Source organism: Budorcas taxicolor, chromosome 17 (genome assembly GCF_023091745.1).
Source record: "Budorcas taxicolor isolate Tak-1 chromosome 17, Takin1.1, whole genome shotgun sequence".
NCBI classification, from domain to species: domain Eukaryota; kingdom Metazoa; phylum Chordata; class Mammalia; order Artiodactyla; family Bovidae; genus Budorcas; species Budorcas taxicolor.
Genome location: NC_068926.1, coordinates 71,157,533 through 71,268,987, shown reverse-complemented (window position 1 = coordinate 71,268,987; position 111,455 = coordinate 71,157,533). Strand labels below are relative to the sequence as shown.

General features: G+C 60.6%; 8 protein-coding genes across 10 annotated transcripts; 4 read left to right on the top strand and 4 right to left on the bottom strand.

Moving 5' to 3' along the window:
- Positions 1–9,045: 9,045 nt before the first annotated feature.
- On the bottom strand, positions 9,046–23,187 carry SLC2A11 (solute carrier family 2 member 11). The gene is made up of 12 exons (XM_052654645.1): positions 22,722–23,187; positions 19,139–19,237; positions 17,442–17,602; positions 14,327–14,451; positions 12,684–12,813; positions 12,060–12,208; positions 10,893–11,080; positions 10,669–10,779; positions 10,079–10,180; positions 9,910–9,985; positions 9,529–9,656; positions 9,046–9,328 (listed from the first exon to the last, which is right to left on the bottom strand). The coding sequence occupies exons 1-12, from the start codon at positions 22,800–22,802 to the stop codon at positions 9,128–9,130; spliced, it is 1,551 nt and encodes a 516-aa protein (XP_052510605.1). The 5' UTR covers positions 22,803–23,187; the 3' UTR covers positions 9,046–9,127.
- A 7,569-nt stretch (positions 23,188–30,756) lies between these two features.
- Positions 30,757–32,853, top strand: DERL3 (derlin 3). 2 transcript variants are annotated; one of them, XM_052654772.1, is made up of 7 exons: positions 30,757–30,880; positions 31,024–31,089; positions 31,181–31,254; positions 31,381–31,474; positions 31,875–32,070; positions 32,472–32,562; positions 32,666–32,853. In XM_052654772.1, exons 1-7 carry the CDS (start codon positions 30,788–30,790, stop codon positions 32,745–32,747), a joined length of 696 nt encoding a protein of 231 aa, XP_052510732.1. In that variant the 5' UTR covers positions 30,757–30,787; the 3' UTR covers positions 32,748–32,853. The 2 variants fall into 2 exon arrangements, with proteins under 2 accessions (XP_052510732.1, XP_052510733.1); XM_052654773.1 differs by having other exon boundaries at positions 30,788–30,880; positions 31,027–31,089.
- Positions 32,854–34,617: 1,764 nt separating this feature from the next.
- On the bottom strand, positions 34,618–50,958 carry SMARCB1 (SWI/SNF related, matrix associated, actin dependent regulator of chromatin, subfamily b, member 1). 2 transcript variants are annotated; one of them, XM_052654581.1, is made up of 9 exons: positions 50,695–50,958; positions 47,339–47,450; positions 45,849–45,978; positions 42,964–43,101; positions 42,172–42,299; positions 41,827–41,993; positions 38,238–38,428; positions 35,177–35,308; positions 34,618–34,947 (listed from the first exon to the last, which is right to left on the bottom strand). In XM_052654581.1, the coding sequence occupies exons 1-9, from the start codon at positions 50,785–50,787 to the stop codon at positions 34,908–34,910; spliced, it is 1,131 nt and encodes a 376-aa protein (XP_052510541.1). In that variant the 5' UTR covers positions 50,788–50,958; the 3' UTR covers positions 34,618–34,907. The 2 variants fall into 2 exon arrangements, with proteins under 2 accessions (XP_052510541.1, XP_052510540.1); XM_052654580.1 differs by having other exon boundaries at positions 47,312–47,450; positions 50,695–50,957.
- A 4,210-nt stretch (positions 50,959–55,168) lies between these two features.
- Positions 55,169–63,533, bottom strand: MMP11 (matrix metallopeptidase 11). The gene is made up of 8 exons (XM_052655025.1): positions 63,414–63,533; positions 58,666–58,895; positions 57,651–57,794; positions 57,425–57,558; positions 57,074–57,315; positions 56,777–56,993; positions 55,852–56,109; positions 55,169–55,302 (listed from the first exon to the last, which is right to left on the bottom strand). Exons 1-8 carry the CDS (start codon positions 63,531–63,533, stop codon positions 55,169–55,171), a joined length of 1,479 nt encoding a protein of 492 aa, XP_052510985.1.
- Positions 63,534–66,730: 3,197 nt separating this feature from the next.
- Positions 66,731–68,965, top strand: CHCHD10 (coiled-coil-helix-coiled-coil-helix domain containing 10). Its single transcript, XM_052654783.1, has 4 exons — positions 66,731–66,771; positions 66,964–67,186; positions 67,909–68,056; positions 68,767–68,965. The coding sequence occupies exons 1-4, from the start codon at positions 66,731–66,733 to the stop codon at positions 68,784–68,786; spliced, it is 432 nt and encodes a 143-aa protein (XP_052510743.1). The 3' UTR covers positions 68,787–68,965.
- A 58-nt stretch (positions 68,966–69,023) lies between these two features.
- Positions 69,024–71,276, bottom strand: C17H22orf15 (chromosome 17 C22orf15 homolog). Its single transcript, XM_052654483.1, has 4 exons — positions 71,058–71,276; positions 70,519–70,605; positions 70,250–70,418; positions 69,024–70,115 (listed from the first exon to the last, which is right to left on the bottom strand). The coding sequence occupies exons 1-4, from the start codon at positions 71,080–71,082 to the stop codon at positions 69,728–69,730; spliced, it is 669 nt and encodes a 222-aa protein (XP_052510443.1). The 5' UTR covers positions 71,083–71,276; the 3' UTR covers positions 69,024–69,727.
- Positions 71,277–72,979: 1,703 nt separating this feature from the next.
- On the top strand, positions 72,980–74,115 carry VPREB3 (V-set pre-B cell surrogate light chain 3). Its single transcript, XM_052654917.1, has 2 exons — positions 72,980–73,028; positions 73,725–74,115. The coding sequence occupies exons 1-2, from the start codon at positions 72,980–72,982 to the stop codon at positions 74,039–74,041; spliced, it is 366 nt and encodes a 121-aa protein (XP_052510877.1). The 3' UTR covers positions 74,042–74,115.
- Positions 74,116–82,413: 8,298 nt separating this feature from the next.
- Positions 82,414–83,793, top strand: ZNF70 (zinc finger protein 70). Its single transcript, XM_052654482.1, has one exon. The coding sequence runs from the start codon at positions 82,414–82,416 to the stop codon at positions 83,791–83,793; it is 1,380 nt and encodes a 459-aa protein (XP_052510442.1).
- The last annotated feature ends 27,662 nt before the right edge of the window (positions 83,794–111,455 follow it).

Sequence of the window (111,455 nt, the reverse complement as noted above, 5' to 3'; positions counted from 1 at the left end):
GGCAGGTCCAGGGCTGGGCCGGCAGGGCCAGGGCTGGGCCGGCAGGCCCTGCCGTCCCTGAGCAGAAAGGCTGCCCAGCTCCCTCTCTGAGGAGACCTTGGTCACGGGGCTGCTCTGGGGAGCGGAGCTCTGTCGGGCACTGGGGCGGCGTGCTGGTTGGGCCAAGTCTCGGATATCTCGGGGGAGATCCTGCTCTTGGCCTCTGGCAGGTGTGGTTTGGTTAAGGGGGGCCCCATACATGCTGGCCTGGACATCGGCCCCCATGCCAGTGGGACCAGGTGTACTCAGGCAGGAGGTCCCGTGGCCCAGCTGGGCAGATGCTCTGTAAAAGGTGGGCTCTAGGCCCCTTCCGTCCGTGCACTTACCCCAGCCGGCCACCTGTGCCCAGGGCTCTGTTAACCACGGATGCCCTCCACGCCCGCCTCCAGCTTGGGGGCTCCCCCGAGCCCCAGCAGGCAAGCCCGCGCAGCCTGTTCTCTATGTCCAAATCCAGGTGCTTGCCTTTTGCCTGTCCCTGACGGCCTGCCAGTGAAATGGACCTTCCTCCACTGTGCTTGAGTCCTCACCCCTCCTGCCCATCCCGCCTAGTCTCCGTGAGCCGCCTCGGGCAGCGAATCCATACGGTCCTGTGACCTGCCCAGTGATACCTGAAGAGACCCAAGAGACTCCAGGCAGAAGATTCAGCAGCCGGCGCCTGCTTGGTGGTTCTCTGTAGTGGAAGCGGGTGACACGGTGAAGCCCCACCCCTGGCAGAGACACTTGTGCCAATGAGGGGTAGGTGAGCCTGTGGTCCTCAGGCTGCTGCTGTGGCACCGGGAGCCTTCCCTGGTCAGCATCGCCTCTGTTCACCCCTGACCTTCCCAGGAGTGTCTGTACTTTCTCTGTAGAAGGGCATCGGAGGAGGTGGCAGGCTCCCAATCCCACTTCTTCGTAGTGTGGGCTCCTGGCTGACCTCTCTGAGCCTGTTTCCGCATGGGTAATTTGGGCATGACGGTGGAGCCCCCTTTCCAGAGGGCCTAACTTTCCAGAGGGACCGGGTAGCCTAACTTCTGGCAATGGTCCCTTCCGGCCCTCGGGGCTGTGCTGTCGCAGCGCCCTGGGTGGCCTGGTCCCCACCTGGCATCTCGGCCCGCCCTCCTTGGCTCTCTGAAGCTTGTGTGCTGCCCTGCGATGCCGTGCTCCCGGCCCCCGCCTTGGGCCTTGCTCTTGGACCACTGCTGGCCTGCTGCTGCCCGTCCGCCTTGGGCTCCGTTCCTGGGGAAAGCCCTCTCCTTCTCGCCGCTGACCCGCTTCTATCTGTGAGTTACCGCGCTGCTTCCTTCCTGGGCTCCATGCAGAGGGGCACTGTCTCTTTTGGGCCCTTGAGTGGCCCAGGACTTCTGGGCCCATGACTTCCGACACGTGACTCAGGCAGGCAGAGGGCCTCCAAAGACGACCTTGCCCTAACCTCTGGAACCTGTGAATATGTTACATTTTGTGGCAAAAGGGACTTCGCAGATGTAATTAGGGTTACAGACTCTACAGTAGGGAGACGATCTGGATTATCTGGGTGGAGTATCATGGATTATCCGATGTAATCACGTGAGCCCTTAAAAGCAGAGGATTTTCTCCATCTCAAGTCGCAGATGAGACGGAAGGGGCAGTCAGAAAGCCTCAAAGCAGAAGGACTCAGAAGTGCTGTAAACGGCTTTGTAGATGAAGGGGGTTCAGTCATCCGGAGCTGATTTCTGCCAACACTGAATTCTGCCAGCATCCCGAATGACCTCAGAAGTGGGCTTCTCCCTGGCTGATCCTGAGATGCCTTGACTTGCCTGAAGCGGAAGGCCAGTCACTTTGTACTCAACGGATGACTTGCAGAAACTGTGAGATAATAAACGTGTTGTTTCAAGCTGCTCAGTTTGTGGTAATTTGTTCTAGGAGCAACAGAACAGCATCACCCCTGCGTCCCCAGGGGCTCTGTAATTAGCCACCGAGCAGTAACCTGACCTGCGCACCAGGAGGCCTTGGACCCCCGACCATCCACTCCCTCCTCACCGACAGCATCCCAGTTCTGTTTGCTTTAGAACCTTCACCACCAGAGCCACTGGCAACCGGGTGCAGCCCCCACCCCCGGGCAGCTGTGTCCACGTGACGTGCAGACTCCTCAGGGAGCAGCTCCCTGCAGATGGGGCCGCGGCCCCGCGCCCTGCCTCCTGCCTTGCTTGGAACCTGGACTGGACTGCCCGATGGGCAGTCAGATGGGACCACCAGGGGCCATGCCCCACAGGTGAGGGCTGCGGGCAGAGACCAGGAAAGGAGCAAACCTCAGGATGTGGGGGACAGCTGCGGGGAACCCAGCATGCCCAGAGGGCTGGCAGCTGGGCCCAGATCTGAACATCTCCGAGGGCAGGGCCTGAGTCAGCCAGGCTGGGAGGGGTGCCCAGGGAGGGCGACTGCTGTCCTCCAGTCCCCATCCATGGGCAGCCCCCTGCCCAACAGCTCCCAGGGTGCCTTTACCAGCCTCCTTCCCCGGTGTCCCTCCCCCAGCACTCACGGTTCATCTCTCGTGGAAGGGTCCAGCTGGTGCAGAGTCCTCAGCAAGCCCCTGTGCTCTTGTTTGCTGAGTGCGGTGAAAGGTGCAGCAAAGGCCAGCCAAGTCAACCCCCTCCCCTCTAGTCATAGCAGAAGGAGACGTGCGGGCCGCCATCCCGGCTGAAGGGACAGGGTTTTAAGAGGGGCGTCCGCCAGGAGACCACCACGCTACCAAACAGGGCCAAGGCTTGGTGGGGCCCCAGCGGGCCTGGCCAGGTCTCCCCACAGGACGGGACAAGGTTCAGAGGGGGCGAGCTGGGCTGAACCTTGTGAACAAACTCTGAGTCTCAGCCAGAAAACTTCAAAATAGGGGACTTCCTCTCTCGCAGACGTAGGTGAAGATGGGAGAGATTACAGTTCAAGCACAGAGCGCCTGCATGCAGGAGGTGCTCAGTAAATGCTCCCCGATGTTACTGCATTGTCACCACTTGTCCTGGAGCAGCGAGTGGGCTGACGGGCCTGACCCCGGTGGCGCCTTGGGCTTTCCCTCCCTGCTGGCCCGGTCCCTTCCCCACCCCCGCCCCGCCCCCATTCCACCAGAGCCAAGGCCAGGCCGTGTCCCGTCCACCTCCCCGGCACAGCCTCTCCTATCCGTGGGGTCCCATCCCTGTCTCACCCCTCTGGGGGTGTTCCCTGGGCAACAAGGAGGACTCCCAACACTCACCCCACACTTTCACAGCCAGTTCAGCTGGGTGGATGGCAAGCGGGACGTGGCCCAAGGGCTGGGCCTGGGCTGGGTTTGCCTCTGCGGCCCATGCTGGGGAGCAGCACACTCAAGTGTGACCATGCAGTCCCGGACCCGAGACCCAGCCGGACGCCTGCCCTGCTCCTAGCCAGTACACCTCAGGATCACAAGGCCAGCAGTGCCCCCTGGAGCCCAAGGAGGATCCGGGGAGGCCGGTCAGCAGAGGCAAAGTTGGGGCGGATGGATGGCAGAGAGAAGCTGGGAGACCGCACGGAGGGCTCCCAGAGTGCTGACTCCTGCCTTCCAGAAAGCACTGCGGTGACTGGACCCAGAGGCCCTCATTCCCATCCTCCAACACTCCTGCCTCCAAGGGAGCCCCAGCTGGGCCTGTCTGCAGGAAGCCAGCCCCAGGTAACTTCTCCGCGAGACCTCCCCTGAGCCTGGCTCAGAGAGTTCTCACTCCCTGAAGAGCCCACTGCCCGCCACTTCTGCTAACCTGGCGGTCACTGCTCCCTGTGGAAGCCAACAGAGTCTTCACGACACAACAGTGGCCAGCTGGCTTTTGTACCCAGGTGCCAAGGTAATCCAGCGGGGAAAATGGTCTTTTCAGTGAACGAGGCTGGCACCACTGCACATCCATTACCAGTAAATGAATAATCGAGTTCCCTAGTGGCCCAGTGGTTGGGACCTGGCCCTTTTCACTGCCAAGAGCCCGGGGTTCAACCCCTGGTTGGGGACCTGAGATCCTGCAAGCTGTGGGGCGCAGCCGAAAACATTGCTGGACGCTGGTTGCAAGTCTGGACGACTATGGATTTGGTGGCGATTTTTAGATGCCGCACGAGCCACGAAAGAATCGATGAGCTCACCTTCTGTAGAATTACAAACGTCTGCTCTGCGGAAGGCACTGTCAAGGTGAGAGGGCAAGCCACAGACTGGGAGAAAATATTTGCAACAGATGCATCTGATTGAAGGCTATTATCCAAAATATACAAAGAAGTCTTAAAGCTCAACGATAAGAAAGCAAACAACTTGATTTTTAAAAACTGACCAAACAGGGGCTTCCCTGGTGGCTCATTGGTAAAAAAAAAAATAATAATAATTCTGTCAATGCAGGAGACACAGGTTTGGTCCCTAGTCCAGGAAGATCCCACATACTCTACAGGCTCAACTACTGAGCCTGTGCCCCAGGGCGGGGGGACCGCAACCCCTGAAGGCTGCTCGTCCTGGAGCCCAAGCCCAACAACAAGAGAAGCCACTCCGGTGAGAAGCCCGCGCACCGCAACTCGCAACTGGAGAAGAGCCCGCGTGGCAACAAAGACCCAGCACAGCCAAAAACAAGTAATTAAAAAAAAAAAAAAAAATTGGTCACTTTAAAGGGATACTCACCAGAGAAGATATATACAGGTGGAAAATTAGCATATGAAAAGACGCTCCAGGTTTGAACTCAGGGAAGTACAAACCACAAAAACAAAATAGCACCATGCACCCGTTATTAACAGAACGGCCAGGATCCGGAGCACTGACGAACCAAACGGTGCTGAGGGTGCCGAGCGACAGGAACGCCCGCTCGCTGCTGCCGGGAACTAGACTGGCACAGCCACTCGAGGAGAGCTTAGCGGGTTCTCACAAAGCTACACAGACTCTTGCTCTGTGACCCAGCAATCATGCTTCTTAGTATTCACCCAAACGAGGTAAGAATGTATGTCCACACAAACACCTGCGCGTGGGTGCGCATACCTACTTCCTCACGATTTCCAGAAGCAACCAAAAATAAACTGGGGACATCCGGACAATGGAATTTGACTCAGTGCAAAAAGAAATGGACTTTTAAAAGCTATGAAAAGACAGGAAAGAAACTAAAATGCACATTAGTAAGTGAAAGAACCCAATCTGAAAAGGCTGCGTAACAGCAGGATTAAGAAAGGACAGTTCAGTTCAGTTCAGTTCAGTCGCTCAGTCGTGTCCGACTCTTCGCGACCCCATGAATCGCAGCACGCCAGGCCTCCCTGTCCATCACCAACTCCCGGAGTTCACTCAGACTCACGTCCATCGAGTCCGTGATGCCATCCAGCTATCCCATCCTCGGTCGTCCCCCTCTCCTCCCGCCCCCAGTCCCTCCCAGCATCAGAGTCTTTTCCAATGAGTCAACTCTTCTCATGAGGTGGCCAAAGTACTGGAGTTTCAGCTTCAGCATCATTCCCTCCAAAGAAATCCCAGGGCTGATCTCCTTCAGAATGGACTGGTTGGATCTCCTTGCAGTCCAAGGGACTCTCAAGAGTCTCCTCCAACACCACAGTTCAAAAGCATCAGCTCTTCAGCACTCAGTCTTCTTCACAGTCTAATGCTCACATCCATACATGACCACTGGAAAAACCATAGCCTTGACTAGATGGACCTTTGGTGGCAAAGTAACGTCTCTGCTTTTCAATATGCTGTCTAGGTTGGTCATAACTATTCTTCCAAGGAGTAAGCGTCTTTTAATTGCATGGCTGCAATCACCATCTGCAGTGATTTTGGAGCCCCAAAATAAAGTCTGACACTGTTTCCACTGTTTCCCCATCTATTTCACATGAATGATGGGACCAGATGCCATGATCTTCGTTTTCTGAATGTTGAGCTTTAAGCCAACTTTTTCACTCTCCTCTTTCACTTTCATCAAGAGGCTTTTTAGCTCCTCTTCACTTTCTGCCATAAGGGTGGTGTCATCTGCATATCTGAGGTTATTGATATTTCTCCCAGCAATCTTGATTCCAGCTTGTGCTTCTTCCAGTCCAGCGTTTCTCATGATGTACTTTGTATATAAGTTAAATAAGCAGGGTAACAATATACAGCCTTGATGTACTCCTTTTCCTATTTGGAACCAGTCTGTTGTTCCATGTCCAGTTCTAACTGTTGCTACCTGACCTGCATACAGATTTCTCAAGAGTCAGGTTAGGTGGTCTGGTATTCCCATTCTCTCAGAATTTTCCACAGTTTATTGTGATCCACACAGTCAAAGGCTTTGGCATACTCAATAAAGCAGAAATTGATGTTTTTCTCTCTTGCTTTTTCCATGATCCAGCGGATGTTGGCAATTTGATCTCTGGTTCCTCTGCCTTTTCTAAAACCAGCTTGAACATCAGAGAGTTCACGGTTCACTTATTGCTGAAGCCTGGCTTGGAGAATTTTGAGCATTACTTTACTAGCATGTGAGATGAGTGCAACTGTGCGGTAGTTTGAGCATTCTTTGGCATTGCCTTTCTTTGGGATTGGAATGAAAACTGACCTTTTCCAGTCCTGTGGCCACTGTTGAGTTTTCCAAATTTGCTGGCATATTAAGTGCAGCACTTTCACAGCATCATCTTTCAGGATTTGAAACAGCTCCACTGGAATTCCATCACCTCCACTAGCTTTGTTCGTAGCGATGCTTTCCAAGGCCCACTTGACTTCACATTCCAGGATGTCTGGCTCTAGATGAAATGATCACACCATGGTGATTATCTGGGTCATGAAGATACTTTTTGTACAGTTCTTCTGCGTATTCTTGCCAGCTCTTCTTAATATCTTCTGCTTCTGTTAGGTCCAGACCATTTCTGTCCTTTATGGAGCCCATCTTTGCATGAAATGTTCCCTTGGTATCTCTAATTTTCTTGAAGAGATCTCTAGTTTTTCCCATTCTGTTGTTTTCCTCTGTTTCTTTGCATTGATCGCTGAGGAAGGCTTTCTTATCTCTCCTTGCTATTCTTTGGAACTCTGCATTCAGATGCTTATATCTTTCCTTTTCTCCTTTGCTTTTTGCCTCTCTTCTTTTCACAGCTATTTGTAAGGCCTCCCCAGACAGCCATTTTGCTTTTTTGCCTTTCTTTCCCATGGGGATGGCCTTGATCCCTGTCTCCTGTACAATGTCACGAACCTCCGCCCATAGTTCATCAGGCACTCTATCTATCAGATCTAGGCCCTTAAATCTATTTCTCACTTCCACTGTATAATCATAAGGGATGTGATTCAGGTCATACCTGAATGGTCTAGTAGTTTCCCCTACTTTCTTCAATTTGAGTCTGAATTTGGCAATAAGGAGTTCATGATCTGAGCCACAGTCAGCTCCTGGTCTTGTTCTTGCTGACTGTATAGAGCTTCTCCATCTTTGGCTGCAAAGAATATAATCCATCTGATTTCGGTGTTGACCATCTGGTGATGTCCATGTGTAGAGTCTTCTCTTGTGTTGTTGGAAGAGGGTGTTTGCTATGACCAGTGCATTTTCTTGGCAGAACTCTATTAGTCTTTGCCCTGCTTCATTCCACATTCCAAGGCCAAATTTGCCTGTTACTCCAGGTGTTTCGACTTCCTATTTTTGCATTCCAGTCCCCTAGAATGAAGAGGACATCTTTTTTGGGTGTTAGTTCTACAAGGTCTTGTAGGTCTTCATAGATCCGTTCAACTTCAGCTACAATTGTAGACTGTAAAAAGATCAGTGATCGACAGGGGGTGTGCAGCGCAGGAAAGGGATGACCACGTAGAGCAGAGAGTGGATACATGTCACCATACATCTGTAGACCCACAGCATGTACAGGAGAGGAAATTAGCATGGAAAATATTAGCGTGGAAAAGTAGCTAAAAATTAGCATGCAAAATACAGAGGAGAAAACCCCAGTGTAAACCGTGGACTTTGGATAATAATGACACGTCAACATAGGGTTGTGGGTTGCGACAGACATCGGCTCTGGTGGGGACACTGATGAGAGAGGCTGTGCATGTATGGGGGCCAGGGGCACACGAGAAATCCCGGTATTTTCCTCTCCATTTTGCTGTCAAATTGAAACTGCTCAAAAAAAAATTTTTTTTAAACAACGGGCAAAAGATTTGAACAGATTCTTCACCAAAGGAGATCTGTGAATGGCGTGCCATTTGTATTAGTACGTAAAAAGATGCTCAGTGTCACTGCCCATCAGGGAAATCCCACAATTACACCACGAGGTGCCACTACACTCAGCAGGACGGCTGGATTGAAGAGACTGATGATGCCAGGGGCTGAGGAGGACTGGAGGTTCTAGAAGTCCCGTGGATCGCTAGTGGGAATGTGAGACAGTATCATCACTGTGGAAAAGTCTCTTCTACAGGTAAACACGCATTCGTTATTAAACTCAGCAATTCATTTACCCAAAAGAAATGAAGGCACATGTCTATACACCTTGTGCAGGAATGTTCACAGCAGATTTATTCATCATGGCCAACAATTAAAACCAGTCCAAATGTCCACAAACAGGGAAATGGGTTACCAAATTATGGTACATCCATACAGTGAACTACTACTCAGCCACACAAAGGGATATGTGCTACTACACGAAAAAATATGCATGAGTCTCAGAGACTTTATCTGGAGCAAGACCAAACATAGATGCATGCACACAGTGGGGAATTTTGTCAAATGGTCTGAGAGAGAAATCTGACCTCCAGTGACAGAAGGCAGGTCCAAGGTTTCGGGGGTGGGGTGGGGGGTACTGATCACGAAGCGGCAGGAGGGATGGCATGAGCGGTCTCCCTGGGTCGTGGTGTGGTTCACAGGTATGCACACATGTCAAAACTCGTGGGATGTACACTTGTGGATGCATTTTATTGCATGTAAATTACACCTCAAAAAATTTGATTAAAAAAGTCAATTCCTCACAAAATCCTTTCGTGACCACGCCCCTCTCCAAGGTTTCACAAGCTGTATTTTTCTTCCCCTGTGTTTCTCTGAGTTTGTCATTGTTGGTTTCCTGCCGACAGCCTCCAGACACAGGGCGCCGAGAGGCCCCTGAAACCATCTCTCTGAGGCTGAGCACCAGGCCTGCACACCGAGGGGCTCCAAAGGAGGAGGAGGGTCTGGGGCTGGCCCCCACCGTGCCGGCCGAGCTACAGCTCCGTGGACTGGACGACCTCGGGGCCGGCCCACGCTGGGCCTCGGCTCCTCCCTGGGAAGTTGAGTCTGTGCAGCTCCTCCGAGATCTCCACGAAGCTCTTGCCTCTGGTCTCGGGGAGGAAGATGCCCGAGTACACGGCCGCGCAGACGCAGACACAGAGGAAAGGCACATAGATGAAGTGGGACAAGCCCTCCTGGAGATTGCAAGAGACCCGAGGCCTGCTGTGGCCCATGGAGCCCCCGACGCACGGGGCCTCTGCCCTCTTGGCTCAGGTGAGCCCCCTCCCCCTTCAGGCTCACACTCCCTGGATGGATGGAGCCTCCCAGGGGTGGGGGTTCTCACACCACAAAGGCAGGCCCCCCACCCCCAGGGGGCAGGGGCAGGCAGGCCTACCACGAGGAAGGGGAACAGCAGCCCCACGAGGAAGAGCATGGTCCACATGAGTGCCCCGCAGACCATGTAGGCGGCAGGCCGGGCCATCTGGTCAAACAGCTCCGTGGCCAGGATCCCGGTCACCCCGGCTGGAAGGGGGTGTAGGGACGGGGGCGCTGCCAGTCGGAGCTCCCTGGCCTGCCTCACCCCACCTTGCCCCCCTACCAGGACAAGAAAGTGGGCCCCCCCAGCCTTCCTCCAGCCACGCCCTCCCAGAAGCCTGTACCAGGCGGGGGTGAGGGTGTCAGGGTTAGGGTTAGGCACACCCATTCATCCTTCTCCCAGACACCCCTGGTCCTTCAGCCAGGCCCAGAGGAGGGAGCCCCCGGGGCCCCAACTCACCAGGGCCGATGCCAAAGCTGAGGATGAAGGCGAAGATGCAGGCCATGGCCAGGTAGGGCGTCCAGGAGAAGGAGCCCTGCGGCAGGGGCAGGGGGCGGGGCGAAGGGAACGTGGGCGGGGCCCAGCCTCCCCACCCCCACCCCCTCGCCCGCCCAAAGGGTCCAGCTACCTGGAGGCACAGGGCCACCGTGAAGACGCTCCCCCAGCAGGTCATCAGGCCGTAGCCCCCAGTCAGCAGCACCCGCCGGCCCGCCCTCTCAATCACCAGGCACTGCGAAGGGAAGGAGCCCTGGCTGACTCACCGCTGCAGCCCCGGGTCAAGGGCCGCTAGGCCGCCGGCCCGCAGTGGGCAGGGGCATCGTGCAGAAGCTGGCGAGCGGCGGGCGCGGTTTGCCACTTCGCGGATTAAGACGTTATTAATTTCGCAGAGGGCCGCGGTCACTCAACACCCATTGGGTTTCTCCATCTCAAAATGGCGGTGTGAGCCCCTGGCAAACAGCAGGTGCTCAATAAGTGCTCGCTCGCTCCCTGCATTTTAACACAGTGATCTGAAGTGGAAGTGCCTTAGCTTGGAGGCCTGTGGTGCCTGGAGCCTTAGCACCCCGAGGGTCTCCACCCCGGCAGTCTGCACCCCCAAGGCGAGCACCCCGACGGCCTGCACCCCGGACGTGAGCACCCCGACGGTCTGCACCCCCGAGGCGAGCACCCCGAGGGTCCGCCGCAGGGCTAGGCGCTGGGGGTCGGCCCCCGCAGACTCACGCTGAGCAGCGTCGCCAGCAGCTCGCAGCCCCCGGTCCCGATGGCCGCGTACTGGATCTTGTCCTGCGGGATCCCTGCCTGGCTGAACACGGCCGACGCGTAGGCGTACATCTGCGGGGACACGGGCCGCTGCGCGCCGGCTCGCGTCGCGCCCGGCAGCGGCTGCCCCGGCTCCCAGCCTTCCCCGCCCGCTCGCACTCCCGGGCCGCGCACGGCCGGCTCACCGCGTCGTTCCCGCACAGCTCCATGGCTCCGCCCAGCACCACCAGGCCGGCCACCTGCCGCCGCAGCGCGCGCTCCCGGAACAGCTCCCGCGGGCGCCGCGCGCGCCCGCCCCGGCAGACGGCGCGCTCCTGCTCCAGCTCGGCCAGCTCCCCGGCCAGGTCCGCGGGGCCCCGCAGCCGCCGAAGCGCTGGGGAGGGGGAGGGGAGGATGGGGACGGATGGGGGAGGGGAGGGGAGGGGGAGAAAAGGGGGCAGGGGGCAGGGAGGAGTGGGGCAGGAAAGGGTGGAGGAGGGGGAGGGGAGGGGAGGGACGGGGGAGGAGGAGGTGGCCCCCATAGTCAGCTCCCCACACCCCGCTCCGGGTCACTTCACAGCCCCACGGACCAGAAAGGCTTTAAGAAGCCCGGTGGTCTGCGGGTGCCTCACACAGGACGCAGCTGTGGCCGGTTGCCACTGCCGCCTCGGCTCTCCAGGGGTCCCCGTGCCCACACCGCTCCTGGGGCTGCGGTATTTGGCAGCTGCTCCCACTAAGTGGGCGTGTGCGCGCCGCCCCTTGGCTCTGCCCCCTGACTGCTCTGGGCCGCAGGGTTAGCCCAGCTGGGACGGTCCTAGATCAGCCCATGCCCTGCTGGCCCTCGACAGTGACCAAGATGAGCAAAACCGGCAGCAAAAGCAGGCTGGGCTGGCGAGCCCTCACTGACCCTGGGCCCCTGGCACCCTGGGCCAGCCGGGCTGAAATCAGCAGGGTCGTTCAGCCCAGCCCAACAAGTGAATGAGTAGAGGGGGCCGCCGTAAAGGATTGCTGTTTTAAGCCGGAGGTTTGGGGATTGTTCCTTGGGCATCCTTACTGTGGCCTTGGCTAGCAGGTGAGACCACCAGCCTAGCTGGCATTAGGCCCTTGAGCCCTTGCTCGGGGTTTCATCGTCTTGCCTGTGGCAGGGGCGGCGGGATCTTTCTTCGCACCCGCCTGGGGCTTCCCAGATGCAGGGGCTGGATCTGTCCCCTCCCACTGCCCTGCCGCTCAGGACAGGCCCCTGATAAAGAGCGTCGAAGGGACGATGGATCATGAGACTAAGGCGCAGAGAGAGCAACAGCTCTTCCTACGTGAGACGGACGACCTGCACGCTCTGGGCAAGCGTGGTCCGGGGGCCCAAGCCAGAGGCTCACCTGCCCGACAGGCCGCAGGGTCTCCACAGTCAATGAGCAGGTAGCGCGGGCTTTCAGGGAGCAGGGGCAGGGAGGCCAGCTGGAGCGCCCCGGGCACCAGGCAGCTGGCCAGCAGCAGGGGCCAGGCCTGCGGGCCACCCAGGAGCTCCCTGGGGAGACAGGAGGGGCTGGGCCAGCGCCGCCTGGTCGGAGCCCTGTTCCCTCCCGCCCCCGAGGGCAGCATCCACGTTCCCCTGTGCCTCCTCCTAGCCAGCTCTGGGTCGGACACCCAGCTAGGGACCCACGGCAGGGCAGGGCCATGGCCTCCCCTATCCCTGGCGGCTCCTCTCTCCAGAGCTCTCCCCAGGGCGCCAGGTTCTGCCCTCGCCTCTCTTTTCTGGGACAAACAGTACACGCTCCCTTTCAAAGCCCAAACCTGCCCCCTGTCCTCTGTCCAGACTTGTCCCTGCCGCTTGGTCCTTCGGGGCTGGAAGAGGCTGACAGACAGCATGCTGGCCAGAAGCCCACGGACGGCTTTCAATGCCTTCGTCCAAGGAAGCCACGTCTGAACCTACTTGGGGGTAGGGGGAAGTTTAGGCTGCCCTCTAACCACTCAGTGTGCGTGGGATGAGGGGTGGCGTGTACCTGAGTCCAACCACCTGACCCATCACGAGCCCCACGGCGGTGAAGATGGCGGAGGTCATGGCCACAGCCCCTCGGAGCTCCTTGGGGGCGCTCTCCCCCAGGTACATGGGCTGGACGTTCATGCCTACACCTGGCCGTGCAGGGCGACAGTCAGCCACGGGCCGGGCCTCCAGGTTCCTCCCTCAGCCTGAGCGCTCTGGGGGTTCCTCCCCCCCTCGCCCCCGCTCCCCGCTGTCGGGCAGGAAGGACTCCAGTCCTCCCCCAGGACTCCCAGGAGAGAAACCCTGGTCACCCTTGGGGAGCGGGAGGGGCAGGAGGGAGCCGGCGCCCATCAGCTGTAGGCTGTCCCCCTCCCACCTGCCCCAGGGAGGCCCCCGGCGCCCAAGCACTCCATGGGGTGCCGGGACGGACAGGCGCCGCCCCCCCGCCCACCCCAGAGGGTGACAGCTGGCAGTGCCGGGGCACCATTCGTCTGCCAGGGAACACAGCTGGGGTGCTCCTGCAGCCCTTCCCTGCCCTCAGGTCGGGAAACAGGCCCCCGACAAGGCCCTGCCTCTCTGAGCACTGGCTGGGGGAGCTGAGAGGAGCGGGGCTGCGCTGATGGCCAGAAATTCTCAGAGGTAGCCTACTTGTGCTGCAGACACTGCGGGAGGGGTTCCTTCTGCGCTAGGAACTCGGGGCACAAAGGCACCGTCTGACCTGGCCTGTTCCCTGAGCGTGGGCTGTTGTTAGTGACTCGCTTCGTGGCAAAGCTGACAGTGTGTGACTCCTGAGATCAGGCCATAAGCCTCCCCGGGACTCTCTCCTTGTGGGCCCACACACAGGCGCGCGCGCCATGTGCGTGCACACACACACACACTCACACACACGGGCTCTCTGCCACCCATCACTTCCCCTGGAGGAAGCCAGCCACCGTGCTGCGCGGAGACTCAGCAGCCCTGCTGGGAGACCCGTGCAGGCTGGGGAGCGCAGCCCCCGGGAAACCGCACACAAGGCCGACAGCATCTCAGCAGCAGGCCCACCAGCCACGGCCAAACCTCAGCTGACCGCAGCCCCGCCTGACACGTTACAGCCTCCCGAGTGGCCCCAAACCAGGACCCCCCAGCTAAGACACTCTGGGTTCCTCACCCATAGAAACTGCGAGTGGATCAGCATTGCTGGCTTTAAGCCATTGAATTGTGGAGCGCTTTGTGTCACAGGAATAGAAACCTAATAAAGAGATGGGCACCCGGCTGTATACACAGTGGGGCGTCGAGGGGACTGATGATGGCGCCCCTAAAAGCCCAGGTGGACACGCTCAAGATTCTGCTCCACACCCCACCCCTGCAGGAGCCCGAGGTCCCTGGCAGGCTCCTCGGCTTCTGTGGCGATGACCAGAGGTCTCCTCCTACGTGCCTCTACACTTTGACAGCCAGGAAGCTCCCGGCTTAGCCTTCTGGGGATGCCTGTCCTCCCAGCCCTGTAGAGCGTTTCCATTTTTTCTAGATCCACTTCAACTGTCTAGTTATATGAGCCTTTTAAGATAAATCATGAGTAAGTCATTCTGAAAAAGAAAATGGTGAGCACGCCTGGAAAGGAAATCAATGAATGACAGGAATACGGGGCAACAGGAAGGAAAGGCGACCCCCAGGCCCACTCCGTGCCTGCGCTGATGCCCACGAGCAGTCTTCCCAGCATGATCATCTCGAAGGAGCCCGCTCTGCGGCTGAAGCCAAACAGCGCTGCGGCGGCCAGCACGAAGACGTTGTTCACCAGCAGGGACTTCTTCCTTGGGGAAGCGGAGCACAGGCAAGGCAGGCTCAGGTTCAGTGCCGAGGACGACCCCTCTCCCCCACAGGGACCCTTCCCTGCATCCACAGCCAGCCCTGATCACGCCCCTGTGTGTGTGTGTGTGTGTGTGTGTGTGTATGTATGTGTGTGAGGAGTGTGAGCTGCCTGCACAGAAGTGACGCTGGCCACTGCAGCTGGGGTCGCCCATGGGATGCCCCCAGGGGCCAACCCCCAGCCCCAGCCCCAGTGGGTTCCTGCTAAGTTGCTTCAGTCGTGTCTGACTCTTTGCAACCCCATGGACTGTGGCCCGCCAGGCTCCTCTGTCCATAAAATCCTTCAGGCAAGAATACTGGAGTGGGTTGCCATGCCCTCCTCCAGGGCATCTTCCCGACCGAGGGATCGAACCCTGGTCTTCTGCACTGGCAGGCGGGTTCTTTACCATCTGAGCCACCAGGGAAGCCCCCCGTCCCCAGCATACTCCAGACTACTGTCCTTTCTGCCTCCACCACAGCTTGAATGGACAGAACTTGTATTTCATGCGTTTATCCCTACAGACCGAGCAGCGCTCTCCTCAAAGCCCTTCGTAAGGCAAGTGCCCGACATCTGACTTCTCAGACCCAGGGAAGCCTGGGAAGGGAGGGAGGGGGAGCCAGGGAACCTCCCGCGCCCTCCATCCATCACAGTCACTGCCCAGAGCAGGACGTCTGGACGGCCCCTGCCCAGCTGGCTCAGCGGGACAGACTGGCAAACCGGGAAGGGGGCATTGGGCACGTCGGCGTCGGCTCTGGGCTCCTGACTCTGCGCTCGGAGGCGCCACCCTGAGGTCACCATGAGGGCTCACAGGAGATCCTGCAGCTCAGGTCCTGATGGGGAAACGGGCCAGACACGGCTTGTAATTTTAAAAAAAGAAAAGGATGGGAAAAATCTCAGATGGCTTCTTTCCAGTTTGGAGGCAGCCTGTCCCTTGGTGGGTGTCGTGACCTGATACCTACCCCAGGTGATCTGCAAACCTGGGTGATCTGCAAACCAGGGTCCTGTGAGGGGAGTGTTTTCTACTGGCCCACTCAGCAGCGGGTCCAGACCAGCTGTCAGATGCTCTGCCCTTCGACCCCTTAGACTGTAGTGCCGAAAGTGCCTCCAGAGAATCAGAATGCAAGACCTCGGACTTTGCAGCGAAGCCACAACTTCAGTGAATTATTATCTTCTTAACCTGAAAGCGGAGAAACTTCAGACTGGGGTGTCTGGCTGTGGTTTTAGCCAGCTGAGTCCTGGTTTTCTGTTGCTTGCAGTTGATGCTTCTGTTAAATAGCCAAACACAACGTCTTATGCACGTCTGCTTCTGACAGTGGCGGTTACCTCAGTAACGGTGGACGAGAGCCCACGGCACCTGGCGTCATCTCAGGAGCCTTGCGGTGCAGGAGCTGGTTGCCTCAGAGGGTAGAGCCTGCTAAAGGCCGGCAGGACTGTGGCACCCACTCCAGCGCAAAGACTGGGGTCACCCCGGTGGGCAAAGAGCTGCAGCCCCTGGAAGCGCTGACCTGAAACCGGCCTGGGAGACCGAAGCATGGACGTCAGCGAGGCGGGCGACAGCGTGAGCGGCTCCAAAACCCCGGAGCAGACCCGTCCCTTGTTTCCAAGGCTAGGGCTCTAAGCTAAATTCAGCCAGTAGCTTCCTTTCCCTTGGTTACTCTGTCTGTCCCCTTTGTTCGTCTCTCTTCCCGTGAGAGGTCTTGAGGGCAGTTAAGTTTACCATCAGCGTGTAGACGGCAGGACATCGAGAGGGCTGCAGGGCTGGCAGGCTGGCCGCCTTGTGGAAACCCCACCTGCGGGCAGCTCAGCTCGGTTGTGTCAGCGCTGGTGGCCGTGGCGAGGCAGTGCCCTGGGCGGGCTCAGGAGGGGCGGGACTGGGTACCGTGAAGTGGCGAGCCAAAGATACAGGAGAACGGTCCTGACTTGTGCTGGGCGGCCTGGCGGCCAAGGAGGGGATGGTGGGAGCCTGGCCTGCCTCCCCGCTGCCGTCTCAGCCAGTAACAAGCTGTCTCCCAGGACTCTGAGCCCAAGTGCAGACAAAGCAGTCTCAGCGTGGCCGGAGCTGATGTGCTCAAGGCGACCCCTGCCCCGACCCCCCACGAGAGCCCAGGCTGCAGACCTGCCCTCTCCAGACCCGGCTTCCGTCCGATGAGCTGCCTCAGGGCCCTCCGCGCTCTCACAGCGTTCCACGTCTCAGAGTCTGTCTCCTGCTTGCGATCCAAGAGCTGCCTCAGGTGGATACAAAGGGGGCCTCGGGGAGAAAGCTCCTGTTCATGGTCCATCTAGTCAAACCCATGGTCTTTCCATGAGTCATGTGTGGATGTGAGAACTGGACCATGAGGAAGGCTGGGCGCCGAAGAATTGATGCTTCTGAACTGTGGTGTTGGAGAAGACTCTTGAGAGTCCCTTGGACTGCAAGGAGATCCAACCAGTCCATCCTAAAGGAGACCAGTCTGGGTGCTCATTGGAAAGACTGATGCTGAAGCTGAAGCTCCAATACTTTGGCCACGTCATGCAAAGAGCTGACTCATTGGGAAAGACCCTGATGCTAGGAAAGATTGCGGGCAGGAGGAGAAGGGGAGGACAGAGGATGAGATGGCTGGACAGCATCACCGACTCGATGGACATGAGTTTGCACAAATGCCGGGAGCTGGTGATGGGCAGGGAGGCCTGGACATGGCTGAACAAGCGTTGCGTTGCGCTGCGTTGCGTTGTGCTGTGTTGCGTTGCGCTGCGCTGCCCTGTCAGACGTGGGTCCTCCCTCCCTCCCAGCGGGGACTCTTCCTCTCCCACGTCCCCAGGAAATGTGGGCTTCTCAGTGACGCAGCAGGCAGAGCCGGGGCCGGTGCAGAGCTGACCCAGGCCTGGGCCTGCCGGGTGACCTGCCCCCACCCCTTAGCCCGTGGACCAGGGTGGCCTTTGTTGAGAGGCACTTGGGGGTCCATGGGAAGCACTCACCTTCCCAGCGTGACAGCCAGGGGCCCAGCGAGCAGCGCTCCCAGGAGGCCCCCGAGGGGATACAGGGACACGATGAGGGACCACACGAGCAGGACCAGGTGGTTGGGCAGCGGCTGGCCGGTTCGCGTCTGCCACGTCTCATTGGTGAATTCCTGAATGTGCTGTGGACACAGATGCCGGTCAGCAAACCCCACGCCGGGGTGGGGGCTCCCCACAACAGGCCTTCCCCCAGACCCTGCCCCCGTAGGGCAGGCAAGCCTCCCCAGCCCCCCTGCCCACTGTTGGGGGGACGGAACTCCCCTGAGTGTGGGGCGCTGTGCCGTGTGTCCTGGAGCTCAGAGCTGGCCAGTGTCTATGTGGCCCCTCTGAGCCCAGGATCAGCCCCGTCTCTCCCCCAACCCCACCTGGGCCACATCGTCAGCCTCCCCCACTGGCCAGCTTTCTGATCGACTTGGCCGTCAGCGAGCATCAGCAGGGTATCAGAGAAGCTGGAGGTGCGTTTGTCCCCCAGGCTCCGTTCCTGGATGGGAAGTGAGTTCGCTGACAGCTGCTCTCTTGTACCCTAACCCTAACCCTGAAGGGACAGGAGAGCTCAGTTCCATCCCAGGACCTTTTTTCCTGCAGCCCCAGCTATGTGACGGGACACATAACCTCCTCAGTCAGGTGGGTCAGAGGCAGCCTCTATCACCGGGGCTGAGAGATGCCGCCTTTCCACAGGTACTCGCTGAGCATGGGCATAGCCCTGGCGAGCTTGCTGGGGACTCAGAGATGATGGGACCCCGAGAGGGGACCAGCAGGAGGCTGAGTCCAGCTGGGAGCTTGCTGAAGGAAGACTTCAAGCAAGTGATGGCATCTGGGTGGCTCTTGAGGGGCTTCTGCAGGAGGGACAGGGAGGGCTTGGCCCAAGTGGGGTGTCTGTGTTTAACTGCTCTGGGCACAGAGTTGGGGGAATCAAGGCGGGAGACAGGTGGACAAGTTCGGACCCCAGGAGGCCTTGGACTTCAGGTAGATGTGTGTGTATTGGTTTCTCAGTCATGTCTGACTCTTTGAGGCCACATGGACTGTGGCCCACCAGGCTCCTCTGTCCATGGAATTCACCAGCTAAGAAGACTGGAGATTCCCCTCTCTGGGAGATCTTCCTGACTCAGGGATTGAACCCAGGTCTCCTGTAGTGCAGACAGATTCTATCATCTGAACCCCCAGGGAAGCCCTCAGGTAGATCAGTCTGTCCTTAACCCTACAGGCACTGGGAGTCACAGAAGGTTCCTGAGCAGGGCATTGGTTTGATCAGACTTGAGAGGACCTACAAGAGGAGAGGCTGAGGGCAGGGAGGCCAGTGGGGAGGCGGGGCGAGCGATCCCGGCAGGAAAGATGGGTCTGAACTAGGATCATGGCAGAGACCCGAGCCAGAGACGGTCAGGAAGGACTTGGTGTTTTTCCAGGAGGGAGGGCAGAGTCAGGGGGGACCTCCTCCCTGGGGGCACAGGGGGAGTCATCTGCTGACATCAGAGACACAGGAGTATGTGTGAGTTTCAGGGGGGACTGCAGAGCTGGATTTGAACTCCCAGGGCCTGGGGAACAGCCCAGTGGAGGCGGAGGCGTGGGAGGAAGCTCCACCAAGCAGATGGCGGCCTGCAGATGCGACGTGGGCCGCTGTTGACGCTCGGGTGGTGACAGTGGGCACGCAGGGTACATACCAAGGTCGGAGCATTGATAATGGAGAGGTTGTAGCCGAACTGGAAAGTTCCACCAATACCAGCCGCACAGATGGTCAGGAGCAGGACCCTGCCCTGAGCCTGAGGAGAAAGGAGAGGACCCAGTGGCCGACGGCAGCTCCTGCCTTCCCCCTGCAGGGCTGCAGCCCACCAGTCCCAGCATGGTGATGTCTGAAGCTGGCGGTGGCGACGTCCCCGCTTTGCAGATGAGGAAACAGAGGCGGAGAGGAGTTGCCTGGGCCAAACAGCACGGGGCAGGCAGCAGAGATGCCCCTCGCCTTCTGCTCTGAGCCCGGGATCCCACTGCCCCTCGGCCCTGACAGCAGTTCCCGGAGATGGACAGGCATTCCCGGGCCCCTGCCCCCCGCCTTGCCCAGCTGCCCCCAGGCATGCCTGCTGTGGCTCAGGGCACAACACCCTGAGCTGGGGCCCCAGGGGAGTGGAGCTCTGTGAAGCTTCTCCACAGACTGGCTGGGCGCCCCGCTCTGTTCAGAGAAGGGGCCACGTGGACCTACACGTGTGGGGACCTGGGAGGCACCTTGAGCCGCAGGGAGCAGCGGGAGCCCGCTGATGCTGATGGCGACTTCCAGGCTGGCGGCAGCCGGTGCGCACACCCCTGGCACAACAAGAGGGCATCTTCCTGTCCTAGAGCGGTGCCCCTAGACAGGCGGGCGACGCCCCAAGGCACCCCCAGGAGGCTCAGCGCCCTGATGCCCCGTTGTTAGGTTGGAAAGCTTTCCTAGGCATTCACTATCTATTTAGAGTTTGCCTCATATACTTTTTTAAGATTTTGGTTACTTTTAAAAAGTTATTTTTAATTGGAGAATATTTGCCTTACAATGTGGTGTTGGTTTCTGCTGTACAACAGCGTGAATCAGCTCTAAGTATACTTATAGCCCCTCCCTCTTGAGTCTCCCTCCCACCTCTCACTTAAAGATTTTTTTGATGTGGGTCATTTCTTTAAAGTATTTATTAAATTTGTTACAACACTGCTTCTGTTTTATGTTTTGGGTGCTTTTTTGTTTGTTTGTCTTTTGCTGAGAGGCATGTGGATCTTAGCTCCCAGGACCAGGGATCAAACCAGCACCTCCTGCGTTGGAAGGTGAAGTCTTAACCACTGGACCACCAGGGACATCCCCGTCTTGATTACAAAAGAGTATGTTCATTAAGGGGCTTCCCTGGTGGTGCCGCGGTAAAGAATCCACATGTACTACGGGACATGCAGGAGACCCGGGTTCCATCCCTGGGTCAGGAAAATTCCCTGGAGGAGGGCATGGCAACCCACTCCAGTATTCTTGCCTGGAGAACCCCATGGACAGAGGAGCCTGGTGAGCCACAGTCCGCGGGGTTGCACAGAGTCGGATATGACTGAAGCAACTTAGCGCGCGCAAGCACACACACACACACACACACACACACACGCTCATTAAATCTTTTGAAAGCTCAGTACACACTGAAGGTTCTCCACTCTCCCCAAGAACAGTGGCCTGCTTCCCCCAGATATTTCACCAGACACTCACAAAGTGGTTAACTGTTCAAAAATGGGATTGTTGATCTTTTCCCAGTAACTCTATACTACCTTTCATGTTCTGGCAAATTGTCTCCCAGGTATAAAGTGCTGTGTCATATTTATTACTTTTTTAATATTTAAATACAGGTTTCATGGTAGAAGGATGTTTGGCTCAGGACTTCGTGAAAATTTTCCAGAGCCTGAAGGCTACTTACTCATTCATCCGTTGAATACCGAGTGCCTGACCCAGCCAGGAACTGAGCTGGGGGGCAGACACGGGGCGGGGGCGCGGGTAGGGGCGATAGAGGGGTGGAAACAGACCTGCTCTCACCGGATGGTGAGAAACGGCTGGGGTGGGGTGGGGGGGAGGGGGGCGGGGAATAGCCTCCCAGGGCAGGACCTTGCCAAAGATGTTGCCACCAGTCTGCGGGCAGGTCTGTGCCGGGCACCGTGGCCGGCCGCCAAGTTCCTATAAGGCTAAGTGACTTCCCCCCAAGCGGGAAGCCACAGAGGGAAGCCAGGTGGGAACGCGAGAGTCCGATCCCGCTGGAGTCACGCGGAAGCTCCCTAATGGGCTGCCTGCGGTGAGAGTCTCACTGGGAGCGCAGATCCGCAGGAAGCGGCAAGTCCCCCGATGAGAACCGACCCCAGGTGGCAGGGCGGAGGCTGCCAGGTCGCCGAGGGAGCATAAATGACTTAATTCCCTGAGACCGTGGATGGAGACCGCCTAGGCCTGCGGCGGCTGGTCACGAAAGCCTTCAAACGTTAGCTATGGTGGGGAGGAGCCATTCAGTGAGTGAGGAAGGCTTGCCTCCCCACTCTGGGCAAGAAACCTGCGGCTCTAGGTGCTGAGGATACAGCAGCGAACCAGAAAGACGAGAGCCGGGATCTCACGCAACTTTCCTTCCAGCGGCGGAGTGACAGGCAGTAACAAACGAACAAGGAAAACACGTAGGGTGTCAGCTGGCAGAGACGCAGCAAGAGGGGAAGGGGAGGGGCGGGGTCTGCGGCGTGGTCAGGGAAGGCGCCCGGCGTTGGGGGGTCGCCCGCGCGAAGACCAAGGAGATGAGGGGAGGCGCCGTGCAGGGCTCTGAAGGGACTCCGCCGGGGGTTGGCCCTGGCGGGAAACCCCCAGGGATGGGGTGGTGGGCGGTGTGGACATGCTATTCCGGTGCCTGGCTCTGGGAACAGCAGCAGGTGAATGGAGACGGAGTTTAGGGGCAGCGTGGCGATGAAGGTGGGAAACAGGCCCCGCACGGGACGAGGAGCGGGTGCAGTGGCCAGGGGCTGCTGAGTCTGGAGGCGCTGTCCGGCCCGCACGAGAACCTAAGTGATGCTGCTGGGGGACAGGTCCAGCACCCTGCGCCCCAGCCAGACCTTCGCGCGAAGCGGACCCGAGGGGAAGGCGACGCGCATGTGCGGTGGGCGCTTGCGAAGGCTGGAGCAAGGCGCACCTTAACGCGCACGCAGGCGCGCAGGGCGTGAGGGGTGGGGCGCCCGCGAGCTGGTCTCCAGGGTCCGAGGCTGTATCTGGGATGAGGCGGCTCGCGCGCATCCTCCATGCCCCCGTTTCTGCAGCTCCGAGGACCAGCCCGGGCCCACCTCTGCAGACCGGAAGGGAGCTCCGATCCGGGGACTTCTCGCCCAACAAACAGCCTGCCTCCGACCCCCGCAGGTCTTGGCGGGCGGCTCTGATCAGCGAGCTCGGGACTCGCCCGAAATCCCGGCCCTGGGTCCCCGTGCCCTGCCCCGCGGCGGCCTCCGGACCGACTTTCTGCAGGTCCCTGCCGCGCCTTTCTGTGGACCTCCACCGCCGCCCCTTCCGGCCCCTTTTCGGGGCCGCCTCTCACCTCCATCTGGCGCCCCCGCCCTCTGTCAGGTTCCGGGAGACCCCTGTCCCCGGGAGGACCCCGTCCCCGGGAGGTCTCCGTCCCCGGGCACTCTGAGGCCGAGCCCTTGATTCTGCGCGGACATCCCCACGCTCCTCCAGCCCAGGTGTCCCCGCCCTTTCCCCGGAGGAGGGGCAGGATTCGGAGGGACGAAGGGCCGACCCACCAGTCTCCGGAGCGCTCTCATCTGTCCGTCTCCGGCAGAGCCGCGGATAGGAGAGCGGGTCTCGGGTTGCAGCCCAGGCATGCATTGTGTGCGAGGCCGCGCTGGCCCCGGAAACAGGATGAGCCCAGTCCAGCGGACTTTGTGAGGTGAGCAACCAGCCGGATTAATCTTTCATTTCTTAGGGCTTCTCAGGTCCTTCGTGAATCCAGGAGGTCGATTAAGGTCAAATCGAAACCAGACCTGCCACAGATGCTATTTGTGGTCATGGAAACAGAGACCCGAAGGTCATCTGAGCGACGACGGCGACAGGACACAGACCGCAAGTGACGATGCAGTATTCCTCTCGCTCCTGCTTGGGTTTACTTCGTTGCTCTGAACTTTGGAAGCGTCATGTATTTTTAAGGAAAAATACACAAGATAAAATATTAGCAGTTGCTAAGTGCTCGCCTCTGCGTCTTTTGCGATGATCCACTGCCGTAGAAGCACCCACTCCGCTCCCCACCCCCCCGATGCCGCCTGGACACCTTGCTGGAGTCAGCTGCCCCCACCCCCTCAGTGCGTGGGCTCGCCAGACGCTAATTATTATCCTTGAGCAGGGAAGCTTGAGGTTTCTCTTCGGGAAACATTAACCGGCAGTTGAACCTTCAGCACGCGCAAGTCAAGGTTGCGAGTGATGACGAATCCTCTCAACACCCCACAAGGGGTGGCTTCAGCCTCCCTTGCGGAAGAGCCCCTGAGACGCCACAAGGTGGAGCTCGCACCCTGTGCCCCGCAGTCGTGCTGGGAGTCCGGGCTGGGCTGCCAGATCTCCAGCGCGGCGCAGCGGACCCTGCGCGATGGGGCGGCCAAACCACGCCCGAGTGGGGGGAGCGTGGACAGCCGCCTCCCCCGCGGGCCTTCCCGCGTGGAGTCCCACCCAGTCTCGGTTTCCCGGGTGGGAAGGCGGAGAAGGCAGCGGGGGAGAAGGGGCGGCCTGCCCACGGCCTCCGTGCTCAGGACCTCCGCGCCCGCGGCCAGCGTGCGTGGTGGCGCCCCTTCCCAGCCCTGGGAGCCAGGCCCCGCGCTCGCTTCTACACGCCAGAGCCTCTTATTCTGCAGATCGGGAAACAGACCCAGACCGGCGGGGAGGGCGGAGGCCGGTGAGGCCCGCGCCCAGCATCCAACCGGAGGCGGGAGCAGCAACGGCTCGCACCGCAGGCGATCGATACCGCAAAGCCGCCTGGAGGGCTCCACCGGGTCCGCGCCCCCAAAAGCCTCTGGCTACTCCTAGCCCCGCAGAGGCGGCGGGCCGCCTTGTTGACCAGAGCCCGCCCCAGATGAGGCCTCCATCACTACCTGGGCTCGAGGCCCTCCGCAGAGATGCAGCCTCCAGACCCGCGGGTGACCCGTCCAGCCCGCCCCAGGCGCCAGCTCCCAGGGATCTGCCCGCGCCGCGGAGACCCGCTCCGCCTGCGAGGGGCCGATAAAGCCCGAGGGGCCGACAAAGCCCGCGCTGCCGGCGTCGGCGCTGCGCGTCCTTCCGCGGCTCCGCGGCGGAGACAAAGCGGCTTGAGTTGGTGCCCCGCCAGGCGCGGGGCCCTCCAGCAGAGCTGCCTCCGCGGCTCCTGGCCGAGTCTGCGCATCCCCGGTTCCGCGATCCCCGGGTGATTTCGCTTTCTCTGTCCTGCGCACCCAGCCCGCGCCCGGCCGGGCCGGTAAGCCAGGGTCTTGGTGGGGCTTGGGAGGTCTGCTACCAGCCCACCCTGCCTCTGCCTCGCTGCGTGCCTTCCCTCGCTGATCCATGAGGTCATGGGACAGGAGTCTGGGCAGAGGCCTAAGGCCTGGAGCCAGGGCCCAGGCTGGACCCCAGAGGCCCTGGTCTGTCCTTCAGCCAGTCAGCTGGGTGCCCATCTTCAGGTGGAGTGGCGGCTGGGCCCCTACTGCCCCTGACCACCGGTGGGCCGAACGCCTTTGACCTGACTGCCCCGTCTCTGACCTCAGTGTCCTTCTTGGTCAACGGTGCCTTCCAGAAAGGGCTCAGGAGCTGTTCCGGGCTGCTCCAAGGCCCCTCCTCCTTGTGGCCTTCCCACTTGGGCTGGCATCTCTACTCCACACCAGGAGCCTCCAGATTGGGCACTGGGCGGAGCTCAGAGGCCAGCTGACCTTGGTCACCAGGCTGCCAAGGTGGGCAGTGAGCCATCATGAAGCTCAGCAGGCCGGCAACAGGCCTGGTTGCGGTGGATCCCAACCGAGCCCCTGCAATCCCAGCACTTACTTCCTGCCTCCCAGCCTCCGGCTGCTCACCTGTGAAATGGGGACATCATAATAACCGACCTGTCCCCTGCACAGGCGCTGCGTCCTCAGGCCCCACTTGTATCTACTGACTGCCTGCACCCAGCATCCTGAAGACAGGTACCCCACCCTCTCTTTATCTCCAGACACACCTGGCCCACCTGTGGACCTGGCCGAGTGTGGAGCGCACGGCCCCGGGGGCAGACTCTACCCCAAGACCCAGCTCTGTCCTCCTCCCCCTCCCTCTCCCCTCCCATCCGATCTGGCATCCACTCCAGTTCTGGGACACATTTCCAACTTAACAATCCAGAAGAAAGAAAGAAAGAAAGGAAAACCTCAAGCAACCACCGGGTGAGCAACCCTCCTGGCCACCCTTTGATATTCGAGGAGTGGGGCTGACTGCGATTTTGGACCGGAGATTTAAAGCCATCTTAATTAGAAGGAAAGAATGTCCCTGTGGTTGGCTGTTCTAAAAATACAGCTGTGCCCACATCTGGAGGCGAAGGGTCGGGATGGCGGTTAGAGTGTCTGTAGCGCTGACACCCGCATTCCTTGCAGGGGGAGGCCCCTCCCAGCAGGGCCTGTGGAGCTGGGGAGAGGGGAGAACACCAAAGCAGCCAGTCCCCTGTGGCCGGGCCGCCTGGGCAGGTCTGGGACGGAGCTGAACAGGGAGCCCACCCCTTCCTGGGCACATCCTCCCCCTTCCCCGTGCCTTCCCCACACCCCAGCCTGTTTCCCCGGGGGCCTGGTTAACTGGGGCTCCTCTCTCACCAGCACCTGCTTGACCTGGGCGTGGCTTCTGACCAGGGAGGGGATTTTCTCCGGCTGTGATATGAAGTGCTATTTATTACCTTTAACGAACTTGTCGCTTGTTTTATTTATCCGTACTAAGCAAACGAGGTACTTTCATACCTAATCTTAGATCTGTAATTTTGCCTTTTTTTTTTTTTTTTTAAAGAGGCCCTGATACCTCACACAAGTGAAGGGCAGGTGAGGCTGGGAGAAGGTCTTGAGTAAACTGGCGGCAGGGCCTGCGGCGGTGTCTCCAGGGGACCTGAGGGCACGGGGTTCCTGTTCCCGCACCCGGCCTGGGGCTCCCTCTCCCGGGTGTGGGAGCAGGGCTGTCGGGGGGGACAAGCCAGGACAGAGGTGTGGCGCCCCCGGGCCTCTCCCAGCCTCTCTGGGTGCTGAGTCACTGGTTCTGGGCAAAGGGTCCAGAACGGTGGCCCTGGCCTTCCAGGTCACTGCCAGACCACAGGCCGGAACTGTCTGAGGTCCTGGCTGGCCGGCAACGGCTAAGGAAGGCCATGGGACAGCGTGGTCTTAGGTTTCATGTGGACCAGATCCCACACACAGCCCAGTGGGCAGGGGTGGGGGGCAGACCCATGCGGGGACACACGTGTCTCCAGGAACTCACATCCCCAGCCCTGCCACTTGGCTGACTTGGCCAAGCAGATAACCTTCTTCCAAAAGATGGCCCCGGGCGGAGGAGGAGAGCCCCTGCCAGCTGCTCTGGGCGCCAGCTGGAGGCAGCGGTCACGGTGGTGAGCGGGAGCGCGGGGCACCTGCCGAGGGTCCTGACAGCTGGGCACTGAGGGTCAGGCTGGCCCGGCAGCTGGGGAGGGACCGCTTCATCCAGCCAACCGAGGGCCGGGCGGGGAGCCCCAGGCCCCACTGCTCAGCCAGGGAGCAGGCTGGGCGCAGAGCTGCTTGTCAGGACTCCGTGACCGGAGCCCAGAGGCGGCAGGTGGCTCAGTCTCTGAACTGGGCCTGGCCCTACCCAGCTCAGCTCCCTCACCGGGCCGGGCGCTTACTGAGGTCTGTGCCTCCTGCCTCTTGGATCCTTCCACCCTCTGTGTCTAGTGCCTGTGACTGCAGGCTGTGGCCATCTTCTCTGACCTGCGGCTTCCTCCAAAGAGCCAGCCGCCATCTGACCTCACCCCACTGAGGCTCCTTGCTGCCTGCAGAATGGAGAGCACAGCCTGCAGGGCCCGGCGGGCCAGCCTCTCAGCACGTGCAGCCCCCTCCCCACCCCCACCTTTGTTCCTCCGGCTGCCTCAGGACCTTTGCACGAGCTCTCTGTCCTCCTCCTCCACCCTGACAGCCCCCCTGCCTTCCCCAGCCCACTCAGAGACCCTCAAACTCCTGGAAGGTCGAGTCTGCTACCAGGCTCGGAAGGCCAGGCCCCGGTCACCCCCTCTGCTGGGCAGCCCTGACGCAGCCCACCTGGACTGTGTGTCCGTTTTACCCTCCTGCCACAAGCAGCTGCTACCCAGTGAGTTCCGGAATCAGTGCTAAAAATATCCCGTGACCCAGACAGGAAGGGCCGCCCGGGACCCAGCTGCTCCTCGGGGCGCGGGCTGGAGCTGCGGTGAGGCCCACCCACAGCAGTGGGGGTTGGGGGAAGTCCTCGTGAGGGCGCCCCGTCATTCACAGGAAGACTCCACGCCCCCAGCACTCACCGTGTCTCTGCTTCGGGCCTGTGCTGCGTTCGGAATAAACTAACATTTAAAAATTGAGTGCACGGGGCCCTAAGAGAAGGCAGGTGAGCTCTGGTCCCTTCAGGGAGGCTTCCTGGAGTGGGGGGCATTTCCAGCACCCTCCCTCTCTCTCTTTTAACGGAACACTGAGGATGGTAGGGAAGGAAGTGAGTGAACGAAGGAGTCAGATCTGGGAGGCAGATCTGGGCTGTCCCAGGAGAGGAACGCTGACTCGGGTGGGGGGAGGGCTGGAGGGTTCCCTGTGAGGGGGGGGGTGGGCAGGGACGGTCCCCGGGTTCGGGGTTGTTGCTGGGGGCTCGCGAGGGTCTCTCCTGGTGTGGGAGCCCTGAGAGGAAGGCGGGCACTGTGGGCAGGCAGAGGGTGCTGTCCTGCCTGTAGGATGGGAGGAAGGGGGGTCTCCAGACCTGGGCACCCTGGGCTCCTTGCTCTGCAGCAGGCAGGAGCCCCGGGCCAGCAAGGGAACACAGGCCTCTCCCCAACAGTCCTCAGCCCAGGAGCGAGGAGGTGGCCCTGCTGCCCAGGACAGACAGACCGGGTAGAAGCCGCCAGCATCCAGCACGCCACCTTCCCGGGTCAGCCTGGCTCCCGGGGATGTGTGGAGCCTGGGGCTGCTTTCTGTAATGAACCGTCTGGAGGCGCCGAGGGTGGGAGCCGCGGATCCAGTGCCTCCAGAGCAGCCTGTCCTGGGTCTGCTGCTCGGCGGGAAAGCCCGGACACGTGGCAATGGCCCGCCCCAGGCCCTGCTCTGCCTCCTATGGAGCCCGAGGGTCCCCACCTGGGGACCCCCGGGCTCTCCAGGAGAGGACCCTCCAGGCAGGACGGAAGGTCTGCAGTAGAACCTGCGCTGTCCCCGGCACGTCCTGCCCCCTACCCGGGGCTCCCAGCCTCCCAGGAGTGTGCTTCCTCAGCCGCAAACCAGGCTCCTGCCTGATCGGCCCCGTCGAAGGGGAGAGACAGGCCCTCTATCCCATGACGGCCCCTCCATTAGCCCCGCCTGACCCCTGCAGATGGCCAGCCAGCGCCTGCTGCTGACAGCCGGCAGGCCAGAATGCCTCCCCTTCCCCATGCACACAGGAAGCCTGACCCCTCTCACCGGCTCCTTCAAGCCTGGTGGGCGCCTGCTGGGGTGTCTGAGGCCCTGGATCCCTGGCCTGCAGCCATACTTCCAGCTGGGTGAGCTCTGCTCCCCCAAGTTCACCTCCAGCCTGACCTAGGTCTGCTCGGCTGGGAAACGGAGGCTGCCTGAGCGGGGGTTTCTCAGCCTGCTCCCACTGCCCAGCCTCCCAATCGCCTTGATCCGACTCCTGCTGTATCGGATTGAACTCTCCTCATGCCTGAACCAAATGCACACCCCCCCCCCCCCGCCCCCGCTTCATCCGCGGGCCTCTTCCTCCCCCTCCCTTCCCAAGTGGACCTCCAAGAGCACTCCCCAGGGACTCCTCTTAGCCCTCCCGTGATCCATCAGAGATAACCGTCTTGGCTGGTCGTCTCCATTCTTGTCTCCTTGAGGGGACTCAGGGCCCAGCCCAGGGCTTCCCTCACCTGCCACACTGGAGTCTGAGGTTGAGCTCCTGTTTAGTAAAAGTCTGGACACTTCCTCTCCCTTGTGGCCACTGTTACCCAGGGCCCTTGGCGAGGCTGCGCATCTCAGAGACTTCCCAGGTCACGTGCCCCAGGGCCTCCCACCGCCTGGCCCCTGCAGCCCTGTCCTGTCTCTGCAGCAGCCTCCCTGGTTGTCCACCTTCTCTCTCTAACTCGTGAGGGTCGAGCTGGCTGGGCCTGCCCTCGCGCCTTGGGCATCTCATGCGGGCCCAAGGCTAAAAAGGCCATTGGTCTACTGAAGACTGGTACCCACACTTGAGCCGCCTGCCTGGCCTCTCTGCCACGTGGATTTTTCCACGCGGATGTCACATAGATCCCCTAGACTCAGTGAGGCCAGAACAGGATGCTCCATCCGCCTGCCCTCTCCGTAAGCGTTCTCCAGCTCAGGAAAGACCATTGCCTTCCATCTCCCCTGTGGCTCAGTCCCTCAAGTCACTCTTGACTCTCTTACAGCTCCATCTAGTCTGCTTGCAAAACCCACATCCCGTCCCTCCTGGTCCTCCAGGTTCTGCCCTGCCCGAGCCACCAGCATCCCTGGCATCCTCCGCCTGCCCCCGGATTCCTCTGGCCTTCTGCTGTCCTCACAGCAGCCACAGGCATCTTTTTAAAGTGACAATCAAGCATCACTTCTTCACAGAGCCTTCCCAGATCATCCCATCTGGCAGGGGGCCCGCTACCCAACCCTCCAGCCTCCACTTGACTCTTATCACCATCACTGTCCTGCAAACACTAGTTCTCATCTTAGCAGAAGCCCCTGACCCCGCGGTCTCCTTGGCTACACCAGGAGTGATAGCATCTTTTGTTGGCCACCGTGTCTCCAGGCATCCAGAACACTGCCTGGCACACAGTCCATGCTCAATAAACTAGGGACTGTATTCATTAGAAGGAATACACGGAGTTTCTCTTTTCCACCCAAGTAACGAGTCTCTCTCCAGCCCGTCCACTTGCGCCAGCCGGTCTCCGCACCTTCTCGTCCCACCAGTGCTGCAGGTCCCCACTCTGCCCCTCGCCTGGCGGCCCTCGTTGGGGCTTCCCAAAGGAACCGGCAGTTTCAGCGGGGCCTGGGCTTGCAGGGAGATTTGGACACAGCCGCCGAGCGTCTCCCTTCCTGCTCTGGTTCTCAGAGAGGACAGCCTGGGACCCCAGCCAGCCCAGGTAGGGTGGCTGAGCAGGGCGGTCCAACTCCAGGCTCCGCCCCGCCCATGCCCCACCCACGCTGCGTGGGTGGAGGCCAGGAAGCGGTGGGACGGCGGGTGGTGGGCCGGGCGGGAGGCTGCGAGGCCGCACCCCTCAGTCTCACGGGGGCGGGGGGCCCCTTCTAACAAGTGCTCGTAGCCTCAGCCTCGCCCGCAGGGTGGGCCAAGGTGTCCCCGCTACCGGCAGCCCCTAAGTCCCCTAAGGGCTCAGTTCCTCATTGGCCACACCTCCCGCGCCACCGCCGAGGGCACCACAACACGCGCCACGTGCTCCATCGTGGGGCCTGCTCATTGGCCCCGGGTTACGCCCCGCCCACGCCCCGTCCCGCCCCCGTCCCTCCGCTATCTCTTCCTATTGGCTATCTGCCCCAGGGCCCCGCCCTCCAGCCGCGGGCGCGCTCCACCGCAGGTGCGGATTGGCTGAAGGCGGATGGGCGGGGCTTGGAGGCGGGTTAAGAGAGCGTGGCAGGCCGACCACGATGCCTGGGAAGCGTCCATGGCGTGGCAAGGGCTGGCGACCGAATTCCTGCAGGTGCCGGCGGTGACGCGGACGTACACCGCGGCCTGCGTCCTCACCACCGCCGCCGTGGTGAGCCGGGAGCCGCGGTGGGGGAGCGCCGCCGTGGTAACCGCCCCCGGGGGTTGCCAAGGTTACGATTGGACCCCCCCCCCCCCCGCTCCCCCAGGGTGGGTGGGTCGGGGGGCAGTTTCTAAGATCTCCTGGTTCCGCAGCAGCTGGAACTCCTCAGTCCTTTCCAGCTCTACTTCAACCCGCACCTCGTGTTCCGGAAGTTCCAGGTGAGGCCGCCCCGCCCCTTGCACTTGCTGGCCCAACCCCTCCCGCCCAGAGCTGGCCTGACCGCCCCCCACCCCGCCGCACCCCACGCAGGTTTGGAGGCTCATCACCAACTTCCTCTTCTTCGGGCCCCTGGGATTCAGCTTCTTCTTCAACATGCTCTTCGTGTATCCTGCGCCGTGGTGGAGGCGGGAGCGGGCGGGGGGGCGCGGTGCGGGGGACCGGGCGGGAGGCGGCGGGCCTGGGGAAGCTGCGCCCTTCCAAGGGGCACGCTTCCTATACCAAAGCCGCAGGTTCCGCTACTCCCGCATGCTGGAGGAGGGCTCCTTCCGCGGCCGCACGGCCGACTTCGTCTTCATGTTTCTCTTCGGGGGCGTCCTGATGACTGTATCCTTCCTGGGCTCGGGGACCTGTGGGTCCGGGCCTGTGCTGGCCCTGGGGCCTTGCTTGAGCGCCGGCCCAGAGGGAGAGTTGCGCCCCCGAGCTGAGGGTGTTTTTGAGCGTACATCACGTGCTCAGCTGCAGGTGCCCCTGTCGAACTCCAGGGCTACACCCAAAGTACCACAGGGCAGGGTGCCCAGGGGCTGACTCCTGAATGCAGGTAGCCAGGAGGATCTAGGGCTGGGCCCGGGAGCTGGGGTCAGGTGGAGAGGCAGGGCGGATCAGGTGGCCCCTGGAGGCCACGGTTTGGTCTTAGAGTGGGAAGTGAAACCAACTAGCTTGATTTCAGGGGTTTAGGAAGTCAGAGGGGCCCTGGGCAGGGCACAAGACCTTGACTCTGGCCCAGCTACTGGGGCTCCTGGGCAGCCTCTTCTTCCTGGGCCAGGCCCTCACAGCCATGCTGGTGTACGTGTGGAGCCGCCGCAGTCCTGGGGTGAGGGTCAACTTCTTCGGCCTCCTCACCTTCCAAGCGCCGTTCCTGCCTTGGGCGCTCATGGGCTTCTCAATGCTGCTGGGCAACTCCATCCTGGTGGACCTGCTGGGTGAGCCTGCTGTCCAGGGAGCCCGCCCCAAATTGGGTGTGCTGGGCCAGAGCCCTGGTCCTCTCCCTGTCCCCCACCGCTCTTCCCCACTCCTGGCACCCCCATTCCTCCAGCCCCTCCAGCAAGCCAGCCTATCAGGTTTACTTCTTCGAGCCTGACCCATTCGCTGGCACTTGTGTGGGGCCCGACCCCGTGGGGATGGGTGGCTCAGGGCGCCTGCTTCACGGCTCTAGTTCCTCTGATGTCCTCAGGCCTGACCTCCTCCCAGGTTCTGCCCACTTCTGGGCCAAGCCTGGCCCCACGCTGGGCTGGCCGGCCGTGCAGGGCATCGGACACCCATGCTCTGGGGGCTTCAGGGCTGTGATGGGTGGCCTCACTCAGCACTGGTGGCTCTCCTATAGGGATCGCAGTGGGCCATGTCTACTACTTCCTGGAGGACGTCTTCCCCAACCAGCCTGGAGGCAAGAGGCTGCTGCTGACCCCCAGCTTCCTGTGAGTGCTGACAGCCTTCCCCACCCCCCTCCCCAGATGGCTCTCCACCCCATGGGGGGGGGTACCCTGCCAGCTGCAGCTCAGCGTGGGCCCCTCCTCACAGGAAACTGCTACTGGATGCCCCGGCGGAGGACCCCAATTACCTGCCCCTCCCCGAGGAGCAGCCAGGACCCCTGCAGCGGTGAGGACGACCTCACCCAGAGCCGGGTCCCCTACCCCCAACCCTGGCCTGCGACGCAGCTGCCTGTCCTGGAGGCCGGGCCCGGGCCCAGGGCCCCCGCCCTGAATAAACAAGTGACCTGCAGCCTGTTCCCCACAGCACTGGCTTTCCTGCCACGGCCGGCCTCTCCACGCAGGGCACATGCTGCTGGCCGAGAGACAGGGCCATCAAGCCTGACCTGCTCTCCGGCCCAGCACAGGCAGCACAGCCGGAGGCCCAGGGCGGGCCCAGAACCTGCCCGGTTGCCAGCAGAGCTCTGAGCACAGAGGGCAGCCCTGCCAGGGTTCTCATCCCTGCCCTGCCTGCGCTGTACGCCAGCTCCCACTGACGGGGCTCAGACCTCAGGGGCAGGGCTGGGACTGGGATGCTGGGTTTTGCTGAGCTTTGGCTGTGGGGGTCCTCCGTTGACGCCTCCCTAGGTCCTCCTGTCCCAAACTAGCAACCCCCAAGGGGACCTCTGCCTCATTTCCCAGCCAGGCCACTGAAGGACGGGCCAGGTGCAGAAGAGGGCCAGGCCCTTTCTGTGATTCCAAAGCCTCAAGTGTCACGTTTGCAGAGTCCAGTGGCTGAGGCAAAGGCCTCTGGGAAGCTCCGCCCCTGCCGCTTACAGCTGAGGCCCGCGTGAGCCTCACCTGGCCCCCAGCTCACGGGCATCAGAGGACCAGTCCACATAGTGGTTTACTCCTGGGTCGGCACCAGCAGCCGCCGGCTGTCACTTTCACAGAGGATAAAAGGACTTGCTGTGGAGTCGGACCTTAATGTTGTCGTGAAACCTCTGGCCCAGCAGCGGGCCCGGCAGTGGGTAGGCAGGTGAAGGCCCCGCCCCGGGCCTCTCCCAGGCAGGTGCCGCCTGGCCAGCAGGGGAGGCAGGCAGTGTCATCCCCCACCGGCTCTGGGGCTCAGGCCACCTCCTGCTATGGCTGGAACATCCCCCCTAGTGGGGGAGCCCAGTGTCCGCGAGGCCAGCTGGGCCTGGAGCCTTTCTCTCTGAAGCCCTGCTGTCCCCTTGCCCTGTATGGAGGGCAGAGGCTGGAGCACGTGTTCCTAGGATGTGCTCACGAGACCCCCAAGCCCAGGGGCGAGGCCCATCGCAGCCCACCCCGCAGCTGGAAACCCTCGGAGCTCCGCCCCTCCCACTGTGAGGCCCCCGCCGTGTTGGTGCCAGCAACGGAAGGTCCAGGGCCTGGGCCCACAGGCTTAACGCGACTGGGCCTGGGTCACCTGCGGGGCCTGGTCCCGGGAGGAGGAAGCCCCCAGGTGCCACTCTCCTGGGTGCCATTTCCAGGTTGCGTGGGGACCCGTCCACGTCACAGAAGATGCAGGGTCACGTGGTGAACTGGCACTGGGCCCCGCTGGAGCACCGGCTGCAGGTGGAGGTGGGCCCCAGCTCTCCTGTCAGGCACGTGGTGCTGAGAGGTGTGGCCAGAGTGGTGCCCACCAGCTGCAGTGGAACAGGTGGGCACAGGCCCGCAGGCCCACCAGCAGCGCCCGCACAGGACGGGGCCCCTGCAAGGGACAGAGAAGCCAGGCTCCTGGCTGGGGGCCGGGCTGGGACTGGCAGGCGGCCCTGCCCTCTGCGCCCCACCACTTCCCACCCGCCTGGGACTCCAAGGACTTGCTGAGCTGGGCGGGTGGGAGCCACGGGGAGTCAAACTCTGGTGGGGGCAGGAGGGGCAGCTCGCAGGGCTGAGTGGAGCCCTGGCCCTGCTCGTGGTTGTCGGGTGGGGAGTCCGGGGGCGCCCTAGCCCTGCTGAGGCCCAGCTGGGACATGCGCGCAGGAGGGTGAGGGCCCAGCCCGTGCCATGCTGCCCCTGTTCTCAGCTCCGTGCCACCACTTTGAAGAAACAGAACCTGTTGCCTTTTTATTTAGAAAGTATTGCTGCCCTGCCTGGGGCTTCTATACAAAAAACAAACACAGCTCAACTCGGCCTCTCCTGACCAGAGACGGGTGGTGGGGACGGGCTCAGCAGACGGAATGTGTCCCTGGGCGGCGGGGACCAGGAGGCCCCTGGCCCGTTCTTCAGGATGGCCGGGCTGCCCCCGCCTGGTCCCCTCCGAGCCAGAAGATGGAGGAGAGGCGGGCCGATCTCCAGACGCTCCCTGGGAGCCAGGCGCCGCGGGGTGATCACCAGGCCGGGGCCGTGTTGGCCAGACGCCTCATCCGCCTGTGGGAGGGGGAGGGCAGCGACCCCCGGATCTCTCAGGCAACCGAGTGAGGGGGCAGGAGCCCCTAGCCCCTCCCTTGGCTGCTCTGCTGCGTGGGGGCCCGAAGCCGCCCTGTCCTGCCCCCTCCCCAGGGAGAGTGGGCCTGCTCTGGGCTGCGGTCAGGGCTGCCCGAGGGCTAGCTTGGGACCCCTTGCCCGGGGCTGTCCCTGGAAGGGGCTGGGGCCGCACCTCGTGTTCCGGTCCTGGTCGCGGATCTTCTTCTCCATCTCGGCGTCCGTCAGGGTCTCCAGCAGCGGGCACCACTGGTCAGCGTCCCCCGTGTTCCGGATGGCGATCTCCACCGTGGGCAGGGGGTTCTCGCTGTGGAAGATGGGAGAGGTAGACGGCTCGCAGAGCAGCTGCCGGAGAGGCCCCCAGAAAGCAGTGTCCACCCGCCGCGGGCAGACAGGACGTGGAGCCTGGTTTCTGCGCCCGGCTCCCGACACAGGGTGGCCGGGCACGCTGCCAACGTGGCATCTCGGATCTGCATGTGGGGAGGGGTCCACAGGACAGTGCTGCGGGCCCAGCCATTCCCAGTGGGCCTGCAGGGAGGAGGAGGGCTGTCCGCCCCGCTCAGCGTCCAGGAGAAAGGAGAGCGAAGGAGTCCATCCACCCAGGAGTGGGGTCCCAGGGCCCCTGCCCTGACCAGCCCGCAGGGGGGCCCTCGGCCCACGTCACGGGGCCCAGAAGCCATAAGCCCTGACTACTCCATGCCGGGGCCCCTCAAAGATGTGCCCAGACTCCATCCGAGGAGTCTGCACACCCTCTGGCGAAGTGGACTCAGGGCTGGGGATCAGCCTCGGCGAGGCGCTGCCTCTGCCTGGAGAGCCAGGCCCAGCCCGCCAGCGAGCCTCAGCTGCGCCCTCGCCTGCCCTGCCCGCAGCCGCCACGCTGGCCTCTGGGTCCTCTGGCCTCTTGCTGGGCCACTGGTGCTCGGCCCCAGGAGTCAGCCTGCCGGGAGCCCTACAGAGTCAGCCCCCAGAGGGAGGGTGGGGGTCCCCAGGGGACAGCACAGGAAAAAACAGGCCCCTGGCCTTAGTTTTAACTCCTCATCTGGAAAATGGGGACAGTGTCCTTGCTGCGAGGAGTTTCAGAGGACCACTGCCACCAAACAGCCAGCACACACCCACTGCGTGGGGGCTGGGGCCCGAGCCGGTGCCCCCAAGTCCCAGGCCGGTGCCTCCGAGTCCCAGGCCGGTGGCTGGGCCGCCCCGGCCGCCCCTGCCGACAGCCGCTTCCCAGCCAGGTCGTGCTGCGGCAATCCAGAAGCCAGCGCTACAGACCCAAACGTCACTCCTCACGTTGCGGGCTCCCAGCTGCCTTCCTCGGGGGCAGCGGACACAAAAGTCAAGCCCACACCGACGGGAGCAAATACGTCTTCCTCTAAACTTAAATAGGCGCGGGTCCGGGAGGCCCTGTGTTTACCTCCCTGTGGCTCCGGGAAGATTGCATCCCAGGGGGTTGTTCTCAACCAAGGGCTGCTCAGGCCTGGAAGGAGGGGCCTGGAGCCAGGAGCCCACCCTCCCAGGCCTTTGGCTTCCTGGGCCTCAAGGCCACCTGGGACCCTGCATTCCCACCACCCGCCAGGTGAAAGCAGGGAGGCTGTGTCGGAGCAGGCAGAGGGCCCGGAGGGGTGTCTTCAACGGGACCTCACTTTGACAACCTCACGGGTGCGGCAGGCCAGCTGGGAGGCGCGGCTGTGCCCACCTGGTAGATGAGAACAAGACTGCAGGGAGTGATACCCCTCCACACCTCCCCAACCGGGAGGAGGGGACAAAACTCGGTGTCACCCTCCTGGGTAAGATCAACTGACTTGACAAGGGGCCCAGCCCACTCGATGGGGAAAGGGCAGTCCTTCCAACAAGCAGTGCTGGGACAGGACCCGGCGGCCACGGTTCCTCAGCTATGCCACCAGCAGCACAAGCAACGCGAGGAGAAAACATAAACTGGACACTGTCACAAGCCTTTGTGCTGCAAAGGACGCTGCCACGTAAGTGAACTACAAACCCACAAGAAGGGAGAAGATACGTGCCCATGTATCTTCAGATACGTGGTAAGGGACCTGTATCTGGAATGTGTAACGAACTCTTGAAAAGTGTTAGTCACTCAGTCGTGTGCAGCTCTTTGCAACGCCACGGACAGTAGCCCGCCAGGCTCCTCTGCCCATGGGGTTCTCCAGGCAAGAATACTGGAGTGGGTTGCCATGCCCTCCTCCAGGGGATCTTCCCAACCCAGGGATCGAACCTACGTCTCTCCTGCACTGGCAGGGGGGTTCTTTACCAGTAGTGCCACCTGGGTAGAAGTCTCCAGGGCCCCTGAATGTCAGAGCAGGAGGGGCTCGGCCAGGCCTGTGAGGGGACCCGCTCCGAGTCCCCTGCTGCACGGCAGTGAGAGGGGCGTTCTGAGTCAGCCTCCAGTGACCTCAGGATCTGCTCTGGGAAGCGAGGACCCCCCCAGGCTGGCCCCAGCTCATGAGCCACGAGTGGACAGGTGCCGCGAGCAGGCCTCCCACCGGACTTGGGGCATGGCCTGGACCCGTCTGTGGCCTGGACCCCAGGGCTGCTGGCGGTCACGGGGGGTCCCGTGTGGCGGCTGTTCCCTCTCTTGCTCAGAGTCCCAGGAACATGGTGGGCGCTGCCTCCCGGGGTTTCTGGAGAAGCAGCTGAGACGAAAACAGCCCCACACGCTCCCTCAGCTGTTCCCTGTCAAGGGCGGTCCCTTGGTAACGGCCTCCACATGGGGACGGTGACAGCTTGAACAGCCACGTAAAGGCTAACATCCGGTTTGGAAGCCTCCCGCAGTGGAAGTGGGCCCAAGGGATGGGGTTCCCCGGGGCGAGCTCCACCGGGTCCGGGGCTGCTGGCAATCGGAAGGCACGCCAGGGTCTCGAGGAGCCCGCCCGTGTCCACTGCCGCCAGCACCTGGGACCAGATCCCCTCCCCGCTCTGTGGGCAGCCTGAACGCCCCCCTCGTTCCCACGGGGCACCTGCCGCCTGCTCGTGGACTGAACAAGAGGCGGCAGTGGCCTCCAGACCCCCCTCGGCGGGGGCAGACCTGTCCAAGACTGAGCCCAAGGCCAGGGGATAGGCGAGGGTCTCAGTAATGTCCCCGCTGGGACAGGGGACGGGAGGAGGCGACAGGCCCCCGAGTGCACGGGGCGGCTCTCGGTCAGCTGGCACCGAGGCCCCAGGAAGTCCCGGAGGCATCCCCGCAGAGGGGGGTGGGGGCGGCCACCCGTCCGAGCCCCTACCTGAAGGCGTAGGTCTTCTGATGCCAGCTCAGCTGTCCCCGGATGCTGTAGGCAATGGTGGTGACGAACTCCCCGCCCAGCCCCAGCTCGGAGCACAGCTTCAGGGCGAACTTCTCGGGCGAGTTCTCCTTCTCCGACATGTCCCACTCGAACTGGTCCACCAGGGAGATGTTCCCCACGTGGATGTTCAGCTGGCCCAGGAGCACAGATGTGAGCTGGAGTGGCCCCCCTCCAGGGCCAGGCCGCACCCTCACCACCCCTTCTCTCCAGAACGACCCCCTTCATTCTCGGCCGCGCCCCTGTGCTGCTAGTTGGGGTAAGGAAAACAACCCCTATCTCTCTGTAAAGGGATTAACTACCGAGGAAGATGTGTTGGTAATTGGATAACTCCCTACAAAGAAAGATTGGATCTGATGGCTTTACTGGTGAATTCTACCAAACATTTCAAGAACTAACACCAATCCTTATCAGATCCTGCCAAAAAACTGACAAGGAAGGAACACTTCATAACTCACTGCCTTGATACCAAAGCCAGACAAAGACACCACAAGAAAGGAAAAGCACAGACCAATACTCACTGTGAACATTGATATGCAACCTCAGCAGACACGAGCAAACCTACACTTAGCAGCACGTCAGCGTTATACACCGTTACAGATGATGTGATGTGGCACGAATCCTAAGTGGGGGGACTTGCTCTGGCAACGTGAGGATGGCTCAGTAAGTAAACCCATCAGTGCAATGAGCCACGTGAACAGAACGAAGGACAAAACCACACAGCCATCTCAATAATCGGGGAAAAAAGCACTGGACAAAATTCAGCATGCTTTCATGATAAAAGCACTCAGTAAACTAAGAACAAATGGAAACTACGTCTACAAGATTAACTCAGTCCAAAAAATCACTGCAAGTATCACCCACAATGGTAGAGGGCTGGTAACTTTTCCTCTAAGGTCAGGAACTAGCCAAGGATACCCAGTCTTGCCACTTTGATTCAATATGGCGTTGGAATTTCTACTCAGTGCAATTGGGCAAGAAAAATAAAGGAAGAAGTAAAACTGTCTTTGTTCCGAGATGTTATGATCTCATATGAAGAGTTTAAGACACTAACAAGATACAGTCAGAACTAGTGAGTGGGCTCAGCAAGGCAGCAGGGCACAATGTCCACATGCAAAAACCAGCTGCATCTCTGAACGCCAACACTGAGCAATCCGAGAAAGGAAGCATGGAGAAATTACAACAGCATCAAAAAGAACAAAATCCTTAGAAATGAACTTAATCAAGGAGATGGAAGACTTGTACAGTGAACAACATAAAACACGCTGAAAAAAATTAAAGACATAAACAAACGGAAAAACATCCCACGTCCATGGATTGGAAGACTTAAAATTGTTAAGCTGTCAAGGCTATGGTTTTTCCAGGAGTCATGTGTGAATGTGAGAGTTGGACTATAAAGAAAGATGAGCGCTGAAGAACTGATGCTTTTGAACGGTGGTGTTGGAGAAGACTCTTGAGAGTCCCTTGGACTGCGAGGAGATCCAATCAGTCCATCCTAAAGGACATCAATCCTGAATATTCATGGGAAGGACTGATGCTGAAGCTGAAGCTCCAATACTTTGGCCACCTCATGCGAAGAGCTGACTCACTGGAAAAGACCCTGATGCTGGGAAAGACTGAAGGAGGGAGGAGATGGGGACGACAGAGGCTGAGATGGTTGGATGGCATCACCGACTCAATGGACATGGGTTTGGGTGGACTCCGGGAGTTGGTGATGGACAGGGAGGCCTGGCGTGCTGCGGTTCATGGGGTCTCGAGGAGTCGGACGTGACTGAGCGACTGAACTGAACTGAACATGAATACCCAAAGCAATCTACAAAGCCAATGTAATCCCTATCAAAATCCTGATAGCATTTCTGCAGAAATAGGAAAAAAATCTTAAAATTCGTATGGAATCTAAGGAAAGGCAAAGGATGTCTGGTCAAAACAATGATGAAAAGAGCAACAAAAGCTGGAAGCTCACACTTCTTGGTTTCAAAACTGACTGCAAAGATACAGCAATGAGCGCACGGTGGGACTAACACAAAACCAGACACATGGACCAATGGGGCAGCCCAGAAACAAGCTCTCAGATAGGTGGTCAAATGATTGTCAACAAAGATGCCAAGACCACTCAATGAAGGATAGTCTTTGTAACCAGTGGTTTTGGGAAAAAAGAACATACACACGCGGAAGAATGCAGTGGGACCCTTACCTAATCCCACAGACAGAAATTAGCTTAGAATAGATGGGACATACAAACGGAAGAGCTCAATCTATAAAACTTTCAGAAAAACAGAGCAAAGCTTCATGACGCTGGATTTCGCAGTGATTTCTCAGATATGACGTCAAAGGCATAGGTGATAAGCGAAAAAATAAACTGGACTTCACCAAAATAAAAAACTTCTATGCATCGAAAGACACTATCAACAACATAAAAAGGCAACCCGTGGAAGAAAACATCTGCACATCACAGGATCTGAAAACAGATCGCTCTGTATAAGATACAGGGAACTGATGAAACAACAAGAAAACAACAAAGCCCGGACTCAAAAATGGGAAGGACTGCAGCAGACGCAGAAGATAAGCAGACGGCCAGCAGGGCCCCTAAGCAGCGAGGGAGGCCCACAAAGGTCCATACCCAAGGCCATGGGCTTCCACTGGCCATGTGGGGATGTGAGAGCTGGACCATAAGGAAAGCTGAGCACCGAAGAATTGATGCTTTTGAACTGTGGTGTTGGAGAACACTCTTGAGAGTCCCTTGGACTGCAAGGAGATCCAACCAGTCCATTCTGAAGGAGACCAGTCCTGAATATTCACTGAAGGACTGATGCTGAAGCTACAATACTTTGTCCACCTGATTCGAAGAACTGACTCATTGGAAAAGACCCTGATGCTGGGAAAGACTGAAGGAGGGAGACGGGGACGACAGAGGAAGAGATGGTTGGATGGCATCACTGACTCGATGGACGTGAGTCTGGGCAAGCTCCGGGAGACGGTGAAGGGCAGGGAAGCCTGGCGTGCTGCAGTCCATGCATCCCCAACAGCTGGACTGAGCCACTGAAGAAAAACAAATCAACAGGGAAACGCAAATCGGAACCACAGGGAGATACTGTTCACCACCAGGCAGCCCTTCTTGAGGGGGGCTCGGGGCAGGTGGCCCCCTCTTTTCTCGTGACGCCCCCCAGGACTGCGGGGGTTGCTGAGACAGCATGGGGTGTGCCTGGCCCAGCCTGCCCACAAGAGTGGCAGTGTGCCCGCCTCGCCGTGCCCCTCCCTGCTCTGCCCGTCAGCTGGGCCACCCCTGGGACCACCCAGCTTCCACTCCACGCCTGGCAAGGCCGCAGCAGCACCTGGATGCGCCCAGAACGTGATGCCCTCCTCAGAAGTCGGCCCGTGCCCCTCCTGGGACAAGCTGCCCAAGAGACAGCCTTCCAGAGCCCTGCCCCACAACACGGACCCCAGACAAGCTCCCGTTGAGGCCGCCACGCACCTCCGCACCTCGCAAGCCCCGAGGACAAGGCAGGCCTGCTGCGGGTGAGGAGCCGCCCACCTTGATAATGACGCGCTGGTCTGACTGGTCTTCCAGGATGCTGTCCGTGGGGTAGGACTCAATCTGCTGTCTGATGGCGGAGGCAATGGCCGGCACGAATGTCAGCGGGTTCAGATCCAGGTCGTCACAGAGAATCTCTGAGAACATCTCCGGGGTCATCAGCTTCTCTGAAACGAAGACGGAGGTGGGGAACCACCGGTGGACCGCGGGGCCTAAGGTCAGGCCGCTCAGCCCTGGCTTCCCCCAGCCCTGCCTCCTCTGCCACCCACCCCTGGGTGACGACAGGACCCCCCCCACACCAGGCAGACAGAGCTGAGTGCACGCCAGCCAGGGCGGCGGACGGACCATTCATGTTCCAGGTAAAGGCGTCCCGCAGCTTCTGCCCGTCAATCTCCATGTCCAGTCGGATGGGAACCAGCACCTCGGGCTGGGACGCGTTCTCGTGGATCACAGCTGGGTCGTGGTCGTCGAAGCTGGAAGGGAAGCGGCCGCATGCTCAGCAAAGCGGGCTGTGTCCCTGTGCCCAGGGCCTCCCTCTCTGCACCACTGGTCACTGAGACCTGCCCAGAGAGGACCTGTCCACTACGGGCTGAGCCGGCAGAGACAGGGCCGGCGGGGGTCCACGCGGGGCGGGAGGGGAGCTGCCGACTTGGGCAGCGGGACAAGCTCAGACGTTCCCCCCAGGAAGAGAGGTTTAAGCTTCAGAGCAGGCAGGATTCTCCCAGCAGCTCTGGGGAAGAAAGGGTATGTCCAGAAGAAGAAACCTTGGAACAAAGGCCGAGGGGCAGGAGGGTCGAGGAGCGGCTGGGGGAGCAGGGAAGGAGGGGTGCTGACCGGGCAGGGGCGGGGGGGACGCTGGGGAGCCTCGGTGGCCAAGTGCCCGGGGCTCCCCGCCTGCAGCCTGGACCCCGAGGGAGCCCCAGAGCACGGAGAGCAAGGCAGCTCCGCGCTCACGCCTGCCCTTTAGGATGGGGAAGAGGGAAGAGACGGGGGCGGCGGGGGGGCAAGGAAAACAGGCGTGCCCCCTCCTTAGACCCAGGGGTGATAACCGCTTTCCAAGGACGCAGGGGCGCCGCTGACGAGCAGACAGTGGGAAACAGCCCGCAGGTGGGAGGCCGCACGGCCGAGGCCCCTCACCAGAGTGGGAAGGTCCGCTTCTTATCGCGGCCCATGCGGTTCCTGTTGATGGTGGTGGAGCAGGGCACGGCATCTAGGTGGTGCGAGCTGTTGGGCAGGGTGGGTACCCACTGGCTGTTCCTCTTGGCCTTCTGTTCCCTGGGAGACAAGGACACCCACCTGCTCAGCCTATGGGCCAGAAGCTGCCCCTAGCCGCCAGGTCGTGGCCAGTGGACGCCCGCTGAGCCCCTGCTGGGCCCAGGCCCCAGCGTGGACCTCTGTGCGCCCAGCTCCGCGGTGGCGATTCTCCAGGCTCCGAGTGGCACCTGCTTGGGGTCACCAGTTTTAGGGGAGGAGAGGGCAGGGGGTCCCAGCCCAGTCCACGAGCTGTCACTCTGTGCTGTGTGCTGGGCTGGGCACTCAGGAAAGAAGGTCAGGGTTCACAGGGGGGTGGGGGGCAGATTTCCAGGAGAGCCCCGAGGGCAGCAGAGAGGAGGCTCGGGTCAATGGTTGGGCAGGGGGCCAGGGCTGGAGACATAGAGAGGGTCCCGACCTGGGGTGGGGCCCTGCCCTCAGCGGGCGGCTGAGAGTCCCCGGGGGTTTGCACACTTTCGATCAGGCTGTTGTTTCAGACGTATAGTCCAGCCTGAGACAGGTAACGCCTCTGGCCTCCGGGCCTTCAGGGATGGGAAGATACTCTAGAAAGTGGGGCTCAAAGTAACTCAAGGAACTCGCGTCCCACAGGGGGAGCCCTTCTCTCCAATTTACAGGGGGCGTTTACTACAAAGAAAATAACAAAGGCCATTTTGAGCTGAGGCTCCCGGGCTTGGCTGTCCGTCTGCGAGACTGCTCGTCACCCCTGGGCCACGTCCCGGTGGCCCAGGGAGCAATCAGCCCAGCGACTGCACAACTCACCTCTGCAGCCCTGTCCCACAGCGTGTCACCACTGGTGACGTCCGCCTAGTTTCCCGCTAAGACAGCACCCTTCCAGGATGGGGGGCGGGGGGAGAGGCGGTGGCCTTTTCACTCCTCTCTGCAGCGGGGGCCCCTCGCACCCCTTGGGGTGGGGCAGGGGGAGCCACACACCGAAGGGAGCCAGGACCCCCCCCCTCCCGAATCTCCTGCCCTGCCCTGACACCAGAGACCTGGGGAAACAGGGCCCGGGGCTAACGTGGGCAGGACCAAGAGCTGAGGCGGCGAGGCGGGGTCCCCGCCACAGGCCATCTGGCTCAAAGTTTCTACTCCGGGCCTGCAGGCCAAGAGGGAAAAGGTGCCCACTCAGATCAGGTGCCTCCCATCTCCGGGGGTCGCCTGCGAGGTCGGGTCCTTTGTAACTTCCACGGGCGAAGCTGGCGCGCTGGGCCCATGTGGGCAGCATGGGCGTGGACCATCACACTTTTCCCCATTGAGTCTCCAGCCAGAGCTGTCACCCAGGTCCCCCGAGGGCAGCTCCCCTCTTGCAGCAGCCTCTCGTATCTAGGCCGAGTCTGCCCGGCTGACCCCTCCTGCCTGATGGCCTCACGTGGACAATGCAAGTCACGTTGCAGCATGCAAGTGGCACGACAGAGCGCCACGCAGGGTCCGGGCATCTGAGTCCCACCACTCAGTCTCCCTTCCACTGCAGAGAGGTCTGTCCAAGAGCCCCGGGGGTCATCCGGGCCCTGCCCGACCTGGCTAGTGTGGGGGAGGGGGCGTGCCACCCCTCCTAGGGGCTGGCTGGGCGCTGGGCAGGCGCATCCTGACAGTGGAGCCCACTGGTGGCTTGCCTGCAGCCCCACCGCCACACAGCAGTTCTCACTGCCCAGTAACAGGAGGCTATTGGCCTAGCTCTCTCCTTCATGTGATGGACTCAGCCAGGAGCGTTCACTGCCCCACACAAGGTTCCCGGCTGCGCAGGCGGATCTCAAAGCCCCATCCACGTGCACGGAATCTCCTCCAGTGACTTCTCTAGGGAAGCCCGGCTATGCCGCCATCCTCACCGCACCACCGGGGCGAGAAAAGCCATCTGCAGCGCTCACGTCTACAATGAGCCAGGCCGTGAGCACACCACCTTCTTCGGGGGGTGGCGGGGGCAGGGGGGGGGGTTTAGAAAAAGAATCCAATGGTGCAGTTGGGAGAAAACCTGGAAGGGGATTGTCCACGTGCCCGCCCCCTCCCCCTCCTCCCCCACTGCCAGTGCCCTGGGTCTCGTGCCCGGAGAGCTGAAGGTGCCAGCAGGCCTGCTGCCCGCCTCACTCATGTGGCCCGGGCTCACTGCCGGTCTGCCTGCCCAGCACACAGACGCAGCCCCGGCTCTCTGCTGCCATCCGCCTCCCCCAGGCAGGACTCTCCCACACCACCAAGGGTATCTCTGGGTTCAGGACGGCCCTCGTTGTACAGTGCTTCCCGGGGCTGAGACGAATGGGCCGGAGATCCAAACAAGGCTGAGGCTGCCGCAGAGCCTGGCGCAGGGCAGCCACGGTGCAGAGCGGCCCAGCTCCCTCCCTCCCTCCCTGCTTCTTCATGCTGCCGGCTCTGCCTATTTTTACTCTGCATTTTAGAAACGATACTGCACCGTTCCCCCTGTGTGTCTGCTCTACACCCTTTATCTACTTGTCTATTAGCGTGTCCAAGTTTTGCTGATAAGTCTGAATGAACAAACACTACCCACAAGCAGCAACGTCCCCATGACCCTCGCCTGTTCAAATGGGAACATAAACGTGCTTTCAAAGGACCCAAGTTTCTACTTCAAAACTGCTGTGTGTTTCTTTTGGGAGTGAACCTAGGCCACTCATTGTTCTGCCTTTCAAAGCATTCTTAACAACTCTCCAGAACCCAGGGCTTGGCTTACATTTCTTAGAAATTCCAAAGACAGACACTTGGAACCCTGGAGAAGATGGCCTGTGATCACGGGGGGCCGGCGGTACCTGAGGTAGGTGGGGGGCTCGGTGCTGATGGACACGGCCTTGTACTTCTCGTCGTTGCCGTCCAGGATCTCCTCCACCTCGGAGGCTTTCAGCAGGGTCACGCTGGTGGCCAGGGTCGTGTATCCATGATCTGCAAGAGATGGGGCTGCGGTCAGCCCGTGGGCGGGCGGCGGGCAGGAGCAGCCAGGAGACGCAGCACACCGAGGTCCTCACATGCAGGAGGTGGGGGAAGCGGCTGTGGACCTCACGACTGCCCGATGCGGGCCTCTTCCAAAGGGGCGGCCTGGACCCTGGCTTTCTCCAGAAGCCCTGCCGGGCCGCCTGCTCGGGCTCCAGCCACAGGGCCTCTGGGGACAGGAGGGCTCCAGAGTGAGCCGGCCGGCGGGAAGAGGTCTGACACCGCTGCAGTCCACGACACGAAGCGAGGTGGAGATGGGATGAGGGATGACAAACACTTTTCTTTTAAAACAAGAGCCCAGAGAGTTGGAAAGAGCTGCTGCACACGCAACGAGAACTCCTGGCCCCGGCGCCAGCGCCCTGGGAGCCCGAGTTCTCGGCAATCCGACCACAGCTTGCCTAGGGAGCCGGGTGGAGACGGGGGTTAGGAGAAGGTGGCTCCCCAGGCAGCACCAGGCCTGCGGTCGCCAAGGCTCACCAGGGGCAAGCGCAGCTAGGGGCGCAGGGTTAGTGACCGGCGCTGCACCCGGCGCAGGAGGGCCAGGGAGGGGCTGAAAGGTCACAGCAGTGTGCGGACAAGAGGCTCCGGCTCCTGCGTTAAAAGAACGCGGTGGAGAGAAGAACGCGGTGGAGAAACCACGGCAGCGCCACGGACACACTCACACCTGACAGACTGCGGAGAGCGCGCGCGCGCGCGCGCGCGCACACACACACACACACACACACACGGGCGCGCACACTCGGGCGCGGGCCGGTTGCCCCAGGGCGCCCTGGTGCCCGGGCCCGGAGGCGGCGCCCTGTGGCCCAGGGGCAGGCACACAGCATGGAGCAAACATGCACACGAGCCAGCGCTAGCGGACCGGCTGCCAGACCAGGTGCCACGGGATGGGCTGGGGGGTGGGGACGGGGAGGGGCGGGGAGCGAAGCGGTGAAAGCCCGGAGGGGGGCGGGGCCAGGGCCGCCCCACCGCCCGGGCGCATGGAGGGTGAGGATGGCGCACGCCCGCGGATGGCACAGCATCACAGCAATCCTAAAACGTTTTCAGACCAGTGCGTCTTCACCGCGCCCGCGCCCCGCCCGGCCCTCCGACCGCCGGGCATCCCCTGACCCCGACCACCCTGATCGAGGACCCCCACCCGCACCGGGGAGCCCACCCCCACCCCGGGGACGCTCCGCCACGCTAAGGTCGGGACTGCCGTGAAGACACGCCGGGGTGAAAACGTCTTATCTTCATGACATAAGCGAGTGGTTTTGAAACAGGTTTACAAACCCTCGTGAAGACGCACCCTTAGTGTTAGGTTTTGTTTTTTTACCATGTGACGATGCAACTATTTTCTTCCTCTCTTCCACAGTGGCTAGTCGCCTCCAGAGCGAGGGGTATCTCTTGTACAGAGAACCTCGGAACATACGGAGGTAGTTTCCCACCTAGGGGTAAAGCGAGAAGGCTCATTACGAGGGCCAGGGCTCCTCGGGGAAGGGAAGGGCCCTGGCGCAGAGGCTCTGCCACCTTAGTGACACGCAGACCACCCGCGGCCTGCAGGCGCCGGGCTACGAAAGCAGGCAAAGCCCGATCTGCTGACATCAGGGGTTCCCCAGCAGCGAAGGTCTGGCTCGCACCTGGCCCACTGGCAGGGGGTAAGCTCTGCCTCCGGGCGATAGGACCAAGTTCAGGAAGGGCCACGCGGACGCTGGTGAGACACGGCCCCCCAGAGCTCCCCAAGAAGCTCTGACTTTGCACTAAAGATCTCTGGCGCAGTCCAAAAATGTGAGGCCTCTCTTCCTTTTATCTTAAGACTGATATTTTTACGATGTAATAAACACCAAAAAGGGCTTTTAATTTTAGACAGATGTAGGATAATTTCCCCCGTGGCCCTTACTGCTTTGTTTAGTAACAAAACTCAAACCAGAAATACCAAAGGAATTTTCCAAAGAGTTTTAAAAGCGCTTATCAGCAATCACTGGATTGGCTGCATACAGCATCACTGCCCCAAACAACAGCCTGCCTGTGCCAGATGCTCAAAGCACGACTTACTGGACGAAAACAAACCTAGTCCTAACGTTTTTACAAAGAAACTCCACTGCTTCGCCGACTTTTCAGAAACAACCACTCCGTCACGTGGCAGGGGACAGTCGCTGGGCTGGGCGCTGGCTCCTTCTGTGAGCGGGCAACACTGCCCTCTTCTCAGCCTCCCTGCTCCTCTTGACAGATGTTCATCAGCTGTAAAGCTCACCCTCGAAGGACCCACTTCCGCTATTTTCCCATGTACCTACCCCACTTTAGTATTTTTTTTTTACAGTTTCTCCATTTTTCATGAGTTTAGAGATTTGCACAACCACGGCTGCTGAACGGCGTGCGAGAGCGGCCACAACGTCCCTCCTGCTCCTTGCTGCAGGGGCAGGCCCTTGCGACTTATCTGGCTTGAGCGTGGTTACCATCTGGGGATAAACACAGAGTTTCTAGGAGGTTTTTGACAAGACACTGACCCTAATGGCCCCAGTACCACTGTGCAGGTCCTGCAGGCTTCCCAGCCTCCTAGGCCCTTCCCGAGGTCCCTTCAGAACTTAGGGGACTCAGTCTGCCCCCTGGGTTTTCCCTGCACCAGCTTTTGCCCCTTCTGGACCCGGGTTTCCCAAATGGAAAACGAAGGTGTTGGTATGGAGGCCCCCTGGGCTCCTCTCCGCTGTGCCTCTGTGTGGTGATGACGGCTGCCCCTGGTGGGGGCAGGACTGGGGCAGCTGCAGACACCCTCGCAAGGCTGCTACCCCAAGTGGTGTGGGGCGCTGTGGGCACTGCTCTGCCTGGCGTACCTCTTGGAAACCAGCGCCTGCTGGAAACCGGCCCGGGGGCCAAGCACCACTGCTGTCAGAAGAGCTGCTGGCTGTGAGTAGACGCCAGTCTAGCCCTGAACCCTGCCCAGGCCTCCTGAGGTCTGAACATTGTAAAGTCAGGCCCCGGACGGCAACTGCCTCTCCCTCCTGCCGTCTGGTCTCCATAAACTGCCTCTCAGGACAAATCTTCTCACTCACCAAGACTGCAGTTGTCTTTCTCAGTCTAAGATGTGCTGCAGGGCAAGTTGCAGAAGCTGTCTAGCCTAAGCATCTCATCAGACGCCCGAGACAAGTGCCGTGGACACCAGGCTGGAGCCAGAGCTCCTCACGCTCTGCCCACCTGGCACCAGGCTCCACCCAGTAAACACAAGCTTGATTTTCAAAAGTACCACCGACTCAGAGCCAATGCTAAACCGAGCGCTTTTCCTGCCCATTAGATCAGGTGAAGGTTTCTTTAGTTAACCTGCCAGTCACCACATGCCGCATCCGTGCCCACAGGCTGGCGAAGCCCTTTCTGAGCTGCGGCACGTGGCAGGCAGTGGCGCCTCTCTCCAGTACGGCCAGCTGTCAAGAGGAGCGTTTCTGTGATAATGTGAAAATACGTTGCATTCAGCCCCGTGTTTCATAAAAACCGGTGAGGAATGGAAACACAGAAAGTTCTGATGCTACTGACAACATGGGTCTCATAACTCAATACAAGTCAGACAAGCCACAGGGAGTCACAGGGAATCCCGAAAGCCTCATTGAGTGTGACCATCATGAGGCTTAATTCATTCACAGTGTATTCAATCATGAAGAGGGAAAAAAAATTGTAAAAAAGAACAAGAGTGAAATGCGTAAAACTGAAAACTGCTGCTGGGAGCAGCAAGCGTTTGTGACTGCTGTAACTCCCCAAGACCCGCACTCGCCTCTCTACAAAAGGGGGGCACTGCTGCTCGGCGCTTGCACATCTGAACTGCGGATCTGTAATTTTAAAATGTGTGTGTGGTCGCACACACCGGAGACTGCCAAAGGCTGAGGGACACTGGAAGAACTTCATATACTTGGTGCACACTGCCAGTGAGAGTCAGTCACCCAGCCGATTCACAGAGTGCTGAAAGGTCACTGTTTAGGTAAGGATAAAGGGGTTCCGGGCTCGTTCCCTTGCACTAACTCAGAGTTAGTCCAAGACAGCCGAAGTGCCAGGTGCCTCCCATTTGCTGATGGATCTAGCTCAGGGCTGGCTGGGCCCTAGCCATCCAAAATCAAGCATCGTTCTCCCAACCTGTCTTCTCACTGATAATGCAAGATCAGAACGCCCAACCCGCCCAACTCCAAGTCAAAGAGCAGCAAGCGGGTGAGCCCCGACTAAGCTCGGTGTTCCCAATCAGCGGTCTCAGGACTCCAGCTGGGGCAACGAGCGAGAGCAGGGAGCGTGCGAGGGGTCCAAGTCCTCGCCCCGTGGGCAGCAAGGGTAACCCAACACCCCGTTTCTGTACGTCCGGCTGGAGCTGTGGAACTCAGCGCGGACCCGGGGCCACCGCGGCCAGGCACACGCGTGAGCGTCCCCAGACTGCCGGGCGCGGGGCGGGGCCTGCTCGACCACGCCCAGACAGACCACGCTCTCGACCCGATCCGCCCACCGCGTCCCTGCGGGACACGGGTGGGCGTGCCCAGACGGCGGGGGGCGGGGCTTCTCGGCCCACGCCCCAACAGGCCACGCCCCGATGCGCCACGCCGCGCACGCGCACGCAGGCCCTCCGCGATGAATGGAGACGCGCGTTCCCTGCGCGCAGACCCGCCCCGAGGCTCCCGCGGGGACCGGGCCGGCCGGGAGGCCCGGAGGGCAACGATCGGCTACCTCAGAGCCGATCATGTAGAACTCGCCGTCGTCTTCCAGCTGGAACTTGACGGGCTTCTGCCCGAAGGTCTTGCTCAGCGCCATCATCATCATTGCGGCGGCAGACGCGGGCGGCCACGGCCGGGCTGCGAGGATCGGGAGGGCCGAGGCGGGGCCGGGGGCGCTCCTAGCCCGGGGAAGCCGACGCGGGAGGTGAAGGGCGGGCCGGGCCGGGGGCGCTCGCGCCGCCGCTGGGCTTCTCTGCCGCCGCCGCCGGGCTTCTCTGCCGCCGCCGCCGGGCTTCTCTGCCGCCGCCGCCGCAGACGACAAGCAGGCCGCCCTCAGTGCGCAGGCGCGGGCGTTGACGCTGACGCGCGCGTCGCCGCCGCCGTCGCCGCCCTGACGAAAGGGCCGGGCGCGCCCCCGCGGGCCCCTTAAAGGAGCCTCGGTCCGTTTCTCGGCCCTCCCGGCCGCCTGCCAAGTGGAGGCACCAGGGAAGGCCGCTCACGGGCAGAAATAGCAGCCGCCGCCCTGACTCGAGCGGCGCCCTTCCCCGTCTCACAGCCGGGGCTGGCATGCTGCCCTGGTGAGGAGGAACGAGGCGAGGCCCGGAAGGCCGGGAGGAAGCCGGAGGCTCCCTTGCCTCAGTTTCCCCGCCCGGAGGACGGTGTGCGGCTGAGCACATGGGCGGCCCAGGGACCAGTATCCCAGCTCCGGACCAGCCCCCCAGCCCCCGTTCCTGTGGCTCTGGGGATGGGGCGAGCATGGGCTGAGACTGCCGGGCTTGCAGGATGCCTAGGCCCAGCCGGTGTTTGTTTTGCCCGCTGCATCCGCTGAGAGCTGGGGAGGAGCGAACGTCCCCGTCCCCTCCTTAACTCTGTGCCCTGTGCCTCCCGACAGCCCTGCCCTGGGGCGCTGACAGCCGAGCGGGCCGACACACAGGAAGGCACCCGTGTATCCGGTGGAACACGGCAGTAGGTCAGAAACGGCCCACTGCTGATGGCTGCCCATGTCAACACCTGATACCTGGCAGCTATGAGAGGCGCCGCTATGAGCATCCACGTAGGGGTGTGTGTGTGTGTGTAGGGGTCTGTGCGTGTGTGTAGGGGTGTGTGTGTGTGTAGGGGTGTGTGTATGTGTAGGGGTGTGCGTGTGTAGGGGTGTGTGTGTGTGTAGGGGTGTGTGCGTGTGTGTAGGGGTGTGTGTGTGTGTAGGGGTGTGTGTGTGTAGGGGTGTGTGCGTGTGTGTAGGGGTGTGTGCGTGTGTGTAGGGGTGTGTGTGTGTGTAGGGGTGTGCGTGTGTGTAGGGAGGGGTGTGTGTAGGGGGTGTGTGTGTGGGGGTGTGTGTGTGTAGGGGTGTGTGTAGGGGTGTGTGCGTGTGTGTAGGGGTGTGTGTGTGTAGGGGTGTGTGTGTGTAGGGGTGTGTGTGTAGGTGTGTGTGTAGCGGTGTGTGTGTGTAGGGGGTGTGTGTGTAGGGAGGGGTGTGTGTGTGTAGGTGTGTGTGTAGGGGTGTGCGTGTGTAGGGGTGTGTGTGTGTAGGGGTGCGTGTGGGGGTGTGTGTGTGTGTGTAGGGAGGGGTGTGTGTAGGGGGTGTGTGTGTGGGTGTGTGTGTGTAGGGGTGTGTGTAGGGGTGTGTGTATGTGTAGGGGTGTGCGTGTGTAGGGGGGTGTGTGTGTGTGTGTAGGGGTGTGTGCGTGTGTGTAGGGGTGTGTGTGTGTGTAGGGGTGTGTGTGTGTAGGTGTGTGTGTATGTGTAGGGGTGTGTGTGTGTAGGGGGTGTGTGTGTGTAGGGAGGGGTGTGTGTGTAGGTGTGTGTGTAGGGGTGTGCGTGTGTAGGGGTGTGTGTGTAGGGGTGTGTGTGTGGGGGGGTGTGTGTGTGTAGGGAGGGGTGTGTGTAGGGGGTGTGTGTGTGGGTGTGTGTGTGTAGGGGTGTGTGTAGGGGTCTGTGCGTGTGTGTAGGGGTGTGTGTGTGTAGGGGTGTGTGTGTAGGGGTGTGTGTATGTGTAGGGGTGTGCGTGTGTAGGGGTGTGTGTGTGTGTAGGGGTGTGTGCGTGTGTGTAGGGGTGTGTGTGTGTGTAGGGGTGTGTGTGTGTAGGGGTGTGTGCGTGTGTGTAGGGGTGTGTGCGTGTGTGTAGGGGTGTGTGTGTGTAGGGGTGTGTGTGTGTAGGGGTGTGTGTGTAGGGGTGTGTGTGTAGGGGTGTGGGTGTGTGTGTGTAGGGAGGGGTGTGTGTGTAGGTGTGTGTGTAGGGGTGTGTGTGTAGGGGTGTGTGTATGTGTAGGGGTGTGCGTGTGTAGGGGTGTGTGTGTGTGTGTAGGGGTGTGTGTGTGTGTACGGGTGTGTGCGTGTGTGTAGGGGTGTGTGTGTGTAGGGGTGTGCGTGTGTAGGGGTGTGTGTGTGTGTAGGGGTGTGTGTGTGTAGGGGTGTGTGTGTGTGTGTAGGGGTGTGTGTGTGTGTAGGGGTGTGTGTGTGTGTAGGGGTGTGTGTGTGTAGGGGTGTGTGTGTGTGTGTAGGGGGGTGTGTGTGTGTGTAGGGGTGTGCGTGTGTGTAGGGGTGTGCGTGTGTGTAGGGGTGTGCGTGTGTGTAGGGGTGTGTGTGTGTAGGGGTGTGCGTGTGTAGGGGCGTGTGTGTGTGTAGGGGTGTGTGCGTGTGTGTAGGGGTGTGTGTGCGTGTGTGTAGGGGTGTGCGTGTGTAGGGGGGGTGTGTGTGTGTGTGTAGGGGTGTGTGTGTGTAGGGGTGTGTGTGTGTGTAGGGGTGTGTGTGTGTGTAGGGGTGTGTGTGTGTGTGTAGGGGTGTGTGTGTGTGTAGGGGTGTGTGTGTGTGTGTAGGGGTGTGTGTGTGTAGGGGTGTGTGCGTGTGTAGGGGTGTGTGTGTGTGTGTGTAGGGGTGCTTGCGTGTGTGTAGGGGTGTGTGTGTGTAGGGGTGTGCGCGTGTAGGGGTGTGTGTGTGTGTGTAGGGGTGTGTGTGTAGGGGTGTGTGTGTGTGTAGGGGTGTGTGTATGTGTAGGGGTGTGTGTGTGTAGGGGTGTGTGCGTGTGTGTAGGGGTGTGTGTGTGTAGGGGTGTGCGTGTGTAGGGGTGTGTGTGTGTGTGTAGGGGTGTGTGCGTGTGTTTAGGGGTGTGTGCGTGTGTGTAGGGGTGTGTGTGTGTGTGTGTGACTTGCTCTGTCATGTCTCTTTGCACCCTATGGGCTGTAGCCATGGGATTCCCCAAGCAAGAATACTGGAGCGGATTGTCATTCCCTTCTCCAGGGGATCTTCCCCACCCAGAGACTGAACCTAGGTCTCCTGCATTGCCTGGTGGCTCAGACGGTAAAGAGTCTGCCTGCTATGCGGGAGACCTGGGTTGGGAAGATCCCCTGGAGAAGGAAATGGCAACCTTCTCTAGTACTCTTGCCTGAAAAACCCCATGGACAGAGGAGCCTGGTAGGCTACAGTCTATGAGGTCGCAAAGAGTCGGGCACAACTGAGCGGCTTCACTCACTCCTGCATCGCAGGCGGATCCTGGGCTCTCTGAGGGTGGCAGGCAAGTAGGCCCCAGAGAGTGAGGAGTCAGCCACGGTATCCTTGAGTTCGGTTCTGTGTCCTGACAGTGGCAGGATCGGAAAACGTGAGCAGCGCTTGGTGGACGATGGTCTGAGAGGCCGCTGGGGAAATGGGGAGCAGACTGTGAAGCCACTGTAGGCCTTCAGGCAGGACGAGATGGAGCGGGGGGGGCCCTAAACGCGACACCCGGCCCCGAGGACCAGAGGACTGTGCGGGTCCCCAGCCAAGCCTCCCAACTCTTGGTCCAGCTCCACCCCTATCCTGGCCTTGCACGCACAGAGACACCCCAGGCAGGCAAGTAGAAAATGACCGTGTTTAATGACAGTCGGTTTTAAAAAAAGAAAAACAAAACAGCTTTATACACACTACACACATTTACATGGCTTTGGAAGATCTGACCCGTGATAGGACTGAGGTATGCTGGGGCCCCCAGGGCACAGGGTCTCTGGCAGGAAGCACCCCCACCAGCTGACCGGGCCTTTCGGCCAGGATCCTGGGGAACAGGTCTCCAGAACCACCGAACTGGAAGGCAGCACCTACCCAGAGCCAACCCCTGTGGGAGGCAGGAGGCGCAGGATCCTGACACCCAGGTGCCAGCCCCCTGTGGGACCCCACAGCGAGGACAGTGAGCCCAGCTCCCCCAGCCCTGCTGAGGCCCAACCCTGAGGGGTGTGGACGGAGACCATGGGCAGCTGGGTTCCATGTGACCTGCACAGGCTGCGTGGAGCCGGCCCAAGACCACCCTCAGCCTCCCTGCCAGAGGCCCCCTGCCCAGTCTCAGACAGTCGCTGGCAGTGGCCACGACCTGCGTGGCCCTCCCTGCAGTCCTGGTGGCAGCACCCTGCCCTGCCCCCTCAGCAGCCGCGGCTCCGTGCCCTCCCTGGCACCTACAGCCACAGACACAGCCACGGTCTCCAGTGTGGAGGTGTCAGGGCCTGAGGACAGCCAGGCGATGATCAGCGGAAAGTGTTGGCAGCCTCAGTACAGCCGAAGAAGTCGGGGCCCACGAGGCGGGGGAAGCCCTCCAGGGCTTTCACCTTCACGGGGTCAAACTTCCAGTAGAGGCGGCCACGCAGGAAATAGGCGAAGCCTGAGAAGACAGGAGGGTCAGGGCCTGGTAAGTGGACACAGGGGAGGGCGCAGGCCTTGGCCACTGCTGGGCTCCTTGAAACTCAAGGACCTCAGGTGGCCCTTAAGAAAGTGAAGTCGCTCTATCGTGTCTTACTCTTCGTGACCCCATGGACTGTAGCCTGCCAGGCTGCTCCGCCCATGGAATTTTTCAGGCAACAGTACTGGACGGCATTGCCATTTCCTTCTCCAGGGGGTCTTCCCGACCCAGGGATCGAACCCAGGTCTCCTGCATTGCAGGCAGACGCTTTACCATCTGAGCCACCAGGGAAGCCCCAGGGTCTTCCTACCCTTGGGCGAGCCCTCCCACCTGCCCTCAGCTGGTCTGAGCTACCACCCAGCCTGACAGAAGCTGGAGCCTCTGACTGATTTCGCTAGCCACACCCGAGGGGCCCAGGCACCGGCCCCAGTCTCCATGCCACAAAGATGGAGCACAGGGGGTTAGCACGGTCCTTGGCAGGAGGAGGGGTGGAGAGGGAAGGGGTGGGGCAGAGGCCCGCCCCCTGCACACCTTCAGCATCCTGGAAGGCCGCGTCGATCTCCGAGGGCACCCCTCGCCAGTCGGTGGCCCGGCGCGGCACGGGGCTGTCCACACGGCGGGTGCTGGGCTGGAAGCGCCAGTAGTCCCCGCTTCGGAAGAAGTAGATCTTGGTCTTCTCGGAGCCCCACACCAGGGCGGCATGGATCGGGGACCCCTGGAGCCCCAGCTCAGAGAGGGGCGCAGGGCCCAGGACCGGCTTCTCGCCGTCGTACACCCAGTACTGAGCTCCTGTTGGAGAAACAGGGGGTTGGGGGGCGTGTGCTGCAACAGGGCTGCCCAGCGGCCACATTCCGCCACCGACACCACCTCAGACCTTCCCAGCCTCAGTTTCCTTGTCCATAAAACACAAAAGGCCAGTAATAACGCCTGCTTGGCAACCCCACTCCCAAGAAGGACACTGGGCAATGCCAGCGGCACTGGGAGGTACACGTGGGAAAGGCCGTTCTGAGCAGCAAAGAGGCCACCTGGGCACCCACTCCCTGCACTTGGCTGCCCACCCTGGTGCCAGCCCTCAGGCAGCAGGCCCCGCCCCCTGGCATGCTCCAGGCTCTCGTCTCTGGCACACTGAGCTCACATCCCTCCCGACCTTCTCCAAGCTGTGCCCTCATGTGGGTCACTTCACCACCTCTGAGCCCAGAGCCTTGTGTCCAGGGGCAAGCGCCACACGTGCTTCGTGGGGTGCAATACCTTCCATCCTACTCCAGCCTTGAGAACCACCTCCTCCAGGAAGCCTCCCAGCTGTGCTCAGAGGAGTGAACCACACTCCTTCTGGGCCCCAGAACTCCGGGGCCCCCTCCGTCTGTCCATCTGCTCATCACGTCTCTCTGTCCCTTCCCTTGGCCATGATGTTCCTGGCTCCCAGCAGTCTCCCAAGTGTGACCTGGCCCCCACTCACCTTGGAAGAACCAGATGTGGCCCTGGGCGTCCTCGAAGGCTGCGTCCACAGGGCTGGGCAGCCCCTGCCAGTGCCGAGAGGCCAGTGCAGGGTAGCCAGGCTGCAGCCGGCCCCCACGCAGCCGCCACACAAAGCCTGCCTTGAAGAAGAAGAGCTCGCCGCGGATGGTGGCGGCCGCGTCAAAGGAGACCTGGCAGGCATCCGGTGGGGCGTCCGGCTGGGGTGAGAGGGAAGGGTCAGGAGGAGCCCATGTTGGAGCCGCAGAGGCAGCCGTGGGCGGGGGGAGCAGGGCCTCACCTCCAGCGGCGCGATCTCGTTGGTGTCCGCCCCGGTGCCGGGGCCCAGGTCCGGGGGCCTGGACGTGGGAGCTAGCCGAGGCCGGCCGTACAGCTGCTGGATGCCCCTGCGGTCATCTGGGCTGAGGCTCAGTGGGTAGCGGAAGGTGTAGAAGGGGGACATCAGGGCCTTCGCAGCTGTCGTGTGCTGCAGCCCCAGCACGTGGCCAAACTCGTGGGCCGCCACCTGCAGGAGGTCTGTGCCTGGAAGAGGGAGGCAACCCGGCAGCGCGTGAGCTCCTGCAGCGGGACGCCAGGCCCGGCTCTGGGGCCTCGGCGGGGCCCCTCCGGAAAGCGGGGCCCGAGCCCCTACCCTGGTTGTCCCCGATGGTCCAGGTCTCATCATAGTCGAAGTGGACATCCCCTTCTCGGTGGGTCTTGGGGAAGAAGGCGTGGGCCAGGATGCCCCCAGGTCCATCGAAGGGCAGGTTGTCCCCGTGCCAGTACCTGTGGGAGGGTGGGTAGGGGCAGAGTCAGCGGCTGCCGGCAGATGGGTTTTCTTCCCAGGGTGGGGGGGTGTCCCCAGGCCCCCAGCTCACCTGGTGAAGTCGATCACGATGTCGGCGTGGCCCTCGTGCACCTCAGTGAAGGTGAGTGGCGTGACGTCACTCCACACTTGGAGGGCCTCCGCCACCGTCTGCCGCACCTGTTCCCGCAGCAGCTGCCACGGGAACCGGAGGATCCTGGGGAGGACCGAGGTGGTGGGGGGGGGCCTAGGTCTGGCTCACAGGGCTGGTTGTCAGGGCCAGGAGTTGCCCCGGATGTGCAGTGGGGGGGCAGGCGTGCAGGATGCGGGCCCGGTGTGCTCCGAGGGTGTGCACCGCTCCCTCCACCACATGGGCACAGCTTTGTGTGGTCTGTGTGCCCTTAGGTGCCCACGAGGGTCTGCACTGGGCGGAAAGGACCCAGGAGCCCCAAGGCCCCCTCCTAGACTTGACTGTGCCACTGACCGTGGGGAGACCTTAGACCCTGAGACCTGCCCCTCCTGTGTCCGCAGGCTCCCCACCCAGGACACTTCGGGGCCCCCAGGAGTCCCAGCTGCAATGACATGGGACACCACACCCGTCCTCGCCGCCCCCTGCTGCCCGCTGCAGGATGTCTAAGTCTCAGCGCCAGGGGCCGAGGCCACCTGAGCCGCCACCTGAGCCACCACCTGGCCTGCCCCAGCGGGCCCCTCCCTGCACGGATCCCGAGTGCGGCGCTAGAGCTGAACCTGGCGTGGGAAGCACCGCGCTCTGCCAGAGGAGGGGCCGCGTCTGCCTCCCTCACCGAGAGTCCCAGGGCCTGGCCCGCAGCACAAAGCCCGCAGAGGTCGCGTGGGTGACTGCCGGCCATGCCCCACGGGTGTGTGGGGCAGCCAGGCGGGTGCGGAGACCACGCTCCCAGGCGAGGGCGTGGGAGTGCATCTAAGCGTGGGTTTGGGGCGTTGAGCAGCAGCACGGGAGTCGGGGGACACTCCAGCCTGTCGGCCATAGGGATCTGCCCCACCCTAGTCCCAGAGTGTCTCAGACAGCAGGTGGAGGTCAAAGCCCAGCTCGTGGCCACTGGCCCTACCTGTAGGTGAGGTCCGTCTTCTCCCAGCGCCCGCCCGACAGCACGAACCTCTTCTGTCGGTTGCGGGCACTTGGCCCGTCGGGCGGGTCGGGCACGCCGCAGCGGGGAGGTCTGGGGTGGCCAGCGAGCGGGAGGGCCTCCTGGGTGGCCAGGGCGGGGGCGTCGCTGTCAGGAGGGGCGTTGGGCCAGGGCTGTGGCCCTCTGCTCATGGGGTGGCGGCGGGGGGCGTCCTGACCAGGAGAAAGGCCCCGGGTCAGTGGTGTGGACGTCAGCACAGCCTCACTCCAGCGGAGGCCGTCAGGGAGCATGGTGCTCTGGCACAGGCTGACTGGTGTCCAGATGCTGATCCCGAGGCCTCCTGCCCCCTCCTGGAGGGCCCCAGGCGCCCAGGGTCACTTACTCTCACCGTTTGGGCCAGGGAGGGGTGGGTGGGGTTGCAGCCCGCCTGCCTTCCTCACGCACAGCCTTGAAGGGACCCCCCCCCCCTCCAGCAGATGCCTCTCCCCCTGCGTTTCTTCCTGGGCGCCCCCAGCCCCCAGGTCTGTCTTCTCCAGCTCCGTGAGCTGGCTCCTGCCCACGATGCCCACCTGCCACCAGCATGGAGGGGCTGCCGCCCTCCCTCACCTGCATCTGCTCACCTGACAAGTAGGGGTGATCCCTCCCTCTAGCGTGGATCTGGGGGTGAACCAACCAGGCCGCTTTCAGCACAGGGCCGGCACCACTCAGGGCACCAGGAACTGGGGTCCGATCGCTGGGACGCACTTGTTTTTTAAGTAATGATCTTTAAAGCTTTTATTATTTAGTTATTTATGTGTTCGGCTGCGGCTGGGTTTTCTCCAGTTGCTGCCAGCGGAGGCGCGGCCTCTGTGTGGTCTCTGTGTCCTCTCTGCATGGGTGGGGGTGGCTGGCAGTTCCCAGATGCCCAGCCCCCACCCTGCCAGGGCCCCTGGACCACGCTCGCCCGGTGGAGGGGTGATTCTGACCTGGCGCACCCACCCTCCCCGCGTCCCAGCCAGAAGGTCGCGTTTCCCCCGCTTGGGAAAGGCAGAAGCTCAGAGAGGCAGGGAGAGCCCGCGGGATCAGCCCACAAGGACACGCCGGAGCCAAGCGGGGGCGCTGGCACCCCGGGCCGCAGGTGAGGGTCACAGCAGAGCTGGGGGAGAGGCCCGGAGCCTCAGTGCCCGTCTGGCCCAGCCTGTCTTCTCAGCGCCGCTGTGGCCTTCCCGAGCCATATTTGGGGCAGGAGCTGGGCCGCCCGGGCCCCACCCTCGGCCTCAGCCTCTGGCAACTCTCCCAGGGCCTGGGCACCCCAGAGCTCCCCCCCACCCCCCGCCGACTCCAGAGTCACCAGGAACAGCAGGAGGCTCTCTGCGCTCCCAGCACACCCCCAACCCCGACTCTGCTCTGTCCTTCAGGCTGGGGTCCCCCTTCCCCAGGGGAGGGACTGGCCCCACCAGAGCAAACGGAGAGGAGGAAGGGGGAATGATCAAGTACCCGCTGTCTTCTAGACACCTTGGGGGCAGGGTTCACCGGGCCCCCGCCCCCCGCCCCCGGTGTTAGGCGGGAGGACACACGTCCACGTCTCACACTGGGGACGTGGGCCCCGGGCCTGCCCCTGCTTCTCCCCACACCGCTCCCTGACCTCCAGGAGGAACAGAAACCCTTTCCTCAACCCGGGTGGGGGCCCGAGGACCCTCCCCAGAAAGGCCAGGGCTGCACTGTTCCCCCGGAGCCCCAGAGAGCCCAGGGCCCAGCCTGCCATCAAGTGAAAATCTCCCCTCTCCTCTGCCCCCCCGGGAGGCCTGAGCAGCAAGCCACAGTGGGGGGAGGGTGACAGACACGCCCAGCGTGCCTTCCTCTCCTGCCCCCACGAGGTGCTAGGTCCAGGCCCAGACCCCCTGCATCCTGGCACGCTCAGTGCAGCCGCGAGATCCCCAGCCTGAGATTCAGAAGGCCCAGTTCCACGCCACGGAGACCCTGGGCAAGTCACAGCCTTCTCTCAACCTCCACTTTCCCATCTGTCCAATGGGAACGGGGCCGCGGCGAAGGGGTAACCAACCTCTCTGTAACGCCCTTTGGGGCAGCAGGCACGGAGTCCCCTCCTTGGGCTGGCTTCTCCCACTCTGGGACGAATTCCTGCCGTCCCCCACCTGGCAGTCAGCCCCCACCTCCCCCCCAGGCCCCCAGACCTGACATCTGAATGTGGGAGCGGCAGCTGGAAGGAAGCTCTTAGGGCCAGAGAGGAAGAAGGGCTCGCGCAGGGCCCACCTGCAAGCCGGGGCCTCTGCTTCCCTGCCTACGTCTTGGTTACCACTCCTAGAGGCTCTAGGGTCAGGGCCCCAGGCAGCGAGGTCCTTTCCTGGAGCCCACCGTCCACAGGCTCTTGGCCTCAGTTTCTCCACTGCTGGCCCCTGCTCTGCCGCCCTCCTGCATTCTGTCTCCCCACATCCTTTCCGGCCTGGGGCTGGGGGCCCTCTCTAGCTGCAAGGTCTGATCCCTCACCTGGGTGTGCCAGTCCCCCCCACCCCGCTCGGGGCTGCTGGGAGGCAGTGAGGTGGGGTGAGCACACACCATGCCTGCCTCATCCACAGCCCGGGGGATTGGGGAGCAGGCGTCGCCCCACCTCCCAGGGGAAGAGACAGGGCCCAGAGAGGTCCAGGTCTTGGCCCAGGGTCACACAGCGAGGGAGCTCAGAGCTGGACCTAGACCCGGGGATCAGGCCTCCCCACCCATGGCCCCCCCAACCCCCAGCTGTGGCTTGTCTCCAAAACCCACATTCCTGAGACAGCTGCTCGTCCTGCTTGCAGGACTGCCTGCTCGTCGGCCAGCGTCTCCCTGGGCCTGCCCTGGGCGGGGGTGCCCAGTCCGCTCACCCCACCTCTCCCCGACAGGCACCACGCCACAGCCTCACACATCCTCGAGGAATCACTTGGGGAATTCAGTCTCCCAGCTGAGCCAGAGGCTCCGGTCAGCCTCGGGGTCAACCTGCAACTGGGAAAATGGGAGGCAGCCAGCGGCCGGTAGCAGAGGGGGGCCCTGGACTGGGAAGTGCTGGGCATGGCTGGGCCGGGCATGCCCTCTCCGGCCTGCTTGCCACTGGCCCAGGTTCCCACAGCCACCCCCTCTGCGGTGGGCAGGAGGCGACCCTGAGGGGAGGACACTGGTCAGGCTGGAAGGCAGGGAGCATCCACACACCATCCCGGGCCTCTCTGAGCCTCAGAGAGGTCAAGTGACCTGCCCGAGTCACACCACCCGCTCCTGGGCAGGCAGGTCCATCTCCCCCACCCCCTCACCCCGCTGGCTCCAGAAGGGAAGGGGGGTTCCCCCCCCTCTGCGGGCGGGTGGCGGGGCTTTCATCAACCCTGAAAGCTGTGAGCTTGGATGGATAAATATTTACAGAGCCTTCCCGGCCCTGCCAACAGCCATCCAGGGATAAGCACGTCCGAGGCGACCCCGAGTGCCCCCTGCATATCTGTGGCGTGACAGCCCTGCTCAGACCCCACCTGACCCCGCACAAGCGGCACAGTGGCAGCTCCAGGTGATGGACCGTGTCCGTGTGCCCAGCTCTCCTGGCCTCCCTGCAGACGCTGTTCAGCCCAGCAGTGGGCACTGTCGCCTCCCACCCGCCCACCTGGACAAGGCTGGGGGTGAGGGCTACCGAGGCGCTGGAGGGCTCACATAGGGCCACGTGGTTCAAAAGCCCAGGTCCCTCCGGTTCCTAAACCCGCGGATTCAGCAGCTCCCCAGGGTGACCCCTAGACTCTGCCCCTAGGCCTAGGGGGCCGGGCGGGGCTGGGGAGGAGACAGGGGCCCCAGACCGAGGTACGGAGGTACCCGCCACCCCTTTCATCCCCAGCGCTGCCAGGGGCTGGCTGGCCAGACCTCCCTTGTCACCGGAGCTGTCCCCAGAGAGTCTGCCTGCGCCCCTGCCCCCACCCCCGCTAACGACCCCATCCCTGCCCCCGACCCCTGCCCGGAGAGGCTGGAGGCTCAGCGGCACGACCGCGTGGGCCGGGCACCCGGGGAGCTATGTGCCTGCAGTAGCCCAGGCTGTGAGTGGTCTCCCGAAGCCCCAGCAGTGGGGGAGGGCGCAGCCTTCAGGACACACGAGGGCTGGTACACACAGGGGCGTCCCCCCCTACTACCCCCGCTGTGGCACACCGGAGCTCTCACGCTTAGGCTGCCTCCTGGCTCCACAGGCTCCCGATCCCGGCACTCACAGGTCCCAGGCGGTGGCATCTGTCTCCTCCAGGCTCAGACCCCGCATGCCCTCCCCACAGCGGTTCCTTCAGCCCTCCCGCCTGGAGGTGTGCTCACCGAGGCCACACACCTGGCGGCTGACGCCAGCTGGAGACCCACGGGTCTTTGTCCCTGCAGTGAGTCGGGAGCCCTGTGGCTCCTCCCGCTGTCCCTCCCCTGCAACACACACACACACCCGGGATCGTGGCCGGGCGGGCGCGGAGGGGGCAGGTCCGGGAGCTGGGGGGGTGGCGGCGCGCGTCTAACGCCCGACCGAGTCCAGCTCACCAGCCAGCCCGAGCGGTCCCGGCGCCGGCTACACTTGCATACCTCCAGGGACGGGAAGCTCACTATCCACCACGCCCCCGGGGCACCCAGACAGCGTTTCGGGGTAACGGGCCGCGCCGGGCCACTCCCGGGCGCCCCCGTGGGTCCCGCTCTGCCAGCCGGCGCCCCTCGGCGTGGAGGGCGGGGCGGGGCGGGGGCGCCGCCGGGCGGCGGGCACTCACCGGCGGCCGTGGGGCCCGGGCCAGCAGCAGCGGCGGCGGCGGGAGCAGCAGCAGCAGCAGCAGCAGCGGCAGCGGGAGGGCGCGCGGGGCCGCGCCGCGGAGCCGGGCGGCCCGAGCCATCCGCCCCGGGGCTGCAGGGCCTGCTGGGCCGCCGCCCGCCGCCGCCCCTTATAGCCTCCGCCCCGCCCCCGCCCCGGCCCCGCCCCCCGCTTTTGTTCTGCACTCGCCCCGCGCCCGCGGCCAGGGAAGGGGGGTGGCCCGGCCCGCAGATCCGGCCCTTCCCGGGGCGGGCCGGGCCGGGCTGCGGTCTCGGAGGCCCGGAGGGACGGGGGGACGGGAGGGTGACCCTGGCCAGGGGTGTGCCGCTGCTCCGGGCCTCAGTGTCCCCAAAGCGATGGGCCGTCTGAGAGGAGTCAGGTTTCCCTACTCGCCCCCGCCTCCTGACAGGCCAACTTGGGAAGGCGCATCCCGAGCAGGGACATGCAGCTGTGTCCCGGGGGACACGGAGCCACGGGGAGGCGGCTGGCCAGGACGTCAGCTTGACAGAATCCGCCAATTCACAGAGGAGGAAACTGAGGCCCCGAGAGGGAGGGGCCAGATGAGGCTTTTTCCAAACCATCGGGCAGGATGAGGGGTCAGGAGGCCTTCTTGGCAGGTCAGGTGTTGGGAGGAGGCGGTCAGAAGGCAGTGTCTGTGCGGGGCGCTGGGGACCCCACGCCGCCCCTTGGTCTGGGACGAACAGGTTCCTCAGAGGCCCTCAGGGCCAGCCTCCTGAGGCGAGGACGCGTCTCCGAGAATCACAGGGAGGGGTGGTGAGCACACTGCGAAATGGTCATGCAATCCTTGTGATGACCCGGGGCGCAGGCAATCTGCTTCATCTCCGGGGAGCCGAAGCACGGGCAGTGGCCCCCGTCCCGGCGGGCTGGCTCCTGAGCCGCCGCAGGGTGAGGCTGCGCCTAAAAAGGGAGGAGACGGGCAGAGGGGAGGGCCACCGGCTGACTCAACCCCCCCTCCCCCTCCGGTTCCCGGGGCCGCCGGGGCCTCTCCAGGGCGGCTCCACAGAGACCCCTAGAGGGCGAGAAGAGGGAAGACAGCCGTGATTTTTCACTCCTTAGGCCGTTTGCCATCTTTTTCTTCCTTTTTAAAATTTTTTGGCCGGGCTGCAAGGCATGTCGGCTCTTAGTTCCCTAACCCGGGATCGAACCCATGCCCCCTGCATTGGAAGCATGGACTCTTAATCGCCGGACCACCAGGGAAGCCTGCCGTCTGTTTCTTCAGAGTGATTCACTTTTTAAAAAATGAAAATGCCTACTTCAGCCTCATCCTAGCAATATTGGTCAAGAAATCATGGATTTAATGAACTGATGATACATTTTTTTTCTTTCTGATACACATGAAAATGCATAAAGTAAAAATGGACCCGCAATCCACCAGTCATGAGAGTTTTAAGTAACAACCTCCCACGTTACAGGTCACAGTGGAAAGCCACAGTTATAGCAAGCTGGGGACACGACTGAGCGACTTCCCTTTCACTTTTCACTTTCATGCATTGGAGAAGGAAATGGCAACCCACTCCAGTGTTCTTGCCTGGAGAATCCCAGGGACGGAGGAGCCTAGTGGGTTGCCGTCTATGGGGTTACACAGAGTCGGACACAACTGAAGTGACTTAGCAGTAGCAGCAGGGCTGGTCCCAGAGGGCTTCCTGGAGGAGGGGGGACCTGATCAGCCCAGGAGGGGCTGGTGTGGCAAACAGGAGCAGGTCAGCAGGGGCTGCAGGAGCAAAGGGGTGGAGGCTGGCCCAGGCCTGGCATGTCTGCCAGAAGAGAGTGGCCACCTGTACACGCTCCCCTCTCCCGGAGGCAAACAGTCACCCCATTGCAGGCAGGAGAAAGCTGAAGCCCAGGCCCAGATGGGGATCAGGGGAGGGCCCTGCTTCCCAGGCTGGTTGAGAGGACTGTGGGGTCGGGACGCAGTCGTGACATCAACCAGCTTGCCAGGCACTGCCGGTGCCCCTGTTCCCTCCTCGCCTGCCGAACCTCCTCACAGAGGGGCCCCCTCTGCCCACCTGAGCCCCCCGCCCCATGCTTCTGCTCCTGACTTCATTCTCCCTGCAGTCCCAGGGCCAGGAGGCCTCTCCTGGGGGTTGGGGACAGTGATATGAGTCTAGGAGAGTCAGGAGCCCTCCCTGCCAAGGGCACGGATATGACCACTCAGGACTCATTCAGAGAGGACCATGAAAACCTGCCGTTCCTGAAGGGCTGGGAAGCGTCCTGAATCTGGATGGCCCTGCCCTGGACCTGGAACCAAGGGGTAAAATTCAAGGCCACAGGATTCAAACTCGCACCAATGCCCCTAGGCCTGCAGGGGACAGCCTTTGGAAAGGACATGCAGGGTAAAGGCAGTCGGGGTCTGGTGCTGCATCCAGCCAGTCCATCCTAAAGGAAATCAGCCCTGAGTGTTCACTGGAAGGACTGATGCTGAAGCTGAAACTCCAATACTCTGGCCACCTGTTGTGAAGTACTGGCTCATTGGAAAAGACCCTGATGCTGGGAAAGATTGAAAGTGGGAGGAGAAGGGGATGACACAGCATGAGATGGTTGGATGGCATCACTGACTCAACAGATGAGTTTGAGTAAACTCTGGGAGTTGGTGATGGACAGGGAAGCCAGGGGTGCTGCAGAAAGAGTTGGACACGACCGAGCAAGTGAACTGAACCGAGGAGGGGAACTGGCGGGTGCTCTGTGAGCAGTCCTGGGAGGCTTTCTGGGGGCGGGACGGGGGTGAGTGCTTTGTACCCGCCCCAGTCCACCCGCGACCCTGGGGCCACGCGGGAGCCAGCGAGCCGGGCCCCACGGGAGGGGGAGGAGCAGGGCTCGGCCGTCGCCGGACCGCCCTCGGTTCGGCTCGCCGCGCTCCGCCGCGGCCTTTGAAGGACCGTCCCGTGGCCGCTGAGTGCGCCCTCCGCGCCCTGCCACAGCGGCTCCGCTTCCCCAGGGCGCACACAGCTCGGGCCGGCGGCCAGGAGGGCGCAGGCTCACCGGCCCCCGGAGCTGCCGAGGGAGAAGCCGGGGACCCGCGCGGGAGCGGCGTGACCCGGCCCCGGGCCTCCCGCCGGGGGCGTGTCTCCGCGGCCCCGCCCCGCCCCGCCCCGCCCCGCCCCGCCCCGCCCCGGCCCCGCCCGGCCCCGCCCGGCCCCGCCCCGCCGGCGGGGACCCGCGCGGCCGCCTCCGTCCCGGAGCCACAGCCAGCGCCGCCGTCGCCGTCTCCGCCTCGGCTCGTCCGGCCCCGCCGCCGCCGCCGCCGCCGCCGCCGCCGCCATGCCCCGGGGGAGCCGCAGCGTGGCCCCGCGGCCAGCCAGGTAGGAGCCGGCGCGGGCGCGGGCGCGGGGGAAGCGCGGCCCCGCAAGGACGCGGCGGCGTGACCTTGGAGACGGCCGCGCCATCTTGGCGGGGGCGGGGCGGGGGCCGCCGCCGCGCGGCTGGGACGGTGGTCCTGGGCCCCGGCCTGGGGCGCGGCCGCGAATGAGCCCGCTTCTCCCCGCACCCCGCAGCCGCCCCGCCGCGCCCTCTGCCGCGCACCCGCCTGCGCACCCGCCGCCCTCGGCCGCGGCCCCGGCCCCCGCCCCGTCGGGCCAGCCCGGCCTGATGGCGCAGATGGCGACCACCGCCGCCGGAGTGGCCGTGGGCTCGGCTGTGGGCCACGTCGTGGGCAGCGCCCTGACCGGAGCCTTCAGTGGGGGGAGCTCAGAGCCCGCCCAGCCTGCCGCCCAGCAGGTGAGCAAGGGCTCAGGGGAAACTGAGGCCAGAAGGATCCTACGGGTCACTCGGCTCTTGGCCTGGGGTCACTCACAGGCGGGCTCTCCCAACCCATCTCCTGAGGCCAAGGTCCCTAGAACCACATGGACAGACACCAACCAGCCCTTTAAAGATGGGGAAACCGAGGCGCTTAGGGGTCAGAGATGGCCCTGGGTCGCCCAACCCTAGAAGAAGGGAGGGCTGTTGGAGTACCTGAGTGCCCGCTCTCCCACCCCCCAGGAGGCCCCTTCCTGAGGCCAAGGGTGACTGGTAGTCGGTGACTTTGGGCCTGCCGACCTGTCCCCCACTGGGCACCCCACCAGTCCTGAGCCACATTTGGGCTTAGTGACGGGGTGAGGGATCATGGGGATCAGCGTGACTGAGCCCGGAAGGTGTCAGAACCTGTCGGCCTGGAGCTCACACCAGCAGCGCCCTGGGCTTTTCTAGACCCGTGTCCCGCCTCCTGCCCCACCTGCCCCTGGTCCCGCACCCCACCAGCAGCGGCAAGGGCTTCGAGAAGGCTGTGGGCTCACCGTTTCAGGGATGGAGCCGCTGAGACCTGGGGCACACTGCCCGCTAGGGACCCCTGAGGCACCAGGGCCAGGGGCTCTGCGGAGGGGCAGCCACCACCCCCAGCTTCGGAGTCCTCTCCCGGGTGCCCAGCCCGAGCTGACCCGGCTGCCTCCCACGCTGTGCCCCAGGCCCCGGCCCATGCTGCCCCGCAGCCCCTGCACATGGGGCCCTGCGCCTATGAGATCAGGCAATTCCTGGACTGCTCCACCACCCAGAGCGACCTGACCCTGTGCGAGGGCTTCAGCGAGGCCCTGAAGCAGTGCAAGTACAACCACGGTGAGGGGCCGCTGCCCGACCGGCGCCAGGGTGGGAGGGGCGGTCCACTGCTCCCGCTCCTCCCGGATGCTCCCACTCCTCCCGGGTGCTCCCACTCCTCTCGGGTGCTCCCACTCCTCTCGGGTGCTCCCACTCCTCCCGGGTGTTCCCGCTCTTCCCTGGTGCTCCTGCACTTCCCAGATGCTCCTGCTTCTCCCTGGTGCTCCCGCTCCTCCTGGGTGCTCCTATGCCTCCTGGGTGCTCCCACTTCTCCCGGGTGCTCCCACTTCTCCCTGGTGCTCCTGCACTTCCCAGATGCTCCCGCTTCTCCCTGGTGCTCCCACTCCTGGGTGCTCCTGCTCCTCCCGGGTGCTCCCGCTCCTCCCTGGTGCTCCTGCTGCTCCTGGCTGCTCCTGTGTCTGCAGGGTGCTCCTGCTCCTCCCGGGTGCTCCCGCTTCTCCCTAGTGCTCCTGCTCTTCCCGGGTGCTCCTGCACTTCCCAGATGCTCCCGCTTCTCCCTCGTGCTCCCGCTCCTCCTGGGTGTTCCTGCTCCTCCCAGGTGCTCCTGCTTCTCCCTAGTGCTCCCGCTCCTCCCGGCTGCTCCTATGCCTCCTGGGTGCTCCCGCTTCTCCCTGGTGCTCCTGCTGCTCCCGGCTGCTCCTATGTCTCCAGGGTGCTCCTGCTCTTCCTGGCTGCTCCTGTACCTTTGGCCTGACCTCCTCCCTCTACAGGTCTGAGCTCCCTGCCCTGAGAGACCAGAGCAGATTGGGTGGCCAGCCCTGCACCCACCTCCACCCCCTCCCACCGACAGCTGGACCATGACGTCAGATTGTACCCACCGAGCTGGGACCCAGAGTGAGGAGGGGGTCCCTCATCCCACAGATGACCTGAGATGAAAATGTGCAATTAAAAGCCTTTATTTTAGCCGAACCTGCTGTGTGCCCTCTTGTTGAACTGTCTGCAGGGGGTGGGGCGGAGGGAGATAGAAGTCCCACTGCAGGGTGGGGTGCCGCCCCTTCAGCTGCTGTCCCTGGTGGGGAGGGCGACCTTGTCATCCTGCGTAATCCAACAGGCAGCGCAGACCGGACGGTGAGGCATTAACTGCTGACCTCAAGCCTCAAGGGCGTCTGACTCCGGCCAGCTGGAGACCCTGGAGGAGCGTGCCACCTCCTCTCAAGGAGCACCACCCCTCCACCCTTTTCGTCTCCGTGGCCTCACGCTCCGTCGGTGACCTTGCGCCTCTTGCTGATGCAATCTCCCCCTAATCACAGATTCAGCAGGAGGAATGCTTCGGGCCTTTGCACCTAACCACAGGAGCGGAGGTCATGGCCAGCCCCCTTGGATCTCAGTCCAGCTCGGCCGCTTGGCCGTGATGTGTCAGGTCACAGGGCCTGCCGGCACAGAGGAGCAGGCCCTTCAAACGGCATCGAGCACTCGGAGCTGCTGCCTCTGCTGAGTTCATTCAATGTCTCCACACAGAGCACCCTCTGTGTGCCAGGCCCTGTTCCACGTACCCGGTCAGCGAGCCACCAGCGACCTGCCCTTGGGCACAGTGTGTCCCGCCAGGCGGCTTTACGTGTGTCTCCGAGGGAGGCTGGCATCGCGGTCCACCTCTCAGCACGCACATCTGTCCCCTGGGAAGGGGGTCCCATTTCTGGGTGCGAGCAGTCCCCCGGGGTCCGTGTCTCCTCCTCACCTGGCTCCAGGCCCCAGCTCTTGGGTCCTGGACAGCAGGGAGCCCACCCTTCGGGGCCGAGAAGGAGGGCCTTGCTCCTGGTGGCCACGCCGAGTGCCCAGGCGCCGCCTCTGGCCGTCGCCCTCGGGGAGCAGGCCCAACCGCCAGCGCAGCTCCTCTGTGAGGCCCGGGAAACCCTGCCTGAGGGCGCAGGTGGGCAGGCGCCCCCGCCCCCAGGCTCTCCCGTGTGAGTGACACTCACCGGCCAGCTCTGGACGCTGCCCATCCAGGTTCTCCAGGAGGGACTCATAGCGGGTGGGGTCCCCTCCCTCCCCCTCTGCGGAGGGAGGGAGTCTGATCACTGGCAGGCTGGTGGTCCATACCCGCCCCCCCAACTCTGGACGTGTTTACTACCCCCACCTGGGCTCAGGACAGGGCATTGGATGGGAAGGACAGGGCTGGGTCCTGGCCAGGCTGGGGCCTCTGCAGGGCATGGGTGCCCCGTGGATGCTGTCTCTCCTCTTATGTTCCAGCGTCACTGCAGGGGGCACAGATCCTGGACCCCGCTTACTGATGATCGGCACCAGGACGTAGGTCCCCCGCTCCTGCAGCGGGGGCTGGCCACGGAGGGCGCCGGGGAAGGCCCTTCCTCCAGCCCCTCCGCGAGGCTCACCAGGTGCCCATCCTCAGCCCGCAGGGCAATGGTCGCTGGGAGGGCAGAGAGGGAGGCAGGGCAGGGCTGGTGCTACCCCTGCCGGGGTGGGGGGCGCCTCAGCCAGTCCTCCAGCACCCCTCGCTGCCCCCTCACCGTCAGGGGGCACCTGGCCCCTCTGCCTCAGGTGGGCGGTGAGGGTCCCGAGGCCACACCAGGTGTTCACCAGCTCCCAGCAGCCGGCTGCAGGAGAGGGGCGTAGGTGGGCGCGTGGCACCCGTCTTACCCCCAGACCAGGATGCTCTGCCTCCCTCCCGCCTACGGGGTCAGGAACGTACCCCCTTCCATCTCCCCAGACATCTGAACGACTCTTGCCTCCACCATGCAGCCCCGCCTCCACCAGAAGCTCAGGAGCCCCGTGCCCACCCCCGCCCCCGCTGCGGGAGCACCTGACCAGCGAAGAGATGGGGCAGTTGGGACACACGCTCCCCCAGTGGCGGCACAGCAGCTGTGCAGCCCAGAGGAGCCTGCCTGCTTCTCCCAGGACCCAGCTTGGGGGGTGGTTTCCCTCAAGCAACTCCACCCAGACTCATCCCATGGACACCCCCTTCCCCACACCGCCTTCTCGTTCTCCCCCTCCAAGGCAGAGGGAACGTACCCCTACCCGTCTGCTAGGACAGGGGACCCCCACTTACCTCCGAACATCACCGTGATAAACATGGCCGTGGTGGGGACAGACCCCTCCGACCCCCAACTTCCCACCTGGGGAAGGAGCTGGGGTGGAGCTCAACTGCAGGGTGGGGCCCTGCGGGAGGCGAACGGGTAGGGGGGGATGATGGGTGGATGGGTTCAAGCGGAGTTCCTTGCTCAGTCCAGGGGGTCCCTGCAGCTAGTCCAGGGTCCTCAGCCGTCTCCCGCTTACTGGATCAGAGAGGACTGAGGCTCCCTCCCCTGCCCCCCCACCCAGCTTCCAAGCTGGTCTCCATGGCAGTGGGAGCTGCCAAGAGGTCTGAGCGGCCAGTATCCGGGTAACGGGGTTTGTGGAGGGTCCGGGCATTCCCGGTGCAGGGCTCTAGTGGGGGCTGGAGCCTCGGGCCACAGCTGTCCAGAGACCAGTGCCCCCGCCCCCCGCCGCCGCCCACAAGGAGAGACAGAGCTCCCAGGCGGGGAGTGGGGAGGTTCCCGGAGGTGGGGGCATCCTCAGCCTTGCAGGCCCCCTTCCCAGGCGCACTCCCCGCCTCCCCGTCTTCTGTCCCCGGTTCTTGTTGAGGTATGATTGGCATACAGTTCAGAGCCACCCTGCGCAGTGTTCTCCACAATCAGGATACAGAACATGTCCCTCGTCCCCCCCAAACTCCCAGCCAGGCTGTCACGAAGAGGGAGGCGGCCGACGGGGCAGGGCCTTGCACCCCCTGCGTGTGGGATCCACCGGGGTCATCACCGTGTTGGTGGGTCCTTCCTGTCATGCCAGGAGGGTCCCCCTGCCTGGAGGTGCCCCCGTCTGTGGATCCGCTCACTGCCTGCTCTTTGGGTCGTTTCCCGTGTGGGGTGATGATGAGGAAGGCCAGCAGGTCTCTGGGTGAACAGGCATTTGTTTCCCTTTCTTGAGGGCAAATGCTGGGAGGGGGTGCCGGGCTGTCCGGGGAGAGTGCGTTTCCGTTTCTAAGAAGCTGCTGGTGTTCTCCAGTGTGCATCTGCTTGTGGCCGGGCCTCTGGACTCAGGAGACCTCCCTCTCAGCGGCCCTCCCCACCGGGTGGTCAGGCCGTCTGTGCCCTTCTGGGGCAGAGCTCAGCTCAGGAGGCGGGAGGAGGCCCAGATCCCAGCGCAGCCCGCCAGCATCGCTCTGCTTCGCTTGGCTTTACAGCTGGAAAGAGGGCAAGGGGCACCGGGCGCAGCCCCACCACAGGCAGGTTAGCGGGAGGATGCGCTTCGGCGACGGCAGCAGGCGCTCAGAGGCAGCCCCGGGGCAGCGCTTTCTCCCCAGGATGCCGCTGCGTCTGGGGACCCGAGTCCTGCAGGGTCGGGAGCGGCTGTGGCCAGATTCCGGCCTGCACCCTCGGCTCCAGCCACCACCCGTTTGTCCAGGGGTTTTTGTCTTTCGAGCCGTTGGGAGGGGTCTTTTGCCTGCAGTGTCATGGAAGTGCCATAGAGGGCTCACAGCGGGAGCTTTGTAACAGTGGTGCGGAGGGCTGCTCCAGGTCAGGGAGGCGCTTGAGGGAGCCTTCCAGGGCGATGGAGATGTTCTAAAATTTGGTCTGGGTACAGGCTGCAGGGATATGTGTGTGTGTGTGTGTGTGTGTGTGTGTGTGTGTGTGTGTGACCCTCGAGCCACACGTGTGAGGTCTGTGCACGTGACCATACTCATGAGACCTCGGTGGAAAGCAGCCACCTGCTCTGACTGCACCTGTGGGTTTCCCGCTCCTGCTCTCAGGCTGCCCGTGGCGCCCACTGGCTGACGTTGGGGAGACGGCACCGCCCTCCCCCGCTGTCGGGGGGCTGATGATTTGCATGCCCTGTCGGGGTCCAGCGGCCTCCCTCGTGGGGAGGTCCCGAAGCACCTGGAGCACCGCCTGCCCGCAGAACAGCGGACTCCTGCCTGCCTCCCTGCCTTCGGCCATGGCCTGCCCGCCTCTGGCCCTCCTTCTGCTGGGGGCCCTCCTGGCAGGTGAGCCCTCCCAAGGCCTGGCTCACCTGGGGGGGGCTGTGTAAGACAGCACGGGGCTCTAGAAGACCCCTGCGGGGAAGTGAATCGCAGTGGGCAGGGGGGATGGTTTCCGAAGGGGCCGTGAGGGGGAGAGGAGACCTGGCCTCAGTTTCCCCACTGGTGAGTGACCAGATAGCTAGGGTCCCTTTGGACTCTGACTCTGGGGGGTCTCAGAGACTGGTCACCTACTTAGGTTTTCAGAGGGGAAGCTGGTGTGGCCTCGTCACTGCCCCGCAGGGCCTCAGGGACAAGCTATCCCTGAGAAGGTCTCTAGCAGTCAGTGGCCGGAGGCTGAGCCGATGGATATAGTAATGGCCCAGGAGGCTTCTTGGGGGGTGATCAGCCTGTAGCCAGGTTTTGGACGAGCCAGAGTGACCTAAGTGATGGGGGTCTGCAGGGCAAGGGATGAGGATGGGCAGCAGGGGGACCCAGAGGCCACCAGCCCACCCTCTGAATTCTGGACCCTTAGCTGCACGTGGCTCCTTGGGAAGACGGGGCTTAAGCGTCGCCCGCTCTGTGGCCCACACAATGCTGATTCTGCAGCACTGGCTCTGAGCTTTTGGGAGCAGATTCTCCTGGGGAGTCTGACCCAGGCTTTGTGGGGCAGGGGCCAGAGGGAAGGGGCCCAGGCCAGACCTGAGTGTGTGTGTCTCTCAGCCTCTCAGCCAGCCCTGGCCAAGCCAGAAGCACTGCTGGTCTTCCCAGGCCAAGTGGCCCAACTGTCCTGCACCATCAGCCCCCATTACGCCATCGTCGGGGACCTCGGCGTGTCCTGGTATCAGCAGCGAGCAGGCAGCGCCCCCCGCCTGCTCCTCTACTACCGCTCAGAGGAGGACCAACACCGAGCCCCCGGCACCCCGGACCGCTTCTCCGCGGCTGCGGATGCAGCCCACAACACCTGCGTGCTGACCATCAGCCCTGTGCAGCCCGAAGATGACGCCGATTATTACTGCTTTGTGGGCGAGTTATTCTAGGGGTGTGGGATGAGTGTCTTCCGTCTGCCTCCCACTTCTACTCCTGACCTTGGGACCCTCTCTCTGAGCCTTGGTTTTCCTCCTCTGTGAAATGGGTTAATAATACTCACCATGTCAACAATAACTGCTGTGAGGGTCATGAGATCCCTGCGGCCGGGGGTGTGGGGGTAGGGATGGTCCTGGGGATTACTGCAGAAGAGGAAGCACCTGAGACCCTTGGCATGGGGCCCAGCCTCCCCACCAGCCCCCAGGGGCCCAGACTGGTGGCTCTTGTCTTCCTGTGATGGGAGGAGCTGGAGTGAGAGAAAAAGGAACCGGCCTTTGCTGGTCCCGGTTCTGCATGGCTGGTTGGGGTCCAACACTCAACAAGGGGACTGGACTGAGTCTTCAGGAGCCCCTGCCTGCTCCTGGGTGGGGCAAGGGGGCAGGTGTGAGTGTGTGCGTGGGGTGCGGACACTCAGAGGCACCTGAAGGCAGGTGGGCAGAGGGCAGGGGCGGCATGGGCAGCAGCCCTCCTGGGGTGGCCGGGCAGTCTTGCCACCAGGAGCAGAACTTAGCCGTAGGAGGGGGGAGGGGGTTGAAGAACGCAGCCCTCTTTTCTCCCGATTCCTCTAAGAGGCGCCATCTGAACCGGGGGACCACCCCTCAGATCCATGAGAGGGGCCCGCCCAGGCGCCCAGCCATCTCCTGGGCTCTCATCGGTCTTTGAGGGGACGAGATGGGCAGGCGGGTCCCGGGCTCTCCACGAAGGCGGCGGGTGGAAAATCCCAACAGGCGTGATGGGCACGCCTGCCCTTCTCCCGGGAACCCCAGCGCCCCTCTCGGCCTCCGGCCGGCCCCACCCGCAGGACAGGTACCTGGTCGGCGCCCGCCCGGCCGTCCGGGACACGCTCGGGGACCGCCGCGAGAGCCGCGCGCCCACGGGACTGGCTCCCCCGACCCCGAGTCCTGCCTCCAGGGGCCCGGCGTGCAGGCGGCGGGACCAGCGAGACGCGGGCCTCCGCGCGGCCTAGAGCGGCCCCGGAAGTGCCGCGGGCGGGGGCGGGGCCGCGGGCTTCGCGTCCGCAGCCGCCGCCGAGCGAGGCCACGGACCGGGCTGGAGGCGCTGAGCTGCGGCCCCGCCCCGCCCGGAGAGCGGCCCCGCCCCCGCCGGGAGAGCGGCCCCGCCCCGCCCGGAGAGCGGCCCCGCCCCGCCCGGAGAGCGGCCCCGCCCCGCCCGGAGAGCGGCCCCGCCCCCGCCCGGAGAGCGGCCCCGCCCCGCCCGGAGAGCGGCCCCCGGTCCCTCTGCGGGCGCAGGTGTGGGCGGGCCCCGGCGCCGGGAGCAGGTGCGGGGCCGCGGCCGCTCGCCAGCCTCCAGCCCGGAGGACGGGCCCCGAGGGCCCCGGAGGACACAGTGACGGAGGCCGGAGCAGCCGGGAAGGCCCGAGAGAGGTGGGAAGCACGGGCTTCCAGACGCTGGACATTTCGGCCCCAGCGCGTCGGTGAACACATTGCTGGGCACAGATAAAAGCGTCGCCAACTTTTTCAACACGGCGGAGACTTTAGCAGGTAGCTGGCACCTAGGGGGAATGCAAAACCCAGGATTTAGCAGGTGGGAGGAGGTCACACTCCCCAGACCCCGAGAAAGAGGGGTCAGCGCGGCGGGAAAACTAGCGGGGAGAGGAGCTTTCAGAAACCAAGGGAATGAGCGAGGCTTGGGAGTGGGGAGGTTGGTTATCCAGCGCCGCCCCCACCCCGCCCCCCGCGAAGGCTGGGCCCCGTACTGTCGCATCTTCCAGCTCTTCGTGAGAAAACCTACAGCGTTTTAAATATTGTGCCAGCTGAGTCAAACAATAAGGAAAAGCCCGACTCTTTGAGAGCCAGGCACAATGCGTCTGTGACAGGGTCTCCAGGCTGCCCATTTGCAGTCTCTGAAACGGAGGTTTTTTGAAGAGGTCTTGGGACGCCCGCCGGAATGGGGGGGTGGCGCAGGAAGTGAGGACCCAGAAGAGAGGGCTTGGCCGGCTGCAAAGAGGTCACTGGACGCTGGAGCTGAAGCTGCAGCCGAAACTGGAAACTTGAAATCTGTCTCCATGCCAGCCGCAAGTCGTATGATTTTCCTTGGCCACGTTCAGCATCTTAGAAGGAGCTGGCCGGGGAGGTGGGTCGTTCGTGGGCGGTTGCAGCAGGGCAGGAAGGTGAGGAACCTGAGTCTGGTAGAGAGCTGGTTGGAGTGACGCCCATAGGTGGACCGGCTGGAGAAGGCCTGAGTAGAGAAGGTCTAAACTTAACGGGGAAGGGGCGGGCCAGGGTGGAAATGGGGTGGGAGGTTTGAGGAGGGGGAGCAGTGGAGATGGGGGTTGTGAAGAGGAATGGGAGTGAGCATAGATGTCTTGAGGATACTACAGTTCAATTCAGTTCAGTTGCTCAGCCGTGTCTGACTCTTTGCGACCCCATGAATTGAAGCACGCCAGGCCTCCCTGTCCATCACCATCTCCTGGAGTTCACTCAGACTCACATCCATCGAGTCCATGATGCCATCCAGCCATCTCATCCTGGGTCGTCCCCTTCTCCTCCTGCCCCCAATCCCTCCCAGCATCAGAGTCTTTTCCAATGAGTCAACTCTTCTCATGAGGTGGCCAAAGTCCTGGAGTTTCAGCTTTAGCATCATTCCTTCCAAAGAAATCCCAGGGCTGATCTCCTTCAGAATGGACTGGTTGGATCTCCTTGCAGTCCAAGGGACTCTCAAGAGTCTCCTCCAACACCACAGTTCAAAAGCATCAATTCTTCGGCGCTCAGCCTTCTTCACAGTCCAACTCTCACATCCATACATGACCACTGGAAAAACCATAGCCTTGACTAGACGGACCTTTGTTGGCAAAGTAATGTCTCTGCTTTTCAATATGCTGTCTAGGTTGGTCATAAATTTTCTTCCAAGGAGTAAGCGTCTTTTAATTTCATGGCTGCAGTCACCATCTGCAGTGATTTTGGAGCCCCCCAAAATAAAGTCTGACACTGTTTCTACTGTTTCCCCATCTATTTCCCATGAAGTGATGGGACCACATCCCATGATCTTCGTTTTCTGAATGTTGAGCTTTAAGCCAACTTTTTCACTCTCCTCTTTCACTTTCATCAAGAGGCTCTTTAGTTCCTCTTCACTTTCTGCCATAAGGGTGGTGTCATCTGCATATCTGAGGTTATTGATATTTCTCCCGGCAATCTTGATTCCAGCTTGTGTTTCTTCCAGTCCAGCGTTTCTCATGATGTACTCTGCATAGAAGTTAAATAAGCAGGGTGACAATATACAGCCTTGATGCACTCCTTTTCCTATTTGGAACCAGTCTGTTGTTCCATGTCCAGTTCCAACTGTTGCTTCCTGGCCTGCATACAGATTTCTCAAGAGGCAGGTTAGGTGGTCTGGTATTCCCATTCTCTCAGAATTTTCCACAGTTTATTGTGATCCACACAGTCAAAGGCTTTGGCATAGTCAATAAAGCAGAAATAGATGTTTTTCTGGAACTCTCTCGCTTTTTTGATGATCCAGCGGATGTTGGCAATCTGATCTCTGGTTCCTCTCCTTTTCTAAAACCAGCTTGAACATCAGGAAGTTCACGGTTCACATATTGCTGAAGCCTGGCTTGGAGAATTTTAAGCATTACTTTACTAGCATGTGAGATGAGTGCAATTGTGTGGTAGTTTGAGCATTCTTTGGCATTGCCTTTCTTTGGGATTGGAATGAAAACTGACCTTTTCCAGTCCTGTGGCCACTGCTGAGTTTTCCAAACTTGCTGACATATTGAGTGCAGCGCTTTCACAGCATCATCTTTCAGGATTTGAAACAGCTGAACTGGAATTCCATCACCTCCACTAGCTTTGTTCGTAGTGATGATTTCTAAGGCCCACTTGACTTCACATTCCAGGATGTCTGGCTCTAGATGAGTGATCACACCATCGTGATTATCCGGGTCGTGAAGATCTTTTTTGTACAGTTCTTCTGTGTATTCTTGCCAGCTCTTCTTAATATCTTCTGCTTCTGTTAGGTCCAGACCATTTCTGTCCTTTATGGAGCCCATCTTTGCATGAAATGTTCCCTTGGTATCTCTAATTTTCTTGAAGAGATCTCTAGTCTTTCCCATTCTGTTGTTTTCCTCTATTTCTTTGCATTGATCGCTGAAGAAGGCTTTCCTATCTCTTCTTTCTATTCTGTGGAACTCTGCATTCAGATGCTTATATCTTTCCTTTTCTCCTTTGCTTTTCGCCTCTCTTCTTTTCACAGCTATTTGTAAGGCCTCCCCAGACAGCCATTTTGCTTTTTTGCATTTCTTTTCCATGGGGATGGTCTTGATCCCTGTCTCCTGTACAATGTCAGGAACCTCATTCCATAGTTCATCAGGCACTCTATCTATCAGATCTAGGCCCTTAAATCTATTTCTCACTTCCACTGTATAATCATAAGGGATCTGATTTAGGTCATACCTGAATGGTCTAGCGGTTTTCCCTACTTTCTTCAATTTGAGTCTGAATTTGGCAATAAGGAGTTCATGATCTGAGCCACAGTCAGCTCCCAGTCTTGTTCTTGCTGACTGTATAGAGCTTCTCCATCTTTGGCTGCAATGAATACAATCCATCTGATTTCGGTGTTGACCATCTGGTGATGTCCATGTGTAGAGTCTTCTCTTGTGTTGTTAGAAGAGGGTGTTTGCTGTGACCAGTGCATTTTCTTGGCAACACTCTATTAGTCTTTGCCCTGCTTCATTCCGCATTCCTAGGCCAAATTTGGCTGTTACTCCAGGTGTTTCTTGACTTCCTACTTTTGCATTCCAGTCCCCTAGAATGAAAAGGACATCTTTTTTGGGTGTTAGTTCTAAAAGGTCTTGTAGGTCTTCTTAGAACCTTTCAGCTTGAGCTTCTTCAGCGTTACTGGTTGGGGCATAGGCTTGGATTATGGTGATATTGAATGGTTTGCCTTGGAAACGAACAGAGAGCGTTCTGTCGTTTTTGAGATTGCATCCAAGTACTGCATTTCGGACTCTTTTGTTGACCATGATGGCTACTCCATTTCTTCTGAGGGATTCCTGCCCGCAGTAGTAGATATAATGGTCATCTGAGTTAAATTCACCCATTCCAGTCCATTTTAGTTCGCTGATTCCTAGAATGTCGACGTTCACCCTTGACATCTCTTGTTTGACCACTTCCAATTCGCCTTGATTCATGGACCTGACATTCCAGGTTCCTATGCAATATTGCTCTTTACAGCATCGGACCTTGCTTCTATCACCAGTCACATCCACAGCTGGGTATTGTTTTTGCTTTGGCTCCATCCCTTCATTCTTTCTGGAGTTATTTCTCCACTGATCTCCAGTAGCATATTGGGCACCTAATGACCTGGGGAGTTCCTCTTTCAGTATCCTATCATTTTGCCTTTTCATGCTGTTCATGAGATTCTCAAGGCAAGAATACTGAAGTGGTTTGCCATTCCCTTCTCCAGTGGACCACACGTGTCAGACCTCTCCACCATGACCTGCCCGTCTTGGGTTGCCCCATGGGCATGGCTTGGTTTCATTGAGTTAGACAAGGCTGTGGTCCTAGTGTGATTAGATTGACTAGTTTTTTGTGAGTATGGTTTCAGTGTGTCTGCCCTCTGATGCCCTCTTGCAACACCTACCACCTTACTTGGGTTGCTCTTACCTTGGGCGTGGGGTATCTCTTCACGGCTGCTCCAGCAAAGCGCAGCCGCTGCTGCTTACCTTGGACGAGGGGTGTCTCCTCCCGCCGCCCTTCCTGACCTTCAACGTGGCATAGCTCCTCTAGGCCCTCCTGCGCCAGTGCAGCCGCCGCTCTTTGGACGTGGGTTGATCTTCCCGGCCACCGCCCCTGGCCTCGGGCGTGGGGTGGCTCCTCCAGACCGTTGCCCCTGACCTCGGATGCTCCACACCTGGCTGAAAATTCACGCAAAACAAAACAATACAACCCTTCCTCTATGACAGCCTAGAGGGGTGGGAGGGAGGCTCAAGAGGGAGGGGACGTGCATGTGCCTGTGGGCGGTTCATGTGGACATATGACAGAAAGCAACACAGTACTGTAATTATCCTCCAATTAAAGATCAAATACAACTTCAAAACCCCCAAATACAACATTGTAAATCAGCTAGACTCCAGTAAACATTTTAGTAAAAAGATTCCAACTGGGAATGAGTTCCCCCATGACTATCCTGATGAATTTCCCATGTCTTCTTGAGGCCATTCCTCTTGGAACTTCCGTGTTCGGGGAGGTGTACCTTTGTATGGAGTCCTGAGGAGTAAATGAGACGCGCTTGTAGAAGGCCTGGGACTGGGGGGTGAGTGGGCTCAGCAGCCTTCTTGGAGCTCGCACGGTTTCTGAATGGGCTCCCTTGGGCTCCCACAGTGGCACTGGGGGGTGAGTGGGCTCAGGAGCCTCCTTGGAGCTCGCACGGTTTCTGAATGGGGCCCTGCGGGGCTCCCACAGTGGGACTGGGGGGTGAGTGGCCTCAGGAGCCTCCTTGGAGCTCGCACGGTTTCTGAATGGGGCCCTGCGGGGCTCCCACAGTGGCACTGGGGGGTGAGTGGCCTCAGGAGCCTCCTTGGAGCTTGCACGGTTTCTGAATGGGCTCCCTTGGCCTTGGGCTCCCACAGTGGCACTGGGGGGTGAGTGGGCTCAGGAGCCTCCTTGGAGCTCGCACGGTTTCTGAATGGGGCCCTGCGGGGCTCCCACAGTGGGACTGGGGCCTGAGTGCGGGTGTTCCGTGCTCCTTTGCTTGTCCCCGTGGAAACACCCCCTTCAACCCGAGCAGCCCTGCTTTTGTCTGCTGTGTTTATTTGTGTCTCCTAGATTGTTGTTCGGTTGCTCAGTTGTGTCCAACTCTTCGCCCCCATGGACTGCAGCACACCAGGCCTTCTGCCTTCACCATCTCCTGGAGCTTGCTCAAACTCCTGTCCATGGAGTCGGTGATGCCATCCGACCATCTCATCCTCTGTTGTCCCCTTCTCCTTTTGACCTCAGTCTTTCCCAGCATCAGGGTCTTTTCCAGTGAGTCAGCTGTTCGAATCAGGTGGCCAAGTATTGGACCTTCAGCTTCAGTATCAGTCCTTCCAATGAATATTCAGGGTTGATTTCTTTTAGGATTGAGTGACTTGATCTCCTTGCAGTCCAAGGGAGTCGCAAGAGTCTTCAACACCACAGTTCGAAAGCATCAATTCTTCGGCACTCAGCCTTCCGTATGATCCAACTCTCACGTCCGTACATGACTACTGGAAAAACCATAGCTCAGAGATAATTGACTTGATTGAATACAAAGTTCTTTGGCAAAAAATAAAAGTGTGGCACGCAGTACTAGCACAAAAGCAAACGGCTTTTCCTCCGATGAGTCACTTATTTACTCAATGGATGTGTGCCTGTAGAGGTGGAGCGGCTGGGCTGGGAGCTGGGGCTTCCAGTTCAGAGGAACCCGGACCTGCGCTTGGGGAGCTCACAGGCAGCACAGCGGAGGGTCCTGCCAGGACGCCTGCCCCGCGGGTGCCCAGTGCTGCGATGGGTGCGTGTCCCGCATCTCCGGGGCCACGTGCCCGAGATTGCCCGGGATTGTCAGGGTCTGAGGGTGCAGAGAAGAGGGGACGTTTGGACTGAGTCTGGGAAAATGAGCATGTGGCATGTGAGAAGCCAGTGGTGGGCGACCAGTCAGGTGGAGGGAGGAGCGGCTCATGCGAGTTGCGGAGCTGGAAGCATAAGGGTGTGTGGAAGCAGAGGCAGGGGTCAGGGCCGCAGGGCCGGCCATGGAGGGCGTGGGCTGCTGCAGGCTCCTGAGAAGGGGGACGCCACCGTCAGGACTGGGGTTAAGCTTTTGACCCTGGCGTCCACGTAGAGAACAGATGTGGCTGGGGGGAAGCTGGGCATCCATCGGAGGTCAGCCTGGAGAGAGGCAGACACCCCTTCAGTGGGCCCTCAGGACGTGGATGGGGCAGGTGTTGGGAAGATCTGACCCCCGGGTTCCGGCTGGGGCTCCGGGCTGGAGGGGTGCCGCCCACCAAGCCCAGGAGGCAAACGGGTGCTCTCTCCCAGCAAGACCCCAGCCCCAGCATCCTCTGGGGCCGGACTCCCGCCCCCCTTCCAGAATGGCTCCCCTTCATGTCCTCGCCCATCTTTCCAGCGCCCTGAACCCTTAGAGTCTGGACACCAGCATCTCCCTTGCACTTGTTTCTGGGAAGTCTCTGGCTCACCCAGGACCGTCTTCGAGGGCAAGGTTGTGTCCTTGGTTCCATCTCCTTTGGGCTCCGGCTCCTACTCGGTGCTTGACCTGCTGACGTGACAGTGTCTCTTGTTTTCTTTCCAGAATCCGAGAGCAGCTGTGTGTGTCCCAGACAGATCCAGCCACTGGGATGACTGGCCCCTCCGTGGAGATCCCCCCGGCCGCCAAGCTGGGTGAGGCTTTCGTGTTTGCGGGCGGGCTGGACATGCAGACAGACCTGTTCGCAGAGGAGGACCTGGGGGCCCCTTTTCTTCAGGGGAGGGCTCTGGAGCAGATGGCCGTCATCTACAAGGAGATCCCTCTCAGGGAGCAAGGCGGGGAGCAGGACGATTACCGGGGGGACTTTGATCTGTGCTCCAGCCCCGGTCCGCCTCAGAGCGTCCCCTCGGGAGACAGGGCCCAGGACGATGAGCCGTTCGGCCCAACCTTCCTCCAGAAATCAGACCTGACTACGTACCGCATCACGGGCAGCGCGGAAGCCGCCGATCCGCCCGCTGGGGAGGCGGTGGGCAGGGGGGACTCGGTGGGCAGGGGGGACTCGGGCCCGGAGGGGCCGCCGGGGACCGCGCAGCCCGCCAAGCCCTACGCGTGTCGGGAGTGCGGCAAGGCCTTCAGCCAGAGCTCGCACCTGCTCCGGCACCTGGTGATTCACACCGGGGAGAAGCCGTACGAGTGCGGCGAGTGCGGCAAGGCCTTCAGCCAGAGCTCGCACCTGCTCCGGCACCAGGCCATCCACACCGGCGAGAAGCCGTACGAGTGCGGCGAGTGCGGCAAGGCCTTCCGCCAGAGCTCGGCGCTGGCGCAGCACGGCAAGACGCACAGCGGAAGGCGGCCGTACGCCTGCCGCGAGTGCGGCAAGGACTTCAGCCGCAGCTCCAGCCTCCGCAAGCACGAGCGCATCCACACCGGGGAGAAGCCCTACGCGTGCCAGGAGTGCGGCAAGGCCTTCAACCAGAGCTCGGGCCTGAGCCAGCACCGCAAGACCCACTCGCTGCAGAGGCCGCACGCCTGCGAGGACTGCGGCAAGGCCTTCAGCCACCGCTCGCACCTGCTGCGGCACCAGCGCGTCCACACGGGCAAGAAGCCGTACGCCTGCGAGGACTGCGGCAAGGCCTTCAGCCAGAGCTCCAACCTCATCGAGCACCGCAAGACGCACACGGGCGAGAAGCCCTACCGGTGCCACAGGTGCGGCAAGGCCTTCAGCCAGAGCTCGGCGCTCATCGAGCACCAGCGCATCCACACGGGCGAGAAGCCCTACGAGTGCGGCCAGTGCGGCAAGGCCTTCTGCCACAGCTCGGCGCTCATCCAGCACCAGCGCATCCACACGGGCCGCAAGCCCTGCGGGTGCAACGAGTGCGGCAAGGCCTTCCGCCACCGCGCGGCGCTCATCGAGCACTACAAGACCCACACGCGCGAGCGGCCCTACGAGTGCGGCCGCTGCGGCAAGGCCTTCCGCGGCAGCTCGCACCTCCTCCGCCACCAGAAGGTCCACGCGGCCGACAAGCCCTAGGGGCCCGCCCGGGCCGAGGGCACGCCGGCCCTGGCGCCCCTGGCCCAGCGGGTGGACTTGGGGGGCCCAGCCGGACGGCCGGATCCCGGCGCCGGGGCGGAGCTGGCTCTCGGCCGGCCCTCTCGTCCTCTGCTGTGACCCGGGGGGTTTGGTTTTGCCCTCCCTTCGCTTTTTCTAAAATGCAGACGAATACACGTCAGAGGGAGAAAGTGGGGTTAAGCCCCCGGGAGACGTCCGGCGAGCTCTAACCTCAGGCACTTGGAGAAGTGAAGCGGGCGCAGCCCAAACAGCCCAGGGAAGACGAGTCTGAAGCCGAGGGCTGCCTTGGCCACTGCAGGGCCGCTCGGCGGCAGGGCGGAGGGGGTGCAGGAGGGCTCGTCCTGGGCTTGGGGTGGCGGACGAGGCCCCAGCGCCTCTCAGCCCTTGGCCCGGGTCGGCTGAGGGCGGGCCTGGCTGTGGGCCCTCCAGCGGAGGTGAAGCCGCCCCTGGGCTCAGCCAGGCACAGGACCCTGCCACCAGGAGCAGCCCTCCGCCAGACCCAGGTCCGGGCTGGGGCGTCAGCGGGGCCTCTGTTCTGCGGGCTGGGCAGCCTGCTCTCTGTCCTCTGGAGATGAAGGGGTTCCGGTCTGAAGGGCTGGGTTCAGGGTCCAGCTCTGGCTCCTCCTCCCTTGGTGTCCTGGAGGAGGCCCCAAGGTTCCGTTTCCCTCTCCGGGAGGTGGGGATGTTGGGAATGCCACATTCCCCTGGGGGTGGGTGTGTGCAAGGCTCCCATGCAGACTAGGACGCGGCATTCTCGAGCTTTGGCAACTGGCAACTGAGGACGGAGACCCAGGGTGACCCCCGGCCCCCCTGCTCCTTTCCTCGCCCCCCGGCAGGGAGACAAAGGCCTGACTGGTTCCCAAGACGGCAGGGCCCCTCCTTCTCTAGCTTGTGCCCTGGGTGTGGTGCCTGGGGCTGTAGCACCCAGCACAGCGACCCTTTCCGGTTTCCCGGGCCAGTTCAGCTGGGCATCCCCAGGGCGGGGCTCTGAGGGTGCCGTGTTTCCAGAGCTCCCCCTCCTTCCACCTGTAGCAGGTGGGAGGCCAGCTCCCAGGCAGCCCCCTGGCATCGCCCAGGTGCAGGCCTGCCCGCTCTGACCCAGCGGGGCTTGAAGGTGGCCATCCCAGTTCAGTCCCCTGGCCCTGGCCCAGGAATGGGCTTGGGCAGGGCTGCATCTGGCTGCCCCAGAAGCGTCTGTCTGCAGCCTGTGGGAGTCGGCAGCGGTTTCTGGTACTGGCCCTCGCAGGCCCCCTTAGCACCACTGGGGGAGGAGGTGCGCTGAGCTGTTTCTGAAGCTTTGCACGTCTGCGGCTGCAGTCCCAGGAGCCCATCAGGGCCACGCTGGTTATTTCAGCGGATAGGGCTCAGCTCAGCAGCTAGGATGGTCCTGAATATAAATGGGAAAGCCAGAGCTGTTCCTCCATCAGCGGGCTTGGCAGCCGGGGACGTTGAAAGGACAGGTCTGCTGGTCTGGGGAGACCGGCTCTGTGCAGCCCCTCTGCTGTCCGTGGGCACTAAACCAGCCCGTGTGTGCCCGTCTGGGTGGCAGCCCGCCTGGAGGACTGCCCGCCACTCGGGAGAGTCGAGAGAATGCCGACACCCCAGCTCGGTGCAGGGGGACGGGGCCCCCCAAGATCTACCTCCTTGCCCCGCCCCCAGCACCCCATTCGGCCTCAGCCTTGGCCAGGACTGTCCTTACTGGGCAGGGCAGTCATCCACTTCCAACCTTTGCCGTCTCCTCCGTCCGCCGTGCTCCCAGCCAAATTGTTTTATTTTTTTCCAAGCATCACTTTGCACACATCACCACTCTCCTTAAAACCACCCTTCTGGGGTCTCCTGCATGTAAACCCCGCGTTTCAGCCAACCTGGGTTACCCCCAACCCCAGCAAGCCTCCTGAGCCCCCGCCATTCCCTCCCGTCGGCCTCAGCTATTTCCTGCTCGCCTCACGTTTCTAAACGTGCACTCTTTCTCCCCCACCCCTGTCTCCTTCCTTTTCTGGTGATTTATGTAACACGGGGGGTTAGACTCCTTTCCTGAAGGGTTGACAGGCTCGCACAAAACTGTGGTCAGACCAGGCAAGCACTTTTTTTCAGAAGTGTGAGCAGAACCTCGTTCTTCAGTTCACGTTCTTCCCTTGTTTCCTTATGTGTTTTTAAATTCTTTTACTGAGGCTCTCAGACAGCGCGATGCTATAAGAGGCCATCTTGGCAGTATCTGAATCGTCCTTGAGTTTCGTTGTTGGATTTTGTTTCATTGTCTTATGTTTTTTCCTTCTTTTAGCGGACGTTGTTGACTGTTGGAAAGCTCCAGTTTTTGGTTCTGTTTACTAATCGAATTGTTTTGTCAAAGTACATGTATTCTGCTCTTTTCTTTATCTTTTTTGTTACTTAATATTAATGCTTTACATTTCTAAGATTAATTATTTAGGCAATTAATAATTTTTAATATTTCTAGTAAACGTGGGTGCTTTGATCTATGTTTTCTTGTAGTTAGAGCCTTTTCTGCTCTATAATGTTACATGTTTGTTTGTTTTTTGCTCTTGGGAATTTCCCTTTGACCCCATTATTATTATTTTAATTAGTATTTTTTAATACTAATTAAAAAATTAGTATTTTAAAATTAATCCTAATCCTAATCCCAGTGATGACTGCTTAAGCCATTGCTCTTACTTCTTGTTGTATGTGGTGGTGTCAGTATTTCTAAGTGTCCATAGAAATTCTCTGAGCCTGAACATATTGTCAGTTTTCATACAGCACTTGTGTACCCTCAGGAAATGTGTTTTTACTCCGTTAGTTCAGGTCGTTGCATCAATCTTTATGTTATTTTGCTCCAGTCCGCACTTGCTCTAACTTGTCTTTCCTGCAGGGTCTGAGGACGCCTGGCAGCCTGTGAGCCTGCCGGGGTTCGGGGGCTGTGGGCCCGGGGACCGAGCAAAGCCGAGTGGGTATGTGCAGGGATGGGCTATTCTGGGAGGAAGCCTGTAGCCCTTGAAGCACCTTGTGACCCCCACAGTGGTTAAGAGCGCTCATTTCCTGGTCAAATCGCAGTCTGGCTTTGTGCGTTTTTTCTTCATGTATTTCTGCTTTGCCTTAGTTTCTATTCCGTGCGTGCTGCTTATGCTTTGTTAGTCATGCCGCTGCCTTGATGGACAGGGTGCACACGATCAAGTCATTACCGTATTTGGAGCAGATGTCTGTTCAGCAGAGATGAACTGAAAACCTGTGCCTTTGCACGCCCTCTTTGCCTCTTAATGCTTCTAGCTTCAACTTCTCTTTTCCAAACATCATAACGGAAACCCCTTGCTTTTTTTTTTTAATTTGCATCTGCACGAGAGTTTATTTAGCTTGGCATTTTATTTTTAAAATTTGTGTCTATATTTTTGCTATATATCTGTAACTTATAAACAGCAAATTATTGGATTTTGCTTTCTGACTTTCTGTAATTCTTCTTACATAAGAAGTGCTATTAGTAACATGACTGTTTAGAGTGAGGCATGATTTATTTCCAGCTTAGTATTGCATTGGCGCGGTTAACCCCCAAAGGTCATGCTCATCCCCGCCCCATCTCTGTGAGTTACTGTCCGAGTGTGGAGCGTCCCGTCTAGGCCGCCGAGAGATCCACCATCGGGCACACCTGCCCCTCCTCCTGGTCTGGTCAGTGCCGGGCTCTGTCCTGAGTCCACTCCTGACGTCACAGGCTGGTGCTTCAGCGACCTCGGCGGTGACACGGAGGCTGTGATGGCGCTGCCCAGCCCCGTGGGGCTTGGAGGACTGAAGTGTGCACACCTGCCCGGCAGCCTGAGGGCCCAGAGGACTCTCACACCGACAGCGTCTGAAACATTCCTTTCATTTTCTACCCTAACTCCCACAGGTCATTCAACATAACCTAGAATGTTACGTGGCGCTTTATTACATTCTAGAAAAGTTTCAGCAAATACCACGAGATGCGGCAAAGAGCTAGACGTCACAGATGAGGCCCCTGCGTGGGGGGCCCACACAGCCGTGTGGGAGACGGGGGCCCTCTCCCACCTCCTGTCTGTCCCAGGATGGTCCCCTCGCCCGCCCCTCTCCCCTGGCCCTCCTGTGGCGGGGGCCGGCCACCGTCACAGCTGCAGAGGCTCGAGAAGGGGGCCGGCCTGGCCGCTCCTGTGGCAGGAGGGAAGCGAGGGCAGTTTACCTCGCGAGCAGTAGTCTCGGATCAGCTCAGCCGGCCACCGCGGGGTCGGGGGGACAGTCCAGTGGGAGGCAGGAGCCCCCACCAGAGCTGCCGGGACTTCTCAGAGGCGGCAAGGGGGTTCAGTCACCTCGGCCCAGGTGGAAACCAAACGGCCTCTCGCGCAGCTCCTGGGGCCACGCGGAGGCTCCCCGGGATCACGGGTATCTGGATGTGTGCGCCATGGACATGCACCACCTTTGGGGGGTAAGAGGAGGGGAAAGGCAGCCCCTTTCTTTTGGGGGACCCCCTTTTCAGTGTCTGATAACCAGGAAACCAAGTCAGAAGGTGGTCTGGGGGTGCTGAGGGGGGTGTCTTCCACACCACAGGCCACACACTCACCCAGCCTCCAGGACTCGGGTGGGGCTGAGGCTGGAGACTCACCATGTTTGCTACCCCTCCCCTCAAGGCCTTCCCAGAGCAGCTGTCTGCGTCCTCACGCCTGGCCCCGTGAGGGTGGGCCGGCCTGGGTCCACGCTTCCTGCTCTTCCCTGGGCCGCTGGCTGTCTGCAGGTGCGGGGTCCGGGCCCGGAGAAGCGCCAGCAGAGCCCAGAGGCCGGGAGGGGAGCGGGGAGGTGAGCCCCGGAGTCTCGAGGGGCCAGAGGCAAAATACTGCGCTGTGTCCCCGGAAGGCAGTTTCCCATGAAACCTTCTATGGAGGCCACGCCAGACGACCAGCCTGATCTGCTGTGGAGGCGTGGATCCCTCCCCGTAGCGAATGGTGATTGGGTTCTACCTGGACCCGGGACTTCTGTTTATCTTTTCCCCACTGCCCCTCCAGGGATCTGGAAAACGGAGGCCTGGGCTAGACGGAAGCTTCCTCCAAGATTCTTTATTGAAGGGATTCGAAGAAAAACTTAGGTGGTCAGTAATCTGTGGGGGATGGAGGGGTGAGTGCTACGTGTAATGCTTTTACTGTCGTTACTGGACCAGTTTTGATGTGTTTCCCCCTTCAAGAAGCAGACCCAAACACTGAGATGCTGAGGTTAGCAGCAAAGAGCGGGTTCATCCACAAGGCAACCAGCCAAGGAGACCAACCAGAGCCCGCTCTGGAATCTGCATCCCTGCGGGCACGGGGCTGGGCGCTCACGGATGAAGACCAAGCAGCAGGTGGCGCGGGGCGCGGGGAGCCTGCGGAAAGCGATGGACAAGGTGCGCGGCCCGCGGTCCGCGAGCTGGGGGCGGAGCTCCCAGGGACACGCGGCCACGCCCAGTGGGAGGGTCAGCGGTCCCTCCAGTCCTAAGCTCAGCTCCAGCTAGACGCCGCTGAGTCCGGCTTTCTAGAGAACACTCCGGGCGGGTATTTTATGTTCTGGCTTCGTGACTGGAGGACACTCGAGTCTTTTTTAAGACTTGATTAAATCTAATCGAGGCCCTTGATTAGTGCGGGCAGGCGGAATGGATTTGACCGATCACGACCCGCAGTGTCACCATCTCAGGGGCCGCCCTCACCCCCACCTACCCTGCCAAAGCGGGGGCCTGGGTGCTGAGATCGGGGCCGCACGTGTCCTAGACAGTCGGTCAGCGCTGCTGCTGACCGGACCCGGGGCCATCCTCACACCGTCACTGGCCCCTGTGCTCAATAAAAGGAAGGAAAGCGGGAAAAGCGCTTTCTGGCCGCGCTGGCCTTGCGCGTTCCTCCATCACCATCTGCTGGCAGAGCCTGGCATGACACCCGCAGCACAGAAACCTCGGTGTCCGTTTGGGTGCCCCGTCCTTGACCCCGAGATAGCACCCTCCGTCCAAAATGAAAAACACCTGCTCCCAAGAGTCATTATAATCACAGCCAATTGTGTTAATTCGTCCTCAGATCCACTCACAGTTCCACGGAACATTCTGCTAACCTCTGACAGCTCCTACATAAGGCAATACTGAGAAGAAAAGAACGTGGTTGATAAATACAAACGCATACACAATAAGGAGCAAAGAAAGCAGACCAAAGTCCTCGCGGTTCTCTTTTGTTCATCTTTCATGAGCAGGATGGCAGATAAAACACAGAATGCCCAGCGAATAAGCTTTTAGTCTAAGTATGGCCCAGATACTGCCTAACCTTCAAATCTAATCTACCTTATTTTTTAAATTTCTTTTTTTTGCTGGTCACTCATTAGTTCATGCCCAAAGCCTTTGTTTCTTGACTCCTAACTTTCTGAGTCCTCTGGGGTGAGGCGCACCCCTAACCTCGAGAGCCCACTGCTCCCTTGGGACTAGACCCTTCTATGCCCATCACAGCTGACCGGAAGGGCCAGCGCATGGCCAGCGCTCGCGCCTCCTGGCGGACAGACTACGGCAGCCGCGGGAGCCCGGGTGCGACCCCCGCGGTCTCTGGCGCCCTCTAGTGTGGAAAGATCTCAGCCTGGTGTTCTGAGTGATTGGGCCATATTTTATTAGTGACGATGATGGTCCTTTACCAGGAGGCACGTTTGCGGCGTGTCGGCTCAGGGGCCGAGCTATTAGCCTGCATCACGCCCACAGGCATCGCGTCCCCCTGGGCTGGGTCAGCTGTGGGCTGTCCAGGCACGGGCTTCCCCGAGCCTCTGGCCCAGTGTCCCTCCCAGGTCAGTGTCCAGCGTTGCCCTCCTGGTTGTGGACTTGTGCAGCGGTCTCAGCAGATGTAGAGGCGACCCTAAAGGATGTATTGAGGCATCTCAGCGCCGTCCTCCGCCCAGGCTTGCTGGTCAGCAGTGACGTGACACGGAAGAGGGGCTGTTTGGGGTCCCTTCAGGGATCTGGGAAATGGAGGCCTGGGCCAGACCAAAGTTTTCTAGAAGATTCACCATTGCAGGGAGTCAAAGACAAACCTGTGGTGGTCAGCAATCTGTGGGGGATTCGTTGGTGAGGGAGATTCGGCGGTGAGGGGACTCCGAATGCCACAGGTAATGGTTTTACTATTGTTAGGGAACCTTTTGTCCCCCCTACAAACAGCGGGCCAAAATACTGAGATGCCAGGTTTGCAGCAAAGAGCGGGTTCATCCACAAGGCAACCAGGCAAGGAGACCAGAGCCCGCTCTGGAATCTGCCTCCCTGCGGGCACTGGTCTGGGCGCTCACGGATGAAGACCAAGCAGCAGGTGGCGCGGGGCCTGGGGAGCCTGGGGAAAGCGATGGACAAGGTGCGCGGCCCGCGGCCCGCGAGGTGGACCCAAGCTCCGCCTCTGCGCTCTGGGGGCGGAGCTTCCAGGGACACGCGGCCACGCCCAGTGGGAGGGTCAGCGGTCCCTCCGGTCCTAAGCTCAGCTCCAACGAGACGCCGCTGAGTCCGGCTTTCTAGACAGCAACCCGGGCAGGTATTTTATGGTTCTGGCTTCGTGATTGGAGGACGTTCAAGTCTTAAAACGCCCTTGAGTAGTGCGGGCAGCGGAATGGATTTGACTGATCACGACCCGCAGTGTCACCATCTCAGGGGCCGCCCTCACTCCCACCTATCCTGCCAAAAGGGGGGGCATCGGTGCTGATCTGGGGTGACACATAAAATCAGGTGAAGTCTTGGGACAGAGGGCCGATTCCAGGTCCTAGGATGCAGGAAAAACCTACCTGGCCGCGGGCTGGACAGCGTGGAGGGCGTGGCCCGGGCTGGTGCACAGACGTAGCCCCCAACTGGCCAGAAGGTGTGGGAGCCCAGGGCTGGTCTACTGCCGAAGGAGTCACCTGGTGGCCAGAGTGGGGCCTGAGCGCCTGCTGAACTGGTCCGTCAGTGCTGCTGAGCAGACACGCGGCCGTCCTCCCATCATCACTGGCTCCTGTGCTCGACAGAAGGGAGGGAAACCGGGAAAGCAAAGGCGCTTTATGGCCGCTTTTGTGTTTCGCGTTCCTCGAGCACCGTCTGCCGGCGGACCGCGGCATTGCACCCGCTGGCCAAACCTCGGGTCCAGATCTCACCTCTCAGCAGTTCCCCTGGGGAGCATGTCGGGAAGATGCGACCTTGACCCGGAGCTCGGAGGAGAGGGTGCCCTGTGTTCTTTCCGCAACTGCTTGGAGTGGAGGTTCCTCATGCTGGGCTGGGAACGGGAGGAAGGAAACAGGTCATGATTGAGATGCTCTAGGCAGACTGTCCCTGCTCTTGCCAAATTTCAGTAGATTTTCTTTAATTAATATTTCATTTTTTGTATGCCCTTAGGTCTATTTCCAGACACTTTAAATATATTGAAAGACTTTCAATATTTATAGAAAAATATTATTTCATAGAATGTATACAAAGCAACAGTTAGAACTGGACATGGAACAACAGACTGGTTCCAAATAGGAAAAGGAGTACGTCAAGGCTGTATATTGTCACCCTGCTTATTGAACTTCTATGCAGAGTACATCATGAGAAACGCTGGGCTGGAGGAAGCACAAGCTGGAATCAAGATTGCAGGGAAAAATATCAATAACCTCAGATATGCAGATGACACCACCCTTACGGCAGAAAGTGAAAAAGAACTAAAAAGCCTCTTGATGAAAGTGAAAGAGGAGAGTGAAAAAGCTGGCTTAAAGCTCAACATTCAGAAAACGAAGATCATGGCATCTGGTCCCATCACCTCATGGCAAATAGATGGCAAACAGTGGAAACAGTGGCTGACTTTATTTTTCTGGGCTCCAAAATCACTGCAGATGGTGACTGCAGCCATGAAATTAAAAGACGCTCACTTCTTAGAAGGAAAGTTATGATCAACCTAGACAGCATATTAAAAAGCAGAGACATTATTTTGCCAACAAAGGTCCGTCTAGTCAAGGCTATGGTTTTTCCGGTGGTCATGTATGGCTGTGAGAGTTGGACTATAAAGAAAGCTGAGCACCGAAGAATTGATGCTTTTGAACTGTGGTGTTGGAGAAGACTCTTGAGAGTCCCTTGGACTGCAAGGAGATCCAACCAGTCCATCCTAAAGGAGATCAGTCCTGGGTGTTCATTGGAAGGACTGATGTTGAAGCTGAAACTCCAATACTTTGGTTACCTAATGCGAAGGGTTGACTCACTGGAAAAGACCCTGATGCTGGGAAAGATTGAAGGTGGGAGGAGAAGGGGATGACAGAGGATGAGATGGCTGGATGGCATCATCGACTCAATGGACATGAGTATGAGTGAACTCTGGGAGTTGGTGATGGACAGGGAGGCCTGGTGTACTACGGTTCATGGGGTCGCAAAGAGTCGGACATGACTGAGTGACTGAACTGAACTGATACGTAAATTTAAAATTAATATATAAAACAAATACACGTAGACAATTATAAGCATATAATATATTTATAGTATAAATGCATAATTATAAGCAAGTATGTGTTATTATATTTATAATACTTAATAATATACTTATAAGCAAGTATATATTATATAAGCACAATTATAAACAGAAGTAACTTTGGGCTTTCCTGGTGGCTCAGACAGTAAAGAATCTGCCTGCAGTACAGGAGACCTGGGTTTGATCCCCGGTTTGGGAAAATCCGCTGGAGAAGGGAGTGCCAACCCACTCCAACACGTTTGTCTGGAGAATTCCATGGACAGAGGCGCCTGGCAGGTCACAGTCCATGGGGTCACGAAGAGCTGGATACGACAGACTGACTGACACATATGAATAAATCGCTTAGATATTATACATATATTTACAGACACATTCAGTTTATGAATGGGAACATATGGTAAATCTATTTCAATATTGTTATAAACATATAAATTTAAAAAATAATTGTCACCCCTTTGGCTTGGGGGTGTTTTTGTGGATGTCTTCGTGCTGCTGTTCCAAAAGTGGAACTCTCCCCCTCCCAAACTGGCTTTTGAAATGACTGGGAAAGAAATGAAATATATAAGCATTGGAAAGATAGCAACAAAATTGTCATTCTTCACAGAGGATATGTTTAAGTATGTAGCAAGTCCCACAGAATGTAGATAAATTAATATAATCTATTAAAAAAATCGTGCAGCAAATTTACCAGGTGCAATTTCAAATATAAAAACTTACTGGGTCTCTCAGTTCACTTCAGTTGCTCAGTTGTGTCCGACTCTTTGCGACCCCATGGACTGCAGCACACCAGGCTTCCCTGTCCATCACCAACTCTTGGAGCTTACTCAAACTCATGTCCATAGAGTCAGCAATGCCATCCAACCATCTCATCCTCTGTCGTGCCCTTCTCCTCCTGCCTTCAATCTTTTCCAGCATCAGGGTCTTTCCCAGTGAGTCGGTTCTTTGCATCAGGTGGCCAAAGTATTGAAGTTTCCGCTTCAGCATCAGTCCTTCCAATGAATATTCGGGACTGATTTCCTTTAGAATGGACTGGTTGGATCTCCTTGCTGTTCAAGGGACTCTCAAGAGTCTTCTCCAACAGCACAGTATAATAGCAAATGAATAGAGAATAACATTTACGAGGATATATTTTACCATTGCATAAAAAAACATCAGCTTGTAGAGAACAGACTTGTTTCCAGGGGAGAGGGTGGGTAGGGAGAGATGAAGTGGGAGTCTGGGGTTAGCAGAAGCAAGCTGTTATATACAGGATGGATAAAAAGGAGAAACACCAAGGTCCTACTGTATGGCACCGGGAATTATATTCAATAGCTTGTGAGAAACCATAATCGACAAAAACTGTATAAATATGTGTGTGTGTGTGTGTATTTGAGTCACTTTGTTGTACAGAAGAAATTAACACAACATTGTACATCGATATTTCAATAAAATCCACCCCCCGCCGAAATATGTGTTTCCTGGAGATGGAGATGGCAACCCACTCCATCTCGTGCACCCCAATACTCTTGCCTGGAGGATCCCATGGGTAGAGGAGCCTGGTGGATTACAGCCCAGGGCATCGCGAAGAGTCGGACCTGACCCAGCGACTAACAATTTCACTTTCAAAAGTGTAAGTTTACTAGGGATGAATCTATAGAGATGGCCAAGACATTTGTTTATGAGGCAAACTCCACACACAGCTTCACTGAGAATTTTTAAACCTATTAAAGGGGGAGAGCGCCAGGGTATTCATGGATTGAAAGATTCAACGTGGTCAAGCTGCCAGTTTCCCCCAAACTGACTGGTGAATTCCCCCGGAGCTGGTTCAAGGCGCACGATTTCCTTTACCTTTCTTCTAAGAGACAGAAGCCAAGGAGCCGATCCTAGTTGAGAGCAGCTCAGGTCCTCCTGCGGGAGAGCAGCTCAGGTCCTCCTGCGGGAGAGCAGCCTTCTCCCTGCCGGTGGCCTGGGCGGCTTCGAGGCCACGACCAGAAGGACTTGGTTCCCTGCGTCGCGCACTCAGAATTCTCCCTCTCGGTCCCGGCGACTCGGAAGCTGGGCGTCCCGCCCGCCGCACCGGAGGCAGCGGGCAGGGCCCCGCGGGCGGGCCGCCGCCGTTTCAGCCGCGCTCCGCCCTCTGCCTGGGCGCGGGCGCCGGCTCCGGGGCCGCTCGTGCCCTCCGTGGCCGCGAGGCGTCGCTGTGCCCCCGCGGCCCGGGCGAAGGGCCCAGACGGAGGGACTCGGGCCCCCGAGCGACACCCTGGGACTCCGAGCCCCGGAGCCCGGGGTCACCCCAGGCAGGGGCAGCGGGGGGCCCGGGGCGGGGTTGGGGGGCCTCCCCTCCGTTCTCATTTGACACCGGGGGTGCGCCGGGCAGCGCCCAGGGGCCGCAGTCCGAGCAGGGGCGCCAGGCAGGACCCGGCTCGGCCTGTCCCGGGGCGTGAGTCCAGCTGCTTGGCAGAGGCGGCAGCAGGTCGCAGCGACCCTCACAGAGACGCCCCACTCTGCGGCTCCAGGTGGGCCTGTGCCCCCCAGAAGCGCTGACCTGTGCACCGGGGCGGCACAGGGCTCCCCCAGCCACGTCTGGGGTGGAAGGGCCAGAACCGCATGTCCGTCCTCACAGGCCGGCAGGCACCCGCCCTGTGTCCACACGCTGAGCCATCTGGCTCCCCTAGCTTGACATACACCCAAGACCTGAGTGTGCAGGACGTCAGAAGGGGCCGGTGTGGTGACACGATGCCATCCAGCTTCATCTGAGAACCTGGACAAACATTAAGGGGCTCAGCCTGTTCTGTGAGACCCCGAGGGCCGGCCCCCTCCCTGGCCCCCTGCCTTGAATTTGGCCCCACCGGCCGCCTTGCTGTTCCTTGCTGCCTTGCTGTTCCCCAGGGCCTTTGCGCTTGCTGCCCCTTCTGCCAGGACTGCCCCTCCCCGGGCTTTTGCTGGGGTGCCCCTTCTTCGTTCGGGGGTGGCCTCTCTTGTTGTTCAGCGGTTCAGCTGTGCCCAGTCTTTGCGACCCCATGGACTGCAGCACGCCAGGCTTCCCTGTCCTTCACCATCTCCTGGAGTTTGCTCAAACTCATGTCCATTGAGTCAACGATGCCATCCAACCATCTCATCCTCTGCTGCCCACTTCTCCTCCTGCTCTCAATCTTTCCCAGCATCAGGGTCTTTTCCAATGAGTCAGCTCTCTGCATCAGGAGGCCAAAGTATTGGAGCTTCAGCATCAGTCCTTCCAGTGAATATTCAGGGTTGATTTTCCTTAGGATTGACTGGTTTGATCTCCTTCCTGACCAGTGGACTCTCAAGAGTCTTCTTCAGCACCACAGTTGGAAAGCATCAATTCTTCAGTGCTCAGGTTTCTTTGTAGCCCAATTCTCACATCAGTACATGACTATTGGAAAACCCGTAGCTTTGATTAGATGGACCTTTATTGGCAAAGTGATGGGCCTTCATTGGCCCTCCTTTTTAATACACCGTCTAGGTTTGTCTTAGCTTTCCTTCCAAAGAGCAAACATCTTTTTATTTCCTGGCGGCAGTAACCGTCCACAGTGATTTTGGAGCCCAAGAAAATAAAATCTGCCACTGTTTCCACTTTTTCCCCTTCTATTTGCTGTGAAGTGAGGGGACTGGATGCCATGGTCTTAGTTTAAACCAGCAGTTGTCACCCAACCGCTTCCTTTCCTGAAGAGCTCATCACACCTCCCATTAGAATGCATCGTGTTGCCTGTCTGCCTGCGTCACCTCCTGGGACTTTGCCGCAGGTCTTGGTCTCCGAGGCACCTGCCGTGTCCCCAGGGCCCAAAGCAGTGCTGGGCTTTGAGTCTGATCGGGGGCTACGTGTGTGGAGTGGATGGCGCTCACTTCTTCTGGGGAAAGAGAGACCTAGGCTCGGGGGGCAAGGGGACCTGGGGTGGCCGCTTTTCCTCCCTCGGGGGAGGAGCCGAGCGAGGGACACAGGTCAGCGTGTCTTGCTTCCACGTGGCAGGTGTACCCTGTCTGTGCCCGTCATCTTGGCATTTCGAGGTTTCTGTGAACCCAGCCCCCTCCCCTCCTGATACCCCATCCGATCAGCAGAGAGGAGACTGGGCTTGGGGACTCTGGTCCTGAGATTCCTCTCCGCATGTGACTCCCCCCTCCTGGGGGGGCCAGGCACCGTGTGTGAGGGGGGTGGGGGCACAAGACCCCCAGCTTTTCTGTCCCAGAGGGCCCAGCCTCTGGGCTCTGGCAGGGCCTCGGGAGCTGGAATGAGCTGGAATCTGGGCCAGTGGAGGCTTCCCTGGTGGCAAAGAACCCACCTGCCCATGCAAGAGGCATAAGAGACGCGGGTTCGATCCCTGGGTCGGGGAGATCCCCTGGAAGAGGCCATGGCGACCCACTCCAGTATTCTTGCCTGAAGAATCCTGTGGACAGAGGAGCCTGGTGGGCTACAGTCCTTGGGGTGGCAAGGAGTCGGACACGAGTGAAGCGACTTCCCATGCACGCACGCGGGGTCAGGGGTCAGGGCCGCGCTGCTCACCTGCTGTGTGACCTTGGCGAGGTCACACCCCCCACCCTGTGAAAGGAGAGAGCAGTCTTCCGGGTCTTTACAGACGTGCCTGCAGCTTTGTGCCCACAGTGGCCGCTAGAGGGCGCTGTCCGCCGGGCCCTGAGTGTGTGCACGCCTGTGAGCGTGTATGCATATGTGTGTGCGTCTGTGGGGGCGCACGGTGCGGGGACACGGGTCTGCGGTCAGGAATGCAGCCGGGACACCTCCACGTGGGCCACGAGCACCGTCAGGGGAGGGTCTGGCTCCGCTGTGTGGGTGACCCCCCTCCCCGCCAACGTGGTGCACAGTGACCGCCTGGCTGGGCTGCCGAGCTCCGCCACCCTGCCCCCGGGGCAGCCCCCGACAGGCCCAGCTCTAGGCCCCACGTGTGGACCGAGGCCCCCAGGCCCCGGCCTGTGAGAGGGGACCTCGGTCTGGGGGGCTCACTCTGCTCCTGGGGGCCTGGCAGGCCCCTCCTCTCTGGCATCGCATGCCCCCGCAGTCTCGGTGGGTAAGCACAGGACACCGCGCCTATGGCCCCCGTGGGAGCGGCCTGCTCTGGGAGGCCGGAGCCTCAGCTACAGGGCTGTCACACGGGGGCTGCGGGCGGGACCCCACAGGCCCAGAGGAAGAAGACGGGAGCGATGCCCGCAGGAACCCCAGCCAGGCCCTGGCCCACTGAGTGGACAGGAGCCGGGCCAGAGGCCTGCACGGGGTGAGGGGCTGGGCCCTGTGGCCTTGACTGCAGATCCCGAGGGCTCCTCAGCTTAGAATGGCCAAGCCTGAGTCTTGGGGGTGCAGGTCAGGGGGCTTGACCCTGTCCGAGTTGAGGGGGCACTCAGGGCCAAGGGGGTGTGGCCACCATGGGTGGGGGACGGCTCTGGGCCTTGAGTCCAGCAGCTGGGCTCACGGTGTGACCCTGGCGAGTCCCTTGCACCCTGTGGGCCTCCGTTTCTCCTGTGCAAGCTGGGTGGGTGGCCCCCGATCTCTAAGCCCCCCTTCCTGGTCCCTTGATAACCCCCACCCCCCCACTGACTTCTGAGTCAGCCAGAGTAGCCAGGATCACCGATGGACCTGCCGAGCCCAGACTCTGAGATCAGGGCCCGGTGGGTTGGGGAGCCAGGTCCTACTCCTGGAGGTCCTGGGGCTGAGGGCCTCCCCTGCAATCCCCCCTACCAAGGCCAGACTGGGGTCCCCAGCCTCAGCAGCCGAGGAACCAAAGGGGCCCGAACCCCTTCCTTTGGCCCTGACTCGGGACCGCTGACTGGGCCTCCTGCACAGCTCCGCCTGTGTGGACCTCTCAGAGCCCGGCCCACAGCCCGCTCACCTCGAGGTGCCTTCACAGCCCCGACCCCCAGCACTCATGGCCTCCCAGTGACCCCCACCCCCACCCCCCGACACACTCCCAGAGCAGCCGGGGCCAAGATCACAGCCTGGAGCTTTCTCTTCTCACCGGGGCTCCCTGCTGCCAGGAGACAGAGCAACTGGAGGTGGAGGTGGAGGTGGAGGGGAGTGGTCTGGGGACACCTTGAGGAGGGGGCTTCCAGCCTGGTTCAGACCTGGCGGGTGCTCCCAAGAACTGGGAAGAGGCCTCGGGGCCCCTCTCTGTGCCCTGCCTCAGAGGAGAGCAGGAGTCAGGTGGGACAGGCTGGGGGCAGTGTCCCAGGCCGCCCCCTGCACAGGCCGTGCAGTCCCTTCCCCAGGACCCTGGGGGTCCTCCTGGGCTCTGCGGGGTAGGTGTGTGCACTGTCTTCCCGGAAGTAGGCCTGTAACTTGCTCTGAAGGCCTTAGACAGCACAACCTTCCTGCAGGGAGGGTCCACCCCCTTCGGTGGTGGGATTCCTGCCTGGGGATGGAGCTGGGGCGTCTGCTGTGTGGGACGCTGGGGCTGGAGGGACCCGGCTGGTGTTGAGAGAGCAGCAGGTTCACAAGTGTGACGGCCAGCTCACCACACCCGTGTGTGGGTGTGCGGTCAGTGACAAAGGACGGGGTCTCCCATCCGTCTGTGCCCTCGCTTGGTGTCTTAGCGTCTGTCTGTCCATCTGTCTGTGTACCCCTCTGTCTACTGTCTGTCATCGGCCTATCCCCCATCTACCCACGATCTCACATCCTCCTGATATCCGCGTGGAATGTGAGGTCCAGCCTGGAAGGATCTCCAGGCTGTGCTGGGAACTTCCGTCCTGTATACTTTTCCCGTTTTATTTGTGGAGAACCTGTGTACTTCTTTTTATAGTCAGGGAAATATTATGCTGCCTCCATTCTTGAAAACAAAACCAGCAGGAACAATGGGCAGTGAGAGGCCCTGGAGAAGCCCCTCGCTTGTCCCCCGTGTCGGTGGCCCCGCTCTGGGGGGGCAGCTCTGCTCGGCGGTGACCGGCCGGCTATGCAGCTTTGGGGCAGGGGGCCTCCCGTCCACAGTGAATGCAGCACTGGGCAGTGTGGGTGGGTGTCAGACGCAGTATTGAGAGAAGGAAGACACACACAGTCTAAACTTAAAAAACTTTTTCTTTAATGTTGGAGCATAGCGGATTAGTACTGTGTTAGTTTCAGGTCTGGGGGGGGTCATTGGAAGGGCTGATGCTGAAGCTGAAACTCCAATGCTTTGGCCACCTGATGCGAAGAACTGACTCATTGGAAAAAACCCGGATGCTGGGAAAGATTGAAGGCGGGAGGAGAAGGGGACGGCAGAGGATGAGATGGTTAGATGGCATCACCGAGTCAACAGACATGGGTTTGATTAAGCTCCGGGAGTTGGTGATGGACAGGGAGGCCTGGTGTGCTGCAGTCCATGGGGTCGCAGAGTCGGACACAACTGAGCGACTGAGCTCAAGTTTCAGATGTATAGCAACGTGATTCAGTTATGCATATACAGGTGTCTATCCTTTTTTCAAATTCTTTCCCATTGAGATTATTACAGAATATTGAGCAAAGTTTCCTGAAACACAGTCTAAAATTTATATAAAGTCCAAAATCGGACGAGGTTAAAACATGGTTGGTTTAAGGGCAAATACGGAAGGCATAAAACTCTAAGGAAAAGCAAAGAAACAGTGAACTTGGGGTTTCTGAGGGCCTGGCTGCATTCTGAGCCTGTGACGTTAATTAACGGGAAATTCACATCACCTAAAACTCACCATTTACAAAACATTCTTTTTGGCCACTCCCTATGGCATGTGGGATCTTAGTTCCCCAACCAGGGGTCAAACCCATGGCTCCTGTAATGGACGCAACATCTCAGCCTCTGGAGCGCCGGGGGAGTCCCTAGAACCCACCATCGTGAAGTGAGCATCCACAGCGTGGTGCAACCATCCCCACCGGCGTTCTTACTTTTTAAACTTTACAGATACCTTTAATTTATTTATGATGTGGTGTTTACAGTTTACCATGAAAATAGGATTAAAATAGACGGCAACCCATCAAAACATTAGCGGCGGCTCTTCTGGGTGAAATACCCGGGGTGCGTGTTTCCTCCTGTTTGTTTCTCTGTACTCTTCACGTTGTTTACGGTGAACAATTGTTATTTTAAAACCAAAGACCAGGACTTATAAAGGCTATTTAAAGAAAAACTCAGAAAACAAACAAGGTGATTCTCCCTGACGTGGGGCTCACGCCAGAGTCCTTGCAGCTCAGCCACATCCTGTCGCCCCCAGCTGGGTCTGGAGTTCGGGGGCTTGGAGGGCCCTGCACCGCTCTGCCAGGACGGCCCTGAGCAGGACAGGACTGTGATGGGCTTGGCAGCCCCCTTCCTGGATTATCTCCTCCACGTCACACCCGTGTTTGATAAACCCAGTTTCCCTCCGTTTGGGCCTCTCGTTGGGTTGATTTTAGCACAGCTCACGAAGCAGAGCAGTGCAGGTCCCCTGGGAGCGTGGGTGAGATGTTCTGCCACCAGTCACCCCTTCTTCCTGTCTCAACGTGAAGCTAAGTCGATTCTGTTGTGTCCGATTATGTGCGACCCCGTGGACTGTAGCCTGCCAGGCTCCTCTGTCCATGAGGCTTTGCAGGCAAGAATACTGAATGGGTTGCCATTTCCTTCTCCAGGGGAATCTTCCTGACCCAGGGATCGAACCCCCATCTCTTATGTCTCCCAAAACCAGCCGGAGGGTTCTTCACCACGAGTGCCACCGGGGAAGTCCCTTTCAACTTTTACGTTACTGGTAAAGTCCTCTTGTAACAACCTTGAGAGACAGATTTAAAAAGTAAGTTGCGATTCCTCACAGTCCTATGGCTGAATCCGACCGGGTCTCCTGCGGTCCTTCTGCCGTGCCCTCGTCCTGGGGGGCAGGGAGGGCGCCAGGCTGGGCTGAGCGCCTGAGTGCTTGGCTCTCTCCTGGCCCACCGAGTCCTCCCGGGGGAGCTCCGAACCTCTGTTTTTCCTTAATGAGGGTCTTGATTAGATTAGTGAGGGGAGGGACGTCCCTGGCTGTCTGGTGGTTAAGACTTCGCTGTCCGCAAGAGAGACACAGATGTATAGAACTGACTTTTGGACCCTGAGGGAGAGGGAGAGGGTGGGATGATTTGGGAGAATGGCATGGAAACATGTACACTATCATGTAAGAAACGAATCGCCAGTCTATGTTTGATGTAGGATACAGGATGCTTGGGGCTGGTGCACGGGGATGATCCAGAGAGATGATATGGGGTGGGAGGTGGGAGGGGGGTTCATGTTTGGGAACTCATGTACACCTGTGGTGGATTCATGTCAATGTATGGCAAAACCAATACAGTATTGTAAAGTAAAATGAAGTAAAAATAAAAATTAATAAAAAGACTTCGCTGTCCCGTGCAGGGGCTGTGGGTTCAGTCCCTGGTTGAGGAGATAAGATCACACAAACCTTGCAGCCAAAAAAACCAGAACATAAACCAGAAGCAACATTGCAGCAAATTCAGTGAAGACTTTAAAATGGTCCAGCGTGCTTAGCCCTCCACAGGCGGTGGCCGATTTTCTGCTCGAAGCTCTGGACCTGTCCCCCCACAAAACACATCTTCACAGACACACTTCGGGGTTTCGCAAACCGCTGGTCACTGTCCTGGAACACCTCCCGGTCTCCAGGGCCCCTTGCTGCCGAGAGGCGGGACTGGGCCTCTTCTTTGGGACCCCAGATCCATCGCTGCGCCCTTGGTGGGTGCTGTGCTGAGTGCCTTCCCGAACGATCCCCCTGAATCTCCCACAGCCCTGAGCGGTCATCATGTCCACCTCTCAGAGGAGGACAGTCTTCTGCCCAAGGTCACATACTTGGAAAAGGGTGGAGCCAGGACTGCAACCCAGGTATGTCTGGGCTCCAAGCGCAGGCTCTTCCCACTGCAGACATGATCCAAGCCCGGGGTCGGGTAAGGGGTGTCGGCTCCACTCCCTTAAAGGCCCTCGCAGGGCTGAGTGTGCCTGGACAGTCCCTCGGGTTTCCAAAGCATCTCCACGCGTGTGTGTCCTTCCCGCCAGCCTGTGAGGTGGGCAGGGCAGGGGCTGGGGTCCTCTTGGCCTGCCAGGGGACAAGGCTTCAAGGCACTGAGGAAATAGCCAAGGTCACACCAAGTCAGGATCAGAGCTGTGTTTGGAACCTGGGTGTTGAGTTCAGACCCTTTCCACAGAGCAGCCAGGTGCTAAGGGTCTGTGTTCTTCAGGATTAGGACCTGCCCACATACCCAACTATCCGTTCACCCATCTGACTACTAGCCTGCTCGTGAACCCCCAGTCTAATCACTCATCTACCCATCCATCCACTCATCCAGCCACTGACCCATCCACCCCCATGTCCGTCAAGCATCCAGCCAGCCAGCCAGCCACTGACCCATCCACCCTCACATCCTTCCTCCATCCATCCATCCACACACCTACCCAGCCGCCTACATATCCACCAATCCTTCACCTACTATCCCATTCACCCACTCACCCACCCAGCTACCCACACAACCATGCACCCACCAACCCATCCACTCATCCACCTGCCCGTCATATCTCCCTTCCTTCCTTCCCACCCTCATTCAGACTCTTTACCGAGAGCCTTGAAGCGGTCAGGCCCTGGGCTGGGGGTGAGATGCCCAGGGAGGGGACTGCGCCTCTTCCTTTGTGGAGAGGGTCGGGGAGTGGGAGCTGAGGCCGGAGACAGGCAGGTTGGAGAGATGGCTGCTGACTTCCTGCCCGTTTGGACTCACAGTCACAGTGCCAGACTCACTGAACTGGGTTAATCCCTCACCTCTTTCTGGGGAGAGCGTGTGGAAGGGGCAGCTGAGGTGTGTGCGCGCATCCGCAGGACGGCCGGCTGGCAGTGACTGTGTGTGTGCTGTGTCAGTTGCTGAGTCGTGTCTGACTCTTTATGACTTCATGGACTGTAACCCGCCAGGCTCCTCTGTCCATGGAATTCTCCAGGCAAGAATACGGGAGTGGGTGGCCATTCTCTTCTCCAGGGGATCTTCCTGACTCAAGAATCAAACCTGAGTCTCCCACATAGCAGGCAGGTTCTTTCTTGTCTGGGCCACCAGGGAGGCCCCTTGAATGGAGGGTCTAAATAGAGTGTCCAGGGGGCTAAGAAAAAGAAAGGACGTCTGTACAGGATCCAGGAGGCTAAGAAAAAGAAAGGACGTCTGTACAGGATCCAGGAGGCTAAGAAAAAGAAAGGACGTCTGTACAGGGTCCTTTGGCTCCTGTAACTACGATCAGAATTAACAAGCTTGTGTGAGTGAGTTGCCAGTAATTACTGCTAACCCGTTTCTTTCACTGAGCCAGGTGTGTGAAAAGGCTTAGCTACCTCCTCTTCTGCATTCCTCAGGATGGAGCTGTGAGGTGGCCTCTAATATTACCAACATCGACCAGATCAGACCCAGGGAGACAGAGAATTGCTGAGATGCCTTGTCACCTCTGTGGCAGCCTAGGTCTTCCCACCTACACAGACTGTGCTTTCATCTACCACGTAATTCTTCCTGTCCGAAGAACTGGTTAAACGCTCGTGAAGCTTATTCTGGTCTGCTTCAAAAAGTGCCTCTTTCCTTTATAAGTTCTGCCAATCCTGGACTTTGTCCCAGGCCAGTCTACTTTATTTGTGGGAATGTTTTTTTTGTCTTTCTTTTTTTTTAGCTCTGCAGAAATTGCTTACACTTCTGGTGGGCAATCGCTCTCTCTTACGTTTTTAGCTGTATTAAAACGGGTTGCTTTTCTTTGTTTTAAAAGCCTGTTGGATGTGGACCATTTTTAAAGTCTTTATTGAACTTGTAACATCGTTTCTGTTTTATTTTCTGGTGGTCTGGCCATGAGGCCTGTGGGTCTTAGCTCCCCTACCAGGGGTCCAACCCACGCCCCCTGCTCTGGACGGCAAGGTCTTAACCATTGAACCACCAGAGAGCTTCTGAAAGGGGCTGCTTTTCTCCAATCCTCCTTGCTCCCTGCCTGCTGGCAGGCATTCCGCACCCCTGCCGTACCTTCTGTCTGTTCTTAGGGGCTCAGTAGCCTTTCTGCCTGGGTGTGGAGCTGGGGTTGTGAGAGAGTTTCGTGGGTTTGGACATGACCTACGACTTAGGGGTGAGACTCCATCTTAACGTTGTCATGACCTCTTTCCAAATAGCCACCCCCACCACCCTGGACCACTGATCAAGAGAGATGATTCTCTCTCTTATCATCAACGTGGTCAGTCCCAAACCTGCACCCGGCCTGTCATAGATGTAGCAGGTAAGCAATAAATATTTGTTGAATGTTAAGTGAACTGAAATAACACAAGTGAAAACAAAAACACTTAAAAACATGTGTTTTTATAGCTACGCAGTAAACATCATTGTAGAAAAAAATCAGGAAAGTGGCAAGGGCCAAGTGAACACCACTGTTCCTGGCACGTCCACCCGCCCGGGTAGCCCCAGGTAAGAGGTGCGGACACGGGTGGGCTTGTGGATACAGAGACACACGCTCACAGATGCTGGGTCTTGTCTTGTGACCTCTTGGGGATGATGTTTTCACGATGCCGTTCAAACCTTCTACCACACCATGTTTAGAGGGTCGTTATCATAAGTCACTTCACTGCTTTGTCTCCTGATGCTGAAAGTGTCACGGTCTTCGAGAAATGAGAAGGAACAGGGGCGCATAAAGAAGAAAGTAAACGCCCGGTCTTGCTTCCAGGGGGCACTCAGTGTGTTGGTGTGCACGCTGGCAGCCTTTCCTCTGTGACAGTCAGGGCCTTTTCCCAAAGGTGGGCTCAGACACGACCGCCTCCCGTCCCCTGTCCCCGTCCCCTACAGCGGAACCCACCCACGGCACATCTCCAAGGCCCTTTGGGGCTGTGGAGGTCAGGCTGTGCGGACGTGCTGCTGGTGGGGACCCAGGGCTGGGCACCGCGTTGTCCCTGGGTCCTGGGCCGGTGAGGAGCTCCCAGGAGCAGGGCTGCTGGGCCAAAGGGCAGAGCGTCCCCAGGCCATGGGCAAGGGATACATTTCCTGCTGAAGGGCTGGACTGCGTCTCCCTGGGGCCCCTTGGAGTCACGGGCAGTGGGGAGGCCTCTGCTCACCCCCTCGCCCACCCATGGCTCACTCTGCAGCCAGGAGGGCCCCGGGGCTGGGACGCCGGGGCCAGAGCCCCTCCCTGCTGTGCTGATGGGCTCGGTGACCCTGCTGCCCCCTCCCTGGGGCCCTGCTGACCACGGGGGCCACTGCCGGCCGGTTCTGAGATTCCCCTGGGGTCCAGCCCTCCAGGATCCCAGGACCCAGGATGGCAAGGATGTTGAGGCAGCTAGGGGGCGGCATCAGGTCCGGACCAGGCTGGGCGGGGGCTGGGCGGAGGTGGGGGGGCTTCTGCACATCCCCACCTGTGAGCTGCACAAACATCCGGCATCAGCCCTGAAACTGGCCTGTCCCGCCGCGCGGGCCGCACCTGGCGCTGTTTGTCCCCGTCCCACGCCCCGCCGACCGCGGCTCGGTTTCTCTTCCCCTTGCGGCGCCCTGCTGGCACCCGGAGTTCTGGTTTCAGCCAGCGCAGGGTTAACTTTAGCCTGGGGATTCCCAGGGGTGGCCAGCTGCAGGCAGAGCCCCCACCCCGCCCGCCGCCCTCCCTGCTCCCACCTCCGGCCTCACTGCCCCTTCAGGCCCAGGGCCTGGCTGCCCAGCTCCCTGATCCAAGAATCCAAGGTCTTCCTGCTGCTTCTGGCCTGCAAGTCTCCCCACCCGCTTCTCCCCGAGCAGAGGGGAAGGCTGAGGCCCAGAGAGGGGAAGCGTTTTGCCCAGGGTCTCACAGCACGGCAGAGGCAGGCCCTGGACAAGGAGCCCAGGAGGGGACAGAGTGACTGGGGTGGGTGAGAGTCACTGGGGTCCAAGCACGTCACAGGTGTCATCGCCTTTAAGCCCCAGGCCCTCCTTCAGGGGAGACTCACTAACCGCGCCCACCCCCCCAACCTTGTGCAGATGGAGAGAGGGAACTGAACTTAGAGGAAGGCCAGTGGCCCCAGGTCAAGGCTGAGAAGGGCTGTGGGTGGGGGACCCCCCTGCCACCCTGGGGTCTGGGCTCCTCCAAGCCCTTGGCCACAAGCTCCCAACTCCTCCCAGCTGTGGGGTAGGGGGTGGCCAGGGGCTCCACCCTTGGGCCTCCCCTCTGTCCCCCAGGGCTGGATGATGGAGGCAGAGGTCACCCACGTGGTGTCCAGGGCCTGGCAGAGGGCAGCTCTCGTGGAGCCCCTGTGTGGCCTTGATTTCCCACCCCACAGAGGGGAGGCCCCAGGCCGGGAGGGGGTACCCCAGGGGCTGGCTCTGACCTGATCGCTGGGATGTTCGTCATCTGGGCCTCAGTTTCCCTCCCTGTGAGATGGAGTGATGAGCTCGCTGGGAGCCTCCCAGAAGGCGTGAGTGGCTCCACCCTGGAGCGTGTGTCCCACGTTTCAGAGGTGGTTCGGGACAGGGGGCCGCTCAGTGGCCTCAGGGCGCAGCTGCCTTCTGGACCCACATGTCTGGTCAGGGCTCGGCCCTCGGGTCCTTTGAGCCCCGTCCCTGCCCCTCTGCTGGGTTCCCAGGCCTGGGACACCCGGGGCCTCTGTGCTCACCGAGCCCAGCATAGCGCCGTCCACCCTGGAGAACTCCTGCCCCTCCGCCCCCCAGGCCTCCCTCGGCCCCCTCCCAGCACTCTCTGCTCGCCCCTCTCTGCCCTGGCATCCTGTCTGTCTGAGTCTCCTTCCTCCCCAGGGCAGGGCCCAGCCACATGGCACCACACGCAGGGATTTCTGGGTGGTGAGCAGGATGGCAGGCCAGGCGGGAGATGGGAGCCCGGGGTCTCCGAGGGGGAAGGGTGCTGCAGTGGGGCCTGTGTGCCAGCCGAGGGGTGCTCAGCCCCCACCTTGGTGCCTCTGCTCATGCCAGCCCCCAGGAGGCCCTCCTTCCCTCCGCCCCTCAGCCCTGGGAGTCCAGCTCCCGGGCCTTGTTTTGGGGTGCCCGAAGCTGCTGCTGCTCCCGGACCCCCTCATCTGATCCCCCAGGACTCCAGAACCCCCCGGCTCTTGGCTTCCCCACTGATGCTTCCTGACGCAGGGAAGAAGCATTTCTTGATAGCCTCGTGGGCTCCGGGCTGGGCTGGGATGAGGCTCCGTGACTTAGCTTCACCCTCAGGACCTGAGCTGGGCCCACAGGGGAGGCCAGGGCGCTGGGAGTGGGCAGCGGTTGATGAGCCGGCCGACCCCGGCTGGGCGGGCGAGGGCCACACTCCCCAGGTTTGCAGGCGGGGGCACCTGTCTGCCGGACGCTGTGTCTCTCTGTGTCAGCTGACGTTGTGTTATGGCTGTGGACTTGCAGGCCTGGCCCCTGGCTTCCCGGGGTTGGGGGACCCCCTGGCAGCTCCCCTGAGAACGAGCTGGTGAAGTCCCACCGGCAGAGGGATTTTTGTGTGTTTGTGTTTGGGGGTGGGCTCAGGTGAGCGTGCCGGGTACTTGCTCCCCACCTTTTACTCCTGTGAGGACCACGGAGCCCTGGAATGTCCCAGGACCTCTCTGATTGGAGCCAGATGGGGAGGCGAGGAGGGCAGGGGCCATCAGGGAGGCCTGTAACTGGGGTGGGATGGGCAGTCTGCTCACCCGCAGCCAGGGGGGCAGCTAGCCTCCCCAAGCTGGCCCGTCTGTCCCACCTCCTGCCCCCGCGTTGTCCTCAGCATCTCGGCCGAGCATGGGGGGCAGGCTGGGCAGGGCACGGGGTGCCCTGTGTCCTCAGCCCCCCTCCTCCCATGGTGAAGCAGGCTTCTTCCAGGTCTGACTTTGGCCTTGACTGTGCCGGGCCTGACTTGCCTGGGATGAGCAGCTGAGAGCCACATGCAGGCCGGGCCCCCGGGGAGGCCTCAGGGAGGCTTTCAGATGGATGGAGGGAAAGGTGACGGTTGGATGGATGGGTGGACAGATGGATGGATGAGTGACTGGCCCATCTGAGGTCCCGTGCCCTGGAGAATGACCCTGTGAGGCCCCGTGGGCATCAGCTGTGCTTTGAGTCACCTCGTTGTTACTCCAGACGCACCAGGGCTCCGAGGGCAGCGATCGTGAGGGTCCCCATTTCTCTCCCCTTCCCCACACTCGGCTCAGTCCCTCCCCACAGAGAGTCCCAAGTGAGGGGCAGCAGGGGAAGTGTGACCGTGGTGCCTCAGGCCAGCCCCAGCTCCTCTGTGTCCCACGGTACCCTCAGCTCTGAGCCCGGCACTTAGACGGGCTCCTGGGGCCCCGAGAGGGGCCACGACCTCCAGGATCCCAGACACAGGATCGTGGGACAGAAGCTGCCACTTCTGACCGATGTGGTCTCAGGCGGCCAGGCCTGGACACAGGGGCCTGGGCTGCCTGGGTGCTGGGCTGCAGGCCCTTCTCCAGCTGGGCTGGTGGAAGCTTCCAGAACTGGAGCTACCCTTCCCCTCACCCTGGGGTGAGGGAGGCACCTGCTGCCAGGGCTGGGCCGGTTGGTCGGGGTTTCCTGGCTATTTCGGGCGTCAGGGCCTCTTGGTTTCGCCAGGCCAGCTGCGTGGGGGTGAGGGTGCGGGGCCTGTGGGGAGCCCCAGGGGTGCTGGCCTGAGGCTACTGGGCACAAACAGCCCAATGCCAACGGCGACAACTGTCAACCCCAGAGGCCCACAAACGTCCATTTTCCACCTGACCGTCCCTCTCGGGCCCCCAGGGAGCGAGGTTCCACTGTCACTGGCCCAGCTGCACAGAGGGTACCCTGGCCCCCAGCTCCCAACCCAGAATCAGGGCTGTCCCGGACACTGGCCACCTCCGGGCTCAGCTGTGGCCCCTGGACAGCCTGGCAGGGCGCCCGGCCATCCCCCGGCTGTTTCTCCAGGGCACCTCTCACCCTCCGCAGGCTGTCCCCTGGCCCCTGTCCCCAGTCGGGAGCCCCTAACAGGGCTGCCTTGCCATCGCCAAGGTCCCTGGACGCAGTGGGGACTCAAGAAATCACTGCTGAGCCAGGGCTTTGCTCCAGGCCCTGGTCCACCCGGGCCTCACCCACGCACCCTGGTCCATCCAGGCCTCACCCACGCACCCTGGTCCACCTGGGCCTCACCCACTCGCCCTGTCCTCCCGGGCCTCACCCACATGGGCCCTGGTCCGTCCGGGCCTCACCCACTCGCCCTGTTCATCCGGGCCTCACCCACGCGCCCTCATCCACACTGGTGCTGGGCTGGTGGCCCGTGTGAGCAGAGACGCCGCGGGTGGCTCACAGGTGGTCTGGGGTCCACGTCTCTCAGAGAGCTGCTCTCGGCCGGCCCACGGCAGCCTTTCTGTCCTCCTTAGGGAGCTCACCGGGAGTCTGGCCCAGGCTTCTCCCTCCTCCCTCGACGTGTCCCCAGGAGGCCGGGTGCTGGGCGGGCAGGAGTTGCCCATCCTGGTGAGACCCGAGAGGGGGCGCAAGCGCTGGTGATCAGCGCGGTCCGGGCACGGGGTGCTCAGTGGACGCCAGCCCTGATGTCCCCGTGGGGGAAAGAGGTCCCCAGGCCAGGAGCTGGGGAGCAGGAGGGACCTGGGGGGGCGTGATGTGGCCACAGGAAAAGAGTGCCGCCGTGAGGGGCGGCCTGTGTGGAAGCAGGCGTCGGTGCCCTGGGGGGCCGTGCTGACTGTCAGCTGCCCTTTCCGGGGAGTGGGCACAGGGCCTCTGCTGGACCCAGCCCTGCCCCCTGGCCCCTGATCTGTGGCTGCCTGGAGACATTCTCCCTGAGTCCTGCCAGGTTCCCTGGGGACAAGAGCAGGTTTCCACACAGGCGGATCTGCCACTGAGTGGGAAACGATTAGGGCTGCACCCAGGCCTCTCACGGGCGGGGAGGGGGTGGGCTCACTCCAGGGGCTCCAGTTGAGGCCCACGGGTGCCAGGAACCCCACGGCGGCCACACACTCGATGGGGCTGCACGGGGTCTGCCTGGCTGACCGCGGGGCCTGGTGCTGGCCTTGGGCCCCGCATTTTAACCCATGAGAAGGAGTATCAGTCAGTCACTCAGCAAACGGTTACCCCGAGCTTGGACAACCCAAGTTCACCGGCCGCACTGGGACGTTTCCAGGATTGGAAGTTGCTCAGTCATGTCCGACTCTGCGACCCCATGGACTATACGGTCCTTGGAATTTTCAAGGCCAGAATACTGGAGTGGGTAGCCTTTCCCTTCTCCAGGGGATCTTCCCAGCTGAGGGATCAAACCCAGGTCTCCTGCACTGCAGGAGGATTCTTTACCAGCTGAGCCACCAGGGAAGCCCACCCCACCTGCCCTCCCTGCGCCC

What these genes read in the sequence shown, in the direction of transcription:
- CHCHD10 (XM_052654783.1), top strand. Translation starts at nt 66,731, where the DNA reads ATGCCCCGGGGGAGCCGCAGCGTGGCCCCGCGGCCAGCCAG. An exon ending in CCCAGCCTGCCGCCCAGCAG is followed by an intron (nt 67,187 to 67,908) that starts GTGAGCAAGGGC and finishes GCTGTGCCCCAG; the next exon opens with GCCCCGGCCCATGCTGCCCC. An exon ending in GCAGTGCAAGTACAACCACG is followed by an intron (nt 68,057 to 68,766) that starts GTGAGGGGCCGC and finishes CTCCCTCTACAG; the next exon opens with GTCTGAGCTCCCTGCCCTGA.
- ZNF70 (XM_052654482.1), top strand. Translation starts at nt 82,414, where the DNA reads ATGACTGGCCCCTCCGTGGAGATCCCCCCGGCCGCCAAGCTGGGTGAG.
- SLC2A11 (XM_052654645.1), bottom strand. Translation starts at nt 22,802, where the DNA reads ATGCCTGGGCTGCAACCCGAGACCCGCTCTCCTATCCGCGGCTCTGCC. An exon ending in TGAGAGCGCTCCGGAGACTG is followed by an intron (nt 19,238 to 22,721) that starts GTGGGTCGGCCC and finishes CTTTCTCCTCAG; the next exon opens with GCTCAGGGCAGGGTCCTGCT. An exon ending in CTGGCTGTCACGCTGGGAAG is followed by an intron (nt 14,452 to 17,441) that starts GTGAGTGCTTCC and finishes CGCTTCCCCAAG; the next exon opens with GAAGAAGTCCCTGCTGGTGA.
- DERL3 (XM_052654772.1), top strand. Translation starts at nt 30,788, where the DNA reads ATGGCGTGGCAAGGGCTGGCGACCGAATTCCTGCAGGTGCCGGCGGTG. An exon ending in TCCTCACCACCGCCGCCGTG is followed by an intron (nt 30,881 to 31,023) that starts GTGAGCCGGGAG and finishes CTGGTTCCGCAG; the next exon opens with CAGCTGGAACTCCTCAGTCC. An exon ending in TCGGGGGCGTCCTGATGACT is followed by an intron (nt 31,475 to 31,874) that starts GTATCCTTCCTG and finishes ACTCTGGCCCAG; the next exon opens with CTACTGGGGCTCCTGGGCAG.
- VPREB3 (XM_052654917.1), top strand. Translation starts at nt 72,980, where the DNA reads ATGGCCTGCCCGCCTCTGGCCCTCCTTCTGCTGGGGGCCCTCCTGGCA. An exon ending in GCTGGGGGCCCTCCTGGCAG is followed by an intron (nt 73,029 to 73,724) that starts GTGAGCCCTCCC and finishes TGTGTCTCTCAG; the next exon opens with CCTCTCAGCCAGCCCTGGCC.
- MMP11 (XM_052655025.1), bottom strand. Translation starts at nt 63,533, where the DNA reads ATGGCTCGGGCCGCCCGGCTCCGCGGCGCGGCCCCGCGCGCCCTCCCG. An exon ending in CCACATCTGGTTCTTCCAAG is followed by an intron (nt 56,110 to 56,776) that starts GTGAGTGGGGGC and finishes TTTCTCCAACAG; the next exon opens with GAGCTCAGTACTGGGTGTAC. An exon ending in GGCCTTCCAGGATGCTGAAG is followed by an intron (nt 55,303 to 55,851) that starts GTGTGCAGGGGG and finishes CTGTCTTCTCAG; the next exon opens with GCTTCGCCTATTTCCTGCGT.
- SMARCB1 (XM_052654580.1), bottom strand. Translation starts at nt 50,787, where the DNA reads ATGATGATGATGGCGCTGAGCAAGACCTTCGGGCAGAAGCCCGTCAAG. An exon ending in AACAAAACCTAACACTAAGG is followed by an intron (nt 45,979 to 47,311) that starts GTGCGTCTTCAC and finishes CATCTCTTGCAG; the next exon opens with ATCATGGATACACGACCCTG. An exon ending in GAGCCCCCCACCTACCTCAG is followed by an intron (nt 43,102 to 45,848) that starts GTACCGCCGGCC and finishes CTTGTCTCCCAG; the next exon opens with GGAACAGAAGGCCAAGAGGA.
- C17H22orf15 (XM_052654483.1), bottom strand. Translation starts at nt 71,082, where the DNA reads ATGTTTATCACGGTGATGTTCGGAG. An exon ending in GGGCCAGGTGCCCCCTGACG is followed by an intron (nt 70,419 to 70,518) that starts GTGAGGGGGCAG and finishes CTGCCCTCCCAG; the next exon opens with CGACCATTGCCCTGCGGGCT. An exon ending in CAGGATCTGTGCCCCCTGCA is followed by an intron (nt 70,116 to 70,249) that starts GTGACGCTGGAA and finishes GGGGTAGTAAAC; the next exon opens with ACGTCCAGAGTTGGGGGGGC.